General features: G+C 44.4%; 1 protein-coding gene across 2 annotated transcripts; it reads right to left on the reverse strand.

Moving 5' to 3' along the window:
* Window positions 1–14,886: 14,886 nt before the first annotated feature.
* On the reverse strand, window positions 14,887–114,242 carry LOC147420307 (FAD/NAD(P)-binding oxidoreductase family protein). 2 transcript variants are annotated; one of them, XM_086504461.1, is made up of 9 exons: window positions 114,048–114,242; window positions 62,343–62,566; window positions 62,070–62,180; window positions 61,910–61,963; window positions 19,759–20,046; window positions 17,448–17,639; window positions 16,463–16,621; window positions 16,146–16,382; window positions 14,887–15,582 (listed from the first exon to the last, which is right to left on the reverse strand). In XM_086504461.1, exons 1-9 carry the CDS (start codon window positions 114,172–114,174, stop codon window positions 15,268–15,270), a joined length of 1,707 nt encoding a protein of 568 aa, XP_086360587.1. In that variant the 5' UTR covers window positions 114,175–114,242; the 3' UTR covers window positions 14,887–15,267. The 2 variants fall into 2 exon arrangements, with proteins under 2 accessions (XP_086360587.1, XP_086360588.1); XM_086504462.1 differs by lacking the exons at window positions 62,343–62,566; window positions 114,048–114,242 and having other exon boundaries at window positions 19,759–20,051.
* Between the last annotated feature and the right edge of the window lie 29,937 nt (window positions 114,243–144,179).

Raw genomic sequence — 144,179 nt, forward strand, 5'->3', positions numbered from 1 at the left:
AGCAGCAAACATCTTGAACACGTCTGTGTTGTTGTCAGCCATGGAAAATGCATGCACCTGATGTGAAAACTTCCCGAAATGAGGAGAAATTGAGTGAGACCAGCACATGTTATATAGCACAACCCGTAGTAGACAGTATGGAACTTATTATGCAGTAATTGGCGCTGACAAAAATTTTGCACAAAATGACAAAATTGCTTGTGCAGTCCTGACTGTAGTGGAAACGAAGGTCGAGATGAGTCCGAATCAAAAATTTGAGCAGACTTGCGAAAAAATGAGCAGGTGTGTACTGGAGCTGCTGGCGACTAAGCTCGGGAGGACGCAACCTACTCTGATACCAATTGTTGGAATTAGGGTTGCAGGAAAACACACACAGCTTGGAGAAGATGAAGGAAGCTCAAGGCACACAACAAAGAGTGTATTACTTAGTGTGCAATGGAAAGATAAGTAGCCCTAGAGTGATGGGCGTATATACAATGCACAGGGAAAAAAACCTCCTAAAGAGGGAAAAAAAGCCCCGGAGGTCCTAGTGTGTTCACACACATCACTACCACATGTATATGGTAACATGTGCATTGGATGGCATTGCCATATTAAACACAGTTGAAAGGAAATTAAACTTGTGAATTGTTGACCTTGTCGAGTATGATGCCGAACTAAAAGCTTAAAACATCTAGAGTAACTACGGAAACAAAGCCTACTTGGGTTGCCCAATACAATTGGCATTTACCATACTGGTAGAATGTACCCATGAAATCCCATTGGATTTGTCTTATTGACACTGGATTGACCATAACCTCTTCTTATTTCATTGGATTTAGTATATTAATCTAAGAGCCATGCCCCAAAATGCAATACGAGAAAAGAAAGATGCCTAATGGCATCTTAGAATTGGAACCAAAGGTCGACCATGTTGAGCACCTATGCCTCCTTCAGCAAGTCTAGCAACAGGCCGTGCCAATCTCCATGTGTTTCTTATCACGACCATGCCTTGGCCCTTGCCAGGCATGGGGAGAAGCCTTGATTTTAATTGAGATTGTTTCTCACTCAAGCCTTGCTTGAATGTGGTTGGTTTTTGCACACAATACGTTCGAAGTAATGTAAGGCCAAGGGCAACCCAGGGGAGTCATGGACCCAGTCCAAAAGTCTAATTACGTGGTGTGGATAGGGAATCCTATAAATACACTAGGGCTAGGAGTTCTAATACTTATATAAAGGGCGGTAGGGAGGAGGATTCTAAAGGAAGTTCCTCTGGGTCTCATATTGGTATTAAAGCTTAGGCTAGTATAAGGAAAGTAGGCATGGTCTCTTAGCTTGGATGCTCATGCAAAAGCCAAAGAGGATGAAGCCTTGAATGCACGACATGGGTAGCAACCCTAGGAGAAGGGAGGGGAAAAAATCGGACCTGCATCAATACAAGATCTCTCACCCTCTACGTGTTCATGCCAAAATAATGACCCTTTTTTGTGATTATCGTGACCTGATCTAGGGCTTGTGGTGGAATCTCTATTTCTTTCTCTCCCATCATGACTAGTTGCAGCCTGCCAATACCAATTTGGCTTTTCGTGTTCACATGCCTGGTGACCACGACCCCTAAACTTGACCTTTTTACCTTGCTTAAGAGGGTGTACCCACCTGAACGTACCAAACGAAGGGGAATTCCCCTCTTGCTATAGTTTGGGAGCAGAAGAGGGTACTCCACATCAAATTGCAAACAAACTATTAGCAACTTACAAAAAATTTCCCTAGCTAAGTAAGGAGGGATTGGATCAACAAACGGGTATTCTTTTTCTGAGTCGAACTTTTCAAGAGCTTGAGTTTGAATCTTCAATCCATCCAATGTTCAAAGCTTTTGATTCTAAGTTGTCCCAAAATCCAAAGGGACATATGCTTTTGGTGGCTTCCAAATGCCGTAGTCGGAATCACAACAATGACTATGGTCTTGGTGGTGTTGATTTGACACGACTAAGCAAGATCGATTGCAATTGTTCTTCTGCATCCGACGGTTTTTGAGATAAGATACACATGACCTCTTCTCTTCTTGATTGAAATTTGCTCGATTCTTTTACAACGACAAGGCAAGTCGGTACGAGAACTTTATGAGGTACGCAATTGATTTTTCCTTTTGTGTTGAGAATGTGCTCGATAGCTATAGCATGCAACAAACATGTGTGCTACCATGGATTTTCTTCCATAATTATGCAATTTAAGATGTTAACTAAGTCAACGTCAGTTAACAAAATCTACTAAAGATCGAAGCCTTATGAATGCACATCAAAGATAAATATGAAGAAGTAGTGAAGGTTGGAGCTACACACTTTTCACATTTTTTCAAAATGGCCATGTATTTTAATTTCTTGATTTATCTATCCATTGTGGTAATTGTAACATGTACGAGCTTAATAAGAGTTCCAAAGTGTAAAGAATAGGTCAATTAGTGTATCTAGGTTGCAGATACAGTAAGGTGTGGAGCCCTAAAGGCCTTGGATGCCCGGACATTGTATATTTTAGACCTTGGCTAAGGTATAAAAGCCAAATTTGTAAAGATTTTATTAAGTTTTGGATAATAGAAACACAATGTGAGCTAACAGTGCTCACTTCTGTCCTTCTCGCGCTTCCTACTCCCTTGTTGGTTGTCACATTGCAGTGCCATCTGTTGTGTTGCAACCGCCGGTAAGAGCTCTACGCATTGACGTAAACATATCATGGTAAAGTGTAGCTTATGGCATCGCTGACCTGTGGCCTAATTTTATCATAAGTAGAAATGTAAGCTAGGAAATCACAAAATAAGCATAGGCGGGGTATTGGGGCATCATTGCTAAGCATTTAGATGCATTCGGGGTCAAAAACGACTAGGTCAAAAACTCACTGCTGTTAATAATCAAAAAAAAATTGTGCTTCATCAAAAGTGATATTTGAGACCATAAGCATGTGTGCTTAGGTCTTATACACATGTCCTAGAAGTTTCGTAACATTCGGATGTCATTTGATGCTCTAACGATCATGTTTTGTTTGCCGATTAGCGATTAGCTTTTGATGACTTAGGTCATTTGAGTGTAGCTTGTATTAGATGCGAGTTGTCTATTGTTTTCCAAGAGATTGACACCCTCTTGTAGCCTCTATGCACTAACTGAGTTAGCTTTGTCCTATGGATTGACAATTATGTTCGTGATTCTCACTATGTCTGCAACAAGATATAGGAGTGAGGTTAGAAACCATCCCACATTTGGCGTCGCTGCCGGGGATGAGTAGACCTAAACTAGGAAAAACACGAGCGTCTTGTGTAGTTTTCCTTTAATTTTCTCTAGGTTCACCTAGAGTTAAACTCTCTCTTTAAAACCGCATAGCTGAAGATTGTCGTCTTTTGCTGTGTAGAGGTAGCTTGGAAGTAGGTTGTACTTGCTAAGTACCTTGTAGTATTGTAGGATCAGATTAGGATTTTGAGAATGATTGATGGACAAGACAAGTCTTAAGATCAAGGCTCAGAAAACCTTAAAAAACAAGAAAACAAGTGTTTGTGGACACTTTCCAGAACCTTAGCGCAGTAGAACCTAGGAGTAGGGTAAGTAGAATTCGAGGTGGGATCTCAAATCATTGCTCACTCCAAAAGAATCATCTGTGAGTTTAGGTCTACGGCTTGAAACAACACCAAAAGACTGTCAACCACTAAATTCGGATGGAGATAACGCTCTAAAAGCTATATGAACCGTAAGCTTAAGGATGCATTTGAGGTAAATTTTCAAGAGTTTGCAAAAGCTCAGATGATTTACTTTTTCTTGAGATTTTAGGCCAAATTAATTTTTGACTTGACTCAGAGGCATAAAACAGGTCATAAAAAGACTGTCTAGTGAAAAAATTGCAAAAAGTGTTCATTTTAAGCCAAAAGTAAATAATTGCAATTATTTACTTTCAACTCAAAATTGAACAAGGCTAATACCAGAGACTCCATGCATGATTGCAAACATCTTTTGTAAAAGCTCATACAATTTGGATCACAAAATAGACCAAAAACTTGACAAAAATTGAAATCTGTACTAATTGTTGAGAAATTGTGTCTGACTTGATGAATCTTGTTCAAATTCTATGAAATACAAAATGGATCAAGGGTAATACCAAAGACTCTATGCATGATTACAAACGTCTTTTGTGAAGGCTCATAGAATTTGGATCACAAAACAAACCAAAAACTTGACAAAAACTGAAATCTGTATTGATTGTCAAGAAATTGTGTCTGACTTGATGAAGCTTGGGTCAAATTCTGTGAAACTTGACTCAAAGGCTTAAAACATGTCACAAAAGGACTGACCAGTGAAAAATTGCAAAAAGTGCTCATTTTAGGCCAAAAGTAAATAATCGTAATTATTTACTTTCATCTCAAAATGGATCAAAATTGATACCAAAGACTCTATGCAGATTACAAACATCTTTTGTGAAGGCTCATAGAATTTTTGGATCACAAAACAGACCAAAAACTTGATAAGAACTGAAATTTGTACTGATTGTCGAGAAATTGAGTTTGACTTGATAAATTTTGTTCAAATTTGGTGAAACTTGACTCAGAGGCTTAGTTTGAAGTGTTGAACATGTATGAATGCTCAGTTGATTAAAAATATGTAAAAATTTATCAAAAGTAAATAATCGGGATTATTTACTTTTATCCTATTTTTTAACTTTTTTGGCCAACCAAGCATACCACCAGTTCTACCATGTTTTATTGAGCACATATATTAAATTTGGCAGATTTGGATCTATAAAGTGAAAATTGTGGCCAGATTTGTAAAGTCAGCCTGCAGACACAAAACTCTTGACCAAATTGAGTAGACATTATCCGAACTTGGTGAAACTTGGCTAGGGAGCTTACGTTGCCTAACCAGTTTGTATCAACATTTTGGCAAAAAGTTGCAAAAAATGCTAGAAGTAAATAATCGCGATTATTTACATATGCTTCAGGCTTGAAATTGATCTCTTCAATTCGCCTATCACTTGTACACATCTATTACATGCCACATGTCAAGTATGAGCCAAAATGATCAAGAAAAAACTTTGAATTTGTAGAAAAACGCACCAAAGTCTTTTCAATCCAATTTTTTAGTCAACTGTCACATTTTTTTATCCAAACCACCCCATATCTCACACACAGAATCTACATCATGCCTAGAACCAAGTTGTAACAAAAAATGTACAATTTGATGAAAAAGTTAATAATCACGATTATTTACTTTTTTGCCAAAATGGATGCAATTTGCAACTTTGACCTCATGGGACCAAAGAACGTGATGTCCCAAGTCCACTAATCAAGTTTGAGCAAGTTTGGATCTCAAAAACTCAAAATCTCTTTCTATCTACTGTTTCAGAGTCTGAAAGCCTAAATCTGACACCATTTCCACCCATTACACTCAAATGAGCCCACACTTCACTCAGGGTACCAAAATCCCATATGTTTCAAGCCTATGATGTCAAAAATGCAAAAAGTTGAAAAAAATCCCCAGCTGTAAATAATCATGATTATTTACTTTTGTTATAATTTTTGCATAAATTGTACGATTTTGATTTCTAAATGTTTTTATGCATCTATGCATGCTCCAAAATTGATTTGAAGCAAAATAGACATCATTTGTCAGCAATTCAAAATCAGGGCATTTCGAAGTGAAATTTGCAGAATTTTCTAGCTTTGACAATGTATTCACTTAACAGGAGCAATGCAAGCGATCGACAAGGTAAAGAAAAGGGTGTCCTAGAAAGAAAAGCTGTAAGAGTTTCCACCATACCAATTAGATCCAAGCTCAGTGAAGACAGCAAAGGCAACTTACTTATCTAAAGAATAGCTTGAAGAAAACAACACAACGGTTTTCACTAGAAAATTCAAGAGCGAAGAAGGACACCAGGTAGGATTGCAAATGCTACCGAAGGAGGTTTATGATGTAGCGGAAAAGCCAAACACCAAGGAAGCCAACAAAAGGCTAGGACTAGGAGATTTCTACGACCAGGAACCATGTGGAGTGGATCTCCAGAAAGCATACGAATTACTATCCACGATCAAAGAAGATAGGTCGGCCCAAATCACAGATCAACAAGGGAAAAAGGTTGAAGTGTAATCATTAAAGAAATAGTGGCCGAGCACTAAAGCTGCCAACAGAAGGTATGACTATAAGAGATAGAAAGACAACAGATACCTTTTCAAAAGATACTGTTGCTGCCACAATTTTTGATCTCATCCAAAGGCAAGTAGAGGAACCAGCTTGCTTCTACCATCAACATTTCCACTTCCTCTCAAAGAGACTGCCACGATACACAACTCCAAACCATGTGGTTGCGACTAATTTCATTCAAGTATTGAAGTCGACAACCAGGCATGCAATAGATCATATGCAGTATGTGCTTACAACACTGAAGGGCACAAAGAAAGAGGGAAAGATCACATATTTGGGCGCTCCAAAAGTGCTAACAAGAATAGCATATCATGCTATTGGAATGGCCGACAATTTGCTACCAGCCCCAGATCAGAACACCTAGATGTGTCAGCTCAACCTTCTTCAAGGACCACTCGATCAACAAAGAGAGTGTACAAGTCAAATGAGGAATCTGCAGAAAGTTCCCATGAAGCCCATAGCAGCAAAAGCTCTGACAACGAAGAAAGAAGGGCAAGGATTGAAGCAATGAAAAAGAAAGCAGTAGTAGCTCACCAGGAGGAACCGCGGTAAAAGAAGGCTAGATTTGAAAGAGAAAAGCAGACATACAAAAGGAGACGCCAAGCTACAGGTGAAGACCCCAAAAGATGGAGTCCAAGAGATATAAAGGGACCAAGAACCAAGAACCATGCAAGGAAAGGACCAGAGGATCCCAAAGATTTCCTTGAGCGGATGTATGCGGAAGCTGAAGCTTTAAAGCCGAAGGAAACTTAAGAAAAGCAACGAAAGAAGCGGTTGAGTAACAGAGACAAGTGGAAGCTGCTAAACAAAGTGAGTCACATCATAACACAAGGATATGTCTCCACGACCCTCGTCACCAACCACGGAACAAGAAGATCAACCCATGCCACGTCCAAGGTCTTCACCAACAGATAAATCCAATGAAGACGACGTAGCAAAAGAAAAAGAGCCTGAACAACAGGAAGAAGCAAGTTTTGAACAACCCAAGAAAGCTGAAACAGCTAAAGCAGGACCTTCATCTACAATAGCCCAAGCAGAAGCAGTTGAGGCGTCCACAAAGCCTCAAGGAGAAGAAGTAGAACCACCTCCACGGCCACAAGCAGAAGCAGTTGCACCAACAAAAGCGCCACAAACTGAAACGGCCTAAACTTCCAAACAACCCTAGGTCAAGCCTGAAGATTGGGAGAATTCATCATGCAAGTGAATGAATATGCAAAGCAAATGCAGTTGATGACAAATAAGATGCGAACAGCACCACTTAGCCGCAGTGCTAAGGCTAAAGAGCTAGAACTAGTTATTGATGCTCTACAAGGAGAGCTAGATGATAGAATGAACGTCATTGCAGATCTTCAAAGGCATATTATAAAATTGAAAAATGAAGCAGCCATACACCAGGTTGGAAAGGAGAAACAGCAGAAAGAGATGGAAGAGCTAGGAGAGCTCCTGACAAAGTTATCCGATGCATGCAAAGAATTTATGTCACTATAATTTTATGAAGAACATGCCCCATATAGCCCTCTTTAGGTTGTGCTTTTTGTAGCATGTGTTAGTGATAATTTGTTTTTCTTCTTTTGAGGTAATTTTCACATCAATAATGCATTCACTCGCAATGGTTGATAGCAACACTAATGTTTTCAAGATCTTTGCTTCTGAGAAAAAATTGGATGGGGATAACTGCCCAATGTGGGCTTACATGATGGTGCATGTTCTTGTGTCAACGGGCTTCTTGAATTTTGTGCAAGGCATTGATGCAGAAAAATATAAAAAAATCACTTTAAAATTATTCATATAAGTTTTTTAGTAAAAATTTAGAGCTTTGGATAAAAAGTTTTTTTAGGCTTTGGAGTTTTGAGTTTAGTCTTTATCTGCTCTATGTGAAGTATATCTTACACTGTGAGGTACATTAAGGAAGGTAGTTAATGATTACTTGCCTTGTGTAGAGGAAACTCACACTTGGAAGTAACGTAAGATAGTTAAAGTTAGCAGTTATTTGCTTTGTGTTGAACTATGTTCACACTTAGAAGTAACTTTAGTTAGATAGTTAAAGTTAAGAGTTACTTGTTGTGTGTTGAACTATGTTCACACTTGGAAGTAACTTAGGTTATATTTATCTAATGATTGTTTTTCATGTGTAGAGTAATACTCACACTACAGACAATTTAGGTAGATTGAATAATAATCTCTCTCTTTGTGTAGAGGTATTCTCACACCTAGCCATAGAAAAGTTATGTGAATAAGCCAGCAAAGTTAGCCACACGTGCCACAGCTTCGGGCGCTTTCAAACACACGAAGCAATTACAAATGAGCTCAACTCTGATGATGAAATGGAATGGAACCCGAAAGATATTGATCGGGAATGTTCAAATGTCGAAGAAATTGATGACATGGTACCTGTGTTTGAGGGGACGGATGATGAGCTATAAAGTTTGTACTATATTCTCAATTAATTTTGCAATGCAAAAGTTATGTGGAGTTTAGCTTCACGATCTCTCTCTCTCTCTCTCTCTCTCTCTCTCTCTCTCTCTCTCTCTCTCTCTCTCTCATTCTGCTCTCTATCATTGTCAAAAAGAGGGAGGAAGTGAAAACATAACTTACACAATTGCAACAACATCCGACATGTCCATTTGTTCCAACGAATAGAGATTTACATACAAAAAGAGGTTTTAGTTACAAATCTTGAGATTTAAGATACAAAAAGAGATTAGTATTGTTTGGGAGATTTAATTTAAATCATGGGTTGCTTCTCCAAAAAGATTAGATACACAAAATTTTGAATTGCCAAATGAATCACTTGGACCCGCGTTACCTATCTCTTCTTCATTAACATGCCCATACCTTGCCTCGTACCATGCCAACTTTCTTTCTAGCTCTGATATACGAGCATGCAACATGACTGGGGTCTCTTCTTGACTTGCCAAATCCACGCCTTGGGTTGCAAGCTGCTCAATCATTGCGGTTTCTTCGGGCAAATATGTGTAACTTCTATGTAGACTGAGAAGGCGATGGGCATGAGAGAGGGAGATCTCTCCATGGATTTGGTTAAGCGAGAGAATTGAGAGAGCCTTGGTGATTGCTCTCTGCAGGGAATTGAAAGAGAGAGGGGGAGAATAGAGTAGCCTATTCCCTTTTCATTTGAGAAAGAGAGAATATCCTTTGCCCCTCAGATGGACATGAAAGAGGGATATATAGAGAGAAGTCTTTTGGTCCATATTAGAGAGAGAGAGGAGATTTTATAGTGTGTGTGAGAGAGAGAGAGAGAGGGAGAGAGAGAGAGTGAATTTTTTGGGCTACCAAGCAAGAAACATCACTCTTCCCTATAGGATGCAAGACAAATTGAAGCGCTACCATATAGGGTGTAAGCCAAAGTCGCTATCATTCAAAGTATGGAGCCTACAAAGCTGCCTCGACAAAAGGTTTTGAAGACGAAAGATAAGTTTTGTTAAAATGCTGATAAAACAATATTTTCAGTATTCAAGTTGCACGATAATTCACACCATGTCTCGTGCTCGTCTCGTCTTTCTCTCTCTCTTTTGAAATAAAGACAACATTAAATTGCTCTCTCTCTCTCTCTCTCTCTCTTGTTCTCTCGTTAAATGAAAAGTGATAAGTCTTTGTGGATAATCATTGATATGATCTGACACTAAGACTCCATAGCACATTCCTTAGCAACAGATTTTAGTAGCACATCTCCATCCATAGTTCCTTGTTGGTGGGCTTGGGGTGGGGGGTTTGAGTATTATCCTTGCTCGATTTTTCCTGTCTGGATCTGCTCCATGGCCCAAGCCTAGAAAAATATCCATCACCTTGTTTAACTAAATAAGTGTTAGCTTTCTCATACCAAGCACGAGGATACTGCTTCAACCCATACAAAGCTAAATCATCTAATTGCATTTTGAATGTGGAAATCCACTCTTTCAAACATTTATCAATGCATTTTCTCTTTTTCTTTGGGCTAGATGGATCTTATGCAAAGAGATTGATCTAGCTAGCATTCCCAAAATGCATTAAGAAGCCATTGAAACAATTTATTTGATTGAAGAATATTTCCTTCTAGTCATATGACAACACAAATGTATGTGTTAGTACATTTGGTGGCTGAGGTTGCATTGGTAGGCACGCTTCATACACAATGGATGTTCTTTTTAGAGTGATTCATGAAGATGTGAAGGCATGACAAAGGGATGGCTTATACAAGAGTCATGTGTGTGGATGTCAAAGTAATTTGGATTTTCTAGTGCTTTTGAATAACAAAGATGATGAGAGATTTTAAAATTTATGTTGACAGTTTTTTGGAAGTTGAAAGAGAATTTTATGCATGAAAGACAATTCTTGCATTATTGGCTCTATTAGATCACTACTATTGTAGGCGTTGTAATACCTTTGTAAAGTGGGTGTCAATGCTACCAACTCTCCATGTAAACTTTTTCCTTTGGAAAACATTGGTAGTACCAACTCTCATTTTGATGCAAATTTATGACGATGCCATCGACTATGTAATAATTTTCTCATTGGAAAGTGCCAATAGAACCCATAGTAAATGTGATGCATAGGCCACTAGTACCACTGGATGTGTGCAACATGACCCCATGATGTATGCCAATAATATTGATTGTGTGTATTTACTTGGTATATGAAAATACTATTGACGTCCACATGCATGACAAAAATAGGAAAGGTAGGACTCCAAAAGTGATGTCTAACCCCTCCAATTTGTCTAGTAAAACATTTACTTCAAAATTCATACCATTCAATAATTTTTAAATTGAGACAATCAAAGACACAAAAAGTGTTTCTTCTTTGATTCATTATACAAAAGAGGAGATTATATCGCTTTGATATTTGATTACAAAATGAGAATAGAGGGCAACTGGAAAGAGGATAAATAAAGTTTGAAGAGATTAGAGAGTATAAGTAAGTATTGGAAATTGCCAACGAACCGTTAGGGAATATGACGTAACTAAGTAGATAATTGAGTAGATTACTTAATGGAGAGAGATAATTTTCACACACGAGATTATATAGTAGAGAGAGAGAGAGAGAGAGAGAGAGAGAGAGAGTACACACGATATACATGGTTCACCCAATGTGTGCTACATCCACGGGAAAGCAGCCACTTAATTGCTTTAGTACTTCAAATAAGAAGTAGGTTATAAAGGGATTATAGCCTTAATAGAGCTCCCGCCTTGCTTCACTCTCACCACCTCACACCCACCTTGTTGCATCAACTTCACACTGTGAAATGTGTGTAGAAATGGCCTCCTTTTATAGGCCAAAAGGGTTGCCCTCTCTCATGAGAGGCAGCCATGTGTAACCGCCCTTGTGTAGATAAGTCCAAATCGCACTCTCCAATCCGCCCATGTGTGGCGGTCCTTGAGAAGACAAATCCGCTTTTGAATTTGGCCACCGACCATTGACTTCCGACCACCGGTTGACTACCGGCCACCAGCCAACCGACCGGTCGTTTTTCGACCACTTTCCGACCGCCGTCCGATCATATTATTCTGACAAAAAGGAATATTCCAACGATGGCTGTGAAAATTTTGGTTTTCGGCGATTGATTTTGGTTTCTGGCGAGTGATTTTTCTTCACGCACAATGGCTTCTCCTCATAATGGGGGCCTTATAAATGTGCATTTGTACCCAAAAAATTACAAGGGTTAAATCAAGCTCCATACTTAACACGAACCTGCATTATTCATGCAACATTTTGACAAGCATCTTTGTGTGGAAGAGGGAGAGGACGTTGGGCCATCTCTTTTGGCAATTTGGTGCCTTTTAAGCACCATTTACAAAATCTACAAGTAGCAATGTCCGCCCAATGATCCATTTGAAATTGCCAATTTGCAAGCAATACAGAATTGAAAAGAAAATTAGAAGGTGCTAGTTTGGTTATATGGGAAACACCTCCTTGCTATATGTTAGCTCTGCCCTATGGAAACCCCTCCATATCTACTCTAGCTATGACATCAATAATTAGGTAATGGAACCACTGCATTTGTCATCATTGCTTAAGCAATACGTCTACCTTCTACTTGTATATCAAGATTCCAACTTGGTAAAGAGATGTTAGCAGTTTTTATGTGCACAGTGTGGCCGGCATTCGCCTCTCTCTCTCTCTATATAGAGAGAGAGAGAGAGAGGCGACCGCCGGCCACACTGTGCACATAAAAACTGCTCCGGTGACACAGATTGAGCATCCGTATATATATATATATATATATATATATATATTTCAACTTGGTAATGAGATGTTAGCAGTTTTTATGTGCACAGTGTGGCCGGCGGTCGCCTCTCTCTCTCTCTCTCTCTCTCTCTCTCTCTCTATATATATATACGGATGCTCAATCTGTGTCACCGGATCAGCAAGGCACACATGCCGGATCAAGGTTCTTTAGTCACGTGTTTGTTTTGAGGTAGGGGGGGGGTTGTCCCCCCCCCCCACCACCTTTATAATTGTATAGATGCTCCCAATGAGGCCCTAAAGTCAAGAAAAGGAGTGTCAAAATTGGTGATGTAGATAGGTAAGAGTCTTGGAGTTGTAGATGATACTAGGATCTTGGTCGTAGCATAAGATTCATATTAATCTTATCGTCACTCAACCAAAATAAAGACTAGGGAGCTACCTTTTTTGTGTTGCATGCATTGATGGCGAATGGAGATATGTTGTAGTAAGTCGATTGTTCAATAAAGGTGAAATTAAAGAAACATCTCGAAAAGTCAAGCAATGAAATGTCTTAAAGATGGATTTGGAATGGTTGTTTGTAGGATAAAATGAGTGAGCATCAATGGCAGAGGCTACTAATCAACAAGGTATACGTCCAAGGTGGAAGCTAAATAAAAAGTTCAAGATGCACATATTTATCGTGTATGGTATTGCTTGCAATAGGGACATATCCTCTTACACATTATTACAACTAGTACTGCCAGCGGGCTTCACCTGCCTCCCTCTCTCTCTCTCTCTCTCTCTCTCTCTCTCTCTCAGCGCGCTGGACTGCAGGGTGTATTGGTTTGAAGAATGCCGAATGAAGCTCGTGCTGATGTGTGGCAGCCTGACAGGGAGGGGGGGGCCAAAATCCCTCCCCCCATTAAAATTGTATAGATGCTCCCAAAAATCTTTGCACACGCCCACATGGGTTCCTATAATATGCTCAAAAATTTGAACAAATGCTAGGTCTCTAGAGTTGGCTTTTTTTCCATAGTCAGGTTCTTTTCCTACCGAAATTTTTAGTGTAACATTGGTCTTCTAACACATTATTGGCACTCTTTGTTGATCCTCTTGTTAGAGTTGCTCACAGTCCTTGACCTTCTGCATTGAAGCATGCTTTGTCTTTACTTGTGTTTTCAGTGTGCTTGGCTTCCATCTTGTGCTTTGCCTCGAACTCTATGGAAGGATGGTGCAATCTTCTAGCCTTTTTGTTAGGATCAACACAACTACTATGGCTTCCGCTACCCGTACTCTTTCTTATGCATGTAGTTACTACTGTAAGCTTTCTAGTTATTTTAGTGTGATTTCATTATCATCAATGTAGTATTGCAATGGTGAATCTGTCTTAGAATTTTCGGGTTACGATCTACCAAGCTTTCTTTTTTTTTCCATTGTTCCGATAACGTGCGCGATTAATTCTATAGCTTTGTTATTATGTGCATCTCACACAATGGACTCTCCCTTAACCAAGTGTTTTGAGCCCTGGAACACCAACATATATAATGGTCATACCCCAAGTTAAGAAATTGTTGCTAGTGAGTGGCAATTACTCTGACAATTTGCTTCTTGAGGTCTTACCATAAGTGGATCTTTTGAGTAATGTCTTACTCCATAAAACCAGAAAGGGCCCTCTCAAATCTCGCAATGGGACTAAGCACTGGCCTATGCAAATTCCACCCTACTTGGTTGCAATCATTCACTGTTTTATACAATACAAACCATTCGCTTATTTTGAAACAAACAAGGAGGCCCCAACACATAAGGCACCAATCATGCCATTGTCTACTTCTCATGGCCAATTTGATAAGAAAAGTGCAAGCTATGGACTCATGATAGTCACATAGATGTAGTCTTTGAGGTGATGTATACAGTCTTTGAGGTTCATTGTACATTCTTTGCTGCACAATTGTGAGTATGACCCCACATAAAAAAAAAAGTGAAAGCACTGGACTCATAGTAGTCATCTACAAAACTCACGGTAGTTATATACAACACAATATTACCATCAGCTCCATCATGCAGAGTACCAACAAAGTACTACAACATCCCCACAAATGTCGTCAGTGCCCAATAGCGGGTGTAGAACTAGGTAGCACACAACCGAATTAATTTCCACCCAAGAATTAGCATAACTACAACATCCCCACAAATATCGCCAGTGCCCAATAGTGGGTGTAGAACTAGGTAGCACACAACCGAATTAATTTCCACATAAGAATTAGCATAAGCCTTGCCTTTCACAAAACAGCCTATACAAAGGAAGATGGTTCACTAAGACTGCAACCCATGTAGCTCAAGCATAACAGACCACACACCCAAGAGCTTTACACAAGAGAGAGACGCTACAAAGAGAGCTAACATCTGAAGAAGCCACACAAAAGCCTCAACAAGAAAGAGCTCAAAAGAAGAAAGGAGAAAAAAAGGAGCAAACAGCTCTCGAACAACAAAGAGAGCGAGTTGAGATAATCAAAGACAATCGCAAGAGAAACAAATAGAGATGACGATATAGAGTTGGAGGTGCCACTTCCGTGGATTCTCTCAAAAGATGGAATGCATTTTTCATGAAAACCGGCACAATCATACCAGAACTCCATATGCAAAAGAAGAAAGTTCTCGTAGGCCACATCCTCAGATTTCCGTGTCTCGTACTCACAAGGTTGTCACTAAAGGCGTGATGGCATTGTACATATATACATTCATCAGAAGTCCTTTGAGTTCAGATTAGAATTGAACTTGCTAAATGATCCACTTTTCTTGCATTCATAGAAGTTATGACTTCTTTAAAAGATGGACATGTTCTGTGAGACAGAAAGCATACAAGATACACATGGGCATTCTATGACTGGTTGAATGCTTCTGCATTCAGCTCAAAGAAATTGTGTCCTCGGATCTCGCCAAAATTGCCAAAGACATGTTAAAGACCCATGGCCTCAAGTAGTTTTACATGATCTCCTACTGACACTAAAGAATTAGCTGTAATCAATCCACTTGCTGCCACTGCCGGGACACCTATACCTGGAAATGTCGAATCCCCGCAGCAGAAAAGTTGGGGTATAGGAGTTGCCGAACCAGGGAACGTGGCTTTTCCAGCTTGAATTGCTGGCCCATAAGTACCTCGATTCCTTCGAAGAAATCTCTCATGAGTTAAAGGAGTACCTACAAGCTTCACTTCACATTTGTCCCGGGAAAATGTTGGTCCAAGAGCACGCTCGACAGCTTTCCACAGAACCTGTCTCCCAATTAGAGTAAAAGATCAAGCTCATATAGCACAGCAGGATTCTTCAGTACACCATAGAGTTTGTCATAAAAGAAGGGAAAATTGCCAAAAAGCCCCTCAAATTTGTGAAAATTCCCAGAATAGCCCTCATATTCCACAACTTTTGCCAAAAATGACCTTCGATTTTGAAAGTACCCCTCATCAATATCACAGACATTCCTAAAACCAAACTTTTTTGCAACGCTCTGAAGGAAAGAGTGGTTCTCCCTCATAGAAGATGATAGAATTACATTTTTGGTGGTATTGTGGGATCTTGGGTTAGAAAAGTTCATTATTTGGAGATGCAAATGCCACTATTTATGAGCTCATTGGTGAAATTTTTTGTCTAAGATAGATTGATACTCTGTTATCAAGAAGAATAAGCTATGTGAAAATATGAACAATCCATCCAAAATTGATTCAAGGTTATTTTGGTAATTTTTACAAATAGAGGGGTATTTTGGGAATTTACACATTTCAGGGGCATTTTGGTCATTTTCCCTAAAAAAATTTAGAAACAAAACAGGGCTCCATACCTCTGATCGCTCGCTTTTGAGGCGTTTGTATTCCTGACTACGCCGGTTGAGGCCAGCCCAAAGCTCATATGGTTCTGTTCCAGGAGTGTAAGCATGAAGTACATGTTTACCATTTGGAGCTAGGTTGTGATCCAAAACACTGGGGATAGATATTAGAACCACATTTTGAGGGGCATCCACTCCAATTGACCAATCATTGACAACTATGTGATGTATTCCGAGGTCCGAGGGCAAGTCCTGAATTGCTGTCGACAGATCAATCACAATTGCAAGAACAACACATGTCCTTGCTCACAAGTTATCAAACTGATTATTACCTTAGCATCAAGGCCAAGGTGAAGATGCATAAAAGATTCACACTGTGGGGTGTTTTCAGCTCTCTCCTGGTAATCCATAGGAAGAGCGCCTTTTGGAAGCAAGCGCAGGGTGTCCCAAGTTGAAGCATTACTAATAACTGCCTTCCGTGCCTTAACATACTGTTATAAAAACAAAGCTTCAGGCATTCTGAGCGAAGAAACCTGCTCATGCTGGCGAAAATAAAGAGATGCAACTATATAGGACTACAACAGACACCTGCCTGAGTGCAATACAACCTGTGACATAGTTAAACAAAGGGAAAATTACCAAAATACCCCTGAAAATTGAGGAAATTCCCAAAATACCCCTCAATTTTCAAATATTCCCAAAATACCCCTCATATCTTGCCAAAAACTCCCAAAATACCCCTTGGGAAAATTACCAAAATACCCTGAAAATTGAGGAAATTCCCAAAACACCCCTTGATTTTCATATCTTCCCAAAATACCCCTCATATTTTGCCAAAAACTCCCAAAATAACCTCACAGTTTTCCCAAATTCCCAAAATACCCCTTGTTAATCCTGCAAACATCTCCGAAAACATTTTTGTCCCAACTCTTCATAGGAAGATTGGGTCTCTCTCTAGAGATGATAGAAGCCAGATTTCAGATTGTACTGCAGGCTCTCCAGATAAAATGGTTCATTATTTGTAGATACAAATGCATGCTCATTGACGAGATTTTTTTCTAAGACACTTACTGTCCAGAAGAATAAACTATGTAACAATGTAGCAATCCATTCAAAATTGATTCAAGGGTATTTTGAGAATTCCACAAATTTCAGGGGTATTTTGGTAATTTCTCCTTAAACAAATCTGAGACTCAGAATGAAGCAAGGGCCCATAATCCCCAACCTCTGTGTAGTACTGTTGAAATAACGGCACTGACAATGATAAAGTTGCAAAATTGCCATTTTTGCAAAAGCTTTATAAACACAATTACTTACCGTGCCATCTCTAAGCATAACTCCTGTTGCACGGCCACGTTGCAGAACTATTTCTTCTACATGGGACCTCAGAGCCAACCGTCCTCCGTGCTTCTCAAGACCCCGTACAAGAGCATTAACTATAGCACCCACGCCACCCATTGGATACTCTAAAACACTTCCAGGCTTGTACCACTCAGCAAACATGTACACCTGAGATTAATTCACCGAGTAACTCATGAAGTTCTTAAATTTTGAAAGCATCATAGAATCATGTGCTTATTATAGTGGCCGAGAGACATAATGACATGATTGAAAACACATATACTGACATTAAAGGGCATGAAGACAGTACTGACGAATTGTCGTAATCTTTTGCAAAACTCCTGTAGTGCACATGCAAGATGCAGCAGAACAGTAGACTCAACTTGAAAATACATTGTGGACAAGACACAGAGTCACAAGTTCCACTCTCAAGCATTGGCCCCTCAACTAGGTGCCCCGAGCAGTATTTCTTTATTTTGTTGATGAATGACTACATTTTCAGCTTTCTTATTGGCCATGATGCAATAATCATACAATTTGCATACAAGATCGGTTATGGGTTGTATCTGTACATTCTGCTCACCTAAATCTTATGCTTTTTGGGAGTGTAGAATTCTTGGAAGGATGCTTGAGGCATAATCGTGCTGAAACGCACATCATACTTCTCCCAAAACCATCACACGATTTATGGGCCTCTGAAACATGTTCCTTAACACCCCCTTTTCCTCTTTCCTTTGAAAATTTGACGTGTTGGCACATCAGAGACTACTATCTGTAATCGAAATTGTAACGCTTTTGATGCATTGCAACTGCAACCTGTAGTCAACATTTTTTATTGAAGCTTTGTGATATCTCTGTGCTTCTGTGTCTCATGAGTCATAACATTTTGTACTAGATGGTCTTGGCACTCCTGTTATTGCTAACAATTGAAAGCTTGTCGGCCGCAAGTTGCCTTGAAAATAAATGTCATACACGACTCAGTTGTTTTCGCTTTACTTTAAAGTAGGAAGACAGCGTGGGTGATTAATTGACATCAGCAAGCATTATTTCACATCTGCTGCTCTACCTGCCTCAATCTCCGGGAGTTGGGAAGAGACTCTGGGCCGGCATATGGGGTTATAGGTATCTCTGAGATATTTTATCATGGAGATTTTGAACTTGATTTTGCATTCAGTTTCTTGCATAAGATTAAATTAACCATAAATGACACAAGTTTTATGGCTTTTTACATTTAAACACCCTGTTTTACTTTACTGAAACAGCAATCTACCTTGAGCTGTACCACTTTCATCCTCTTGCCTAGCTCAAAGTGGAATGTCCTCTTCCTTGCAACAGATGTAAAATATTTTGCTCCTGCTAGTTTTTTAAATTTTTTTCGACGCACCAGAGGGCCCACAGGGGGAGGGGCTTATCCCTTCCAAATATTAGCCATGAAACATGGTCGGGCAAGGGCCGTGTATCATCGGGCAAGAGCCACACACAGGCATCACCATGGCCACCTAATTGATGCACCACGTGCAGGGAACAACGGAGAGAACTTGTAGCAACCAGCTGGGAACCTCCTCCTCAGGTGACCCACCCCAGGAGGAGGATGGGCAACGTGAACACCAGGTGAGCACAATTTTGCTCCTGCTAGTATTTAATCATGGCATTGATTTGAAAGTCAATCCAGGGTTCCTAGGCCAGGGCACAACCACATTTTAAGAACCTTTACACCATAAGTTCCACTGTAAATGTGCATGCTTCCTAAGCCAGAACTATAGTAGCCAGGTACGGGACAGGTCACAGGACGTATAATACTAATGATAATCAGATTCAGCTTTCAACTTTCACTAACCAAAGCATCAGAGATTAAAGAGACGAGTGAGAAAAACCATAAAATAACCTCTTGCCATCAACTTAAAATGACAGAGCTCGCTTTTATATCTGTATGGGCTCTCCTTATTATTTTTATACAGCCTTTCAAAGGTTCAAAAAAACACACGAGTTTTCTATCAATGCTACGTACTATACGCTAAACAAACATCAAGTCGTTATTTTAAATATAATACATGTACATAACTGCTATGGCCAAGACCCAACAACATTTAAAAACCTTTGCACATTAGACCTCCTGTGTAATACCAATCAGGAAATTAAGGGCATCCTGATATAAAAATTTATTGCTACCTGCTAAGCTTGAGCATCTACAATATCCCTTCAAGCATGACAGAGAATGCAAGCATACTTGAAGGAACATTAGTATAAAGATGTAAAAACAACTAGAAAAAAGCAGCTATACACTCACAATTTCAGCAGCCAGAGTCCCATCTGCCTTCAGGCCAGAAAGCAAAAAGCAGAGAAGATCCAGCCAGTTTCTAATGAACGGGTCCCTCAGTTGCAACGAATCCATGATTGCCGAAAATGGTTGTAAAAGCTTCCCTGCCCCAAAAGCTCCCTTTGTGCCCATCTTTACGAAGGACTGAAGCACTGCAGGCGCATAACGTAATCCAGCTGTATATAAGACACCCAGATCTCCTCGGATGGCTGCTGGTGGAAGAGCCATTGCTGCTGCAGAAAGAGGAAGAACACCCTCCTGCACTAAACAAGTGGAGCAATAAAGTGTTACATGTGCAACAGAAGAATCTATAATGAACACAGGAAAGCAGTACAAGCAGAATGGATCACTTTAGAAATGACAAGGCTGCAAACTTCCAGAAATTCAGAAGATTTTCCTAGGTAACTGTGGACAATTATGTTAACATTAATAAGGAAGCAATCACCTGACAAGCAACTTTGAAAGAAAACGGGTTCAAATCGAAGATATTTGCATGAGCTACAGTTTAAACAAGAAACTAGAGGCAGCTATGGACTCCGATGAATGCCATGCTTACTTTAAGTACAATTGCCTGCAATAGCGATGCTGAACACTGCTTTCTGATTCGATTCCCAAGTTTTAAGCCAACATTAGAGAACCAGAAGTAGTTGTCATTTTATGCAGAGTTACCCCAATGGTATAGTCCGAGTAGTGGACAAAGACAATGAGGAAACAACATATGAGGGTATTAGAACTTTCACAGAGAGACCCCAAGGCATTCACATTGTAGTATGCTAATTTTTTTCTGCTAGATATAAATCACACGGTCAATCACAATCCATTATAAGAATATCAGGCGCTTTTATAAGGATTTATAAGGATATCAACACAGGGAACATTTTACAGGCGAGGGTTTAAATAAACGAACGCTTGATGTGCAATCAGCAATGTACAATCTGGAGGAGCCAATGTATAGAGTGATAGTTTCTGCCAGCTGCTACACAAAGAACATCTCATGATACGGATAAAAGAAAGCAACATGGGAAACAATTTTTGGCCTTGCAAAGTGCAGATGGCTTGCTTATTTAGAATGGATTGTCCTGATTGCCACAATCTGGTGCATTTACATGTTACACAGCAAGAAATGATAGTACATGCACAATCTGATGGGTTCCCACTACAAAAAAGCCGAATGACATGACTTCACCATTTTGACCGCCTCATTATTGTGGCACCAGATTGTGCATTTTGACCACCTCATTATTGTGGTATCGTTATGCTTTATGTAGCATGTAGGATGATTGAGCCATGTCATGCATTGAGAACATTTATTGCACATGTCACGTGACACATCCAACCCTATGTGTCCGTGGACAAGCTACACCATAACAGGGTTCCCGTCAGTCCAGTCAGTCTAGATTAGAAGTGATCTGGCACTTTTGTGAGTCTATTCGTAGACCGTGCATGCCCATTCACTTAGTGTAAATGCATATCCTCTGGTTGCACACCGCATAAGCATAAGCATTTCCATCAGATTCCATCAAAGTCAATTTGGGGATTTTTCAAGTGACTTTATCCTATTTTTGACATTTTTCACTTATTTATTAAGTGACTTTTGTTGGGAACTAAGTAGGGCAAATTGGGTAAGTTAATATATAACCAAACCCAAGTTAGCACAATTGGGCAGATGAGCAAGGAGCACAGCAGGCTTTCCAAGCAACAGGTACTCCCTCCCACTCTCAACAAGAACCTCTTCAAGCTTGCTTGGTGCGGCCACCCCCTTCAGCCCCTCAACGTTTTGGGATTGCCAGCAAGCCTCTCTTCCTTGGCGTTTCTCCCCCAACAAGCCATCGCCAACAAGCCTTCCCTCTTGGCGTTTTCCCCTACCACAGGCAGCCCTAACCTAGCGTTTACTAACGCCAGCAACACCTGCAGCAGCGTTTTCAGCCATAAAAACGCAGCCTAAGACCTGCAAAATCTTCAGCGTTTTCAGCCTACGACAGCAACCATAAAAACGCAGCCTTGTCCTACTTATCCTCAGCGTTTTTATCATCCGTACAAGCCTCGACAAATCAGGGATTTTCAGCCATAAAAACAGCAGCAAACCAATCATTTTCAGCCCCCCAAAGTGGTCCAGATTCTCAGCCATTACCCCTTTGTGGACAGCAGATAGAAGAGCATCTAATTCAGCCCTAAAGTCATCATCGTTTTCATCGGCATAGTCCCCGTTTGCATCAGTCCATGCATCATCATTGTACACCTTTGTGCAATCAAAAGTAGACCACTCTCGCCGACAAGAGTGGGGCCTTCGGAGGAGGGTTTTACAACCTTTCGGGTGTCGATCTCTTTTCTCTCCTCCTCTCAGTCTCATACACTTGCACGCACAATATCACCTTGTTCGTGATCATAGCACTCTCCATAAAGACAGAAGGCTCTCTACTTCCCTGAGAACTAAAAGGAACCTTGAGCAAATATACATCACTAATCTTGAGAAAATACAACATTCATTCCGCTGCACCTTACAGCACATTCCATGCGAAGAAAAGCAACTACCATTCTGGACACAGGATGGGAGATTCATGAGTCAAGAGGCTTGGCTGGGATTCCAACTGTGTGTGATCTTCTTCTCTCTCCCGCTCTCTCCCATCTCCACCTCGATATCTCTTGAATCTCTTTGTTGAGCCTACTATCAGCATAATTAGATCTATCATTCTCTATAGCAAATCCTTCTCTTTCCATCATCTACCTATCAACATGGAGAGATCTCCCTCTATATTAACACTTATGTCTTTCACCATTCAATCTGAGAATGAATTCACCATAAACGCAAACGAACCATCAATAATCAATCAGACTTTTAAGCACTTCAAACAACTAAACTAAACTAGAGAGACTACACACACGAGACGGAGTGGCATAGTTCCATCCCCGGAGTGAACTGGCCCCAAACTGTGGTGCCTCTTTCGGTATTCCTTTATATCGCTTTAACAAGGTACAACACTTGCAACTCTGCTCTACATCTCCAATGGGTAGGATGCCAAAAAGTGAGCCCTTAGTTCATATTTAAAGGCCCTTGGCCATCCAAAAACAACTACATGAAAAGCAGTAGGTTTTAAAAGCATCCAGTCCAAAAGCAAGCGCCCAGAGGGCCGTCTGTACAACGGTGCCACATCATCAGCTATCATCGCAAATCATAGAAATGAGTGCAACAACCTGCCACGTCATCAGTTACACGCAATTTAAGTTGTCCTGCTTTATTTTATTATTTAGCTTCCATCAGACCGGGTGCTACAAGTTGGTTGGGGGTAAGGATTAAAAATCCTGATCCTTTATTATTTGGGCCACTCACTCAAACTTTAAAGGTTGGGATTTGTTCTACTTCTGCTTCTTCTAGGTTTAACGCTCCTCAACCAGAATCTGCAGGTTGGCTACGGTTTTCAGTGGCTTGAGCAGCTGTTTGTGACAGACACCCCTCCACGGATTTTGTTAGTAGCTCCAATAACCAATGCCTCAACCAAGAAAGCATCCGATCAATGGTGTAAAGAGCGTGCTATCCCCTTATCCCATCTAGCCCAGTAAATGTGAGTCCTCTCACTGTCAGGTAACAGGGTCAGGAGCATAGAGCACAGGAGCACACAACACACACTGTCTCTGTCACCAATGACCAATGCAGAGGAAGAGTTTACGGAAGCTCAAGACCTAGTACTCACTGCACTTCAAGAACCAAACTGAACTATAAAGAAAGAGATAGACACAAGAGAGAGAAGGAGAGACGACACAGGGATTTGTCGGGTCCCAACCCTCAAGGGCCCCCTTGCTCTGTTGCCAAAGCAAGTACTTTCTTTATTCCTTGCACAAATGCGGCTACAATGCAAATGCGACTGATGGTGCCGATGATGGTAATGTCGGCGACGGGCTATAGGTGTGTCGAAGACGGGGATGTCGACGACGAGGCTATGTCGAGGACGAGAAGTTGACGACGAGGCTGATGGCTTCAAGATCCAACCGATCCGTCTCGATGTGGGTTGTCAATGGCCGAACCTTGGCTGAATGACGCACCCGAGGTGAGAGGACAATGGGCTGAAAACTGAATACGCTAGCGATGTCGAGCACAACAAAGCTGGCTAAAATCTGCAACTCAATGCACTACCGGATCCAATCTGCAAAGGGACAATCTCGCCACACAGGATCCACCCGTCCGCTCCTGAACCTTGGGCTGAAAACTGCAATTGATGGCTCACTTGCTGCAAACTGAAAACGCTGGGCTGAATTGCTGATCTGCCGAGTTTCTGCACCTCCAGGCTCATGCCAATGCAAAAACGGTGGTGAACCGCTGCGGCCCTTACAAAACACTGGCCCGATCTGCTATTTCAAGCAAAAACGCTGGGCTGTTATGCTGAAATCTGCCATCGCCAGGTCCTGCTGCTGTTGGCTGAAATCGCTAATGTAGTCCAGCCAAGGAGAAAACGCTAGGTCCCTTGATGGAAGTCCTTGCGATCTCCAAGATGCGGCGCCCTCTTGCTGGATAAATACTCCTGAATGGCTGGGTCGGCCAGCTCTTCCAGGGCACCACGATTTGGTCTTTTTAATGTTTAAATGCAAAAGTCACTTAATAAATTAAGTGACCGTTCACACGCTATGAAACATGCTAAATTGCAACTGACACTAACTGTACAAGAGAGGGTAAATGCACCTACACAACCGGCCTGGGCATGCACGTCCTGCTACAGGCTCACAAAGTGCCAGGCTCAGTCCTAAACCAATGCTCAACTACGACTAGACCATGGCAGAAGCATGTCCACGTACGCAAACGCGATGCGCACGTGACTTTCCCCCTACTAAAGGTGAGGTATGACTACCGACTGTTATCCATGTTGATGCAAACTGCTTCGATGCTGACTGCTTCTGATGCTTGTGAATGCACCAACCAATGGAAACTCCTCCAAAACCGATGACAGTGGATGTCACCGTGGTGATGAAGACACCTGCCAAATCATAAGGGCTACCGGCCAACAATTCCTTAGATCGGCTCCATAGATACGACAGCCTGGGCTTGATACCAGATAATTGTCGACGCTAGCCTTGGCTTGATACCAGATAATGCCGCTCTACTTTGGACCAATCTTTGCTGACACCCAAACAATCTGTGGTGAAAACAACACTGTAGCTAATGAACTGAAGAATGGTACTGGAATTATCTCCAAGGATTTCTTGTTGATAGAAGTGGATGCACACTACATGAGAATGCGAATGCAAAATGTCCTCCACAGCTAGATAATGTCCTCCAGGGCTACTGTTGAAAGAGAGGCTCCACCGGCTCATGTGGATAAGGCCAAAAGACCAGGATATGTCCTCTGGATTGCCCACTAACAATGGTAAGGCCACTATATACTATCTCCTGAAACCGCCAAGTAACTCCTCAAACCGAGAGAAAGAGGCTCCTCTTGGGGCGTCGACTAGATTGCCGTATGATGAAAGTCTCCAAGCAAATGGTTCTGCAAACAATGCCAAGACTCCAAAGCTAATAGGCTGAAAATGGATGTCGCCCTCCTTTATCGTCGTAGGCTGCTAACATGGAATGTGACTTCCTTGAATGCATACTTTTCAGCTTTTCATGAAAAATCCGCATACATTCGTGCTCATTGTTTGCGTGTACGTGGTGGTTTGGCATTCCGTCTATTGGTTCATTTACATTGCATGCACAGTCTTTAGAGAAGACAAGATTTTTTCCACTCACTTTACATGGAATGGGTATGTTCATGGTTTTGCGTTGGAAATGGTTTCAGGAATTTTCAGCCATGGAGATTCTTGAAGAAGGAAGAAGCATGACTCTAGACGAAGTTGAAGCATTGAAGGAGCCACATAAGACTTTGTGTCACTTTCGGCGCGGCCCAAAGAAGCAAGCGTTGCAGACCTTTATGAAGTTCAAGTACTGCACGACCCACACATCCGAGTGGGCCGGCGAAGAGTTCCTTCCAGGATTCTCGATGCTATTGATCATTGCACTCTCTCACTGAGAACGGAAGGCTCTACCTTCCATAAGAACAAAAAGGAGCCTTGAGCACAGTTCAGAGCACTCATCTTGAGCAAAGCACAAACATTCATTCTGCTGCACCTAACATTGGTATCAGAGCTTTGGCAGTGTTCTGTATGTGGGTTGTCGATGGCCGAACCTTGGCTGAATGACGCACCCGAGGTGAGAGGACAATGGGCTGAAAACTGAATACGCTAGCAATGTCAAGCACGACAAAGCTCGCTAAAATCTGCAACTCAATGCACTACCGGATCCAATCTACAACGGGACAATCTCGCCACACAGGATCCACCCGTCCGCTCCTGGACCTTGGGTTGAAAACTGCAATCGATGGCTCACTTCCTGCAAATTGTAAACGCTAGGCTGAATTGCTGGTCTGCCAAGTTTCTGCACCTCCGGGCTCATGCCAATGCAAAAACGCTGGTGACCCGCTGCCGCCCTTACAAAACACTGGCCTGATCTGCTACTTCAAGCAAAAACGCTGGGCTGTTATGCTGAAATCTGCCATCGCCAGGTCCTACTGCTGATGGCTGAAATCGCTGATGTAGTCCAGCCAAGGAGAAAACGCTAGGTCCCCTGATGGAAGTCCTTGCGATCTCCAGGATGTGGCGCCCTCTTGCTGGATAAATACTCCTGAATGGCTGGGTCGGCCAGCTCTGCCAAGGCTCCACGATTTGGTCTTTTTAATGTTTAAATGCAAAAGTCACTTAATAAATTAAGTGACCGTTCACTTGCTATGAAACATGCTAAACTACAACTGACACTAACTGTACAAGAGAGGGTAAATGCACCTACAACCGGCCTGGGCATGCACGTCTTGCTAGAGGCTCACAAAGTGCCAGGCTCGGTCCTAAACTAATGCTCAACTACGACTAGTCCATGGCAGAAGCATGTCCACATATGCAAAGGCGATGCACACGTGACACTCACCTAGTTGATGCCCTTCTGAAACTTACAAATACATTCCATACAAGTGGTTGTCTCGCTGCTACTTGACACAAGAAGGCGGGTGTCAAATCGAAGCAAGACGTAATTCCTTCCAAATTTGCAACAAGTGTTACCATTTATGAGGTAATTGATGTGTGTCTAGCTTCAATTTCTAGTACAGGGAGTACTACACAAGCAACTTTGTCCTTTTGTGCAAATTTTTTGTCAGTGCAATTTTCTGTAGAATAGGTCCCTTACAGTCGTCTTTAAGTTGTGCTATATAGCATGTGTTGGTCCTACTTTGTTTTACCTCTTTCCGGGTAGTTTTCACATCAGGTGCAGTTACTCACCATGGCTGACAACAACACATACGTTGATAGACCGCTTTCGGTACAGAAAGATGTAAATAAATACATTTGGAATCTTTGCAAAGTGGTTTCAAGTTTTAAAAAAGATGCGACGTGTACAAATTGTAAATAGTCATGTTTGCATGCCGACAGTCGGACACACGTACATGCATGGACAGGGTGCCGGCACCTTAGATATGGTTCCGGGTGCCTTCTTTCGGTTCTAGGAAATGTGTTTGAGCTTTCTAGAATGTAAATAATGCAAGTGGGAGGTGTGGGCACCCTTGACCCGACCAAGAAGTTTGGCACATGCAGTAACTGTCTATTTACGGTGCTTGATCTGCAATGATGCGTGCACCACCCTACAAGTGGTCAAAAATGGAATGTGGGGGTGTGGCAAAGGACTATGGGTATCAAGGATCAAGCGTATAAAATTTGGTGAATGTTGGAGTCCGTTTGGGGTTTTTCCCGTGAAAAATGCCTTTCCGGGGTCAAAATTAGCCAAACTTGGGTCAAAAAAGGTCAAAAAATTGTCAAAATAGGTGTGAAAAGCCCATATCTTGCCACATCACTCACGGTGCCGATGGTTCCCGCAAAAGGAGAACTTTTGAAGCCAATATTCAGCACTTTCACCTCTCTGTGTGTGGGAGGAAGCAGGGTTCCTACAGGTGGTCTAATGCAGTCCCGTCACGTTTGCGTCCTATTTTCGAGTGTGTTGGAATGAGAGCTTTTTCTCTTCAATTTTGCAGTTAGGAGAGTCTATGGAAGTTCTGACGTTTCCATGGATGTGTGTGTGCGAGGAATTGAGGGAAGAAGGTGCGGCTTTCTGCAAGACTATATGACCCTGTATCGGTGTCATTAAGGTTGGGGCTACTCCGAAGAGTCCAACAGAGTGGAGTTTGGTGAAGCCTTGGAAATGGTTTGAGAGAGGCCTTTTGTGGCTGGAGTTTTTGAGTTTTTGATGGTTTTTCTTGTATATTTTGGTCACCGTCAAGTGTGATTTCAAGTGTTGATCAACTTGACTCACCTTGTAGTGTCTACGGAAAGGCAAGGACTTGTAGGTTGAGGTGTTTGGAGTTTAAATTGAGCTTGTGGGTAGTATTTTCTTTGAGCTTTTGAGTGGTGGTGAGTGAGGTGAGAAAATCAAGGGAATACCTTGTGTTGTGTTAAAGTTTCTGGGTGCGTGAGTGTGCGCACAGCGTCTTTTGCTCATCATTCTTCGGCGATCCTGCTAGGGAGCAGAAATTTGCCAGTTGTGCACCCAGGTGAAGCGGTTTTGCTGTAAAGTTTGAGCATCATTGAAGAAAAGTGGTGGTTTGGTTGAGGTGCAAGACTTCAACTATTGTGGAGTTACTCACACAAGGTAGAAGCGACTTTGAAGGGATGGCGTATAGTCGGCCAGTGTTCACAGGGAAGGAGGATGTGAAAGATTGGATTGCTGACTTCGAGTAGCACACGTTGGTATGCACATTGTGAATGATGAAGCAAAGCTTCATGTATTTCCTCTTGCACTCAAAGGAGAAGCTCGCGAGTGGTTTGAAGGATTAGAGGAAGACAAAAAGCAAACATGGGAGCAGGTGAAGCAGGCAATTTTTGACAAGTTTGGAAAGAGACTAACCGCAACAGAAGCAACGACAAAATTGAGAGGTTTGCAGCAAGATGTTCATGCTAACTTTCAAGAGTTTTTGCAATACTTCAAAGGGATTTGGGTGCAATTGGAGGCGGCATCCCAAGTGCCTCCAGGGGATTTCTTTAAAGTGCGTCAGTTTATGAATTGTCTCCATCCAAGTGTAAGGGAGAAGGTCGATGAAGAGGAGATTGCTACATTTGAAAGAGCTGTGAAAATTGCCAAGGCCAAGAGCAAGAAGAACAAGAGGTGGGAGCAAGACATGACACAGCCAATTGTGGTGCAACCAATGGTTCCTATGGCAGTGGATGATAGAGTGGAGCAAGTGGTTCAAGGTCCGGATCCCGTTACGACCCAGATTTTACATGATCATGCTGGTCAGTTGCAAGAATTAAGGATTAACATAATGAATAAAAACCAAAGAGAAGAGCGGCCAACTGGGAGAGGTAGGGGACGGAGGCTACAAGGCAGATGCTACAATTGTGATGAAGAGGGTCACTACGCCCCTGATTGTCCTGAACCACTAAGAGAGAGAGGAGGGATGTACCTCTTATATGGGGGTGGTCGAGGGAGAATAGAAGAAAATCATCAAGAGCGGGCACTAGAAGCACCACCTTCGCAACGACAACCACAAACGTTGCCTGCAAATGGAGAAGGGAGAGCTATCAACATCATTACCCTTGAGCATCAAGATGTGGATGTTTTGGCCAATAAGAGAGCTAGGCATGATAGGGAGAAAGAGATAGAAGAAGAGAAGGAAACAAGAGCAAGGAAAGGAAAGGCTACATTAAAAGACAAACCACGGAGTAGTAAGAGGCGACGAAGAAGGAAAATAGGTGCCAAGGACTACCCCCTTGGCCAAAGTGTTGAAGACTATGATATTGTCGACAACATACGAAATCAAAAGGCCAATTTATCTTTTGGTCAGTTGGTGGCTTTGAACGCTAAATTGAGAAGGTAGTGGACCAAATGTGTGAGTACGCGGCTTCCTTCCAAAAAGGAAAAGCATCAAAGCATGGTGTCATCATTGAGTGTTGGTCACCCGGTGGATATGGTACCAACAGTTGAAGCTATGTTGGGAAAGAAGACGGAAGTGCAAGCATATGTGGATGGTGGTGCCCAGGTGTGTGTCATGACCGAGGCTATCATGAAGGAAGCAGGATTCAAAGTGTCAGTGAATGCTTCAGTCCATATGAGGATGGCCAACCACAAAAAGGCAAGGTGTCTTGGGATAATTGAAGATGTGAAGATAAAAGTCTTGGGGATTGAGTGCTTGGTTAATTGCTACGTTATGCAAGCGGGTGAGAATGCTTATCCGATCATTTTAAGGAGGCCATGGCTTATAACCCTTGGTGCTAAGCAGGATTGGGGCACGGGCTTGATCACAATCCCCGACCAAGAGAAAGGAAGGACCATTGTCTACAACATGAAGACACACGAGAGCCATTCACATCCCCTACTGGAGATGCAAGATACGGATTCAACAAAAACTACGTCATAAGATAGTGATGCTTCGTCTACGTCATCAGAAGAAAGTGTAGAGGAAGGCTTGATGCAATTATGTCTTGATCTTTTTGGGATAAGTGTCAAAAAGGAAGCATCCATGCATGATGTGGAGGTCAATGAGGAGAAGGATAGTACAAAAGCAATTGTAGAGCCTACCAAAGTGAACATAAGGAGCATGTTAGGAGAGGACTTGACAGTATGAAGACATGTTTACAGAGTTTCCAAAGCTATTCGCCACTGAATATGCAGAGTTCCAAGGAGCTAAAGGAGTCGAGCATAGAATCAATCTAAAAGGTGCCAAGCCAAAGGTTCAAAAGCTTAGGAGGTTGGGGGTCATTCATGAGAGGGCACTTCGCGAAGAGGTGACGAAGCTTTTGGAAGCAGATTTCATCTTTCGAGGGGAACATCTATTAGTGTGGGGTCAGTAGCTTTTGGGTCGGTGCTCTTACAAAAGCAGGGAAGGAGTTTCAAGATAGTCTATTTTGAGAGTAGATGAAGAATGTAAGCGCGTTCTCCTACACAGAAATGAAACAGTGGGTCTTTGCCTTGGTTCTTGCTTGTCGCAGGTTCAAAACATATCTGTTGCCCCAAAAGTTCTATGTGCTCACCACATCAAACCTTTTGCCGGATGTAGTACAACATTTGAATCCTAGCAAGCGCATCTTAAAGTGGACTTTGGAGCTTCAAGAGTATGAGTTTGAGTTTAAAGTGGATTATTCCGTTAAAGCTCACCTGGCAGACATAGTGGTACATAAGGGAGGGGAACTTCCATCTTATCCAAGGGTTAACAAGGATGATCGTGAAGAGGAAGTAGATATTACAGATGCATATACAATGATGTTTAATGGTGCATACAGGAAAGCTCTTCATAAGGCAAGTGGTGGGGTAGTCATTAAGAACCCAAAAGGCGATGTAATCTTTTCTAGAGCTTACGAACTTGATGAAGCTGAAAGTAACAATGAGGCCGAGTATCTCACGCTTTTCCTTGGGTTGAAGCAGTGTGTTGAGTTTGGATTGAAGAGTGTCATTGCAAAAGGGGATGCGTTGCTAGTCATGAATCAGTTGCTTGGTTTGTGAAACGTTAAAAAGGACAATTTGAAGAAGTGGTTCTATGGCATCAAGAAGCTTTTGCATGAGTTTGAGAAGATACAGTTTAAGCATGTTCCTCGTGAACAGAATAAAGAAGCTGATGAATTGGCTAGGGACAAGTTGGATGCCTTGGTAGCTCCTTTAAAGGTCAAGGAAGCCTTGTATGCAGGAAGGGAATCATTGCAAGATGTTGAAGTATTTCTTGCTAAAGGGCAATGTCCACAAGGCATGTCAAAGGTTCAACGTAAGAGAATAGTTGCAAAAGCAAGAAACTACACATTGGCCTCATGCTTTATGTCAAGGATAGCATTTTGAGAAAAGTGACATACAAAAAAGAAATAGGCTTGATTTTGGAGCATTGCCATGAAGAAATAGGCCATCAAGGCAAGGATCGGGTTGTCTTTCGTATTTTGAGAGCACGTTATTGTTGGCCCTCTATGATGAGAGATGCTTATTTTTTGTGTAAGTCATGCCATGAATACCAAGTATTTGCAAACCAAAAGCTTTTGGCTGAGCCTCAAAAAGCTATAATGTCTTTTGATGCATTTGCAAAATGGGGAGTGGATGCTATAGGTCCAGTGCCAAGGACCAATAATTGCAAAAAATATATCCTTGTAACTGTGGACTATTTAACAAAATGGGTGGAAGCAAAAGCGATAAAAGATGTAACAGTAGGAAGAGTGGCCTCTTTTTTGTATGAACAAGTGTGTTGCAGGTTTGGAGCTCCTATGTTATCATTTCTGATCGTGAACCAGGGTTTAGGGGAAAACCTGTTGGTGCTCTCATGGAGAGATTGAAATTTCAACATAGGCATTCTTCTCCTTACTACCCACAATGCAATGGGCTGGTTGAAAATTGCAATGGTCAAATTGTGAAGATGCTATCAAAGTATACTAGAGAGCATCCTAGAGAGTGGGACTTAGACTTGGAAAAGTGTTTGTGGACGTATAGAATTGCATATAGAGTGTCAACACAATTCACGCCATATGAGCTTGTTTATGGAAAAGAAGCTCTTATGCCCATACAGGTGCAATTGGATGCCTTGAAGTTGTTGTGCAGAATGCAAGGTCCACATAATGACAAGCATCACGAAAGAATTCGTTCTCTAGAGTTGTTGCGAATAAATAGAGAGAAAGCCAATAATTCTTATCTTCAACAAGCAGAGACAAGGATGGAGAAAATGAATAAGAGGCTGCCAAAGAAAGAGATTAAAGAGGGAGATCTAGTGATGAAGTATGACTCTCGCTTGGATTTTACTTTTCAAAAGAAGTTGAGGGTGGTTGGGTCCATACAGAGTGAAGCATGTATTTTCTAATGGCACCTATCAATTGGAAAAATTGTTAAGTGAACATTTGCGCTATAGAATAAAAGATTATAGATTGAAGAAATATTTTGCAAGGGATGTGGTTGTCTCTTGGTTGAGCATAAATGTTCTACCTAGAGGGTGGGCAATGATGATAAACCGCTTTTGGCGTTTACAAAGTAGCGTGTATATGCATGGGCATATGTACAAAAAGATGTAAATACATGCATTTGGGATCTTTGCAAAGTGGTTTCAAGTTTTAAAAAAGATGTGACGTGTACAAATTGTAAATAGTCATGCTTGCGTGCATACAATCGAACACACGTACATGCATGGACACAGTGCCTTCACCTTGGATATGGTTCCGGGTGCCTTCTTTCGGTTCTAGGAAATGTGTTTGAGCTTTCTAGAATGTAAATAATGCAAATGGGAGGTGTAAGCACCCTTGACCCGCCCGAGAAGTTTGGCACATGTAGTAACTGTCTATTTACGGTCGGTGATGCCTGCACCGCCCTACAAGTGGTCAAAAATGGAATGTGGGGGTGTGGCAAAGGATTATGGGTATCAAGGATCAAGCATAAAAAATTTGGTGAATTTTAGAGTCCATTAGGGGGTTTTCTCAAATGCCTGCTGTCCGGGGTCAAAATTGGCCAAACTTGGCCCAAAAAAGGTCAAAAAAGGTGTAAAAAGCCCATATTTTTCCACATCACTGTGCCGTGATGGTTCCAGCTGAAGGAGAACTTTTGAAGCCAATACTCAGCACTTTCACCTCTCTATGTGGGAGAAAGTAGGGTTCCTACAGGTGGTCTAGTGCAGTCCCTCGCGTTCGTGTACTCTTTTCGAGTGTGTGGAGGAGTGAATGACAGCTCTCTCTTCAATTTTGCACTTGGGAGAGTCTATGGAAGTTATGAGGTTTCCATGGATGTGTATGTGCGAGAAATTGAGAGAAGAAGGTGCGGCTTTCTGCAAGACTATGGGACCCTGTAACTGTGCCATTAGGATTGGGACTACTCCAAAGAGTCCAACTGTAACAGACTTGGACAATCCAAGTCGAGAATCTACCGCGACACCACAAATAATCACTTCAAAACAATTCACGTTCACAATTGATTCGAAACTGGCTCGACGGAGTTCCGTGCCTAGAGATATTGGCCCCAAAGACTGGGTCCGCTTTCGGTATTTCTTTTTGTATTAATCTGTGTTCAAAGTACAAGAGTGCCGACAGGCGCTCACACTCAGACTCTGCGTCCAGAAGCTCTAAGTTATGAGGCCCTGCCCGCATATTTAAAGTTTACAAAGGGATGCTAAAAAGCAGAACCCCAAAAGCTGGTAAACTCAAAAGCTTTTTTAAGAAATAAAGCAAAAGGTGTTTCTCTCTCTCAAGCTCTCTTGAGCCCCAAAATAAAGCTAAAGCAAGAGCTTCTCTCTCTCTCTCTAACTCTCAATTGCTTAGCCAAAAAGCTGTAAAAACAGCGCCGAGAATTCCACCGCGATTTGTGGGCTGCCACGTCAGTATGTAGTACGGAATTCCGTGAGAAACGCCGCCATTTCCGGCCTGTCTGTACTGAACCTGCCACGTCAGCATTCGAGTGCAATTTCCCCTTGCAAGAGAGTGTGTGTGTTAGGGTTATGCCACGTCACAGAGTTGTGACACCAACAGAGTAGAGTTTGGTGAAGCCTTGGCAATGGTTTGAGAGAGGCCTTTTGTGGTTGGAGTTTTTGAGTTTTTGTGGTTTTTCTTGTATATTTTGGTCACCATCAAGAGTGATTTCAAGTGTTGATCAAGTCGACTCACCTTGTAGTGTCTGCGGGAAGGCGGCAAGGGCTTGTAGGTCGAGGTGTTTGGAGTTTAAATTGAGCTTGTGGATAGTATTTTCATTGAGCTTTTGAGTAGTGGTGAGTGAGGTGAGAAAATCAAGGGAATACCTTGTGTTGTGTTAGTTTCTGGGTGTGTGAGTGTGCGCACAACGTCTTTTGCTCCATCAATGTTTTCAAGATGTTTGCTACTGAGGATAAACTCGATGGGGATAACTAGCCAATGTGCATTTACATGATGCAACATGTTCTTGTGTCAAAGGGCGTCTAGAATGTTGTGCAGGGCATTGATGTACGTCCGCCTTCTGTGGATACAGGATCTATTGAGGATGTTGCAGGTTCTAGTGGTAGGTTTGTTGCTGCTAGAGTTGTTTTGCCTACAGCTGAGTAGTCTCGTTGGAATGTTAGAGATGTACAAGCTCATGCACTAATTGCATTATTTGTGAAGCGCCCTATTACTCTGTTACACTTACACCACTCTCCTGCTTCACATACGTCTAGGGCATACTTGTACGGCTAGTATGTCTGTGCGCTGGCCACCCATAGTCTAGGTTGTACCTGGTCTGGCCACCCGAGTTTGGGGCCAGCCGCCCACTTTGTCTAGGCGCTCTCATATATTTCCATATATCTTTTCTTGGTGGGTTGTGAGAGATTTTTATCAAGCCTTGCCCTACCTCCCCTTGGGCACCTATATATGAGGCCACAGGGTACCCACTTCCACATCTCATCACACAGACATATCTGGTCATTGTGTATTGGTCTTCTGCTCATGGTAGTTATAGGGGGCTGATCGCCCCCTCTTCACCATATCTTGCGTTTATGGTCTACACTCTCTCTCTCTCTCTCTCTCTCTCTCTCTCTCTCTCTCTCTCTCTCTCTCTCTCTCTCTCTCTCTCTCTCTCTCTCTTCCGCACACGCGCACTCTCACATGGTATCAATCGCCAGTTGAGTTCCAAGGCACTACATTGCATCAGGAACTTCTCCCAAGATCAGCAACAGCCAGCGTTTTTGCAAGCACCAGGCAAGCGATGGAAATCTGCGTTTTTCTCTCGCAGGGGAACCTCCTCAACCTGCGTTTTTTGCATTTACACCTGGTGTTTTTGCCTCTGGCTGCCAGCGCTACCATTTCTCGACTTTTCATCGCCTGAATTGCCCCCTACCATCAGCGTTTTTGGCCAGCAGACCCTAGCGTTTTTGGTTGGCTTGTGTTTTTGGAAATCAGCATCAGCGTTTTCAGGCTGGGAGCATCAGCGTTTTCAGCCAAGGGGGGGCCGTGCCCACTCAAATCTTTGCCCCACCGGCGAGAATCCTCTTCAAATCTACTGTTTTCAGCCATATACACCCTGCTGTTTTCTCTGTTTTCGGCCCACTTGGGGTTGTGACATTAAGACCCCGCCCTCACTACACCCTCTGCGCCGCTCCGGATTCTGCCAAGAGAGTACGAGCATGCTGAAAATCGCTGGACAGCAGCAATTTTGGGTGGACAGCAGCCTCTTGGCTTGTGCTTTTCACAAAGGATGAAGTTACCTCATGCCAGGACACCATCTGGTGGTGGTCCGTGCGGTCTCTTAGTGACTGCTGCAGTACACAGTATCTTCGACATCGGCTGGATCATCTACAAACGTATGATCCTTGGGAGATCCATTCATTCGGCGGTTGAGCACTCCAGAGGGGGTGGTGACTTGTGATTTGTTATGGACACACCTATGCACTCATCAGAGGAGCTCACACGAGATATGGCCATGCTCATGGAATAAGGGATTTCAACATTCCCAGAGAAGACACCACCATCTTGGATAGACAGACACTTACCAGTCAACCTCAACACGTCAGATCACTTGCTTACACAAGAGCATCTACATGGACATAGGGAGAGGATCTTGGATCTCTTCTTGGACAGGTTCATTGCTTGGATCTACAAACTGGAGTGGGACTTCAGTGCTTTGGACTCTCTTGGAGAGTTCACCCACGAGATGCGGGGGATCAGGCATCCTGCGACTACATCCAGAGTCACTCGGAGCTTGGCTTGGATGGTAGTGCAGCTGCTCTTCTACACTCCTAATCGTTTGGGTTGCTACTTTCAGAGTTGCTTACACTCACCCTCGGTAACCTTACAGCAGACTTAGCCCCCGACCTAGGCAGCAGGCCACTCCCAGCTCACTCACATTGAGAGCCACACCGAGTCGCGGTCTGGTGGCGTTGTTGGCATGGATTATGTTTTGGTTGACACCGGAGGATTGGAGGCAGGAGATATAGGCAATACGGCGCAGACAGATTGGTCTGGCCTTTCCTCTTCTCAGAGATTATTCATAGCGCAGACTACTCAGACTGGCTTCCCTACTTCTACAGGATGATCATGGTGCAGACAGCTTGGTCTAACCACACCTCTTCTCAGAGGCCCTTCACAAAGCAGACTGTTGAGTTTGGCTTTCCCCTGATCTTGGATTACCCTACCTACCAACAGGACACCATCCGGTGGTGGTCCATGCGGTCTATCGGTGATTACTGCAGCTTCCGGTAGTTTCTACAGTGCAGACTGTTTAGTCTGTCTTTCCTTGTTTCGGAGTATGTCTACGGCAGAGATTGCTACATCTGGCCTTCCTGGAATTTTACACAGCTTAGCCACCTAGCCACACTAGGTTATAGGTTCACGATTTGACAAGCTTCCGATCATTCTCATAACGGTTCCTGGGCTTCTCCATTTTCTCCAGATGATTTGACTACAGACACCACAGATCCTATTGGGCAGGACACTTGTAGGTCTATTGGCACTTCTTTCACGACAAGGAGTTGTTTTCACACTCAGTTCGGGACCTTCACGCAGTATCTTCACCCTATATCGGTGGAGTACAACAGTTTGCTACACTGCTCGTGACGGCATCTTTCCATGGAGATTTCTTGGTGGTCGGGACACCCCAGACTACTGCTACACTCGCGGAGTTCGCCGGACTATTGTCCTTCAGTGGACATGGCAGTAGACATCTTCATCATTTCTCCCATCTTCGGCTTCATGCGGTTTGTTCAGCATTAGGTGTTGAGAGGGGGTGTTAGACTTACACCATTCTACTGCTTCACATAGATCTAGGGCATACTTGTACGGCTAGTATGTCTCCGGGCTGGCCACCCATAGTCTAGTTTGTACCTGGTCTGGCCACCTGAGTTTGGGGCCGGCCGCCCACTTTGTCCGGGCGCCCTCATATATTTCCATTATCTTTTCTTCTTGGGTCGTGGGGGATTTTTATCAGGCCTTGCCCTACCTCCCCTTGGGCACGTATATATGGAGCCAGGGGGGTACCCACTTCCACATCTCATCACACAGACATATCTGGTCATGGTGTATTGAGTCTTCTGCTCATGGTAGTCATGGGGGGACTGATCGCCCCCTCTTCATGATATCTTGCGTTTGTGTTCTCTCTCTCTCTCTCTCTCTCTCTCTCTCTCTCTCTCTCTCTCTCTCTCTCTCTCTCTCTCTCTCTTCCGCACATGCGCACTCTCACATACTCCTCACATTTGTTCAGCTAAATCAGCAAAACAAGCTTGGGATATTATGGTTGGTCTTTACGCAAGTTGCAATGAGGCTGAAATTGCATTGTTATGTAAAGAGTTGGAGTCAGAGATTATGCATGAGGAAGATGGCATGGACACTTTCCTTGCTGGTACTAAAGATATTGATTTCTGTAGGCGAAGTCATTTCTGACAATTAACTTGTGCAGACTATTCTTCATGCATTGCCAAATTCTTACCAGACTTTTGCTAGTACTTGGAGACTTATGACCCAAGGAAAGTCTCAAGCTGTCAAGTTTGATGCATCTTGCACATTGCTGTTGTAAGAGTCACTTTCAAGAAGAACAAGGCTAAACAGCGAGCAGTTGAACAGGGTTTCGTTGATGCTCAAAGAAAAGGTGGTAACAGCAATGTAGACACTTCTCATGGTTCCTCGGTGAGTAACAAATCACATGTTCCTAATGTTTTTGTTGGCAGCACCTCATCAGGGAATTCTCGTGAAAAAGGCAAGAAGAAGATGCGTTGTCATTATTGCAAGATTAATGATCACTTGATTAAGCAGTGTCCTAAATTGAAGGCAAAAGATGCCAAGAAGAAAGAGGGAACCTTCCACTACAAGTGCAGCTATTGTAGAATCTTCTGTAAAAGAAGATTGTGATGTTGATGTAGATGTAGAGTGGGCATTTAGTGCAAAGTGCACTTATGATCCTTCTGTCCATGATGCATGTATATCAGTTGCTACAGATTTGCATGTGTGGTACTTTGATAGTGATGCTACAAAGCATATTACTTCACATCGTGACTTGTTTACCTCTCTGGAGTCTGTCCCTCATGGGAGTAAAGTAAATTGTGCCAACAATGCCTCTTATCCGGTCAAGGGAGTTGGAAAGATTGTGCTAACTCTTGCAAATGGCAAATTTCACTCTTGTTGATGCACTTTATGTACCTAGGATCGAAAAGAACCTTTTGTCTATATCTGCACTTGCAAGACGGTCTTGTTCTCAAATTTGTGGATGACAAATGTACAGTCCATGATCTCAATTTTGATGATGAAATTGTTGCATCTCGCATTTTGTGTTGTGGGCTGTGTAAGTTCAGTGTGGGCAGAATTTTGCAAATGTAATTGAGGATCCATAGGTTGTTTCATATGCAAAACTATGGCATGCACGTTTTGGGCATCTGAATTTTGTCAGTTTGCTACGCTTGCAGAAATTTGATATAGTTGCTTCTTTACCGTCTCTTGAAGCACCTTCGAAGCATATTTGCGAATGCTCTATTTTGAATAAGATACAGCATTTGGAGTTTCCAAAGAATGGTTCAATAAGGGCGACATGCAAATTGCAACCTGTGCATAATGACATTTGTGGGCCTATGCAAACTCCGTCCGTAGGAAATCACCTATACTTCGTGACTTTCATTCATATACCTAGATGAATCCAGGATAAGCCCAGATTCACCCTTAAAGGAAAGTGCAAGGTATAGACCCATGGTAGTCACCCACGAGAAAATATAACCATCAGCTCCATCATGCATAGTATTGACTAAATACGACGACATCCCCACTAACGTCATCAGTGCCCAATAGTGGGTGTAGAACTAGGTACTAACATATGCTCCCAAACACAACACACACCACACGCACACACACATGAGCATACATCAACACAAAGTTCAGCGTACTGAGTTTCTGTCATGACTCCGGAGATCAAGGGCAGACTCGGCCATAATGAAGCCTAGCACTAAAAGAAGCATTAAATCGAAAAAATTAGCACAAAAATGAGGTAGTTGATAGGACATACGCACCACAAAAGATAGAAAGAATTAGCATAATATCAACTGGTCAAAACTCGGACGAAAACTTCACAATGTGAAGTCTGCATGTCCGCTATACGACTAAAAAATATACCTAGATGAATCCAGGATAAGCCCAGATTCACCCTTAAAGGAAAGTGCAAGGTATAGACCCATGGTAGTCACCCACGAGAAAATATAACCATCAGCTCTAGGCATGCATGACTTTCATTCATGACTACTCGAGGCATGCATGGATATATCCGCTTAAAGTTAAGTCCAAAGTGTTCATGTGCTTCAAGCAATTTCGGGCTATGGCTAAAAATGTCTCTAAATGTACTATGGACACCCTCTGTTTAGATCGAGGGGGGAGTATATGTCTCATGAGTTCAATACATTTCTGGATAATTGTGGGATAAAACACCAATGTACATTTCCATATACACCTCAACAAAACAGTGTTGTTGAAAGACAAAACAGGTAGCTTACGGAGATGGCACAATGCATGGTCAAGAGTCAAGCTTTGCCACATTCGTTTTGGCTTGAGGCTATCATATGTGCTACTTATGTACTCAACAAATGTCCTACGAAAGCTTTGTAGTCTACAACTCCTTTTGAAGCATGGCTTGATAAGAAGCCATCTATTGATCACATACGTTTGGTTGCTTATGCTTTGGTACGACAAAAGAAGAGCAAAAAATTGGATAATAAAGCTGTTAAATGTATTTTTGTTTGTTATAGTACTAAAAGCAAAGGTTACAAGTTATACCATACACAAACGAAACGTATCTTGGTTTCACGAGATTCAGCCTTTGTTATCATGTAGCAAAGACACTAATGTAAGCTCACAGGACATTTATGACACTTTATTGCCTCTTTTTTATGATGGAAACTTAAATGTAAATTCCAATGAGGCAAATGTACAGCCTATGGGGATTTTTGAAAATGTTACAGATCAGCCTATTACTGATGCAAATGTACATGATGTAGAAAGGGTTGAGAACGAGCACGCTAGAGGTATGCCAAAATAATTGGTGCATACTTTGGGTGACAATAAGTTGGATGCACCTATGTCTAGTCGTACTCGTTCAGATTCTCCCCATGTATCTTATGCGTCAAATTGTTATGCTTTGGCTGTTTCTAGTTTATGTCATGTGGAGGAACCCCTTTCTTTTGATGAAGCACAAAATTCTGAAAATTGGATGGTTGCCATGCAATCAAAATATGATGGACTTATAGAAAATGACACATGGACTTTATGTGATTTGCCTCCTGGCAAAAAGGCCATTGGTACGAAGTAGGTTTACAAGTTGAAACGTAAGCCTGTTGGTGAGATTGATTTCTACAAGGCTCGCCTTGTTGCAAAAGGTTATGCACAGCAAAAAGGCATAGATTATGAAGAGACTTTTGCTCCCACTTGTCGTATGACTACTGTTCGTTTTCTATGTGCATCGGCAGCTCATTTTGGATGGTGTCACAAGGCGGGCACCACGTGCCAATAGAAAAGAACAGACTGAACAGACTTTTAGCACTTCAATAACAATTGAACTGAGAGAGAGAGAGAGAGAGAGAGAGAGAGAGAGACGACACGCGACACGGAGTGGCGGAATTCCACCCCAGAGAGTATTGGCCCCAAACCTTGGCGCCCCTTTCGGTATTTCTTTATATTGCATCATCAAAGTACAAGCCGGTACTCCAGACTCTGCACCTTCGTACTGAAGCATGCCAGAGAATGAGCCCTAGCCTCATATTTAAAGGCCCTTGGCCTGAAAAGCAGTTTACATGAAAAGCTTTCAAACTCAAAAGCTTCTGGTCCAAAAAGTAGTTTACATGAAAAACTTTCAAACTCAAAAGCTTCTGGTCCAAAAAGCAATGCCAAAAGCTGCGAGCGTAAATCACGGAAATCCGTACAGCCTGCCACGTCATTAGCCAGCGCAAAACGCAAAAATCTGTCCTTAGGGTTAGGGTTAGGGTTTCTGCAGTTTTAGGGTTTCTGGCAGCAGAATTAGGGTTTGCAGGTTTTAGGGTTAGGGTTTCCAGAATTAGGGTTTCAGCAGTTAGGGTTTTTGGCAGAAATTAGGGTTTGCAGGGTTTAGCGTTAGGGTTTCCAGAATTAGGGTTTCAGCAGTTAGGGTTTCTGGCAGAAATTAGGGTTTAGGCCCCTCGGTCGACATCTGCAAGTTGGCTCCCTTCTTCAGGGCTTTGACACGTCAACAATTCGTTACATCTCCCCTTCTTGAAAAAGAGTAATCGTCCGCGATTACAGCATATCTGCAAAACAACTCAAGTTAGCTCAAAAATTTCCGAGGGTCATTCCGAGGGACATTCTGAGGGACAATCAATTTGCTCTTTTTATTAAGGAGTTAGCTTCTCCTTTCTGCTCTTTTGATCAAGGAGTTAGCTGCTCCTATCTGCTGTTTTGATCAAGGAGTTAGCTTCTCCTTTCGTCCATATCGGAACTCTTGATATTCCGGCGTAGTAAAATTAGCCATCACACCCAGACCGTACTGATCTTCCTCGGGTGTCTTGATGCACTAAAATTACATACCCAGGCAATCTTTCCAATTAGGAATATTCAGTGGTTGGCACATCACAATGCAACACAAATGCTCACATATGCATGTTACAAGACATAGAAACATAAAGCCGCTGATGAACACTCCTCCTGCATAACCTAACAAGGTCCAGGCCGGGAGATATTCAACGACTCCCTCATCACTCCTCCCGCATAACCTAAAAAGGTCCGGGCCGGGAGATATAGAGGCCTTTTACAACCAAACGCCCCCCAGACCGCAGCCTGCGTCGTTTGGAGGTGCTGAGAGTAACCACTGCTCAGACTTCTTAATACTCCTCCCGCATAACCGTCCAGGTCCGGGCCGGGAGTCACACCAACAATTATTTTACAAGCATACAACCAAACGCTCCCCAGGCATCGGCCTGCGTCGTTCGGAGGTTTTCAAACATACAACGAAACGCTCCTCAGGCATCGGCCTGCGTCGTTCCGAGGTTCAAACAATACCAAAACAGTATTTCTCACTTCTCCACCCAGGAGTAAAATCACCAATCATTGAAACCAGTATCAAACCAGAGTCAAACAATTCAAATCGGCACCAAAACAGGTTCTAAACAGATACCATCCATTTCAAACAAATTCCAAACAAGATCACCAAACAAGCTCAAACAGAACTCAAACTTAAAAAGCAATCTCGACATCAATCGAGCTCGAAAAGTCGACTCACTTTCCATCCTGAAACCTGCACCAAAAATTAGGGTTAGGTTTCTTCCATAAGGTCATAGCCGAGCACAGCATGGTCCATCAGCTCTTGGACAAACAGTGTTTCTTTGGCAGTGATGGTAGTCCCATGATAGCAATCGCACTCGCTCTCCAAGTTCATCTACTCGTGAAGAGACATCTATTGGGTGATGTCGAGAAACTTCAAGTTATAATCTGCTAGGGTTTCCATGGCAAGCATTTCAGGATACCCCACTCTACCAGAAGTTGCACTTTGGAGTATGCTGCTTGGTAGCTGTAGAAATCAACATCTGCATAGCATTGCTTCTGAGAAAAACAGTGACTTGAAACAAATCTGGATCCTTCTCTTGCAAGTGATCTTAATTGGCTTATGCCCTATAAAACACTGCGGTGAAGACGGGAGCGCGCCCGATGCGCGATGAAGTAAGGGTGGGAGTGGCTAATGAGCCCGGGTTGGAGGGCGTAGATATCCTCGAATAAAGCTCTGTCTGCTCTTTAATAAGTCCGGGTTGGAGGGCGCAGATATCCTCGAATAAAGCTCTGTCTGCTCTTTAATAAGTCCGGGTTGGAGGGCGAAGATATCCTCGAATAAAGCTTTGTCTGCTCTTTTGTAGGACCGGTATGCTTTCAGAAAAGCACACGCCTGATGCTCTGATACCACTGTCACAAGGCGGGCACCACGTGCCAATAGAAAAGAACAGACTGAACAGACTTTTAGCACTTCAATAACAACTGAATTGAGAGAGAGAGAGAGAGAGAGAGAGAGAGAGAGAGAGAGAGAGATGACACGTGACACGGAGTGGCGGAATTCCACCCCAGAGAGTATTGGCCCCAAACCTTGGCGCCCCTTTCGGTATTTCTTTATATTGCATCATCAAAGTACAAGCCGGTACTCCAGACTCTGCACCTTCGTACTTAAGCATGCCAGAGAATGAGCCCTAGCCTCATATTTAAAGGCCCTTGGCCTGAAAAGCTTTCAAACTCAAAAGCTTCTGGTCCAAAAAGTAGTTTACATGAAAAGCTTTCAAACTCAAAAGCTTCTGGTCCAAAAAGCAATGCCAAAAGCTGCCAGCGTAAATCACGGAAATCCGTACAGCCTGCCACGTCATCAGCCAGCGCAGAACGCAGAAATCTGTCCTTAGGGTTAGGGTTAGGGTTTCTGCAGTTTTAGGGTTTTTGGCAGCAGAATTAGGGTTTGCAGGTTTTAGGGTTAGGGTTTCCAGAATTAGGGTTTCAGCAGTTAGGGTTTTTGGCAGAAATTAGGGTTTGCAGGTTTTAGGGTTAGGGTTTCCAGAATTAGGGTTTCAGCAGTTAGGGTTTCTGGCAGAAATCAAGATCGCCACATGGAATTGCAATGGGTCTATGAGATTAGATGTAGGAGCCTTTGAGGACAGTTTGAATGGGAGGGATATTGTTTTTACTCAAAGACACACTAAGCACCCGGACAGGCCCTACCACATGTTAGTGGATATAGATGGGAATCAGCTAGTAGACAAGAGATGAGATCAGAGCTTAGAGGACGAGGATCCGACGGGGTAGCAGTACTATATAGGGAGTAGCTATAGCCGATGGTACACATTGTACATAGAGATGCTCATGCTTGGTAAATGTGGGTGAGACTAAGGCCTGAGACTGCAAATACCTTTACGTTGCTATTTGCTAATTTCCACCTAGCATATCAGTTTATGCGGCGCCTAGAGGGCAATCACCATATACCATTCTAGACGAGGATATTTGGGAGTTCCCTATAGATGGTGAAGTTATGATTTTGGGAGACTTTAATGCTAGGACAGCGCATCCTCAATCAGCTTCCCAGAGAAGATGCTTAGGGAGCTTGACACCACTCATATGGGCCTGGCCAGAGTCTCGCGGGACGGAGAGCATACACAGTATGGCAGGTTTCTTATTGAGATGGGTATTGTGCATGGCTTGGCTATATTGAATGGGATACATAGTTTCCCTCAGTCCAGTGGCTTAACTTGCTTTCCCCATCGGTATGGAGCGAGTACAGTAGACTATGTCATGGCTACACCCAGCTTCATCCCATGCATTGAGGACTTTGTTGTAGGCCCTAGCCCAGTTGAAATGGACCATGCGGTTTTGAGCCTTACACTAGCCTTTTCTTACAGTATAGATGCGCCGATGCAGATACCCAAAGCTCCTCGGTGTACATTTACAAGGGAGACGGACTTTGTATACATTGATGAGATCTATGCATGCCTCTGTGGCGAGGAGCCAAAGCGTCCTCTTCATGAGCTCACACACATTCTCACAGAGACATTACATTTGGCAACGGTACAGGCATTTCCACATAGCTACCCTTCAAGGAGATCTCGAACTGAGAGGATGCCCCAGAATAGCTGGTAGGAGTGCACAGAGACAAGGGCTACTCTACAGAGGGAGGTGCTCATAGGTGCTATTACTCATAGACAGTCACGCATCACCTTTTGGTGCCTTGTGCGACAAAAGAAGCGAGCCTATTTAGCCCAGCTGCCTGCAGAGAGATTTATACCAGCTATCAGGATTCAGGTGAGGCTTGGAGATTGTTTCATGAGCACTCTCCGGCACCAACCATTACATCTACAGATACATGGAGTGAGTATGCTACCTCGCTTATGCCGCACCCACCAGAGGCATGTCCACACACTTGTACTTTATTTACTAAGGAGAGGGTAAAGAAAGCTACTGACAGGTTGACATGATGGCTTAGTAGCCGAGCGTTTTATACATGCGAGAGATATGCTGGCTGAGTTTCTTGCATGGATATTTAATAGAGCTTTGTGTGAGGGCTTCCAATACTTGGCGCATGTCGACTATTGTACCCATCTTCAAATCTGGAGACCCTATAATGCCAGGGAATTATCGTACTATCATGATTGGACATACGCTAGCCAGATTATATGTATCCATCATTGAGCATGAGCTTAGCAGATGGGCTAAGAGGGAGGGCATACGTGCATCGGGCCAGGCTGGTTTTAGAAGAGGTTTCTCTACTCGTGATCACATTCTTACATTTTGAGCTATTATTGAGGAGGGCAGATTCCATGGGAGGAGGATCTATGGCAGCTTTGTGAATTTCCGCAAAGCTTTTGATACCGTGACAAGAGGTAGACTTATGCAGAGATTGCAGAGATTGGGAGTGCCTATAGAGCTCATTTGGGGCATCATGGCATTATAGAGGACAGTTATAGGATGGGTACGTACACCTCAGACACCATTCACTCCACCATTGGGGTGAAACGGGGTTGCGCATTACCTCCCACACTTTTTGGTATCGGTGGTTGCTTAAGTTGAAAAACTCTCTCTCTCTCTCTCTCTCTCTCTCTCTCTCTCTCTCTCTCTCTCTAGACGACCCCGAGGGAGGAGAGGAGCTACACAATTTCGAAGGAGGCTATGGCAAAGGATTCAAGCCATACTCTTTCATCGTCCAGAGTGCAGATGAAGATGGATCTCTACTCCCCTCCCATAGTTACCAGGAACGGGAATTTGGAACGGGGAACGGGGAACGGCAACATGCATGAAATGCCATTCCTTGTTTCGGGTACTCACGTTTGAAACACGGAATGGGGATTCGGAACGGGAAATTGGGATGGGAACGGGGAACGGGGACCTGAAAATGGCCATTTCCTGTTACTATGCCATATTGTCTTCACGTTGTACTGCTTAGTTTAGGATCCCGCAGTATTTATATTTTGTTATCCTAGTTTAATTTATTTTGTTAATCTGACTTTGTATCAAATACACCGCATTGTAACTTTCTGGTCTCATAGGTCACTTTGGCCTTTTGAAGACGTTAATATAACATTTCATTTCATTTCTCTCTCTCGCGCGCGCGCATTCACATACGGCCAGGAGACAGTGGAGTATACAGATGCTTACACCTACCTTGGAGTGGTTTTTAGTGGACCAGCATTTTCATTGAGAAGAGCAGCAGAGACTAGATTGACCAGAGCCCATGCAGCATTGGGTAGATTGGAGAGGATGTGTTCACATGTTCAGTTTCAAGACCCTCGGACGAAGCTCTGGCTCTTTGACACCCTGGTGGCTTCTGCATTGCTCTATGGAGCTGAGATTTGGGGACCTTCATTGGACCATCATGGGAGGACAGGTCGCACTGATGGATGGGGAGACATGGAGAAGCCACTAGTCTCTATAATCTCACGGCGCATTAGAGCCAAGGCTTCAGTACCACGTGCCATTATACGAGCAGAGCTAACTGCCCCCCCACTAGTGGTTGAGGCGCTCACCAGATCTGTCTCCTTCATACACCGCATTTGGGAACTTCCCAAAAACAAATATGCCCGCCTTGCACTTGAGTCCTCTCGACAGTTAGCCATGCAGGGAGATACAGCATGCGGGTATGGGAAGATGACATCATGGTTTCAGGCGCATGGGTTCAGCATAGACACACTGCCCCCCTTCCAGTACTCACTGGATGCACCCTCGTTGACTCTCACACGTCTGAGATCACCAAGCTCATCCGCCAGGACCTGACTCAGCTAGACACCAGGAGGACATGGATACAGCCAGCACAGGAGCTGGGCACGAAGATGGCTTTCTACAGAGAGCATCTTCTCCAACTTACGGAGCACGGTTTTGTGACGAGACCTAGATACATGGACACCCACTTGTCTCGTGGGATACGGTGTGCTATTGGCCAGATACGCACATCTTCACACCAGCTGCGGATCAAGACTGGGAGATACAGCAGAGTACCAGCAGAGGCCAGGACATGCCTCCTATGTGACCTGGAGCCTGAGACAGAGTTGCACTACACATGCCACTACCCCGTCTACTACGAGATACGCGGCCGCTTCCACTGCTTGTTCAGAGAGGGCTTCGGACCACTCTCCAGAGTCCTGCGGTACGAGGATCAGAGATGCTTGGGTCTGTTTTTGCTTGAGCTGCGCAGACACACAGAGAGCCTGATGAGAGGAGAGGCCAACCAATCTCAGAGACGGATCACGGACTTCTTTAGAGCAGACACTGGACACCCGGAGGAGCTACTACCACAGGAGAGCTCGCCGCCTCACACCGGAGGCACACTGATCGACCGAGCGAGGGAGATCCAGACGCCCACGACTGCGGAGGACTACACAGCACCGACGGAGGTTGCATCAGAGGATTCGGATCACTTTGGCCCAACATGCACGACGCCCGGTCAGGCTATTGACCATGGAGGAGATTGATGAGATCCGCCAGCGACCGATGTTGGATCTTTTGTGATCTGTGATTTAGCTATCCCACTTAGCTGGATCTTTTGTGATCTATGATTTAGCTATCCCACCTATCTGCTTAGATCACAACTAGCTGTTTCAGATTCCATAGCATTTTATTCCGTCATTTTATTTTGTCATTGTCATTTTTGTTACTCTGACTTGATGAGCGCGCCGCGGTGTGTGCAAGTGAAAGAGCACGCAAGGAAGTGCAGTGTGTGTGTAGAGAGGGGAGGCAAAGAGCAACAGGAGAGGAAGCGCTAGCAGGAGAAAAGGAAGAGAGAGAGAGAGCTCACGTTTTTGGGGAAAACTCAATAAGTGAGTTTTGGGTTTTCCCACTTTTATTATAAGTGACCTTTAAAAAATGTGTCAAAATGTGTCCAGGTTCAAATTTGTATGGTGTTCTTAAAACTTACATTCTTGCCATTCATTCTAATTTTTTTCACTACTCATTTCTCTTATAATTTTGATTTAAGCCTTTAACCCAACAACCTCCCACTTAAAGGCATAAATGGCGCCTTTAAGCTACGTGACTCCCACCATCTCTATGCATAGATGATGTTGTGCTTTGGGTAAGCACTTAGTGAGAGCATCGGCTGGATTTTGTGATGTATGGACCTTAACCAATGTAATAAGGCCATCCTCAAGCACTTCTCGTATAAAGTGATACCGCACATCAATATGCTTTGTGCGTGCATGAAACATGGCGTTCTTTGCCAGACATATGGCACTCTGGCTATCACAACCAAGCATAGGTGCCTTGGCAGGCAAACCAAACTCACTGCATAGGCATGCTAACCAAATAGCTTCTTTGGAAGCCTCAGTGGCTGAAATATATTCAGCCTCTGTAGTAGACAATGCAACAATCTTTTGCAATCTAGAACACCATGAAACAACACCTCCCGCAAGAGTAAATACATAGCCACTTGTGGATTTCCGTGTATCGACATCACCAGCCATGTCAGAGTCACAAAATTCCTTCAACTCCATTGGTCCTTTACCATAGCACAGGCATTTGTTTTTAGTCCCTTTCAAGTACCTCATAATGGTCTTCACTGCATCCCAATGCAACCTGCCTGGATTAGCCATAAACCGGCTCACAACTCCCACTGCATGGGATATGTCAGGCCTAGTAGCAACCATAGCATACATAAGTGAACCACAAGCTGAAGCATAAGGCACACTTTGCATGTCATTGGCTTCTTCCTTTGACTTGGGAGAATCATCCTTGGAGATTTTGACATATGGCTGTAATGACACACCAAGAGGCTTTGCTTCAGCCATGTTAAATCTGTCCAGCACCTTTTCAATGTACTTTTCTTGCGACAAATACAATAAGCGCTTGTCTCTTTGCCGTGTAACACACACTCCAAGTATATGTTCAGCTGCCCCAAGGTCTTTCATTGAAAACGCAGATTTCAGCTGCCCTTTAAGAGCATCAACAGTGCTTCTTTTCTTTGCAGCTATCAACATATCATCTACATAGAGCACAAGAATAATAGGGCTGCCATCCTCATCACGTTTGGTATACAAACAATGGTCTGCATGGCTTCTTTTGTAACCATGTTTAAGCATTAGGCGATCAAACTTCTTATACCATTGTCTACATGATTGTTTCAGCCCATACAAGCTTCTATTGAGCATACATACCAAATGTTCCTTGCCAGGGATGACAAAACCCTCGGGTTGCTTCATGTAAAGCTCTTCTTCCACATCACCATGCAAGAAAGCGGTATGTACGTCCATTTGGTCCATTTCCAAATCAAGAGCAGCCACAATGGCAAACAATACACGCAAAGTGGTCATCTTCACAACAGGAGAGAACACTTCCTGAAAGTCTATGCCCTTGGTTTGAACATATCCCTTTGCCACAAGCCTCTCCTTATACTTGGGTTTTGCATCAACAGTTTTCATTTTATATACCCATTTGTTAGGAATAGCCTTCCTTCCTTTGGGCAATTCAACCAAATCCCAAGTATGATTAGCGTGCAAAGCTTTAATCTCTTCCTGCATAGCAAGCTCCCACTTGTCGCTGTGCTCACATGTCTTTGCCTCTTTACACGTAAGAGGCTCTCCCTCATCTATCAACATAATGTAATGCAAAGAGAGGTCATATCGACTCACAGACCGTCTTTGACGAGTAGAGCGTCTCACCCAATGATCCACATTATCTGGCAATGGGTTTACATCAGGTGGCACTACAAAATCATCAACAATGGGTTGTTGTACATCATTTTCAGCACCATTTTCAGCATTGTTTCTTGGCTGCAAATGCCCTTTAGGAGCCTCAATTTGCTGTCCAACATCATCTAGCTCAAATACCACTGGATCATCCACATTTTTAGCCATTTGTGGTGCATCTTGAGGGTCAAAAATAGACCTAACAGGTGGCTGGTCATGCTGAAATTTCACCCTTTTATGGTCATGCTTTGAGGCACAATTGTTTTGAAGCAGCCTTGCCTCATTTAAAACAACATCTCGGCTGCGTACAACCCTTTTGAGCTGAGGTAACCAAATCCTGTAACCCATTTCGCCTTCTTCACCATATCCCATGAAGAGGCCTTTAATGGACTTTGCATCTAGTTTACTCCTCAACTCAGGTCTAACATGCACAAAAGCTTCGCAACCAAAAATGCGTAAGTGATCATATGAAGCAGGCTTGCCATACCAAACCTCTTCAAGGATGTCACCTTTCAAAGACATGTGAGGGAATCGATTGCATATATGCACTGCAGTTTTCAAAGCTTCTCCCCAAAATCCATGAGAGAGATTAGCTGTGAACAGCATGCATCTCACCCTCTCACAAAGTGTCCTATTGAATCTTTCAGCCACACTATTAGAAGAGGGGCTGTATGGCACACTAAGCTCCCTCTTAATGCCCAAATTTTCACAAAACTTGTTAAATTCAGCACTTGTGTACTCCCCCCCATTGTCTGTACGCAAGCATTTTAGCTTTCTACATGAAATCTCTTAAACGCAACAAAGGCTTCATCCTTAGACTTAAGCAAATAAACCCAAATTTTCCTAGAATGATCGTCAACAAAGGAGACAAAATAACATGCACCACCCATAGACTTAGTAGGCATGCTACATACATCAGAATGTACAAGATCAAGCACACAAGATTTACGAGAGACACCAGAGTAATAAGAACGCTTTACTTGCTTGCCATATTGACATTCATTACAAAAGTCAAGCTTTGTGCCTTTAGCATCAAGCTTGTTCAAAGTACAAAGCTTAGAAAGACCCTTTTGGCTCATATGGCCAAGCCTCTTGTGCCACAACTCCATGTGAGAGTTAATTTCAGCCAATGCAATAAACTTGCCCAAGACGGCCTTTCCATTCATGCAGTAAAGTGTCCCTTTCTTTGTGCCCTTTACAATCAGCCTTGAGCCTTTAGTCATTTTCCATGACCCTCTCTCAAACAAGATGCTGTAACCATGCATATCCATCTGACCAACAGAAAGCATACTCTTCTTGATTCCTGGCATATATCGAACGTCATGGAAGACAAGCTCATTTGTGCCATCTATGGAGAGATGCACAGTGCCAATACCCTCAATGGAACATGCATGATTGTTTCCAAGGTATACATGGCCACGCTTGCCCGCATCAAAAGTAGAGAAACACTCCTTGATAGGAGTCACATGGAATGAAGCACCGGAATCAACAATCCAAGCCTGGGACAATGCATCATTGACAGTCAACAAAGCATCAATAAGATCACTCTTGGTGATCTGCATGTCCAGTGAATGAACATTTAGAGAGGCATCAAAGTCATAAGCATCATCATCTGACAAAGTGGCACACAAGATGTCCTCTACATCGGACAGCTCTTCAATCACAACACTAGAAGCCACATTGGCCTTCTCTTTGTCCTTTGAGCTATCCTGTGTATCTGCCTTGACTTCCTTCTTCTCTTTCTTTTTATCTCCGCCATTCTTTTTCCTTTCTAACTCAGCTTTATAGTGCCTGCAATCGGGTTTCTTGTGACCTTTCCTGCCACATTGATAGCAAGTCACATCACCCTTGCCTTTGCTTGCATTTCCCCTTTCTTTACTCTTACTCTTACTCCTTTGTGCATAAGCATTCTTCTTTTCTGTCTTGCCTCTAACCATGTTGGCAGAGCTGCCTCCCTCTCCACTTGCTTTCCTCTTGATTTCTTCATTGAAGATAGAACCCCTAACACCATCAAAGGTCAAATTGGAGTTATTGGACAACGAAACCACCAAAGTTTCCCATGACTCAGGTAAGGTCATATGCAAGAAGATAGCTTTCAGCTTATCATCAAAAGAGGCCAAGCCAGAATCCTGTAACTGCGACAAAGTACCTGCGAACAATGACAAGTGCTCTGCCGTGCTCTTGGACTCATCTAGTTGCATGCCAACAAGTTTTCACATCAAGTGCACCTGGTTGACAGGCGTTGTATTTTCATACATTCCCTTTAACTTCTCCCACACATCAAAAGCAGTTGACGGTGCTAACCCATGCTTCATCTGTCATATTTTGTGGCTTCACCTGTTCAAGTGCCCCTTCGCAATCCTTAAGAAATAGGATTCCCTGAATCTTGCCTTTCCAAAGATCAAAACCTGTACCATCAAACCTCCTAATCTCGAAGAGGTTCTTCACATCCGAAGAAGATGAGGCCATAGTTGCACGAAATAAGAGGGATAATACGCTGAATTTTTTGGGCAAAATGCGCAAAAAATCGAAGTATAGCCTCACAGAGATGTGCACTACAGCTCCAAATGGTCACAGGAGCAATTTGGGGCAAAATAGGACGTTTTGGACACAAAATTCAATTTCTGAAATTTATGCGCAGGAAATTTCAGCGAGCGAATTTGTGCTCGAAAACAACAAATTTAGTTGTTTTTAGCCTCAGAAGACATACATAAGGCTAATACACAACCTTTAGAAGCATGTAAGCGCAAAAGCCCCAATTTGTAGCATCAAAATTGCATGAAATTGAGCCACAAATGGTCATACATTGATAAAATTTGTCAAATGTGCGTAGATTACATCAATTTGCACTTTCCCGAATGTAATCGCACCATAAAAACACTTGCAAAAACCTGCGTAAATCTGAAATTTGCTTCAAACACCTATTTTAGGGCTTGTTTTTCGGCAATTTCAGAGTTTTCGGGTAGCGGGGACTTAGCAAAAGTATTCCCACACCTTAATACATCATTTGCAACACCTGTATTTTCGCTGTCATAACCTGTAATTTCCTGTTTTTGACCTAATTTCAGCCTGTTTTAGGTCAATTTGGGTTGCCGGGAGCTCTCTAGTGTCCAGGGACGAGTCCTTTGGCGACGAAATTGGAAAATCTCACGATAAAGTTGACCTTCTTGGCTGAAATTCTGCGTTTGCAGATTAGGGGGCAAACCCTAATCGGGCTTTGATACCAATTGATGAGCACGCGGCGGTGTGTGCAAGTGAAAGAGCACGCGAGGAAGTGCAGTGTGTGTGCAGAGAGGGGAGGCGAAGAGCAGCAGGAGAGGAAGCGCTAGCAGAAGAAAAGGGAGAGAGAGAGAGCTCACGTTTTTGGGGAAAACTCAATAAGTGAGTTTTGGGTTTTCACACTTTTATTATAAGTGACCTTTAAAAAATGTGTACAGGTTCATATTGAACCTAGACAAAGTATAAGAATGTACAAAAAGGGGTTATTTAGGCCTTTAACCCAACATGACTTTGTATCAGATCCACCACATTGTAACTTTCTGGTCTCATAGGTCATTCTGGCCTTCTGAAGACGTTAATATAACATTTCATATCTCTCTCTCTCTCTCTCTCTCTCTCTCTCTCTCTCTCTCTCTCTCTCTCTCTCTCTCAAATTATCGCACCATCATGGTGAGCTCATGTATGGCAAAACTTTTTGGAAGCATTATTGAGAAAGATCTTAGCACATGGGCTGAAAATAACGGGAAACGTGCCATTGGACAAGCAGGATTTAGAGTCTGTCACAGCACGATAGACCACCTTATCACACTCCGGGTCTTGATGGATGAAGCCAGGATAAAAGGCAAAACCTTGTATTGTTGTTTTTTGGACTTCAAGAAAGCGTTTGACACAGTACCCCGTCAAGGGCTATGGTCACGTATGGAAACTCTGGGAGTTCCTATGCATCTCAAGGCAGCAGTGGGACGCCTCTACCAAGAGGTCAGATGTAAACTCAAGACAAACACAGGTTTCTCACAAGAGTTCAGGAGCACTATGGGAGTTAAACAAGGATGTCCTTTGTCACCTACACTTTTTGGACTATGCATAGATGAACTTGATGATTTCATTAACAAGGCTATGGGAGAGGGGGGAGATCACCCTAGCATTGGTACTTTCACGCTTCTTCTCCTCATATATGCCGATGATGTGGTTCTCTTTGCCTACAAGGCCCTCCTTCTACAGAAACTTTTGGATGCAGTACATGCATTTTGCAATGCAACAGGCTTGTCAGTCAATGTAGCCAAAACAAAGGTTATGTCAGTCCACACATTTAGAAATGAGAATCAGCCCATCATCACGTATGACAGGCAAACACTCCAAGCGGTCGAGAGGTTCAAGTACTTGGGCATCTATGTACCTTCAAACCATGCATGGGAAAGTTGCGCGCAAAACAGAATTGATGCAGGACAAGCGAAATACTATGAATTTGAGAACATATGCAAGCAAAGTGTCACAAAGCGATGGGAAATCAAGTCTCTGGCATTTGATGTATGCGTGGTCCAAACAATACTTTACGGTGTAGAGGTATGGGAGGGGAGTATCCCCGCTAGCACTTGGAATGACATTGAAAAGATACATAAAAAATTCCTATGTAGACACATGGGGATCAAAACTACCACCCCATACTCAGTGATGCTTTTGGAGACAGGCAAGAGACCCTTGGAAATGCAAGCCTTACAAAGGGTACACAGATACCTCATGAAAGTTAAGATGATGCCGGAGAGCCATCTACCCCACATGGCATGGCAAGCCGGATGTAAACGCAAAAGAATTACAAGAGTGAATTTCTCACATCCAGTCTCGTAGAAGACATACGGAAATGGTTCTCTAGATGGAATGTGGGAGACCATGTGGACATGCACATAGAGGAAGGCACTGAACATGAGCATGGGCTGAATTTTGACAGAAGCATACTTGAAGCCCTACACACTAGATGGAGTACAACAGTACACATGTCCAAATTTGAATACTATGGTAAACACATCAATACACGATATTGGGAGACCTACAAGACTGGGGACACCCAGATGCATATCAGGACACCTATGTCCCACCGGGCAAGACGAGCCATTACTTTGATGCGGACGCGATCACACATGCTCAATATTGAAACGGGAGGGTGGCTGAATATTAAGGAAAATAGAAGGACATGCACACAATGCAATTTAAACAAAGTGGAAAGCGAGGCCCATGTCACCAACGAGTGCCCAGCATACGCACACATCCGTGCTGATTTTCCACTGCTATTGCAAGGGGATGTCACCTTTGAGGAGCTTCTCTCTCGGACACACCCCTCCCCAGTAGCTTTAGGCATCTACTTTGCCAAAGTATTGGATCATCACACAACACTAACACACAAGAAAGCTACTAGCCCACCACCCCCTCTACACACATGAGGGTAGATTTTTTGTGGTCCCATGGGTCATTTTGGCCCCCCGAGGACGTAAATACAACATCATCATCTCTCTCTCTCTCTCTCTCTCTCTCTCTCTCTCTCTCTCTCTCAGACACACACACACACACACACGGATACATACCCACACACACACTACACACATACACGCAAACACACACGTACTCCCTCTCTTCCCCTTCTCCCCTCTTCTTCACAATATGAAGAGAGGGTAGTTACGAAGAGAACCATGTCTTCCCCCATCATCAAGACGCCGACATCGACAATGAAGACAACCTTCATGCTCACGAACAAGAGGCTTGCACAATTGGAGAAGGACATGAAAGAACAGCGGATGGAGAGAGAGATATGGGAGGAGGAGAAAGCCACCTTCATCAAGCTATGGAACGAAGAGAAGGAGGACATGAGAGCGGAAATCCAAAATCTCAAGGAGGAGAAGGAGAGAAGGGAACGGGAGAACGAGAAGGAGAGGGAGAGATGGAGGAAAGAGCAAGAAGAGATGAAGGCACAAATCGATCTCCTTCATGCTTCCATCACATCCCTCACCCCCGAGGAAGGAGAGATTAAAGAGGAGGCTAAGGAAGCCCTCAAGGAGGAGATCACCAAAGCCCTCACCGCAAGCATTGAGGACAAATTAGAGGCCACCAAAGAAGGATGGGTCGAAGTGGTCAAAAAGAACATCAAGAAGGTAGCAAGAGAGGAAGCCAAAAAAGATGAGGTACTCATCGTACACACAACCATCGAGGAGGAGAAGATGCGACAAGCTCGCCGTCTCAATGTGCGAGTGACCGGCATCAAAGAAGAAGAAGGGTCTACACCCGAGAGCGATGGGAAAGCTTTATGCAAGAAAGTGGGATACAAGGAAGAAGAGATCCCTTTCTCCAAAGTTTGGAGAGCCGGCAAAGATCCAAAGAAGAGAGCTCTCATCCTCCAATTCGCCTCCGAGGAGTCTCGAACTTCTTTCCTCCGAAAGAGGGTCATCTTGAGAGGGCTAGAAGGCCCCCCGATTTATCTTGATGATGACCTCACAAAGATGCAACAAGATCACCGTCGTGCGTGCATGCCTAGAGTCCACCAAGCCCGCAAAGAAGGGAAGAAGGCAGTATATCGAGATGGTAGGGTTATCATTGATGACAAGACCATCGCATAGGGACTCGCGGCCTGTGGGACACACGAGGAGATTCATGTCACGGTTTGGAATTGCAATGGAGACCTATGGACACACCCAGAGAGACTTCAGGAGGTGATGAGAGGTCGAGACATCATTCTACTTACAGAGACACACGAGAGCCCAGAGAGAGGGTTACCACGGATACATGGATTCCAGTGGGAGTCTCTACATCGGGGATGTATGCGCCAGCATACCACTTGCGGCTCAGGAGGAGTGGCCATACTCTTTAGACAGGGGCTTCACAGCAGACTACAGATTGTTGCCCGGGACCCACAGGCCCGCTACATGTGGATTCGCCTCGAGCTCTCACGAGACAGGATCGTCTACATTGCCCTTTGCTACTTTGCTCCCACAGGCTCCAGATTCGCCCCTATTGAGCAGGAGTCACCGTACGCATGCCTCACGGAGGAGATTATGGAGTACTCCACACTGGGTGAAGTCTTCCTTATGGGAGACTTCAATGCTCGTACGCGCAGTGAGCAATGTGAGGCATATGACCACGAGGACCCAGAGGCACTACACACTCTAGATGAGGAGGCTACTATGAGAGATACAACAGACAGAGCTCCAGTCACAGCCTACGGACGACATCTACTTCAACTTGGCTCCTAGCACCGTCTCGTTATTTATAACGGGATGGTCCAGTGGCCCACCTCAGGGGGCCTGACTTGTATGCCACATGGAGTTGCAGAGGGAGGGGGGAGTACAGTCGACTATATTCTGGGACCCAGGGAGGCTACACACCTTATCACATCCTTCACCATTCCACCCATACCCATCGGAGCCGACCACACATACCTCTCTTTCTCCATCACCGGAGATACCATCCCACACAGCTCCACAGCACACACTCCACACACCACCATCCATTTCACACATGAGCTAGCCTCTCTTTACTCGGCCGAGGTCGAGCATGGCCTATGCCTCCTCCACCCATCCACACCACTCTCAGTTCTCCCATCACATATCTCTTCCGTTCTCCACACTTCAGCTATTAGCTCTTTTCCACACACCACCCACACAGGACGCACTCCCCCCCCCCGGGACTATGCCTCAGAACCGCTGGTATGATGATGAGTGCAGAGAGCTATACCGACGCCTCCGTGCACGGCGAGCCTTAGGAGAGATCACAGAGAGAGAGGCCAGACGGCATATGAAGACGCTGACACGCCAAAAGCGGCGAGCATTCGAAGAGGCACAGGAGCTTGAGCTATACCGCCTATTCATGAGCATGGATAGCGCGACGGCATGGCGCACCCTGTGCGAGCCACGTCCGACTACAGCTATTGAGGATCCACAGATATGGCATGATTATGCAGAGCGACTTTATGAGGTGCCAGGGCAGCCTCCTATCCCACAGCCACACGAGCCACGCCCCACGTGCTCCTCCTTCTTTACAGCAGAGATGGTAGAGAGGGCCATACGCCGCATGCAGCAAAGACGATCAGCTGACCATACTGGATTACAGAGTGAGCACATCATTTATGCGGCCTCCACTATAGCCCCGTTGATTGCACATGTCTTCAACCGGGCTATAGGGGAGGGCTTCCCAGAGGAGTGGACACAGCACACCATAGTGCCTATCCACAAATCTGGCAACACCCTGGACCCAGGGAACTACAAGACTATCATGATTGGCCACACAATGGCCAAGCTATATGGAGCAGTACTTGAGGCACAGCTCAGCTGCTACGCAGAGATCCAGGGTTTACGATCTCCACACCAGGCAGGTTTCAGACGAGCTTTCTCCACCACTGATCACATCTTCGTTCTGCGCTGCCTCATTGATGGGGCAAAGGCGCAGAAGAAGAGGCTTTACTGCTGCTTTGTGGATTTCCGCAAGGCCTTTGACACAGTCCCACGCGAGAGACTCTTCCAGCGCCTTCACAGCATTGGGGTACCAACAAAGATGATTTGGGCCATATATGCTCTCTACGAGAGGGTGACGGGTCGAGTTCGTTGCCCAGGCGGTTTTTCAGAGACCATTGCTAGCACCATTGGTGTTAAGCAAGGATGCCCACTCTCCCCGACACTCTTTGGGCTCTACATCGACGAGATCTCCGACTACATACTGCGAGCAGGAGGAGAGGGGAGCGACTTGGCAGGTACTCCGGTCCACATCATGTTATATGCTGATGATATTGTGTTGATTTCAGAGTCACCCGAGGGCTTGCAACGCCATCTTGAGGCCTTGGACGAATTCAGCACACACAGGGGGTTGACTGTGAACCTTGGCAAAACCAAGGTTATGATCTTTCACACATCCAGTGCAGTGAGGAGCGCTGCCACCTTCACAGCAGCAGGAGGATAGGTTGATGTAGTCACCTCCTATGTCTACCTTGGCATCACATTCACCAGCCTACCAGGACCCTTCACTATGAGGCAGGCTGCTGCTGACAGGCTCACCCGAGGATATGCAGCTCTGGCCATGCTAGAGCGGAGATGCCACCAGGCACACTTTCAGGAGCCCCGCACGAAGGGGTGGCTTTTCGACACCTTAGTCACCCCGGCCTTGATGTACTCGGCGGCAGTATGGGCACCAGGATTGACAGCTGACCAGTGGACACAACTTGAGAGGCCACAGGTATGTATGATCTCACGCTTGCTCCGCAGCAAGAAGACAGTGCCACATGACATTATTAGAGCCGAGCTCGCCACACCACCTATGGTTGTAGAGGCACTATTCCAGACAGTCTGCTTCATCCAGAGGATGAGAGAGCTACCTCCTGACAGACTTACTCGTAGAGCATTTGAGGCAGCTATACAGCTATCAGAGAGTGGGCATGAGAGAGCATGGTACTCACAGGTCAGAGCATGGTTTGAGGGACACGGTCTTGACATGGAGAGCCTACCACCATTCCAGTACGACCCCCACTCACCATATGTTCACCTCTCTCGCAGTGAGAGGAACTTGGTATTGAGACAGGATCTGTGGCAGCTATACACTAGGAGAGTCTGGGAGTCACCTGGCTTGGGGACGAGGATGTCAAATTACAAAGACCAGTTTCTCACCATATTGTCTGGGGGGTTCATACAGAGACCACGCTACATGGACACATATATGCCACATAGCTCACGGGTGGCGATTGGTCAGCTGAGAGTGGCTTCACACAGGTTAGAGATTGAGATCGGGAGACATACTGGTGTTCCCAGGGAGGAGCGAGTCTGCAGAGCCTGCACAGAGGAGGTGGAGAGTGAGGAGCACTTTGTATGTAGATGCAGAGCATACACTGAGATCAGAGGCAGGTATGAGGCCTTATTCAGAGGACAGCCCACTCTCCGAGAGATCATGGACTCTCGAGATCAGAGACAGCTCGGACGTTTCTTACTAGAGATACAGAGCCATCGGGACACACTACTACAGCCACACACAGCTACACAGACAGAGGGGAGACAGTCGCAGCTCACAGACTTCTTTCAAAGGATTGCCGCCCCTCCGTCACCAGACACTCAGAGGGGAGTGACACTCCCACAGGCGGAGGTAAGCCGAGCTAGACGACGACCACGAGTTACAGGCTACAGGGGCGCGAGCTCCCACCATCGACAGATCGAGGAGATCCGAGCCCGGGAGCGCCCGTGCCACTGAGGAGCGAGTGGCTCAGATGAGGGCCGACCCGACAGCTTTCATCCGGGTAGCCTTGGCACCAGACCCGCCCATGTACCACATCTTACATCCCCCCATTAGTACAGGATGGAGCTAGATAGCTTGATGCATTCTCATGATTGTACTACCTTGAGCATATAGACATGCATATACCCCTAGAGATAGAGCTCCATCCCTCCTCAGATACTCCACTACCTACATTCAGTTCAGTTTTGTATCAGTTTTGTTTCATTTGTCTTTCCGATAGACGGATGACATACACACCATGTACATTTGATTTGTCTCATAGGCCGATTTCGGCCTGACATAGACGTTAAAAATCTTTCTTTCTTTTCTTTCTTTCTCTCTCTCTCTCTCTCTCTCTCTCTCTCTCTCTCTCTCTCTCTCTCTCTCTCTCTCTCTCTCTCTCTCTCTCTCTCTCTCTCTCTCTCTCTCTCTCTCTCAACATTTTGTGTTTGTGCAGGCGACTGTCTGCCCTATACAACAGTGTACCATCTCCTTATGACGCTATGACTTCCCAAGATGGAGACCTACCGTAGTGGAGGATTGTCCGTTGATTGGGGTATCATACGTTGCATCTTGTACATGTCTCATAGGTCATTCTTGCCTATAAGAAAGATAAATGTTTCTTTCATGCTTCCTAATAAATCTTTGCTTGCCAAGTTGTCACTATGCTTTAATCAAAGCATTCTTGACCATAAGTTATTTCTACATTACATAATCCAATTGATCAATGTAAGCAAGCAAGGAATGACCCTTGAAAAAAAAAAATTGCCTGATGTGCAACCAAGGCTCGCCATTATTGGCATTCCCCACGCTTCCAAAAGAAACATGATTTATTTTAGTTGCAAGCCTCCTTATAAGAAGCTTTATAATCTCAAGCTTATACTACAGCTGTGAATGACAAAGTACATATAGAGATTATGTGGCATCGAAAGAGGGTTGTGAAGTGTCAAAAGAGTAATTGCGTGCAAGCAAAGAGGTATTGATAGTTGGGGGTCATGAAAGATAACACGGACATGCTTGGCAGACTCAGTAATAATGGAGCCTAGCTCTAAAAAAGGATTAGATACAAAAAAGCTTCACAACCAAAAAGGTGGTTTGCCAGGCACCACTAATGAAAGAAAGAAATGACACAAATATCAACTCATCAGAATTTTGACAAAAACTTTGCAATGTGAACAAGATGAATCTGCAAAGACCTGCCTTTAAATGAAGGTGCAAGATAAAGACTCATGGAAATCATCCCCAAGACAATCTAACATCAGCAGTATGATTGTTTTTGTTGCAATGATATGTGCATATACTTGCAAGATACTTACCAAAAGTCTTTGCCATTCAGAGACTGCATTTGCACCTGCATACTTCTCGAGATCCTGAAAACAGCGAATGCCACGATTAACTTAAACAGCAAAATTATTGCAAGTCAGGTTTCTAGCAGGAAAAAGATGGTGTTGACATTAAAAAGGAAGCACCCCATACCTTGAAAAAGTCTGTGGGCCCAATTTGAGATAAAAACTCTCCTTCAGGTAGGTAGACCATCCATGAATCATACTTTTTACATTCAATATGCTCATCTATAGCATCCAAAACCTGCAACATTTAAAGATCGAAGTTGTGTTTCTGTTTCAGTGCAGTCTAATGTTACCTTATCAGAATACAAATACTCTTTTTTTTGCAAAGAAAAGGCACAACACCCCAAATAGAATTGGCAATCAGGAAAAATTAAAACTTTGAGCAAGTATTGCCAGTGACCTGAGCTAATGGATTCGCTTGCAGCCCTTTTGAAGAAAGACCCGAGAAAAGAGATGGTCCTGAATCAAAGTGGTAACCCTTGATTTCAAATGAATGTGCAGCTCCACCAGGTAAATCATGGCTTTCAAAAACCAGCACATCCTGTCCATATTTAGCAAGAAGGCTACTGCAGCACAATCCTCCAATCCCACTCCCTATTACAATGGTGTCTGCTTCCTGCCTGCCTGTAATAAACTCTTATTAAAACTTGCATGGAAAGTATATACACTCATTTCAACTCTTTGACCTAGACAGCCTGCAAATCCATGGTCAGAAGTTGTAGCCCACCTTCCAATAAATGCAATTCACCAGAAGGCTATGATGTGCTGACAATGGCCCATGTTGTATCAATCCAAAAGGGACAAACGACCCTTTAATTGTTTTCAAGCCTTTCTGAGTGAGTTTGATCAATCCTTCATATACTAGCAGAGCTAGCTCATGGCCTCATGGCCAGCCAGAGTGTAGCTATCAACACTTCCCAAGTCAACAAGCATACATACTGACAAAAGTCCTGTTAAAATAAGCATGCATACTAACAGAAGTCTTGTAAAAAAAATGGCCACTTTATGGGTTTCTAAAGTAGCTTTTCTAAAAGCTTATGTTCAAAGTCGACAATCTAAGTGGGAAAAATGTTTGACTTTACTCTAAGCTATCCTAAATGATACATACTCTAGCGCGATTGGTCGTACTCCTTATGAAGCAGCCTCTGGTCGAAACATCATCAGTTTATTATCATAAGTTGTACTTATGAGCTGCTTAAAAATCAATTGCTAATCAAAGCCATTGGGAAACACAAAATACAAAGGAGGTAACTGCAACAGGACTATTATTATCTAATAGCAGGAAGTTCTAGTCTGTCATTGTCTGCAGAACAGTGAGAGCAGATTAGAATGCAGCACATAAAGCCCAAACTGGTAGTAAGGAATTGATCTTGAAGCAAGGAGTTGGAAGCAGCAAAAACGGCCTCAAATGTCCACTGTTCAGCATCCTCCTCGCCCACAAAGGGTCAAGGCTACACAAGTGGGCATCTTCTTTGTCCTTTGATAGTCCAAAGGTTTTACGAAAGCTGGAGGTTGACTACAACTCTAAAGTTTGCCACCGCAGCAGTCCAGCGATTCAATCCATTGGAAGAACTTGCAATCACACTGATGAAAATTTGAGGAAACACCAAGAATGCACCCACTCTACCGCTTCTCTACAGCTCAGATAGAAACACTCTTTCTGCTAAACACTCATAGACGACTACCATCTCTCGTTAAAACAATCTTCTTCTCGGGTGTGTGTGTGCTAATAAGAAGAGGAAAATGGTATAACCTTTCTATCACCCAAGTGTGGCAGATTGGTTATGCCATTTCCCTCTTGAATAACAGGCCTAGAGTTCAACTCTCCTTGTCGGATAGATCTTTAATGTCTCTTCGGATAGTTTCCTACGACGTTAAAACAATCTTGTTCTTTTTCTTCTTCTTCTTCTTCTTCTCTCTCTCTCTCTCTCTCTCTCATGCTGCCTCTGCAGTCCCGCCTGTCCCCCTCGCGCTCCCCTTGCAGCCCCGCTTCCCTTGTGACCCCCCCCCCCCCCCCCCCCCCCCCCCCCCCAGGAGGTACAGCAAACAGTAAAATCCGAATTTCGATTTTTTCTTTAAAAATGCAGAGGCAGAATTTGTAGGAATTGCAGAAAGCCGGAATTGCAGAATTACAAAAAGCGGGCATTTCTTGTAATTTGCAGAAATTGCAAAAAAATGTACGCCATGTATGCTTAATGTGGGAAAACATGTATGCATAATGTGGAAGCACTTGTGCGTGTAATGTGGTATCCTTCCACCGCAAAATTCCTCTCATTTTTGGCAGCAACCAAACATGAAGAAGCAGAATGATAAGCCCGACCCCTTAGAAGATGCAGTTCAAAAGTGCAAAGAAGAAATGACCGAAACTGAAACCCACCTGTACTTTCAAAAAGGGCGGTAGACTTTAGACTTCAACCTTATTTGCTTTCACCCATTTAATTTGTCGCCCACTTTACCTGTACTTTCAAGACACAACAAAGGGGAGAGGGATACAGGCTGCTAGATTGCACCTGTATGAGTAGACCGACACCAGATTGGCCCCTAACTTAGGCGCCCCTTTCGGTATTTCTTTATTGTTTAAAAGAGGGAATAAACGTTGTGGTTCCCTACAAGCTGCCCCGCACAAACTTGGCTGAATTTCAACTGTTCCGGCCCGATTTCGGCAACATAACTGTACTAGGACCCTTCACAATCAGTATTCCCACGCATTGCATGACTTTCCCGACGCATACGGGCACTTTGCAAAACCTGGCGAGAATCTGCAGCACGCTGAATTCTCTGTTTTCAGCCCCGAAAATGCGCCAGATCACCTGTACAGCGGTCCCCTCGCGTCCCCGAACCTCTTGGGGGTATTAGGGACCGTTTAGGGCCAAAACCCTAAACCTGCAAAAATACACAGCAGGCTGTAATTTACTGTTTCGGACTCCGTTTCGCGTGCCGGTCGCATCCATAGCAAGTCCTCGAGCTCCCGCACCTGTAGGGCTACTTGCCCTTTGAATCGGACGAGATTTCTGGCGTGAAACCTCTCCGAATTCACCTGTACCTACGGGGGATTAGCCGCTAGCTAATCCAATACCTGTGCAAGAGGCTCTTGCCTCGGCAATCGCGCATGAACCCACACAACTGTACATTGGTCAATTGAAAAGCCCACTAGAGGGACATAACATACTGCCATAGGGGAGAGAGAGGGCAGTGCGTGGCGTGCAGGGCATCACTCCTGGCACCGCATTGTACATAGGAGGGAAAGGAAGCACTCCATAGCTCTTAGCCTGTGACAAAATCTGAAAATGAGCCTCTCCCAGCTTAAAATTCAGCGCCACCTTCTCTTGCATGAGGAAAGTGCACCAGAATGTGCCACTTGGCGCATTTACAAGCATTTTCCCGTTTTGGGGTTGCCGCCTAAAAATCTCCCAACCGGTTGCCCAGTTGACTTCGCGGCAGAGTAATAAAATGTTCCCCTTGTCATTCTGGAGATAATGACGCGGACACATTTTCAGGTCCCAAAATAGCAGTTCCCTAAATTTTAGGAGATGCTGCCATTGCATCTTTCTAGGTCATCTGACCCCCTTTGTACACTGCAACCACACCCAGAACTGAAATGTAGCCTCTGTAGCAAAGGATTCCACTTTGGCTAGTCAATGACCCCACTTTGGCTAACCATAGTCATTGTCCAACCTTACTGCTCTCTTGCCCTCAGGCCTGGACTCCCTCTAGACAGTTCCACACTAGCTATGCAATGCAGGGCAGTTAGATTTCCCGAGGGGTGTTTTCAAATAGTGAAAGTAAATAGATAATAAGAAAGAAATCAACAAAAAGGATAGATAGTAGTCACACAAATTCTCTCCAGAACAAACTTGTCATGCGTGGATCACGGTCGCTAACAATCGACTGTGGCATGCCATGATACTTGAAAATATTGCTCATAAACAAGCGTGCCATCTGATCTGGCTTTATCTTCTTCCTGACAGGAATAAAATGAGCATGCTTGCTGAATCTGCAAATGATGGTCCAAATACCATCGTTTCCTGTCTGCGTTCTTCAAAGATCAAAGATAAAATCCATAGCAATACTTTCCCATTGTTTATCTGGAATAGGTAGTGGTTGCAATAACCCTGGTGCCTTTTGCCTGTCAAACCTGTCACCTTTTGGCATAGTAGGCATTCTCGCACAAAGGCATCCACATCTCTTCTCAATGTAGGCCAGTAGAAGAATGTCTCAATCTCTTCTCAATGTAGGCCAGTAGAAGAATGTCTTCATCATTTGCATACTGTTCCCTCATATCATCAAGTTCATGATGATAAGGAATTGACACAGCTGAAATTTGTGGCTTCCTTGACAAGGCATCAGCCACAACGTTCTTCTTGCCTTCCACATGCACAATCTGAACAAGATATTTGCCCATCGCATATGCTTCTCAGATAACTTTGTCTGTGTCAAGAAGTATCGCAAGGTCTGATGGTCCGTTTGGACAACAAAATCTGCACCTAGCAAGTAGTGTTTCCAACTTAAGAGCGCATGAATCACAGCCAGTAACTCTTTCTCATAGACCTGCATGGTCAACTTTGGCCCTTGCAAAATTCTGCTCTCATAGGCTACTACCCTGCCATCTTGCATTAGCACTGCACCAATGCTACTACCACAGGCATCACACTGGACCACAAATGACTTCCTAAGATCTGGCAACACAATGACTGGATCTGAAGTCATCTTTTCCTATAAGAGATTAAAAGTTGAAATCTCTTTCTGTGTCCATCTAAAGGTGACTGCCTTCTTTTGAAGAGCATGTAAAGGTGAAGCAATCTCAGCGAAATTTCGGATAAACCTTCTGTAATAGGAGTATAGTCCCAAGAAACTTCGGACATCGTGCACCGTCTTCAAATCTGGCCATGACTTGATCGCTTCAACTTTTGCAGGATCCATTCTGACACCATCCTTTGAGACAATGTGTCCCAGAAAGTGAATCTCTTCCAGAAAAAATTCACTTTTTCTTTGCATTGATGAGCAACCTATGACTGCGTAGCTCTTTGAACACAATGGCCAAGTGATACCTATGCTCCTCTTCATTCTTTGAGTAGACTATCATGTCATCAAAGAATGTACCAACAAACTGCTGGTGTGGACAAAAAATTATGTCCATCATCCTATTGAACGTAGCAGAGCATTTGTGAGACCAAAGGGCATCACTAAATATTCGTAAAGGCCAAACGTTGTTCTAAAAGAAGTCTTGTGCACATCCTCTGATCTAATGCGGATTTGATGGTACCCACTCTTTAGATCTATCCTGCTAAACATAGCTGCTCCTTCTAATTTGTCTAGAATATCATCAATTCTAGGTATAGGGAACCTATTCTTGATGGTATTCTTGTTCAGTGCACTGTAGTCAATGCACATACGCCATGAGCCATCCTTTTTCTGCACCAACAACACTGGAGAACAGAATGGAGATGAACTGGGCTGAATCAACCCCTTTTCTAACAGCTCCTGTACTTGGCCCAATATCTCTTTCTGCTGAGCCGCACTAACCCTGTACGGAGGCTTATTTGGTGGGCTATAGCCTGGCACCAAATCTATCGCATGGTCCTCGGGTCTCTCCGGCGGTAATTGAGACAGTAATGAATCGGAAAAACAATCACTATACTGTTGTAAAAACATTGACCTTTCTTTATCTAGCACAGATAAATTTGATTCATCACAATCTGACACTTCACGTGCAAAAACCAAGTACGCAGAAAGATGCTTTTTCATTACAGAAGTAATAGAAGAAGCTGATACAGTGGGAATAGACTCCCCTTTAAGCTTTACATCCAGAATGTGAGTCTTTCCCCTGCTCTGTACAATGATCTTTTTGTTGTAGGCATCCATGATTCCCTGTACACGAAATAACCAAGGAATACCTAACAACACATCACATCCGTCCAGTGGCATGATGTAAAATTCTTCAGCATCTACATAGGACTGGATATGTAGGCGCAACTTTCCGATGATGGGTGTCACAGCCTCTGTATGGCCAGGACATGCCAAACCTGCCTCTACTGTATACCCCATCCCATCTCTTCAGGTCTGATTCCCAACTTTGAAGCCAATTCTGGGGAAATGAAGTTGGCTTTGGCCCCTGGATCAAAGAAGATAAGAACTGTTTGATCCCTGACCTTTCCCCATGCTCTGCAAAGCTCACTTGCATCTGAATTTGGCTTATCGCCCACCATATTGGCACTAGACCAGCCATGGGCTTCTTTCCTTTCTTGTCCTCCTTGTCTTCAGAATCAGCTGGCCTTTTCTTTGTAGGACAATTATAAGCAATGTGGCCAGGATGCTCACAGATGAAGCATTTGTTCTCTGACCTGAGGACCTTCTTTTGCTCTTCCGACTTGGGAGGAAAACGTCTTTTCCATTTCTTCGCTGGTCCCTTTTCTGCTTCAGCGGTAGCTTTGTCTTTCCCTGCGTTGGTTGGCTCCTGAGTCACTTTCGGAACCTCCTTGGGAACATACTTCTTCGCTGAATTTTTCTTGGCTGATCCTTCCTTGACGCCAGTATTGAATTCACAATTTTCTCCCTTGAGCAAACCATTGCCAGTGTTTGCTACCTCGATGAGCTGCGTCAAAGTAGTGACTTTGGTCTTCGAGCAGTACTTTCTCAATCCTTTGGGTAGGCCACAACAATATTTTTCAATCTGTTCTGTCAATGGCACAAACCTATAGGAAGTTACTGGAAGTAGAGCTTTCCAAAACTTCCGATTGTAATCATCCAGATTCTTGCAGGTGGCAGCATTAAGCTGGTGCCATTCTGTCATGACATCTGCTTTAAAGTCATCAGATAACCATGCTGCTGCAAAAATCTGCTTGAAGTAAATCCATGTGGACGGAGCTTGCCCTTGCAGCAATAAAGTTGTCCACCATTGTCCCGCATTCCCTGTCAAGAAAGTGGCTGCCTTGCGGACCTTTGAAGCCTCTGTAAAGTTTCCCCCTGCATAGGCCTTGTGAAACTGCTGGAGGAATGAGAGAGCCTTCTTCCTGTTATCAAACCCTGTAAAGGTTGTGAAAGTCACACCTTTGCCACGTTCTTTGTACGGAGTTGGCCTCTCCAGCGGCGTTAAGTTGTCATATGGAAGTGACTGAAACATGGGAACACTGTTAGGGTTCATCTGTGTTCCCTGACCACAATTAAGTTGACTTGGAAATGCCATATTTGGCTGCTAATTTGTAATTCCCACCATACCAAAATTTGTCTGTGGCATCCCAAATTGGCCTTGAGTGCTTTGAAACCCTGGTAGCATGCCCGTGACACCATACATGGGATTAGGCATCATCATTTGAGCACCCCCAAACACTCTTCCTAGCATGTAAAACTGATTTCCAGGTGCATGACCAGCCATGCTCTGGAATACCGATCCACCTCCAAAATAGCCAAGGTGTACTGAAGGTGGTGGAAAGACCTGTTGCATAGCCTGTAGGTTGCTTCCCTGCCCATTAAAACCAGCTATAGGCTACTGAAAAGTGGCTGGCTGAACTGGTACGGCTTGAAAGACTGGCATCTCAGCCACCTGTTCTTGCACCTTAGGCACAGGTTGTGGAGACTGCATGTTCTCCGTTAAGTGTACAGGTGTTTCCATTGACTTTGCAGTATAAATCACTTGTACTCGAGCCTTAACAGGCTTTAGAATATGATCCAGTGACCCAACTTGCTGAGACGGAAGAGGAAGTTGCAGAAAGGCTAAAAACCTTGGGTTCTGCATTACTTGTGTGAACATAGCCACAACAGTAGCCAACTGGGTCCTGAATATATCATCATCCGTCTGTGGTGGTCTTGAAGACTCACCCACTTCATGTGTCTGTTGACCCTGTGAAGAGGAAACCTCTTCAGTCACATCATCTGGTCAGTCAGTCATAATTGCAATTCCCTGTGTCTGCTCTATGATCCCCTGTGTCTTCAAGCCCAACCTAACCAAGGCTCACTTCTATGGGAAAAAGTGACTGAATCCCGTCGATAAAACCATGAAACCGGCCTATGCTTTCAAAAAGGGCGGTAGACTTTAGACTTCAACCTTATTTGCTTTCACCCATTGAATTTGTCGCCCACTTTACCTGTACTTTCAAGACACAACGAAGGGGAGAGGGATACAAGCTGCTAGATTGCACCTGTATGAGTAGACCGACACCAGATTGGCCCCTAACTTAGGCGCCCCTTTTGGTATTTCTTTATTGTTTAAAAGAGGGAATAAACGTTGTGGTTCCCTACAAGCTGCCCCGCACAAACTTCGGCCCGATTTCGGCAGCATAACTGTGCTAGGACCCTTCACAGCCAGTATTCCCACGCATTGAATGACTTTCCCGACACATACGAGCACTTTGCAAAACCTGGCGAGAATCTGCAGCACGCTGAATTCTCTGTTTTCAGCCCCGAAAATGGGCCAGATCACCTGTACAGCGGTCCGCTCGCGTCCCCGAACCTCCTGGCGGTATTAGGGACCGTTTAGGGCCAAAACCCTAAACCTGCAAAAATACACAGCATGCTGTAATTTACTGTTTCCGGCTCCGTTTCGTGTGCCGGTCGCATCCATAGCAAGTCCTCGAGCTCCCGCACCTGTAGGGCTACTTGCCCTTTGAATCGGACGAGATTTCTGGCGTGAAACCTCTCCGAATTCACCTGTACCTACGGGGGATTAGCCGCTAGCTAATCCAATACCTGTGCAAGAGGCTCTTGCCTCGGCAATCGCGCATGAACCCACACAACTATACATTGGTCAATTGAAAAGCCCACTAGAGGGGCATAACATACTGCCATAGGGGAGAGAGAGGGCAGTGCGTAGGGTGCAGGGCATCACTCCTGGCACTGCACTATACATAGGAGGGAAAGGAAGCACTCCATAGCTCTTAGCCTGTGACAAAATCTGAAAATGAGCCTCTCCCAGCTTAAAATTCAGCGCCACCTTCTCTTGCATGAGGAAAGTGCACCAGAATGTGCCACTTGGCGCATTTACAAGCATTTTCCCGTTTTGGGGTTGCCGCCTAAAAATCTCCCAACCGGTTGCCCAGTTGACTTCGCGGCAGAGTAATAAAATGTTCCCCTTGTCATTCTGGAGATAATGACGCGGACACATTTTCAGGTCCCAAAATAGCAGTTCCCTAAATTTTAGGAGATGCTGCCATTGCATCTTTCTAGGTCATCTGACCCCCTTTGTACACTGCAACCACACCCAGAACTGAAATGTAGCCTCTGTAGCAAAGGATTCCACTTTGGCTAGTCAATGACCCCACTTTGGCTAACCATAGTCTTTGTCCAACCTTAGTGCTCTCTTGCCCTCAGGCCTGGACTCCTCCTGGACAGTTCCACACTAGCTATGCAATGCAGGGCAGTTAGATTTTCTGAGGGGTGTTTCCAAAAAGTGAAAGTAAATAGATAATAAGAAAGAAATCAACAAAAAGGATAGATAGTAGTCACACGCTGGTGACAGAAACCATTAACAAGATCAACCACAATCTATTAGGGATAATAAAAATGCTTGAAGATCGCGTTTTGGCGCAAGAAAGCAAGATTACTACAATGGGAGATCGTGTGACGGCCCAAGACGATGAGATTGCGTCACTCAAGAAGGAGCTCGCTGAGGCACGATCACAAAACACGCTTGAAGAGGGAGAATTGCAACCCTCTGTAATAGAAGAACTCAACACAATCAATAAGCAAGTGCAAGTTATCAAAGAGGGGGAAGAGCAGCATAAAGAAATGACGACTTCGTGGGTGGATGTTATTACAAAAACTCAACAGAAAGCACATGAGACTGGGAAATAGATTGAGGTTGCCAAGAAAGGGAAACGCAAGGAAACAACACCCACACCCAGCATTATCAACCTGACACTAGAAGAGGAGCAAAGAAGACGTGTACACTCTCTACATGTGAGAATTTGCAACCTTAAAGACAAGATAATGTAGACGAAGAGGTAAAAGAACTTATGGCTTTGATGGAGGTTCATGAGCCAATGCACTCAAGAGCTTAGAGAGTAGGCAACAAGAAAAATGGGAGCAAGGGGGAAACCTCGAAAGAAAGGGCACTCATCCTTCGTTTTCCCTACATGGAAGCAAAGGACTTTTTGAAGAAGAGACAAACTCTTGAGAAGACGGGTATCTTTCTCGGGGATGACCTTACCCTCTCAAAGATCGCCCATATGCAAGAGGTAATGCCAGAGATTAGAGCAGCAAGGGATAAAGGTGAGATTGCTTTTTACCGAGATGGAAGAGTGGTGATATTGGAGCGACGCTCCACATGATGGTGTGAGGCCTATGGGACCACACTCAAAGTTGCTACCTGGAATTGTAATGGATCTATGCACCTTAATGTGGGTGCTTTTGAGGAGAGTTTTACTGGGAGAGACATCATCTTCTACTCTGAGACACATCAGGCCCCCGGGCAGTCTATGCCTCATATTAGTGGATACATGTAAGATGCAACGCAATGAATGTTGAACTTTGCTCAAGATGAGTGCTCCGAACTCTGCTCAAGGTTCCTTTTACTTACGGAAGGGAGAGCCTTCCATTCCTTTAGTGAGAGAGTGCAATGGACACAAACAAAGTGGATGAACACTCTGAGTGAAAGTGCTGAGACTGAGAAACAGAGAGAGAAGAATACGACACCAGAATGTTGTCAAAACCCTCCCCACTCTCTATGGCGAGAGCGGTCTACTATTGATTACACAAGTCTCTACAATGCTTGGACTTGCCGACAATGTCGATGACAATGAAGACGACAACGAGACGGGCTGAAATCTGCAAATCTTTATCTGCTGAATTCTGACTCTATGTCGGTGACGATGTCGATGACGACGATGCGACGACGACGCGCTGAAAACGCAGATGCTGAAATTTGCGTTTTCCGGGCTGAAACTGCAAACTTTGCAGGATCTGACCGTGCGGCGAGGATTTGCTGCGGGAAGGTGAGATCTGCGAGGTTTGGGACTTCTTCTGCGATGTCTGACTGCTGAAAACTGAAAACGCTGGTCTATGGGCTGATTCTGTCGCGAAGATCTGCAAAAATGCTGAGGTTGATCTGCAAACCAAAAACGCTAGGGCTGAAAACTGACCTTGCGGGGAAATTTGCTAACGCTAGGAAATCTGATGTGTTGCTGTGGGAATCTGCTAACGCTAGGGCTGATCTGATGTCTACTGTCGCCGGGAATCTGCAAGTGCAAAAATGCTAGCTGATCTGGTGCAAAAACACTAGGCCTTCTGCAATGCTGAAAAGGTAGAGTTGTCACGGGGGTTGGTCTTGCTGAGAAGTTGCCTGTTGAGCAAGGTGCTCCTGCTGCCTCTCCTGCCAGAAAGTGCTAACTTTGGTTTGCTTATATATTATCTTAGCAAAATTTCCCTACCTAGTTCCGAGCAAAAGTCACTTAAAAATATAAGTGAAAAAGGTCAAAAATAGGGAAAATAGGTCTATGCACTGTAAAAATGCTACTGATAGGATCTGACTGGAATCTGATGGTCATGCTGTGTGCAACCAGAGGATATGCATCTAAGTTAAGTGTCTGAACATGCATGGTCTGCAATCAGACTCACAAAAGTGCCAGATCACTTCCTATTCTAGACTGACTTGACTGAACTGAACCTTGGTCATGTTGTAGCTTGTCCACGGACACATAGGGTTGGATGTGTCACGTGACAATACGAGTGGGAGACAGCCTGTAGACAGGAGACACGATCAGAGCACAGAGGGCGGGGCTCAAGAGGAGTGGCAGTGTTATTCAAGGAAGAGATGCAGCCATTGATACATATAGCCCGCAAGGGATGAGCAAGCTAGGTACATGTGGGTGAGATTGAGAGCAGAGACAGGTAGATATCTTTACATTGCTATTTGCTACTTTCCCCCGAGTACGTCAGTATATGCACCACCCAAAGGACAATCCCCCTTCTCTATTTTGGATGATGACATATGGGAGTTCTCTAGAGATGGTGACATTATCATTCTAGGGGACTTCAATGCTAGGACTGCCCATCATCAGACAGTATTTTATGATACTTCAGAGGAGATGCTGAGAGGGTTGGATGTTGCAGAGACGGCCCATTCCAAACTATCACAGGATGGGGAACATACTGAGTATGGACGGCACTTGATAGACATGGGGACTACACATGGATTGGCCATCTTGAATGGCCTACAAAGATTTCTGGTTGCGGGAGGTTTCACATGCTTACCACACATACACAAAGCCAGCACAGTGGATTATGTCATGGCACAGCCGAGCCTCATCTCTAATATCCATGATCTCATAGTTGGCCCAGACATTTTGGGGTGGCAGTGGAACATGCTCTTGTTCAGTGTAGCACACAGGCCACAGGTAGCAACCCCTACTCGCTACACCTTCACGCGAGAAACGGATTCTGTATACATAGATGGGATCTGCAGACGCCTATGCACTGAGGAGCCAGGGTGACCTCTCGAGGAGCTTACTACTATACTGACACAGACATTACATGATGCAGCAACAGAGGCATACCCACACACCTAGCCTGAGCAGAGAGGCCGTTCTGGGAGCATGCCTCAGAACAGCTGGTATGATAAGGATTGCCATCAGACTAGACCTAGACTTCAGAGGGAGGTGCTTTTGGGAGACATCACTCATAGACAGTCACAGATTGACTTCCGACGCCTAGTGCGGCGGAAGAAGAGGGTATTTTTGGCTCGACTAAAGTAGGATCTATACCAGCTATTCTTGAGTCAGGACTCGCGTGAGGCATGGCAGCTCTTTCATGAGCAGCTCCCCTCCCCCCCCCCTCCCCCCCCCGCCGCGCATTACGTCTACAGAGACCTAGGATCAGTAAGCATCATGTTTGTACACAGTTCCTGGACAGCCGCCCCTTCCCGACCCCCCCGATCCATGCCCATACACATGTGCCTTTTTCACCGGCTGAGATGGTGAAGAAGGCCGTTGACAAGATGAGGACTGGGAGAGCATATGATCATGATGGCTTAGTGGCTGAGCATTTCATGCATGCCAAAGATCTACTAGCAGAGCTTCTAGCAGTTATGTTTAACCGTGCCATATGTGAGGGCTTGCCTAATACTTGGAGCCTGTCTACCATTGTATCTATCTTCAAGTCAGGAGACCCTATGGAGCCTGGGAATTATCGCACTATCATGATTGGACACACATTGGCATGGTTGTACGCATCCATTCTTGAGCAACAGCTCAGTAGATGGGCAGAGAGGGAGAGAGTGCATGCAGCTGGGCAGGCAGGGTTCAGGAGAGGTTTTTCTACTCTTGACCATATCTTGACACTCAAGGCCATCATTGAGCAGGGCGGTTCCCATGGGAAACGGATTTATTGTAGCTTTGTGAACTTCCGCAAAGCATTTGACACAATACCCAGAGCTAGATTGATGCGTAGATAAAGTACCCACAGAGCTCATTTGGAGGATCATAGCATTGTACAGATCAGTAGTAGGACATGTACGCACCTCAGAGGGTCTATCTAAACCGGTTCACTCCACTATTGGGGTAAAGCAGGGCTGCCAGCTCTCTCCTACTCTATTTGGCATCTATGTGGATGAGGTTTTTGACTACATTGAGAGAGAAGGTGATAGAGGTGCACCGCTGGCAGGGACATGGATGCCGCTATTGTTATATGCTGATGATATTGTGTTGATCTCCGACTCTCCGGAGGGGATGCAACGTCACTTGGATGCTTTGCATAGGTTTGCCCATGAAAGTGGTCTATCTGTCAACCTTGGTAAAACCAAGGTCATGGTATTTAATACCACCCCACAGTGGATCAGGAGGTCAGCGCCCGCATTCACATACGGCCAGGAGATGGTGGAGTATACAAATCCTTACACTTACCTTGGAGTGGTTTTTAGTGGATCAGCATTTTCATTTAGGAGAGCAGACAAGATTGACCAGAGCCCATGCGGCATTTGGTAGATTAGAGAGGATGTGTTCACAGGTTCAATTTTAGGAGCCTCGGACGAAGCTCTAGCTCCTTGACACTCTCGTGGCTTCTGCATTGCTCTATGGAGTTGAAATATGAGGGCCTTCATTGGATCATCACGGGAGGACAGGTCACACTAATGGATGGGGGGACATGGAGAAGCCTCTGGTCTCTATGATCTCGCGGCTCATTAGAGCCAAGGCTCAGTACCACGTGCCACTATCCAAGCAGAGCTAGCTGCCCCCCCACTAGTGGTTGAGGCGCTCACCAGATCTGTCTCCTTCATACACCACATGTGGAAACTTCCCAGAGACAAATACGCCCGCCTTGCACTTGAGTCCTCTCGACAGTTAGCCATGCAGGGAGATACAGCATGTTGGTATGGGGAGACGACATCATGGTTTCAAGCGCATGAGGTCAACATAGACAGATTGCCCCCCTTCCAGTACTCACTGGATGCACCCTCTCTGACTCTTACACAGTCCGAGATCACCAGGCTCATCCGCCAAGACCTGACTCAGCTAGACACCAGGAGGAAGGTCAACCCTGGCTCCCGAAGTATCTTTCTTTCTAGTTAGATGGTCCCACAGCAGATTACCCACATTCTTGAATATTTGCATTAGATCGAGCAAGTGATTGATCATGAGTCTGGGCCAATATGGTAACTTGTACAATAGAGAGAGTCTCTTCATCCCTGGGGACAAACCATCATCACACATCTCCTTCTACTCTAACCATGCTTGTGCAGACATCCTTGGTGGCTCTCTTCTCAAAAAGCCATCACGTAACTCATGATTCGTTGGAAGATACGCTTGATGACCTTCGTAGATTTGCTTCTTCAATGAGGGCACCCGACATGCATTAAGTCTAGGTCCACATGTGACACATGCTTTGTATCCGCTTGTTTGAAGCCCTGCATATATACACATGACAATAGATAAGCTTAAGAAAAACCAAGATTTACAGTGTTTTAATTTGAGTGTAAATCACCTCAGCATTCTGTTAGTCCGGGATAGTCATACATGGTCCACGTTAGAATGCCTCTGATCAAAGCATTCCGTCGACCTGTGTGTCGGCTCATATCCACCACTTCTATGCCAATCCACAATTGTTGTATCTCTTCCAAGAGTGGACGAAGATACACATCCATATTCTTCACTTTATACCACCTCGGCACAATCAAGCTTAGCCACAAGTGCCCCTTCTTGGTAGTCAACCACGGGGGAATGTTGTAGTTGACGATAACAACGGGCCATACACTGTAAGATGTTGATCTCTAACCAAATAGATTTATGTCATCCATAGCCAGGCCTATGCACAAATTTTGAGCTTCCCTAGCAAAATCCGGCCATGTATCGTCTATATGTTTCCAAGCTGCGCAATCTGCAAGAATCTGTAACACACCATCCGAAGATCTATTCTCCTCGTGCCATGATGCTAGGGCGGCCATGGACTTACATTCAAAGAAATGCTTGATGCGAGGAAGCAAAGGAAAATGTTGCAAAACCTTTTGTGGAATTTCTGTTCCGTGGAGATCTACTCGATATCTCTCGGAATCACATTTCGGACACTTCTCCATGTCTATGTATTCCCCTTTGAAAAGAATGCAGTCGTTAGGAAAATCGTGAATCGAATTGTAATCCATCTCCAAGTTTTGCAATATCTTTCTTGCTTCCTCTCTAGAGCATGGATACAGCCGGCACAAGAGCTGGGCACGAAGATTGCTTTCTACAAAGAGCATCTTCTCCAGCTTACGGAGGACGGTTTTGTGACAAGGCCCAGATACATGGACACCCACTTGTCTTACGGGATACGATGTGCTATTGGCCAGATATGCATATCTTCACATCAGCTGCAGATCGAGACTGGGAGATACCGTGGAGTACCAGCAGAGGCCAGGACATGCCCCCTATGTGACATGGAGCCTGAGACAAAGTTGCACTACACATGCCACTGCCCTGTCTACTACGAGATACGAGGCCACTTCCACTGCTTGTTCAGAGAGGGCTTTGGACCACTCTCCAAAGTCATGAGATACGAGGATCAGAGATGCCTGGGTTTGTTTCTGCTTGAGCTGCGCAGATACAAAGAGACCTTGATGAGAGGAGAGGCTAGCCAGTCTAAAAGACACATCACAGACTTCTTTTAGAGCAGGCACAGGACACCCGGAGGAGCTACTTCCACAGCAGAGCTTGTCGCCTCACACCAGAGGCACACTGATCGACCGAGCGACTGAGCTGGGAAGATCCGAACGCCCACGACTGCGAAGGACTACACAGCATCGACGGAGGCTACATTAGAGGATTCGGATCACTTTGGCCCGACATGCACGACGCCCGGTCTGACTGCTGACCATGGAGGAGATTGATGAGATCCGCCAACGACCGATGTTGGATCTCTTGTGATTTAGCTATCCTAGCTATCTGCTTAGTTCAAACCTACCACTTTAGGATTCCATAGTATTTTTATTTTGTCATTTTGTTACTCTGACTTTGTATCAGATCCACCACATCGTAACGTTCTAGTCTCATAGGTCACTTTGGCCTTTTGAAGATGTTAATATAACATTTCATCTCTCTCTCTCTCTCTCTCTCTCTCTCTCTCTCTCTCTCTCTCTCTCTCTCTCTCTCTCTCTCTCTCACACACACACACAAAGCCTCGGACGAAGCTCTGGCTTTTTGACACTCTCGTGGCTTACGCATTGCTCTATGGAGTTTAGAATCCAGATATGGGGACCTTCATTGGACCATCACATGAGGTCAGGTCGCACTGATGGATGGGGAGACATGGAGAAGCCTCTAGTCTCTATGATTTCGCGTCTTATTAGAACCAAGGCTTCAATACCACATGACAATATTCGAGGAGAGCTAGTTGGCCCCCCACTAGTGGTTGAGGCACTTACCAAATCATCCCCTACATACACCGCTTGTGGGACCTCCCCAGAGACAGATATGCCCGCCTAGCACTCGAGTCCTCTCAACAGTTAGGTATGCAGGCAGATACAACGTGATGGTATGGGGAGATGACATCATGGTTTCAGGTACATTGGTTCAGCATGGACAGATTGCCCCCCTTCCAAATGCACCCTCTCTGACTCTTACACAGTTCCGCCAGGACCTGACTCAACTAGATACTAAGAGGACTTGGATACAACCGGCACAAGAATTGGGCACGAAGATGGCTTTCTATAGAGAGCATCTTCTCCAGCTTATTGAGGATGGTTTTGTGACGAGGCCCAAACCTCGGGGGGTTCACCATTTAGTACCCGACTTTATAACGTGCGTTCGTGGGGTATTAAAAAAATCCCTCTTTTAACATGTGTGAATGAATAAAATGACCCCTTATTTTAGTAAATTTTCCCAAAATTGAATATAAAAACCCCTTATTTTAATGTATCTCTGTTAAATTACCTAAATTTTTTGCATTTTAAAACCCCTCCTTTCGAACTCACGTTATACATTAACATGATTACATAGTGCACCCCCCGAGGCCCAAACACATGGACACCCACTTATCTCATGGGATATGATGTGCTATTGGCCAAATACGCACATCTTCACGCCAACTTTGGATCGAGACTGGTAGATACAGTGGAGTAGCAGCAGAGGCCAGGACGTCTGCTATGTCACATGGAGCCTAAGACACAATTGCAATACACATGCCACTACCCAGTTTACTATGAGATACGAGGCCGCTTTCATTGCATGTTCAGAGAGGGCTTTGGACCACTCTCTAGAGTCATGGGATATGAGGACCAAAGATGTCTGGGTCTGTTTTTGCTCGACTTGCAAAGACACGGAGAGAGCCTGATGAGAGGAGAGGCTAGCCACTCTCAGAGACGGATCACAAACTTCTTTAGAGCAGACACTGGGCAGCCGGAGGAGCAGCTACCACAGCAGAGCTCACATTCTCCTCACCAAGAGGCACATTGATCGATCGAGTGACCGAGCTAGGGAGATCCAGACGCCCACGACAGCGGAGGACTACACAGCGTCGACGGAGGCTGCATCAGAGGATTCGGATCACTTTGGCCCGACATGCACGACACCCGATCAGACTACTGACCATGGAGGAGATTGATGAGATTCGCCAGCGACCAATGATGGATCTCTTGAGGTTTAGATCTTTTAAAGATTATACACCCTGCTCATCTTGTATCAGCCTTTGTATCAGCTCTCACGCATTATATTCCCATACGCACACCCACATTGTGTTGTATTAGCCCCCAGTCACTACTTTCAACCCCCTACTCATATCCTACACAGTTCCAACTAGCTACTTAGTTCACATCTAGCAGTTAAGATTTTAATTTTTCACTCTACTTCATTTTATTTTTGTACCTAGACATTGTATTAGATCCATCAAGATTGTATCAATTTGGTCTCATAGGTCATTTTAGCCTTTTGAAGACATTTGATAACTCTCTCTCTCTCTCTCTCTCTCTCTCTCTCTCTCTCTCTCTCTCTCTCTCTCTCTCTCTCTCTCAGGTCGTGTGCTCTAGCAGGTCGCATCCTTGCGGCTGTCACGCACAGGTGCAGGTCAATTTGCGTAGGGCAGGGAGACGCACGAAGGTCTCTCCTCTCCAGCAGGCCGTGTGTGCCAAGCCTCCCATCCCGCACCACCCCCCGTCCCCCCAAACCCGTTTTCCCCCACATCCTTTTCTGGAAAAGGATTTTCAAAGAAGTAAAAGTGCAGAAATTGCAGAAATCAAAGACCTGCAGGAGGAAATTCAACAAAAATCAGAAATTGCAAGGGGGGGAATTTTCAAAAAAAAAATCAAAAGGGCACGCAAAATGTATGCTTGACATGTATGCTTGATGTGGGAGAACATGTAAATATAATTTGGAAACACATTTGCGTATAGTGTGGTCTTCTTTCTACCGTACACTCTCGTTTTTGGGGGCCATCAAGCATGAAGAAGCAGAATGACAAGACTCACCCTTTAGAGGATGCCATTCAAAAGTGCAAAGAAGAAATGACCGAAACCATTAACAAGATCAACCGCAACCTCTTGGGCACAATAAAGAGGCTCAAAGACCGCGTGTTGGTCTAAGAAAGCAAGATAACTACACTGGAAGATCGTGTGACGGCCCAAGATGAAGAGATTGCGTCACTCAAGAAGGATCTCGCCGAGGTACGATCACGAAACACACTTGAAGAGGGGATGGAGAGGGATGGAGATGTATGGAGAGGTCTTTAGTCTCTATGATCTCTCAGATGATACGAGCTAAGGGCTCGGTGCCACATGAGATTATTCGAACGGAGCTAGTTGTCCCCCCTCTCATGGTCGAGGCACTTACTAGATCAGTATCCTTCATGGATAGTTTATGGGACCTCCCCAGAGACAGATATGCTGGACTAGCCCTTGAGTCATCCCGACAGCTAGCGCTACAAGGGGATACAGCATGCTAGTATGGGCAGATGACCATGGTTTTAGCATTGATAGACTGCCTCAGTTACAGTACTCCTTGGATGCACCCTCCCTATCTCTCACACAGACAGAGATCAGTAGACTCATACGTCAGGGTTTGATTCAGCTTGTTATCAGCACATGGATACAGCCGACACAGGAGTTGGGCACGAAGATGGCTTTCTATAGAGAGCATCTTCTCCAACTAACAAAGGATGGATATGTGATCAGACTGGCCTATATGGACACTCATTTATCCTATGGGATATGATGTGCTATTGGTCGGATGCGCACATCATCGCATCAGCTAGAAATTGAGCCTCCCAGATTTAGGAGAGTACGAGCATAGGCCAGGATGTGCCAGTTGTGTCATATAGAGCCAAAGACAGAATTACATCACATTTGTCAATGTTCGATATACTATGAGATATGAGGTCGCTTTCATTGTCTATTCAAAGAGGGCTTTGGACCGTTGGCTAGAGTCATGAGGTATCAGGATCACAGATGCCTCGGGTTGTTTTTGCTAGAGCTACGCAGACACAGGGAGAGTCTCTTGAGGAAATCAAACAGTGTCAAACATTCACACAAGGAGATCGTTAACTTCTTTAGAGCAGAGACTCCGCAGATAGACGAGCATGCTTCACAACAGACTTCAGAGCCCACCCTTACCAGAGGTATATTAGTTGACAGAGCCATTGAGCTCAGACAAGCTAGACGCCCACGCCTACGCCGACGACCACAACATGACGACGGCTCCATCTGAGGATCAAGACTATTCTAGCACGACCAGGTAGGATACCCAGTACGACTATTCACAGAGGTGGACATTGACGAAGCTCTTCAACAACGGATGCAATACTTTCTCGGAACAACGCTCTCTCTCTCTCTCTCTCTCTCTCTCTCTCTCTCTCTCTCTCTCTCGCGCTCGCGGTCTCAACACCTTCATTCACAGTAGCATTCACTTTGTTTGTGATCATTGCACTCTCTCACTTAAGGAACGGAAGGCTCTCCCTTCCGTAAGTAAAAGGAACCCTTGAGCACAACTCGGAGCACTCATCTTGAGCAATATCAACATTCACTTCCGCTGCACCTTACATTGGTATCAGAACTTTGGCGGTGTTCTGTATCACTCAAGGAAAAAACCAAAAGAAATTTTTTGCTTGTTGCGGTCACACGTAACCCAAGTCCACTTGGGCGTGTCGATTCCTAATCGTGTTTTTGAAGAGTGACAGGTAACCCAGGAAACAAGGGCTTGTCCAACCTCCCCTTGTTCCTCTTTTCACTCATTGAGAGCGGACCGTGCACTTAGCGGCCGGCCAATCGACGTGAGGTGGAAAAAAGCAACTTTGGTATGAGTGCAAGGCCGCCAAGGGGTACGCCCGCAAAGAAGATTCGAGCTCGAGTAAGACAAAAAGCCTTCTCAAACACCGATTGCAAGCTACAGAACCTCAAGAACTCAAGAACCCAAGTTCCTCGAGAACTTAAATACCCAAGATCTCAGTGTATGGTCATCACCCAAAGCGGAATGAATACTTTGCGTGAAGGTGATGAGCATGGAGGTGGTGACGAAGAACAATCCCCACCAAGAGGATTTTTTCCCGACCCTCCCCCTTCCCCATCTACGCCACGGGTTGCACCAAATCCTATGGAGGCTTTGGTCAAGTCGATGATGGACATGATGCTACAACAAGAGGTGCAATGCGCCGCCTTGGATCGCGAGCGCGTAGAAAGAAAGACAGACTTGAATCGCGAGCGCGAAGAAAGAAAGGTAGCCTTGGAGCGTGAGCGTGAGCAAGCGCGCTTGGCGGCCAAAGAAAGAAAGGCAACCTTGAAGCGTGAGCGTGAGCGTGAGCAAGTGCGCTTGGCAACCGAAGAAAGAAGGGCAGCTATGGATCTTGAGCGTGAGCAAGCACGCGAAGCTCAACGCATAGCGGATGAAGAAAGGCGAACGGCCTTGGACTTAAGAGCGTGAGGCGCACAGAGACCAACATAGGCAAGAGTTGGTCCTACAAGTACTCACCTCAAAATCCGAGCCGGTCAAAGATGTGAGCAATTCATCAGATAGCTCAAGTCGAGATGCGGACTCCAACAATCTAGTCACTAAGAAGTTGACGTTCAGTAAGTATGACAGTAAGATGGATACTAATGTTATTCATTCTTGGTTGCATCAATTTAATGCTTAGTTTACGACAACTAAGAAAACAAGAAATAGCAAAGTTTTGACGGCAGCCATGTATCTTGCCGGTGATGCCATTAATTGGTTTTACGTACGGCAAAAGGCATAGTTGGTCGGACATCTAGAGGAACCCGAAGAAGACGTGCCCCTTTCTTTCAATTGGACCAACTTCCAAGACAAGCTCAAGGCGCGGTATATGCCACCTCAGTACTTAGCGCGTTTGAAAGAAGGTTAACGCAATCTCAAGTAAAATGGTATGCCAGTCATATCTTTTTGCAGCTCGGCACCTAATTACGCAAATCAGATGATGAGCGCAAAGAGGCATTCCTTTTTGGGTTGGACGAATATATCAAGTTTGATGTCGAAGTACTAGATCCCGTGGATCTCAACAAGGCGGTAGCGATTGCTCTCGCACAACAGATGCAGCACAACAAAGGAAAGCCTAAGGAGAACAAGTCTTCTCATAGTACCTCTTAGACTCCTCATAACCCACAGAACAGTAAGAACGGTAACTCTTCTAGCCAATCTTCCTTTAATCCTTTGGAAAAGAGCTCTCAAAATGAATTTAAGGGTAAAGCTAAAGCACCTACTAAACCCAAGCTAACCCCAGATGAAAAAGCTGCACAAGGAATTATAGGAGGATACATAACGCCAGAAGAACAAGTCATTTATGCTAAGGAAGGTCGATGTTATCAATGTCACGTTGTTGGGAAACAAGAAAATTGAAAAACCTCTATAGCGATGTCACCCAAAAGCGTTGAAAGAGCACTACAAGAACACTAAAAGCTTTGGGAAACTCCTTTGAAACACCACTAATCCAACAAGAGTAGTCCCCTTGGGAATTTACTGGCCGTCGCCCACCCAAGAGACTATGTCACATAGGAGCAACACCCTGTCAAAGCACGGATTTACAGCACACGCCGACCAATGCATATGAAGACAAGGGCCTCCCCTTTTACAACTGAACACGACAAACCCACAACTTCAACATCAATTCCACAATTCATAGATACATGCCCTCCCAATCTGTCTGCACACAATTTACCACTAGGCTGTCATAGCCATAACCCTGCAGAGAACTAGTCATAACCTAAAGAGCACAACTCCAATTGGGGCACTTTAAAGCTTGAGAGAAAGCTTAAAAAATGACTGGCGAGAAAGTTGAAGATGGCCAAAATTGAATCTACAAGCCGCTACTATTAGGTGCAGTGGAATGATTGTTTGTGCCTTGCTCAAGATGAGTGCTCCGAACTGTGCTCAAGGTTCCTTTTAGTTCTTATGGAAGGGAGAGCCTTTTGTTCTTAATGGAAAATGCTATGATCACAACAAAGTGAATGGACACTGTGCGTGCGAGTGTATGAGACTGAGAGACAGAGAGAGAAGAGAGATACGACACCAGAGACATTTGTAAAACCCTCCTCCGAAGGCCCCACTCTCGTCGGCGAGAGTGGTCTACTTATGATTGCACAATCTGGTACAAATGGTATGCATGAGACTGATGCAAGTCTAAGCTATGTCGACGATGACGACGGTGATCACGAAGTCGACCTAATGGCTGAAATCTGCAATCTTTCTACTGCTGTCCAAAAACGCTATGGGTTGAAATCTGGTAATCTTTTATCTGCTGAATTCTGACTCTATGTCGATGACAATGATGCAACGACGACGCGCTGAAAACGCAGATGCTGAAATCTGCGTTTTCCGGGCTGAAATTGTAAACCTTGCGGAAACTGACCGTGCGGCGAGGAACTGCTACGGGAAGGTGAGATCTGCGAGGTTCGGGACTTGATCTGCAATGTCTGACTGCTGAAAACTGAAAACGCTGATCCTAGGGCTGATTCTGTCGCGATAGATCTACAAAACGCTGAGGTTGCTGGTAGATGCAAAAACGCTAGGGCTGAAAATGGAGTTTCTGTCGCCGGGATTCTGCAGATGCAAAAACGCTAGGCTGATCTGCTGTAGTCTTGTCGCCTGCAAAATGCTGGCTGATCTGCGGTGTCTTGTCCAAAAACGCTAGCCAAGATGCTGTGGAGCAAAAACGCTAGAAGCCTTTGGGGTCCTACTGAGAAGGTGCCTGTTGAGCGTTGCTCCTGTTGCCTCTTCTGCCAGAAAGTGCTAACTTGGGTTTGCTTATATATTAACTGAGTAAAATTACCCTACCTACTTTTGTTGGAAAGTCACTTAAAAATAATAAGTGAAAAATACCAAAAATAGGAAAAATAGGCTAAATGCACCGGAAAAATCCCCTAACTGATTCTAATGGATTCTCATGGGAATACTGATGATCATGTTGTGTGCAACCAGAGGATATGCATCTATGCTAAGTGACTGGCATGCATGGTCTACAAATAGACTCACAAAAGTGCCAGATCACTTCTAATCTAGACTTGACTGGACTGATTGAACCCTGATCATGTTGTAGCTTGTCCACGGACACATAGGGTTGGATGTGTCACGTGACAGCTACATGCAAAATTGATGCGAACAAAGAGTTGTCCCGACGAGTAGAGTAGGCAAGGCGAGGGCAAAAACTGCAACAGAAACCATCATGGAGGCACACCGAGCTCAAACCTGCAATTTTATGGAGTTTTCATGAACTTTCTTAGGTTTGTACATGAGTTTAAGTTATATAAAAGTCTCCCTTCAAAAACTCACTCACGGGCATTTAAAGTAACCCGACAGCTGTCACTAGACTAGTGACTTGCAGTACATGTACATGTGCTTGCTAAAGCAAGCTAAAAACCCCATAAAAAGAAAGACCACACACACTTTTGACATCGGGTGTCAGCAAGCTAAAAACCCCATAAAAAGAAAGACCACACACACTTTTGACATCGGGCGTCAATGTCTGTATGTACAAATTTACCAAAAACAGGGTGTCAGAAATGCGCCCAACATAGTTTGCCACACCCCAGCCTGCTAGATCATTCATGATCAGCAGCACAAAAGAGATCCTGTAAACCACATGAGGGAGTCTTCACTTCATCTTCATCCTTACCCACATGATTAGAAAATTCTTCAAAAGAAGGCTCATCCTCAATTACGATCATCAACCTTGCAATATACTTCTTCAACCTGTAGCCATTCACACGTGCTTTATGTGAGGTACCATCCAAGTCAGCAAGCTGATATGTGCCATTTGAAAACCCAAGAAAGGACCTTGCCACTTGATTTGAAACTTCTTTTGAAAAGTGCTATCAAGCTTACTATTGTAACGAAGCACCATGTCACCCTTCTTGATGTCTTTGTCCTTCACCTTCTCATTTGCCTTTGCTTGATTGTTCTTCAAGACCTGCTCATAATGCTCAAAAGCCAGCAATCTATCCAACTGTACACATTGCAAATATAGAAGCCTTTCCTTGAATGCATCATTGGGCTCTTCTTCAAGCTTTTGCATCATTTTCAAAGCTGGCATCTCCACCTTAATAGGAAGTAAAGCCTCTTTACCAAAAACTAGATGGAAGGGGGAAAAACCAATACCTGATTTGATGGCAGTCCTATAAGCTCATAGAGCACAAGGTAGCTCTAAATCCCAAGTCTTCACATTGTTTCTTGTTAACTTTGTAAGCATCCTTACGAGTTCTCCATTAAACCTTTCATTCATGCCATGCATTGGGGATAATATGGAGTAGTAAACCTACGGTGCACATGAAGCTTCTCACATAGATAATCCACCTGTCACGTGACACAACCAGCCCTATGTGTCCGTGGACAAGCTACAGCATGATCAAGGTTCAGTCAGTCCAGTCAGTCTAGATTAGAAGTGATCTGGCACTTTTGTGAGTCTATTCGTAGACCGTGCATGCCCAGTCACTTAGTGTAGATGCATATCCTCTGGTTGCACACAGCATGATCATCAGTATTCCCTTCAGAATCCATCAGATTCAGTCAGGGAAATTTTCCAGTGCATTTAGCCTATTTTCCCTATTTTTGACATTTTTCACTTATTATTTTTAAGTGACTTTCCAACAAAAGTAGGTAGGGCAATTTTGCTAAGAAAATATATAAACAAACCCAAGTTAGCACTTTCTGCCAGAAGAGGCAGCAGGAGCACATGCTCAACAAGCATTCTTCTCAGCAAGAACCCTCAAGCGCCAAGCTTCCCATAGTCTAGCATTTTTGGACATCCTCAGCACTTCCCCATCCCTGGTGTTTTGCAGATTTGCATCACTGCCATAGACAGTCAGCCCGAGCATTTTGGTCTTCACCAACACCACCCTTTGCCTGGCGTTTTCCAGTTTCCCATGACCGCCAGCAAATCCTCAAGGGCCAGCGTTCTTCACTAACGCTAAGCAGTCAGCCTAGCGTTTTTCATTTTCAGCCCCTTTGCTGCAGATGTTCAGCATTTTTCAGCATTAGACACGACAGCAGATTCAGCCCTAGTTGGTTGCAGAAGATCCCCATTTTCAGCCTCGAAAAACGCAGCCAAAACAGTCATTTTCGGCCACCGAAACAGCCCCGAAATTCAGCAGTTAGCAGACCACAGATTTCAGCCCTAAAGTCGTCCTCGTCATCACCGTCGTCGTCATCGGCATAGTTCCAAGTCGCATCAGTCCATTGCATCTGCATTGTACCACTTTGTGCAATCATAAGTAGACCACTCTCGCCGACGAGAGTGGGGCCTTCGGAGGAGGGTTTTACAACGTCTCTAGTGTAGTATCTCTCTTCTCTCTCTATCTCTCAGTCTCATACACTTGCACGCACAGTGTCCATTCACTTTGTTTGTGATCATAGCATTCTCTCATTAAGAACGGAAGGCTTTACCTTCCATAAGAACAAAAGGAACCTTGAGCACAGTTCGGAGCACTCATCTTGAGCAAAGCGCAAACAAGGAAAGAACCACAGAATTTTTTTTGCTTGTTGAGGTCGCACGAACCCAAGTTCGCTTGGGCATGTCGATTCCTAATCGTTTTTTTGAAGAGTGACAAGAATCCCAAGAAAGAAGGGCTTGTCCAGCCTCCCCTTGTGTCTCTTTTCACTCATTGAGAGGGGGCCGTGCACTTAGCAGTCGGCCAATCGACGTGAGGTGGGAAAAAGCAACCTTGGTGTGAGCGCAAGGCTGCCAAGGGGTGCACCCCTGAACGGAGTAGAACTCGGGTGAAGACAAGATCCTTCTCAAACACAGATTGCAAGCGAAAGAAAACCCTCAAGAACCGCAAGACCCTCAAGAACCCAAGACCCTCAAGAACCCAAGTTCTTGGTGAACTTAAGAACCCAAGACCCGCAAGAACCCAAGTTCCTCGTGAACTTCAAAACCCAACACCAGAAGAACCCACAAGAACCCACGACTTCAGAATGGTCATCACTCGAAGCGGAATGGATACTTTGCTTGGAGGTGATGAGCATGAGAGAGGCAAAGAAGAATTTTCCCCACCAGGAGGCTCTTCTGACCCTTCCCCATCTACGACAAGGATTGCACTAACTCCTATGAAGGAGTTGCCGCAATTGTTTATGGACAGGAAGTTAGAACATGAAGAAAGAAGGGCAGCCATAGATCGTGACTACGAAGAAAGATAGGCAGCCATAGATCGTGAATACGATGCAAGAATGGAAGCCATGGAGCGTCAGTACGACTTGGAAGAAAAAGAAAGTGAAGCCAAATTTGACCGAGAGAACAAAGCAAGACAAGCAGAATTTGATCGAGAGAACAAAGCAAGACAAGTAGAATTTGATCGCGAGAATAAAGCCCTCAAAGAAAAGAGCGACCAACCACATGAAAGAGTTCTTGCGACTCTTTTCTCAAGTTCAGGCACAGATGCAAGAGAATCAGGAGACGAAGACTCTCTTCAGTCTCTTTTTCTCCCAAGCATGACACACAGGATTTGCATGATTATGAGAAGCATGATGATTTGAATGACAATGACAAGCACGATGAATTGAATGACAATGATTTGCATGATGATTTGAATGACACGCATGATGATTTGGATGACAATGACAAGCATGATGATTTGCCTGATCAAGATGTGATTTCTCACAAGCATGATGAGTTGCATGAAGATGGATGTGATTGTTCACAAGGATGATGTGTTAGTGGATGCTTTTTCTAGCGAAGCTAACCTCGTTGTAGATTCGATCAATCACAAAGAACCAATCTTGGCTTTTGAGTCGAGGTCCAAAGAACCCCCACAGGACGATTCGATCATTCGGGAAGAACCGATCTTGGCTCTCGAGCCTAGGTCTCAAGAACCCTCACAGGAAGTATTATGTGTTCGCATGATTGATACGCACGCATTGTTCGCATGTTTCATTCGTGATCGTTTCCTGTATTTTAGTCAGCGTCTTTATGTGATCCCTTTTCCTAGGCATGACATATTGTACGTTGAGCACGTTTCACTCATGAATGAGCACGAATGTATGCGGATTTTTCATGAAAAGCTTAAAAGTATGCATTCAAGGAAGTCACATTCCATGTCTCTTTCTTGGCATGACACATTTGTAGAAAGAGCACATGAAAGTATGAGCACCAAGCGTGGGCATTTCCATTGTGTTTTGCCACAGTTGATTGCTCTAGATCAAAAGAGAAAGATTCAATCTCATTGTTTGCATGTGTTTGATGAACGGTTTGGCACTCCGTCTCTTTGTTCATCTATATTGCATGCACAATCTTTGAGGAAGACAAGATTTTTTCCACGCACTTTACATGGAATGGGTATGTTCATACTTTTGTGTTGGAAATGGTTTCAAGAATTTTCAGCCATGGAGATTCTTGAAGACGAAAGAAGCACGACTCTAGAGGAAGTTGAAGCAAGGAAGGAGATTCAAAAGATTGTCGCTTTCGGCGCGGCCCAAAGAAGAAGGCATTGCAGACCTTTATGAAGTTCAAGTACCGCACGACCCACACATTAGCGTTGGCCGGCGAAGAGTCCCTTCCAAGATTCCGAATGCTATTGGCGATCTCCCTCGACGCCATACAGTTCGGTACTAGTACCTCACTTTGAAAAAGAGGGGATGTCACGTGACACATCCAGACCTATGTGTCCGTGGACAAGCTACAGCATGATGAGGGTTCAGTCAATCCAGACAGTCTAGATTAGAAGTGATCTGGCACTTTTGTGAGTCTATTCGTAGACCATGCATGCCCAGTCACTTAGTGTAGATGCATATCCTCTGGTTGCACACAGCATGATCATCAGTATTCCCTTCAGAATCCATCAGATTCAGTTAGGGAAATTTTTCAGTGCATTTAGCCTATTTTCCCTAGTTTTGACATTTTTCACTTATAATTTTTAAGTGACTTTCCAACAAAAGTAGGTAGGACAATTTTGCTAAGAAAATATATAAGCAAACCCAAGTTAGCACTTTCTGGCAGAAGAGGCAGAAGGAGCACATGCTCAACAGGCATTCTTCTCAGCAAGAACCCTCAAGGGCCAAGCTTCCCAAGCGCTCGCTATTCGGGCAGATGAGCTATTGGATGCTGAGTTTGCAGACGACTCAGCCTTGTACTTGGATGGCCAGGAGGCCAACCTTCATAGGTGTGAGCAGGCTCTTGAGACTTTTTGTTGTGCATCAGGCGCACTCATCAACTGGAGAAAGACAGTGGCTTTCTTGGTTGGTAGTGCTTCTACGCCTGATTGGATACCAGGCGAGGGTTTCAGATGGATTCCCCCAGGGACTGCAGTTTGGTACTTGGGCTGTCAGGTTCGCTTGGACTTGTCTCCCGAGCAGCAAATTGCTCCCCTCCTCCTGTCCATGAGAAGGAAGCTGTTACATTGGAGCTTCGCACAACTTTCTCTGGCAGGCAGAGTTGAGTGGCCAACTAGGCGTTGTTGACTACTATGTGGTACGTCACTTCTTGTTGGATCTTTTCGAGTTCTTGCATCAGCCAGGTAGAGAGTCTGATCAGGAACTTCCTTTGGTCAGGGCATGACACTCAAATAGCACAAGCCAAAGTGGCATGGAAGGTCATCATTCTTCCTTGTTCTCAGGGAGGGTTGGGGATCATAGACCCAGCACAGCAGAGCAGAGCCCTTCTAGGGAAGTTTATCGTCGGAGGACTTCTTCCAAGAGAGGAGCACTGGAAGGAGTCCTTGCTTCAGCGCCTTAGTGCTAGAGTGCTTCAGGTTGGAGGCCCCTGGCGACCTTCGACAAGATTGATTTTCACAGAGATGCGCAGAGTTGGCTTGAGTAGGAGATTGGAGGACCGCTTCGCTGTGAGTCTGCTCCGATCCTAGGAGCAGCTGAGGAGAGGCCTGGAGCAGCGTCAACCTACTTGCACGGAGGAACGCCTGAGACAGCCCCTTGTTTGGAACCCCATGGTTAGCACTCAGAGAAGCCACTTGGTCAGTAGTCGGCCTCATGTTTCTTGGGGTCCCATGGCAGAGGGTCCAGCACACACTTTAGGTGACTCGCTAAAGTTTTCAGGCTTGTCAGAGGAGCTTCAAGGCATCGAGCTACAGGGCATGAGAGGGGTGCAGAGCATGTGTTAGGACATCTCAGAGGCAGTACCAGCTGAGTGGCTCACACCTCTCGAGTCAGCAGCACCCAGATGGATGGGGGGCCTTCACGCGACTGGAGGTTCTCATCTCAGTTTGGGCTTGCTCAGAGATTGTTCCCTCCCTGTTTTTCGAATGCGCATGGCGGCCGAAGAAAGACGAGCGGCCTTGGAATTAGAACGTGAGGCCCAGAGAGATCAACGCATGCAAGAGTTGGTCTTACAGGCTCTCACCTCGAAGTCAGAGCCACTCAAGGACGTGGGCGAATCATCAGGTAGTCGAGAAACGGATTCCAACAACCCCGTCGCGGAGAAGTTGACATTTAGTAAGTATGACGGTAAGATGGATGCTAATGTTATTCATTCTTGGTTGCATCAATCCAATGCTTATTTTGCGACAACTAAGAAGACAGGAAATAGCAAAGTTTTGACGGCAGCCATGTATCTGGCCGGTGATGCCATTAATTGGTATCAAGCATGCAAGAGGAGCAATTGGCCGCGTACCTAGAGGCAGCCGAGGAAGACGTACCCCTTTCTTTCAGTTGGGCCGACTCCCAAGACAAGCTCAAGGCGCCGTTCTTGCCACCTCAGTACCTAGTGCGGTTAAAAGAAGATTGGCGCAATCTTAAGCAAAATGGTACTCCGGTCATGTATTTTTCTAACCGTGTTTTGCAGCTTGGCATCCATTACGCAAATCAGATGCGAAGCACAAAGAGGCTTTTATTTTCGGGTTGGACGACTATATCAAGCTTGATGTGGAATTCTTCGATCCCGTAGATCTCGACAAGGCGGTAGCGATTGCTCTCGCACAGGAGATGAAGCACAATAAAGGAAAACCTAAAGAAAACAAGACTTCTCAAAGTACCTCTCAGACTTCTCAAAATCCTCAGAACAGTAAGAATGGTAACTCTCCTTACCAATCTTCATCTAGTCTCTCAGAAAAGAACTCTCACAATGAATACAAGGGTAAAGCTAACACAATTGCTAAACCTAAGCTCACTCCATATGAAAAAGCAGCACAAGGAATTCTAGGAGGATACATCACATCAGAAGAACAAAGCATTTATTCTAAGGAAGGTCGATGTTATCATTGTCACATCAAGGGTCACATAAAAAGAACATGTCCTAAGATTGAATCTAACGAATCTAAAGAACCCACAGAACCCACATCCTTTGTTAATGCCATAAATGAGAACACGAGTGTGACCCAAGTTTCTCACGATCCTCCCATTGATGAGTCTCTCATTAAGTGTTATGGTCATGTGAAGCGTCTGCGTTTTGTCATATTGTTTGATCCAGGCAGTATGATGATGTGATAAGTGACTCTCTTGTCGAAAGAGCCCGCTTGGAGGTTAGCAAGACATCTCCTTTCGAGGTGTCGGGCTTCGCTTCCGTTATGGACTCTCTCATCACGCAAGAGTGCCTTGATGTGTTGTTTACAGTTCAAAAAGCGTCCTTCCACAGAAAATTTGTAGTATCTCCTCTTTCAGGATGTGATATGCTTTTAGGCATTCTATGGTTTCGTGAGCATAACCCTCTCATTGATTGGGCAGCCGGGGAGGAAGTTGTTCATTCTTCATCTCTCATTTTGGAAAGAGGAAATTTACAAAATTTCAGAGGAGACTCATGAGGGTTCTTGTGGTGGTCACTTTGCATAAAGTCTTGCAGGAAGGGTATGTGTGCCAAGCATTCTACGTGATGTTCATCATTGGTGCAAGTCTTGCAAAGAGTGTCAAAGCATGGAAAATAGGGTTCTCAAATTAGAGATGAGAGGCACCATGTGGCTTATGATGTGTTTGAGAAGTGGAGTATCGATGCAATAGGTCCTCTACCTATGACAGGTGGAGGTAAATGTTGCATACTTACTGTTGTTGACTATCTATCCAGGTGGGCCGAAGCCAAAGCTGTTAAGCACGAGTAAAGATGTTTCCTTATTTGTATATGAAGATATTTGCTGAAATGTAAGGTGCAGCGGAAGTGAATGTTGAACTTTGCTCAAGATAGTGCTCCGAACTGTGCTCAAGGTTCCTTTTACTTACGAAAGGGAGAGCTTTCCGTTCTTGTAGTGAGAGAGTGCAATGGACACAAACAAAGTGGTGATCACTGTGAATGAAGGTGCTGAGACAGAGATAGAGAGAGAAGAATACCACACCAGAAGTTGTCAAACCCTCCTCCAAGGGCCCCACTCTCTATGGCGAGAGCGGTCTACTTATGATTGCACAAATCTCTACAATGCTTTGGACTTTCGCCGATGTCGACGACGATGAGGGCGACGACGAGACGGGCTGGAATCTGAAAATGCTAAGGGCTGAAATTTGCAAATCTTTATCTACTGAATTCTGACTCTAGGTCGGTGACGATGTCGATGGCGACGATGCGACGACGACACGCTGAAAACTGAAAACGTTGATGCTTCTAACTCTTCCGTCGCGAAGATCTACAAAAACGCTGAGGTTTATCTGCAAACCAAAAAAGCTAGATCTGAAAATGGATCCTGCTGCAAAAACACTGTGAATCTGCTGGTGCAAACCACTAACGCTAGGGCTGATCTGTCCTTTGCTGTCGCCAGGCTGATGCAGATGCAAAAACGCTGGCTAATATGGGTTCTTGATCCAGAAACGCTAGCTCATCTGCTATGATGCAAAAACGCTAGAGAATCTTGGGGTCCTGCTGAGAAGTTACTGTGAGCAAGCGATCCTGTTGCCTCTTCTGCCAGAAAGTGCTAGCGCTAGGTTTCTATACATACAAACTTAGTAAATTTGCCTACCTAGTTCCCAACAAAAGTCACTTAAAATAATAAGGCACTGTAAAAATGCTCCTGATGGGTTCTTATGAAAATTTGATGGTCATGTTGTGTGCAACTAGAGGATATGCATCTAATCTAAGTCTCTGGACATGCACGGTCTGCGAACAGACTCACAAAAGTGTCAGAACACTTCCTAAGCTAGACTGACTGGACTAAATTGAACCCTTGTCATGCTGTAGCTTGTCCACGGACACATAGGGTTGGATGTGTCACGTGACATCCCCTCCTTTTCAAAGTGAGGTGCTAGTACCAAACTGTATGGCGTCGAGGGAGATCGCCAATAGCATCCGGAATCCTGAAAAGGACTCATCGTCGGCCCACTCTGATGCGTGGGTCATGCAATACTTCAACTTCATAAAGGTCTGCAACGCTTGCTTCTTTGGGCCGCGCCGAAAGCGACACAAAGTCTTCTGTGGCTCCTTCAATGCTTCAACTTCGTCTAAAGTCATGCTTCTTCCTTCTTCAAGAATTTCCGAGGCTGAAAATTCTTGAAACCACTTCCAACACAAAAACATGAACATACCCATTCCATGTAAAGTGACTGGAAAAATATGATTCCTTCGAACAAACTGTCCATGCGATGCAAATGAACAGAGTGACGAAGTGCCAAACCGTTCATCAAACACACGCAAACAATTGGGGTCGAATCTTGACTTTCTGATCTAAATCAATCAACTGTGGCTAATCACAATGGAAATGCCTATACTTGATACTCAATCCTTCTTGTGCTCTTTCTACGACTGTGTCATGCCAAGGAAGAGGCATGGAATTTGACTTCCTTGAATGCATACTTTTCAGCTTTTCATGAGAAATCCGCATACATCCGTGCTCATTCATGAGTGAATCGTGCTCAACGTACAATATGGCATGCCTATGAAAAGGGATCACATAAAGACGCTGACTAAAATACAGGAAACGATCACGAATGAAACACTCAAACAATGCGTGCTGACTAATCATTCGAACACATAGTACTTCCTATGACGGTTCTTTGGACCTAGGCTCCAGAGCCAAGATCGGTTCTTTGTGATTGATCGAATCTACAATGAGGTTAGCTTCACTAGACAGAGTATCAACTAAACTATCATCTTTGTGAACAATCACATCATTATCCTGCAAATTGTCATGCTCGTGAGAAATCACATCTTGATCATGCTAATCATCATGCTTAACCTTATCATGCAAATCCCGTGTGTCTTGCTTTGGAGAAGAAGAGACTGAGAGTTTCATTTTCCCGAATCTCTTGCATCTGCGCCCGCACTTGAAAAAAGAGTCGCAACATCTCTTTCATGTGTCGGTCGTTCATTGCTTGTCTTGCTTTGTTCTCGCGATCAAATGCTGCTTATCTTTCTTTGTTCTCGCAATTAAATTCTGCTTCTCTTTCTTTGTTCTCGCGATCCAATTTTGCTTCTCGTGCTTTGGCTTCCAAGCATGCTTGCTCGTGCTCATGCTCTATGGCTGCCATTCTTTCTTCGTATTCACGATCTATGGGTGCCCTTCTTTCTGCGGATTCACGATCTATGGCTGCCATTCTTTCTGCTTTTCTTGCTTTGCGTTCTAACTCCCTGTCCATCATCATCTTGTCAAAAGCCTCCATAGGAGTTAGTGCAATCCTTGGCGTAGATCGGGAAGGGGGAGGGTCGGAAAAACCTCCCGGTGGGGAAAATTCTTCTTTGCCTCTCTCATGCTCATCACCTCCATGCCAAGTATCCATTCCACTTCGAGTGATGACCATCCACTGAAGTCTTGGGTTCTTAAGTTCACAAGGAACTTGGGTTCTTGTGGGTCTTTGGTTCTTGGGTTCTTGAGGTTCTTGAGTTCTTGAGTTCTTGAGGGTCTTGAGGTTCTTGGGAGTATGGAGTCTTGAGGTTCTTGAGGTTCTTCTTTAGCTTGCAATCTGTGCTAGAGAAGGATCTTCTCTTCACCCGAGTTTTGCTCTTTTCTTTGGGCACACCCCTTGGCAGCCTTGCGCTCACACCAAGGTTGCTTTTTCCCACCTCACGTCGATTGGTTGGCCGCTAAGTGCACGGTCCGCTCTCAATGAGTGAAAAGAGGCACAAGCGGAGGCTAGACAAGCCCTTCTTTCTTGGGTTTCCTATCACTCTTCAAAAACACGATCAGGAATCGACACGCCCAAGTGAACTTGGGTTACGTGCGACCGCAACAAGCAAAAACAATTCTGTGGTTCTTTCCTTGAGTGATACAGAACACTGCCAAAGCTCTGATACCAATGTAAGGTGCAGCGGAAGTGAATGTTGAACTTTGCTCGAGTGCTCTGAATTGTGCTCAAGGTTCCTTTTACGTACGGAACGGAGAGCCTTCCGTTCCTTTAGTGAGAGAGTGTAGTGGACACAAACGAAGTGGTGAACACTGTGAATGAAGGTGCTGAGACTAACAGATAGAGAGAGAAGAATACGACACCAGAAATTGTCAGACGCTCCTCCAAGGGGCCCACTCTCTATGGCGAGAGCGGTCTACTTATGATTGCACAAATCTATACAATGCTTTGGACTTTCCGACGATGTCAACGACGATAAGGACGAGGACGAGACGGGCTGCAATCTGAAAATGCTAAGGGCTGAAATCTGCAAATCCTTATCTGCTGAATTCCGACTCTAAGTCAGTGACGATGTCGATGGCGACGGTGCGACGACGACACGCTGAAAACTGAAAACGTTGATGCTTCTAACTGTTACGTCGCGAAGATCTGCAAAAACGTTGAGGTTGATTTGCAAACCAAAAACGCTAGGGCTGAAAATGGGTCTTGCTGCAAAAACGATGTGAATCTCCTGGTGCAAACCACTAACGCTAGGGCTGATCTGTCCTTTGTTGTCGCCAGGTTGATGCAGATGCAAAAACATTGGCTGATCTGGGTTCTTGATCCAGCTCATGTGCTGTGATGCAAAAACGCTAGAGAATCTTGAGACCCTGCTGAGAAGTTGCCTGTGAGCAAGCGCTCCTGCTCCCTCCTCTGCCAGAAAGTGCTAGTGCTAGGTTTCTATATATACAAACTTAGTAAATTTTCCCTCCCTAGTTCCCAACAAAAGTCACTTAAAAATAATAAGTGAAAAATGTCAAAAATAGGGGAAATAGGTCTATGTACTGTAAAAATGCTCCAGATGGGTTCTGATGGAAATATGATTGTGTGCAACCAGATGATATGCATCTAATCTAAGTGTTTGGACATGCACGGTCTACGAACAGACTCACAAAAGTGCCAGAACACTTCCTAAGCTAGACTAACTGGACTAAACTGAACCCTTGTCATGCAGTAGCTTGTCCACGGACACACAGGGTTGGATGTGTCACGTGATATCTGCAAATTTGGCATGCCATTGGAGTTACTTTCTGACAAGGGTCCAGGTTTCAGGGGAGAGCTGGTGGTGTTAGGTGCAGCGGAATGATTGTTGCGCTTTGCTCAAGATGAGTGCTCCGAACTGTGCTCAAGGTTCCTTTTGTTCTTATGGAAGGTAGAGCCTTCCGTTCTTAATGAGAGAATGCTATGATCACAAACAAAGTGAATGGACACTGTGCGTGCAAGTGTATGAGACTGAGAGATAGAGAGAGAAGAGAGATACGACACCAGAGACGTTGTAAAACCCTCCTCCGAAGGCCCCACTCTCGTCGGCGAGAGTGGTTTACTTATGATTGCACAAAGTGGTACAATGCGGATGCAATGGACTGATGCGACTTGGAACTATGCCGATGACGACGACAGTGATGACGAGGACGACTTTAGGGCTGAAATCTGTGGTCTGCTAACTGCTGAATTTCGGGGCTGTTTCGGTGGCTGAAAATGACTGTTTTGGCTGCGTTTTTCGAGGCTGAAAATGGGGATCTTCTGCAACCAACTAGGGCTGAATCTGCTGTCGTGTCTAATGCTGAAAAATGCTAAACATCTGCACCAAAGGTGCTGAAAATGAAAAACGTTGGGCTGACTGCTTAGCGTTAGTGAAAAACGCTGGTCCTTGAGGATTTGCTGGCGGTCATGGGAAACTGGAAAACGCCAGGCAAAGGGTGGTGTTGGTGAAGACCAAAACGCTGGGGCTGATTGTCTATGGCGGTGATGCAAATCTGCAAAACGCCACGGATGGGGAAGTGCTGAGGATGTCCAAAAACGCTAGACTAGTGTCTGGGGGCCTCACAAAGCTAGAATGTTGCCACACATCTCAAACCCGCAGAGTCATACAAAACCTCTCCCAACCTGCCAACTCAAGGGGGCCTCCAACATGTTGAAGTCACCCCCAATGCACCATTGCTCTGCCTGTGGCAGAGACTGAACAATGTGAGACCAAAACTCTGCACGTTGGAGAGGGGGATAGGGGAACACACCCAGCACACAACACAATGTCTCACTATAGCCCAGGGTATACACAGCGTCCCAATCCACTAGAGTTCACCTTCAAAACTCAACACTACCCGCAAGCAAATCACCGCTTTCACACAACCATACGCACATACGCCTTGCAATGTACCAAACAAACTCAATCACTCCGCTCCGCTCAATTCACAGCCTTCCACGCTCACACAACCTCTCTATCTCTCTTTGCACGACAAACCTCGCGGGGGGGGGGGGGGGGGGGGGGGGCACACACGCCTACACACGCCCAGAAACACACGCACACAAGCAGAGAAGAGAAGGGGAAAGGGGGAATGACGCCCAGAAACAGTAGAGAATAGTCTTCTAGCATATCGAATACCATATACAACCAACACACTGCCAGCATGAACCTCGGCAACCAAAGATAATGACTCCAAAGCCTTGGCTAAAAAAAACTCATGGCAAAAAAGCTAGCCTTGGCCCAAAGACCCCAAAAAATGAACATCTATCTTCTATTCTAGGAGTGTGTCTAGGAGACCCAAAAAAAGAAAAATGGGGTGAGCTTCCATGTCGTGCACTTCACTTGGAGCTCCATTTAGAATATACTTGCATTGCCACCACTTAGCATAGTTCATTTTTGGAAATAATTACATGGTGTGCAAATTCTCCTTATGTCCCTTCAATTTGGCCGTCCAGTTTGCTCTTCTTGGACCTTTGAGTTTGCTCTCTTGCTTTGCTCTTCCCTTGCTTGCTCGTTGGACGTCCTTGGCCTCACTCTCCATCCACTGTGGGACTACCCTTTTCCATGAGGAGGGGAGGCAATAGCGAGGTCGCTATTGCCCTCCTTCTTGCCTTCAAAAACTTAGGGGCCTTAACGGCCGCGGGAACCACCGCCTGTCCGGATTCCACGTCATCAACACCTCCATGCTGGCGCGAGCGCCTCTGCACCGCCGCCACGGGCCAAAACCGCCGCCAAACCGCCTCAGTGCGCCGCGCGCAGAGCCCGGCAGGGCCGCCACACGCACGCCATCGCCAACGGGAGGGAGAGCTCCCCTCTTCTCTATGTCACGTGACACATCCAACCCTATGTGTCCGTGGACAAGCTACAGCATGATCAAGGTTTAGTCAATCCAGTCAAGTCTAGATTAGAAGTGATCTGGCACTTTTGTGAGTCTATTCGTAGACCGTGCATGCCAAGTCACTTAGCATAGATGCATATCTTCTGGTTGCACACAGTATGATCATCAGTATTCCCTTCCGAATCCATCAGATTCAGTCAAGGGAATTTTCCTGTGCATTTAGCCTATTTTCCCTATTTTTTGTATTTTCGCTTATTATTTTTAAGTGACTTTCCAACAAAAGTAGGTAGGGCAATTTTGCTAACTAAATATATAAGCAAACCCAAGTTAGCACTTTCTGGCAGAAGAGGCAGCAGGAGCACATGCTCAACAAGCACCTTCTCGACAGAACCCCAGCAGGAACCCCTAGCGTTTTTTATCCCCATCCTCGCCACACATCAGCCTCAGCGTTTTCGGTTTGCATCATCGCCATCATTAGCAGATTGCATAGCGTTTTTGCATACCATCAGCAATACCAGATTCCCAAGCGATTTCAGCCTCCCCATCATCGCCATGATCCCAGCGTGCTAGCGTTTTTACTAACGCTTCCATCAGTCCCCCAACGTTTTGGTTTTCAGCCTGATTTGAAGCAGAACAGCAGCGTTTTCAGCCTTCTTGGACAGCAGACACTTCAGCCCTAATTGGTTGCAGAAGCCATAAAAACGCAGCCAAAACAGTCATTTTCAGCCACCGAAACAGTCCGAAAATTCAGCAGATAGAAGACCACAGATGCCAGCCCCAAAGTCGTCGTCGTCGTCAACGGCATAGTCCCAGGTTGCATCAGTCCATTGCATCCGCATTGTACCACTTTGTGCAATCATAAGTAGACCACTCTCGCCGACGAGAGTGGGGCCTTCGGAGGAGGGTTTTACAACGTCTCTGGTGTCGTATCTCTCTTCTCTCTATCTCTCAGTCTCATACACTTGCACGCACAGTGTCCATTCACTTTGTTTGTGATCATAGCATTCTCCATTAAGAACGGAAGGCTCTCCCTTCCATAAGAACTAAAAGGAACCTTGAGCACAGTTCGGAGCTCTCATCTTGAGCAAAGCGCAAACAATCATTCCGCTGCACCTTACATTGGAATCACAGCTTTGGCAGTGTTCTGTATCACTCAAGGAAAGAACCACAAGAATCACAAGAATTTTTTTTGCTTGTTGCGGTCGCACGAACCCAAGTTCGCTTGGGCGTGTCGATTCCTAATCGTGTTTTGAAGAGTGACAAGAATCCCACGAAAGAAGGGCTTGTCCAGCCTCCCCTTGTGTCTCTTTTCACTCATTGAGAGCGGACCGTGCACTTAGCGGCCGGCCAATCAACGTGAAGTGGGAAAAAGCAACCTTGATGTGAGCGCAAGGCCGCCAAGGGGTGCGCCTGCAGAAAGGAGTAGAACTCGGGTGAAGAGAAGATCCTTCTCAAACACAGATTGCAAGCGAAAGAAAACCTCAAGAACCTCAAGACCCTCAAGAACCCAAGAACCCACGTTCCTCGTGAACTTAAGAACCCAAGACCACAAGAACCCAAGAACCCACGACTTCAGAATGGTCATCACTCGAAGCGGAATGGATACTTCGCTTGGAGGTGATGAGCATGAGAGAGGTGAAAAAGAATTTTCCCCACCAAGAGGTTTTTCTGACTCTTCCCCATCTACGACAAGGATTGCACTAACTCCTATGAAGGAGTTCCCGCAGTTTTTTATGGACAAGAAGTTAGAACACGAAGAAAGAAGGGCAGCCATAGATCGTGACTACGAAGAAAGATGGGCAACCATAGATCGTGAATACGATGCAAGAATGGAAGCCATAGACCATAAGTACGACTTGGAAGAAAAAGAAAGTCAAGCCAAATTTGATCGCGAGAACAAAGCAAGACAAGCAGAATTTGATCGCGAGAACAAAGCCATCAAAGAAAAGAGCGACCAACACATGAAAGAGTTCTTGCGACTCTTTTCTCAAGTTCAAGCACAGATGCAAGAGATTTGGCTCTCTCAGTCTCTTCTTCTCCAAAGCATGACACACAGGATTTGCATGATTGTGAGAAGCATAATGAATTGAATGATAATGATAAGCATGATGATTTGGATGACAATGAAGAGCATGATGATTTGCATGATCAAGATGTGATTTCTCACAAGCATGATGATTTGCATGATCAAGATGTGATTTCTCACAACCATGATGAGTTGCCTGAAGATGATATGATTGTTCACAAGGATGATGAGTTAGTGGATGCTTTTTCTAGCGAAGCTAACCTCGTTGCAGATTTGATCAATCACGAAAGATCGATCTTGGCTCTCGAGCCTAGGTCCAAAGAGCCCTTACACGAAGTATTATGTGTTCGCATGATTGATACGCACGCATTGTACGCGTGTTTCATTCGTGATCGTTTCCCGTATTTTAGTCAGCGTCTTTATGTGATCCCTTTTCCTACGCATGACATATTGTACGTTGAGCACGTTTCACTCATGAATGAGCACAAATGTAAGCGGATTGTTCATGAAAAGTTGAAAAGTATGCATTCAAGGAAGTCACATTCAATGTCTCTTCCTTGGCATGACACATTCGTAGAACAAGCACATGAAAGTATGAGCACCAAGCATGGGCATATCCGTTGTGAATTGCCACAGTTGATTGCTCTAGATCATAAGAGAAAGATTCGATCTCATTGTTTGCGTGTATGTGGTGAACGGTTTGGCACTCCGTCTCTTTGTTCATCTACATTGCATGCACAGTTTTTATGGAAGACAAGATTTTTTCCATTCACTTTACATGGAATGGGTATGTTCATGTTTTTGTGTCGGAAATGGTTTCAGAAATTTTCAGCCACGGAGATTCTTGAAGAAGAAAGAAGCATGACACTCGACGAAGTTGAAGCATCGAAGGAGCCACAAAAGACTTTGTCGCTTTCGGCGCGGCCCAAAAAAGCAAGCGTTGCAGACCTTTATGAAGTTCAAGTACCGCACGAACCACACATTAGAGTGGGCCGGCGAAGAGTCCCTTCCAGGATTCCGGATGCTATTGGCGATCTCCCTCGACGCCATACAGTTCGGTACCAGTACCTCACTTTGAAAAGGAGAGGATGTCACGTGACACATCCAACCCTATGTGTCCGTGGACAAGCTACAACATGATCAGGGTTCAGTCAGTCCAGTCAAGTCTAGATTAGAAGTGATCTAGCACTTTTGTGAGTCTATTCGTAGACCGTTCATGCCCAGTCACTTAGCATAGATGCATATCCTCTAGTTGCACATAGCATGATCATCAGTACTCCCTTCCGAATCCATCAGATTCAGTCAGGGGAATTTTCCAGTGCATTTAGCCTATCTTCCCTATTTTTGGTATTTTCACTTATTATTTTTAGGTGACTTTCCAACAAAAGTAGGTAGGGGATTTTTGCTAAGTAAATATATAAGCAAACCCAAGTTAGCACTTTCTGGCAGAAGAGGCAGCAGGAGCACATGCTCAACATGCACATTCTCAGCAGAACCCCAGCAGGAACCCCTAGCGTTTTTTATCCCCATCCTCGCCACACATCAGCCTCAGTGTTTTCAGTTTGCATCATCGCCATCATCAGCAGATTGCATAACGTTTTTGCATACCATCAGCAGTACCAGATTCCCAAGCGATTTCAGCCTCCCCATCATCGCCATGATCCCAGCATGCTAGCGTTTTTACTAACGCTACCATCAGCCCCCAGCGTTTTGGTTTTCAGCCTGATTCAAAGCAGAAACAGCAGCGTTTTCAGCCTTCTTGGACAGCAGACAATTCAGCCCTAATTGGTTGCAGAAGAACCCCCATTTTCAGCCATAAAAACGCTGTCAAAACAGTCGTTTTCAGCCACTGAAACAGTCCCGAAATTCAGCAGATAGAAGACCACAGATTTCAGCCCCAAAGTCGTCGTCATCATCGGCATAGTCCCAGGTTGCATCAGTCCATTGCATCCGCATTGTACCACTTTGTGCAATCATAGGTAGACCACTCTCGCCGACGAGAGTGGGGCCTTTGGAGGAGGGTTTTACAACGTCTCTGGTGTCGTATCTCTCTTCTCTCTATCTCTCAGTCTCATACACTTGGACGCACAGTGTCCATTTCACTTTGTTTGTGATCATAGCATTCTCCATTAAGAACGGAAGGCTCTCCCTTCCATAAGAACTAAAAGGAACCTTGAGCACAGTTCGGAGCACTCATCTTGAGCAAAGCGCAACCAATCATTCCACTGCACCTAACACTCTCCCCTCTTGTGTCCATTAGAGGCCTCATGGCCTTGGTCTAATATCGCGACCCCCCGGCATCCCACTACGCATGTGGGCTTAACCTGCCACCACGTGGCATCTCCACAAGGCCCAAGCCTCAAAGCTTTGGAAAAAGAAAAACCACCTTTTTTTTTTTTTTTAAAAACTTTGTTTCCTCTAGCTTGCTCTGTCTGCTCATTGGCCCCTCATGGTTCATTTGCCGAGCCGTTGAACCCGCCCGCAAGCTTACCATGTCGACTTGAAAATACCCGGCTCCGACCGCATTTCGGGATTTCCCAAGACCCCATACTGAGGGCGCAAAAATCGATCAAAGCATTTGCAACCAACTTTGGACAAAGGCACCCAACCTTCCGACTGGTGTAATTTTTTGCTCCGGACTCCGTTTGACATGCAGTCAATTCCTGCTAGCTCCATATGATGCATACCCTGCTCTAGAACCTTGTCGAGTCTCAAAAGACGCCAGATTGCATGATTCCTCATGTGGTCAAGTGGGCACCAACCTAGCCCCCGGTAAAACTTCAACTGGCCATAAAATGCAAACCGTGCCTCTGATCCGCAATCTAAAAAGACGGGTAGGCTCCATAAATTGAGCTCTACACACCTGTACCTCGACTTCCACTTGGATCACCTGTCTCCGGCTGCCCTGTCCGGCAAGAATCTGCAATCCACTGAAACTTCAACCTTCAATATCTTGGGCTCCGTAGCTCGGTTTGATGAGCCGTCTGGACCTGCTCCTTCAGCACTTCAAGCTCTTCATTCCTGTACCCAAAATCTACACTTTGCATCTCCTTCATCTGTTCACCAAACTAGCCCCTTATGGAGCCTTCCTTGGCCTATAAGCCGCATCATGCATACAATTCCGCAGCTACCTGCCATCCCATGATTTTGCTAGCTACTCCAATCCTTTGCCATGCTTCTGCTAGCCTGCATATATTTGCCCATGCCACTTTCTAGAGTCGACACACTGCTGCACCATCATTGCCCACCCCCCAGTTGAGCATTTATGCTCAACCACATAAAAGCTTTATTCACCTTATAAATGCAAAACCTGGCACACACTATGAGAAAACTAAAACCATATTTAGATAGTTTTATTGCATCCTACTGCCAAACCTTCAAGTGGGTTGCCCCACCCCCTGCATCACATAGCTTCCGCCTGGATCAAACACCTGCCGTTGATATCTTCCACCTATATGTAACTGCTCACCAGAGTGCCGTACCCCAGCACCTAAATCACCATATGTGTAGGCTGGCCCTAGCTTACCCGACACCAATTCCAACACATGTCTGACCCTCCCTCCGACCCTCCCTCCCGACCAAATAAAGTGGAGGACTTGAGCATATACCCCTGCACCTACTGAATCAGCCTCCATAGAGTTGTATCTGTAAGAAAATAAGACGTAGCTAAATAGATTTTTTGAGTAGATTACTTAATGGAGAGAGATAGATTTCACACACAAGAGATTATAGAGTAGAGAGAGAGAGAGAGTACACACGATATACGTGGTTCACCCAATGTGGGCTACGTCCACGGGAAAGCAGCCACTCAATGGCTTTAGCACTTCAAAAGAAGAAGTAGTTTACAAAGGGATTAAACCCTTGATAGAGCTCCCGCCTTGCTTCACTCTCACCACCTCACACTCACCTTGTTGCATCAACTTCACACTATGAAATGTGTGTAGAAATGGCCTCCTTTTATAGGCCAAAAGGGCTGCCCTCTCTAATGAGAGACAGCCATGTGTAGCCGCCCTTGTGCGAATAAGTCCAAATCGGACCCTCCAATCCGCCCATGTGTGGCCGCCCTTGAGAAGACAAGTCCGCTTTTGAATTCGGCCACTGGCCATTGACTTCCGACCACAGGCCACCGGCCATTGACTCCCGACCACCGGCCATCGGCCATTGACTACCGGCCACCGGCCAACCGACCGGTTGTTTTCCGACCACTTTCCGGCCGCCGTCCGGCCATAATATTCCGGCGAAAATGAATATTCCGGCGAAAAAAGTCTCGGGGGCGGAGCGAGGCCTCTAAAGTTGCCCCTGATTCTTGTCCGTGAAAATTTTGGTTTCCGGTGAGTGATTTTCCTTCACGCACGATGGCTTCTCCTCATAATGGGGGCCTTACAAATGTGCGCTTTTACCACAGAAAATTACAAGGGTAAATGAGGTTCCATACTTAACAGTATCTACCATCTTTTTCATCAACCATAGCTTACATACCTTCAATGGAAGCAAAGCCACTACTTGAGATTCTCCTTTCTCCACCATTGGACATGCTTGCTGCATCGGAATCTCCTCCGTCTTTGGCATCACAACCTCCTCTTTGGCTGCACACTCCATTCCAACATCATCGAGCCCTTCCTTGCCAACCGGCCCTTCAAGGTCGATCAACACCTCTTGCTTTTCAGCTTCAATTAAATGTTCTTCAATCACCTCTTCTACCGCTGCATCATGCTCCTCCATGGAAGAGAGAAACTCGTGCTCTACTGCATCATCCTTGTCTTTCTCCATAGACACGGCCGCTTTATCTCTCTTGGCAAAATGGTGCACTGTTGCACCACCATGGCACATTCTACCGCTACTTTCATCAGCACAGCCATTAGCATGGCACCACACACTACTTTTACCTGCATTGCATCATCTGTAGGCCTAGACCGCACCATTTGGTCTTCATCAAGCATCTCGGCTTGCTCTGTTCCCTGCTCTTCTTGCACATGGGCTACTACCATATCATCAAATATATAAGAGGGTAGCTTTACCTTTACCAGTTTAGGTTCCTCAGATTCCGTCTCTCCGTCATAGGATGTAGACTCACCGGCACTATTCTCCTCGCTTGTCTCCCAGCTAATCGAGCTTGTATCTTCATCATCACCGACATCATATACCGACTCCGTATCAGCATCTGCATCCACTTGCTGCTTCACAAAAGCTTGACCATCATCCCCGCTTTACAAACCTTCTTCATCAGCTACTGAACCCTCTGTATCTGCAACAGGAGCCTCCACATCTGCTATCGCTTTTGCATCTTGGTTCACCTCGACATGGAGCTTCTCCTCGTTGACAAGCCCTTCCACCCTCGGCACATGCACATCACAAACTGGAAATCTCCAAGGAACATAGCCAATAGTAGGTCTTACCGGGTGAGTTCTACTCCTTTCTGCGGGCGCACCCCTTAGCGGCCTTGCGCTCACACCAAGGTTGCTTTTTCCCACCTCACGTCGATTGGCCAGCCGCTAAGTGCACGGTCCGCTCTCAATGAGTGAAAAGAGACACAAGGGGAGGCTGGACAAGCCCTTCTTTCCTGGGATTCCTGTCACTCTTCAAAAACACAATTAAGAATCAACACGCCCAAGCGAACTTGGGTCCATGCGACCGCACCAAGCAAAAATATTCTTGTGATTCTTGTGGTTCTTTCCTTGAGTGATACAGAACACTGCCAAAGCTCTGATACCAATGTTAGGTGTAGCGGAATGAATGTTTGCGCTTTGCTCAAGATAAGTGCTCCGAACTGTGCTCAAGGTTCCTTTTGTTCTTATGGAAGGTAAAGCCTTCCGTTCTTAACAAGAGAGTGCTATGATCACAAACAAAGTGAATGGACACTGTGCATGCAAGTGTATGAGACTGAGAGATAGAGAGAAAAGAGAGATACAACACCAGAGACGTTGTAAAACCCTCCTCCGAAGGCCCCACTCTCGTCGGCGAGAGTGGTCTACTTATGATTGCACAATCTGTACGAAGTGAATGCATGTGACTGATGCAAGTCTAGGCTATGTCGATGTCGACGACGGGGATGGCGAGATTGACCTAAGGGCTGAAATCTGCAAGTGTGTATCTGCTGTCCAAAAACGCTATGGGCTGAAATCTGTTGTTGCCGAAAACGCTAAGGAAAAAGTTGATTTTGCTTCTCTTTAGGGCTGAAAATCTGCATCTACTGTAGGGCTGAAACTGATGGTCTTTCTGGGCTAAATCTGCTACTGTTTTAGGGCAGAATCTGCAGGTGCTTCATTGCTAAAAAACGCCAGCTACAATGGAGGGCGATCTGGGTTGAAAACGCTAGGGCTGAATGTGTGTGGGCGATGATCTCTTGATGCAAAAACGCCAAGGGCGGGGACTTGCTGGCGATGATGCAAATGCTAGATGATCTGCTGCAAAACGCCAAGGCTTGTCTGCTGCAGAAAACGCTAGCTTGGTCTTGATTGGCTGGAAATGCTATGGGATCCTGCCGGTCTTGCTGAGAAAGTGCCTGTTGAGCTTGGCTCCTGTTGCCTCTTCTTCCAATTAGTGCTAGTCTAGGTTTGCTTATATACAAACTTACTCAATTTGCCCTACCTACTTTCCAACAAAAGTCACTTAAAAATAATAAGTGAAAAATGTCAAAAATAGGTAAAATAGGCTAAATGCACTAGAAAATTCCCCTGAAGGATTCTGATGGATTCTGATGGGAATGCTTAGGATCATGTTGTGTGCAACCAGAGGATATGCATTTACATTAAGTGTTTGGACATGCACGGTCTGCCAACAGACTCACAAAAAGTGCCAGATCACTTCTAAGTCTAGACTGACTAGACTGACTGAACCCTTGTCGTGCTGTAGCTTGTCCACGGACACATAGGGTTGGATGTGTCACGTGACACCATCTCTAACTCTTACACAGTTCGAGATCACCAGGCTCATCTGCCAGGACTTGACTCGGCTAGAAACCAAGAGGACTTGGATACAACCAACACAAGAACTAGGCACGAAGATGGCATTCTATAGAGAGCATCTTCTCCAGCTTACTGAGGATGGTTTTGTGACGAGGCCCAGATACATGGACACCCACTTCTCTCATGAGTTACGATGTGCTATTGGCCAGATATGCACATCTTCACAACACGTTTAGGTCGAGACTGGTAGATACAGTGGAGTACCGGCAAAGGCCAGGACATATCCCCTATGTCACATGGAGCCTGAGACATAGTTAGACTACGCATGCCATTGCCCAGTTTACTATGAGATACGATGCTACTTTCACTACCTATTCAGAGAGGGCTTTGGACCACTCTCTAGAGCCACGGGGTATGAGGACCAGAGATGCCTCGGACTGTTTTTGCTCGAGCTACGTAGACACAGAGAGAGCTTGATAAGAGAAGAGGTGAGCCAGTCTCAAAGACGGATCACAGACTTCTATAGAGTAACTACCACAGCCGAAGGAGTAACTACCACAGCAGAGCTCACATTCTCCTCACACCTGAGGCACGTTGGTCGATCGAGCGACCGAGCTAGAAGATCCGAACGGCCAGGACTGCACAGCATCGACGAAGGTTGCATCAGTGGCAGGTGCAGCGGAAGTGTTTAAGGATTTAGCTCGGATCTAGTATTCCGCACAAACACAAGGGACACTTTACTTCACTTGAAAGAACTGAACTGTGTTGAATGAAAGAGAGAGACAGAAGAGAGAGAGAGAGAGAGAGAGAGAGAGAGAGAGAGAGAGAAGAGAGACAACACCGAATGTCAGTCCCAAACCCTCAAGGGCCCCCTTGCTCTGTTGCCAGGGCAAGTACTTTCTTTATTCTTGCGCAATGCTGATACAATGACTAAATGCTGAGATGCTGATGCTAATGTGTACTGATGCTGGGTACTAGTATTGACGCTATTGATGGGTATTGCGGGGTACTGAGGTACTGCGGAGTACTGTTGGGTTCTGTCGCCAACGATGAGGTCGACAACGAGGTACTACTGCGTTCTCTATGTCGACGACGATGATGTCGACGACGAGGTACTGTTGGGTTCTATGTCGACGACGATAATGTCAACGATGAGGTATTCATGGGTTCTATGTCGACAACGATGATGTCGACGACGAGGTAATGCTCGGTTCTATGTCGACGACGGTGATGTTGACCACGAGGTACTGACTGATGCCAGTCTGATGGGTCTATGTGGACAATGGTGATGTCAATGACAAGGTTCTTGATGGGTTTTGTGGATCCTTACGCCGAGGGGTACTGGGTGTTGGGGTACTGTGTTGGTGACGGTGACGACGCCGCCGCCGCTATGGCTGAATGCCGGAATCTGCTAGCGTTGTCGATGGCTAGGGAACTGCAACCATGACAAGGGTAGGCTGAAATCTGCTGGCGCTTCAAGATGAAACGCTGGCTGTCTTGGGCTGAAAAACACTGATCATGCTGGCTGAAAACGCTGGTCTTCTGGCTGAAAAACGCTGCTGGAGAAAGGGGCTGAGAACGCTGGTGCTGGCCAGCATCCCCGAATCTGCAGACTCTTTTGCTGTTGCTACCTCTTCTGCCAAGTGCTAGCGCCCAAAGGCTCCTTATATAGGAGGCACAGGCTGGGTCGAGCAGGCACACTAATGCCCCCACGACCAAGTGAGGAATAGGATGAAAATCCCTTATTAAAAAATGAGGTGCTAAGAGGTGGTTCACGCGGTAAATGCCCAAGTGCTAAAATGTGGTACTGTGCAAGAGAGGGTATGCAACTATGACCGGCCTAGACATTCACGCCCTGCTAGAGGCTGACAAAGTGCTACGCTCAGTCCTAAGCTAATATACCTAGATGAATCCAGGATAAGCCCAGATTCACCCTTGAAGGAATGTGCAAGGTTAGACTCATGGTAGTCACCCACAAGACAATATAACCATCAGCTCCATCATGCATAGTATTGACTAAATACCCCCACTAACGTCGTCAGTGCCCAATAGTGGGTGTAGAACTACGTACTAACATATGCTCCCCAACACACACCACACGCACACACACATGAGCATACATCAACACAAAGTTCAGCGTACTGAGTTTCTGTCATGACTCCAGAGATCAAGGGCAGACTCAGCCATAATGAAGCCTAGCACTAAAAGAAGCATTAAATCGAAAAAAATAGCACAAAAATGAGGTAGTTGATAGGGCATACGCACCACAAAAGATAGAAATAATTAGCACAATATCAACTGGTCGTAACTCGGACGAAAACTTCACAATGTGAAGTCTGCATGTCCGCTATACGACTAAAAAATATACCTAGATGAATCCAAGATAAGCCCAGATTCACCCTTCAAGGAAAGTGCAAGGTTAGACTCATGGTAGTCACCCACAAGACAATATAACCATCAGCTCCATCATGCATAGTATTGACTAAATACCACGACATCCCCACTAACGTCGTCAGTCCTAAGCTAATGACTCATACTAGACAGTCGCAGAAGCATGATGTCTACGTAGCGTAAGTGAAGTGTGCACGTGACAATCAGAGGATTGAGATCACTTTGGTCCGACATGGACGACGCTCGGTCAGACTACTGACCATGGAGGAGATTGATGAGATCCGCCAATGACTGATGAAGGATCTCCGGTGATTTAGCTCTTTTGAGGATTGTACACCCTGCTCATGTTGTACCAGCCTTTGTATCAGCCTTTGTATTAGCTCTCACATTGTGTTGTATGAACCCTCATTCACTATTTTCACCCCCCTACTCATATCCTACACAGTTCGAGCTAGCTGCTTAGTTCACAGCTAGCAGTTTAGGATTCTATAGTACCCCTTTTTTCAGTACCTTTTTAATTTTTGGTACTCAGACATTGTATCAGATTCATCGCGTTGTAACTTATTGATCTCATAGGTCATTTTGGCCTTTTGAAGACGTTAATATAACATTTCATTTCATCCATCTCTCTCTCTCTCTCTCTCTCTCTCTCTCTCTCTCTCTCTCTCTCTCTCTCTCTCTCTCTCTCTCTCTCTGTGGAAAAATCACCTCTATAAATCTGAGTACAATAGAACTCTAGAGATGCTAGAAATAGACTATCTCGCAGGATGTATAGGAGTGAAAAAACTCAAAGGTGGATATAGAAGAATCCACCAAATGCAACTCATCAAGGTGGGAGTCACATGCACATCTAACCCTACGCGCATGTGGACTAGTTATAGCTCTTATTTCTAGGGTTTAGGATAGCCTAGAACGTGTTCTAGCACCCTTGTGAGCCTGTACGTAGGATGTGCATGTCAAGGCACTTTAGAGTAGCTGCATACTCTCTGATTGCACATGAGCACAACTAGTGTCTGTTAGGTGTAGGCACTTTAGTGTTTCCATACAGCACCATTAGTACCAAGCCTAGGTAATAACTGTATTCAAAGCACCTCTTATTAGTAGTTCATCAACTTATTGATAAGTGACATATTAGCATCATATTATAAATTTGTGGGAGCTCAATCTGACACTGCTCGACCCAAAATTTTGCACCTATATATAAGAGACGACCTCTCCAAACATCCAGTACCTGCAGCACAAGCATCTTCAGCGTTTTTCAACCATCAGCCCATCGTCAGCTTTACCAGCAGAATCAGCCGAGCATTTTCAGATTTCAGCCCTAGCCTCATCGTCAGATCACAATTCCAAGCCAAATCAGCCCTAGCGTTTTCGGTTTCCAGCCCTTAGCCTCTCAGATCCAAGCATCTACTGCAGAATCCCATCAGCATCTCACATTATCATTTTCTCTCTCTCTCTCTCTCTCTCTCTCTCTCTCTCTCTCTCTCTCTCTCTCTCTCTCTCTCTCTCGCTCTCTCGTCTATTGCACATTTCTATCATGGAGTAAAAGGAACCTTGAGTACACACTAAGCACTCATCCTGAGCATTCACTATCAATCACTTCCGTTGCACATTACAATGAGGAATGAGAGGAGTGCAAGATGAACCAGTGTGGTGGGGGAAAACAAGCCTACGCTTCCTGACTTCCCTTGAGTAAACCGCTCTTGAATCCCACTGGCTACGTAGAGCGTGGATAATATCCACCCAAATGTCTACGAGGATGTCCACAGTAGAGGACGGTGCAACACTGAGAAGGTGGCGGCAACGAGCTTGCCAAACATTCCACAATGTGATGACAACTAGCATGCAGAACACCTCATCTCGAAGTAGAGAAGCATCACACTGCGCATCCCCTCTTGTATCATACTCAAGATACCCATGAGTTGTCAGCATAAAAACCGGAACCTTGGCATCACCCTCAGAAAACAAATAATTGCCAAGACAGTGCATCAATCACGAGACTACTCCCCATGTAAGAAAGCTGAATTGGACCCCTGCTCTAGAAAGAGGCGATGCAAGAGCTCTCCAAACAAGGAATGATGTGAAGCATCCCCAAAGGCATTGGCAGGAAGTCTCCACAATCCTACCTATACACCGTATACTCAGAGGATCAAAGCCCAGCTGAGCATTCCAAGAGCCAACTAGAAGTTCTTTGCAAGGGAAAGGGATGCTACATCGATTCTGCAGTCGGGTAGCATGTTGGATTGATGAGCTCTCTACACAGCTATGGCCAAAAGAGCACTTGCCACATTTATAATGGCATCATGCAGCCAGAGTATCCTAGCTATTGCCATTGAATATATCATTATTTGTTAACATCATTTAGCATTTTTCCCATGCTGAGCTATCCTAGAGAAAAGTGTCTGCTCGACATGAAGAACTGCAGCAAAAGCCAGAGTCGGCAAACTTAACGTCATACAAGAGTGCATTAAAGTACGTTTGGATGTGGCTTATAAAATCAACAATCTATGCAAGCGACACATCTCCTGTGCAAGTATGTCAACCATGTACCACATTATTGTTTACCAGTGACCATATCTTATGCATCACCTCAACAGACAATGAGAAATGTGTGTGTGCCAAAATGGGATACATGTTCACCTGCATTTTGGGTGGCTTTTACCGCAATGGCTGCAATTGGTTGAGGTCCACGCGCAAGCAGACGAGTAGGAGCGAGTGGCATGAAGCGGGGAAGTGTGAGAGGAGCTTGTATGGCTGCCATTCCCATTGTCTTCCGCTACTGTGAGCTGTAATCTGCGACGCATTAAGTCCGCGTACAGAGAGAGAGAGAGAGAGAGAGAGAGAGAATAAGGGAACGGTCACGCGAGGCATTTTTTGCAATAGTTGTGCATCACAAACGCACCAATTATTTGTCTTATACGCAACTATGTGAAGCCTTTGCTGATTTTGGCTTAGTTGCATCAATAACATCTTACTCATAACTATGCCTCATGTGGCCACATGCTTATCGTCCTAGAAGGGGGGGGGGGGGGGGGGGGGGGGGGGGGGGGGGGGTGGAGGGAAGGGATTGAGCATTAGGAAATGAATGGGGTATAGGAGGACCTCTTTATTAGGCAAAAAAGAAAAAACTCATATTCTCTGATTGTACTCTCTCTCTAAAACGTGAGCCAACTCTCTCTCTCTCTCTCTCTCTCTCTCTCTCTCTTCACTTCCCTCTCCCAATTATTGAAGGAACATTCTTTACTGCCTACTTTTGACAAAAAGTAGAGATCCTTCAAGGTTGCAAATATGCTCACTCTATCTCACTGTCTCTTCTTTTATTCTCTCTCTCTCTCTCTCTCTCTCTCTCTCTCTCTCATGCTTCTCCATCTTCAACTCCAATTGGGAGCAATGGGATACTCCATTACCTCTGTGTGCACCAGCATTTCTCTCTTTAACACACTCATGAGCAACCATTGAACTCAAAAGAGACTGATCATCATTCCCTCCCTTTCTTCTCTTTAAACATCATCCACATCTCATATATGTGAATGCTCTCTGTTTCTTTCCTCCATAGCCAACATCATGTGCTTGTTGTCACCATTATACCCCCTCTCTCAGCATATTGTCTCTCTTTAAATTAAAATGGACTAGTGAGTTTCAATATCCCCCTTTCGTTCGCGAGTAAGTAATAGCCTACGGCGTGCAAAGCAAGTTGTGGCAATCACGAGGTTGAAGCAAACAATGATCACGGTTGCGACATTCGCCATCACTGATTAGACACATGAATTGGGGGCCATTGCTGGTTGTGGCGAGTATGAGGTTGCACCTTATTGTTGCTTTCTCATCATCACCTCCATGGCGTCTCTCTCCCTCCGCATGCCTAGCCCTACCTTGCCTTCTACACGCACATCACACTAGCAAAATAAAGTATCAATTTGCTCTTCGACTTAGGGCTGCCCATAGCTTGCAGAGATACACACACACACACACACACACAGAATGCCAAACAAAGGCAGCATCTTTGCCTCCATCACTACATGCATGGCATATCTGCTACACCCCCTTAGCTTGCTCAACCAACAACCCCTCTCATCTGGTGATGATGCAGAGAGGGACTTTGCTCCACGTCTCGCGTGCCATCATCAAATCATTTTCAGAATGCTTGCACGCGCGCGCACGCACACACACACAGGCACTTCAACCTTTTGCTTTCGGGGCCTTGCCTAGAATTCGAGTATCTTTAGATGATTCATAAATCTTTTATTTTTGGAAATGGGTACCACATACTCTCTCTAATTTGCTTGATCAAGCTAATTGAAAATGTCATTCAATCCCCTTCCGTTTCAAGACATTACTAACAGCTCAAAATAGTATCATCTAAATATTGATTTGGAGCGGAAGTATGCTACTGTGCGATTTTGCATATCCAATCCCAATGCTGCAGATCAGTTATGAATGATTGGGTGCAAAGCAATCAATTATAGGTTCATAGTCATATTTATCTGAGCGATTCTCTAACCAATGAATCACCACCATTTTGGAATGTCGCTGAGCTATTGTGTTTTGTAGGTGATGGAGAAGACGACCTATTTAGGCTATCGCAAGAGATTGTATTTAGCTTTCTTCAAATGAAATGGAAGCAAAAAGCAACTCCTTGTTGCATATTATGTGAAGCGTGTATGCTAGCACCAAGCAATCCAATTAGAAAGCATGTATCACTCTAGTTGGAGTTTGCTTACCATAAGGTAAAGCATGTTTGAGATTAGGTTTAGTTTGTCAAGTTCTCAACCTTGAACACTAGTTATGGTGGGGTTGTTTATTAATGCGATAAGATAACAAGTCAAGGACTTAAGTTTTGCTGATGAGTTATGTCAGCATGTTACTTTCATGGAAAGTGAGAAAAGGTATTCTTTGCGACACCTCCTCGTTGTGATAACTCATTTAATAATTCAAGTGAGTTTTGAATAGAGTCTATACGCTATGTTAGATGTGGGCCGATTACACAAAACGGTTGCAAAGGGACAACAATGTGGAAAATCAAGATGTTATTCTTGGTTTCATTGAACCTCCTATTGAACCGTATTCCGATCAAACGGACAGCTGGATCCATGTAGGATGCCACTGTTGAAACATTAGTGTTCTTATGATATATCTCCACTTTTGTTTTTTAGGATGAGAAACACTTAATGTCAGGCCTAGGGTAAGACCAGGCAGGCCAAGGGCGAGGACGGACATGCGATATAGGGGGTCCCTATTATTAGCAAGGTAGGCCCTATATAAGGCACGGTTGGGTGGAAAGAGGCATGCTCCAATCCCCAATTCTCACATTAATGTGAGACCTAGGGGTGGATAGGCATACAGATCTCCTCCCAACCTCCATACGTATAGCCCTTGGCTCTTGCAAGTAGGACAAAAATTTTTGGCCACTGAAATTGTTCCTGATACAATGTGCTTAGATTGGTCTAATAAATGGATTTGATCAACACCTAGGGACTTTGTCATGACACATAAGTCAAATAACGGGCGTCAATGTCAGTCCCAAAGACTCATATTCTCCACATGTGGAATTTCTCTTAGATAAGAATGTCCGTAACAAGAACATCCTTCAAGTACGAGATGTACTTGTGTGTGGAGGTAACTGTAAACAATCTACGATGTGAGAGGGATCCTCATTATCCTTAATCCACACTAGCTAACTAAACTCCTTGAGTTTCTAGACCATGTTGTGTCCCATGTGACAACATGTGCCAAACAAAACCCTACATGATGGGCAATAACTACATAATGCAGAAATGTATTTCGGACAGTAGGGCCCAAAATACTTTGCTCCTTCATGATCTTTTTCTGTCGGATAACTGCATAATGCAAAAATGTATTTCGGACACTACGATCCAAAATACTCTGCTCCTTCATGCCCTTTTCATGTCATTTAAAGAGTAAAATGGAGGAAAGCAAGAAAGCTTATACATCCTACTTGGAAAAATCAATCAAAACATATTGAAAAAGGGAAATAAACCACATCATATGCATATGTGGCAGTTGAACATAACTTTCACTTACCCATAGGCACGTGAACTTTGTAATCTTGAAAGAAACAACTGGAAAGATGCCTTATGATAAAACTAGCCTTCAAGAGGTAATATATTGGTGACCTGTTGAACACTAAGTGAAAGATTAGTGAAAAACAAGCAATAAAAACTAGTAATGATGGGTGTTACCTTGCAATTTAAATCCCTTGGTTAGACTTTGCATGAAAACTGCTCGAGTTAGCAGCCAACAGTGACCAACACAGTCTACTATAGGTACAAACAAAGTTGGTGGAGGCTAGAAGGGGTGCTAAGCAGTGCCAGATGTGTGTGCAGGTGTATGGCAAAGGGTTTAAGCAAGTAAAAAAGTCATGGGCATCCAAAGAGTAGGGGAAATGTGTGCTTGAGGTGACTTTTTGGGTCGAAAAGTCTCTAAATTGTGCCAAGTGGGATGGCAAGCCCAAGTGCCCCAAGTGCAATGTCCATGTTTTAGAATGTAGAGTTCGAGATGTTGTAGAAGCCGGTCCTGACGGCCCCTCAAATGGAGCCCTGGTGTGAAAGATATTAAAGTCCAAAGTTAGAAGGTTTTGCGGATCCTCGACGGACAGGGCAAGTGGGGATAGGTGGCCAGAGTTGGAGTCAGTGGGTACGTGTGAAGAGCTCAAGCTATGAAGCATGCCGCTCTTTTCGGGTTGTCAATCGGAGCTCTACAAGGCAAGTTATGGCCATTTGAAGATTTGTCGAGGGCCAGTTATGGGTTGAGTTGACCGCATTGAAAGGCATGCAATCTAGCGGTTTTGGGCCCCAACATGGTTCTTGAAGGTAGTACATAACATGTAGAGATGATAGGATTTGACGACGCATCAATCAGAATCCCGAGCAGCAAGATACGGTAGGTCAAAGTTGAGGGCTAGTACCGAGCGCGTGAAGGCATATACTTTTCCCAATTTTTGGGCGCTTTGTTCAAAGCCTTGACAAAGAGGAAAGGCAGCGGGAATCATGCCCCCAAGCCGATCAAGGGGTCACTCAAAGTGAGCCTCAGGAGTTGGACAAGGGCAATTCGAGTGGGTGGCCATAGTTGAGCAAAAGGGAAAACTTTAAAGGTGAGAGAGAGAGAAAGAAATGAAATAAATTTTTTTTTTAAAAAAAAGCTAGGGGCACTAGCGACCCCCCCCCCCCCCCCCCCCCCCCCCCAAGTGCAAAGAGATGAAGAACAAGGAGCAAGAAAGAAAGCAAGCAACCGCCTCCCAAAGCTTTCAATTAAGGTGCCAAGTGGACCAATCTGGTGACAATTTCCAAAGTTGAAGGACCCCCCATATAAAAGTCATTTTTTAAATCAAATGAAGGGCTTTGGTGTCATTTGAAGCGTACAGAGTGGAGTTTTTTGACAGAGGAGTGTGCCTGTCAACCCTCTTTGTATTTTCTCATGAAAATGGCTATTGTGATGGTAGTGCAAGCCTTGTAAGTGTCTTTTGAAGTGCAATCAAGCCACTGTTGCCTAGCTTTTGGTGTCGTTTCCCCTCCCCCCTTCTCTTTTTCCCACTCTTGTGTTTCCCCACAACATTGGCAGTGTGGATATGTGTGTCCCCCTCAGACCGGCGGTGCTTTGTATAAGAGAGTGAGATCGAGCAATTGTGTGTGTGTGTGTGTAACGGTTGAGACGGGTTGTGGTAGTGGGTGTGAGTTGTGTTGTGGTATTATGGAGTGTGTGAGGATTGGGAAGTGAGAAGGCGGTGTTCGGCTAGTGCAACGTGAGTGTCTGAGGATTGGGAAATGAGAAGGCAGTGTTCAGCTAGTGCAACGTGAGTCATTTGAAGGTGTTTATGAGAGGATAGGGATGTTGTGGATACCTTGAGCTATAGAGAAGCCTCGTGTTGTGTGTTGGGTGTGTTCCCCCATTCCCCCTCTCCCATCTTTTGGTGCCCCCATGGACGAGCACACTGATTGCTCCTAGTTGGTAAAAAAGAAGCGTTTTTTGGCGTTGGAAGTCATGGCGATGAGAAGTTATGGATCAAATTTCACAGTCGAGGTGAATCCCGACAAGTGGATGTCGAATTTTGATATGTATATGCTATCACTGTATATGCCGAAGGAGGATAGAAAAATGCATACACTTCCTTTAGTGATGGTGGAAAAGCTAAGATATGGTACAAAGCTTTGGAAGGTGAGTTGAGGCATGCTTGGCCAACTCTACGGGTGAGGTTTTTGCGCGCCTTTTTCAAGGAGGCATCCCTGATAGAGATGGATGCAAAGCTGAAGGCGCTTAAACAAGATGTAAGTGAAGAGTTGAATTTGCTTTTGGATTGTTTTGAAGCATGTTGGACAGAATTAGCGACAGATATGCAATTGGCTAATGGAGATTATTTTAAGCTAGATACGTTCATGGAATGTCTACATCCTAAAGTCAGAGAAAAGGTGGACTTTAAAAGCTTGGAGAATTACAATGGTGGTGTGGCTATTGCAAGGTCAAAGATCAGGAAGATAAAGCAGGGCCTTTCGGGCTACAAGACGATGGCTGCCCTCCCCAACCACAAAGTCCTAGAGAGGTTGTTCATGAGGAGAATCATGGAAACCGAGGTGTAGCACTTGTGGCACAAAATTGGGTGCACACATTTCAGATCTGTTCGAGCAGCTGTAGGAATTAAGGCTAAATGAAGGATAGAGGGCAGCCAAGAGGAGTAAGGGGCAGGGCAAGGCCAATGCCAGGTAGATGCTACAACTATGGAGAAGAGGGACATTATGGGCCAGATTGTCCCCAACCGCCAAGAGAAAGAGGAGGCATATACCTGTTGTACGATAGAGGCCGAGGTCAAGGGCATCTCAATGGTCAGAGAGATCAGACAATGGAAAATCCTTAGCAGTCAGCTTCACGTAATGGAGGTGAAGTCCCTAGGGTGAATATTATTGGGGTAGATAAGCAGGATGTTGAAGTCTTGGCTAATAAGATGGCAAGAGCTAAAAGGGAAACGAAGACCGAGGGGGAGACTAGAGCTCACAAGGGTAAAGAGAAAGTGTATGAAAGTAGAGAGCAACCTGAGACTAGCAAGAGAAGGAGACGTAGCAAGATGAAGCAAGCGATTTTCAATTGGGACGTGGATACCCCGAGTATGACCTGGTAAGCGATGTTAGTCAAAAAGCAAACATTACTTTTGGTTAGTTGTTGGCTTTAAATCCAAATTTGAGGAGACAATGGTCTATGAGTGTTAGCACGAGGATGCCAAGAGCTAAGGGCAATGTGCATGCGGTGCAAAGTATGTCCTTGAGGGTAGTTAGACCAACTGATGTTCTTCCTCTTGTGGATACATGCATTGAGAAGCGGATACAGGTGCAAGCCTACATAGACGATGGAGCATAAGTTTGTGTCATGATGGAAGCAGCCGTGAAGGAAACAAGAGTCAAAGTGGTGTCCAGGTCAAATGTGCATATGAGGATGGCCAACCATGCCAAAACTAGGTGTCTAGGTGTGGCGCAGACGTAAAAGTCAAGGTGATGGGCATAGAGTGCCAGATATACTTTTTTGTGATGAAAGCATGTGATAATGCTTATCCAATCATCTTGGGTAGCCCATGGCTTGGCAATAGGTGCTAAGCAGTATTGGGAGAGCAAAGTGCTCACCTTGCTTGACAAAGAGAAAGGGAGACAAATTGTGTTGGGTTTGAAGGCCAAGGAGAGGAATTCTCATCCTATGGCAGCAAGAGATGAAGACGACACGACTAGCTACAAATATAAGACTGGGTTGGCCTATGATGAGGGCTACACTGATATCGAGGAAGAGGAAAGTGAGGCCGACATGATGAAGATAGATGCGGATCTATTCGGAGTCATCATAGACGACTCCCTTAGAGAAGAAGATATGCAGTCTCAAATCATGGTTTGGGTGTAGAAGACATATCTAGCATGTTAAGTGAAGATCTGACCAAAGGTGAGAAAGAGAGTTATGTTCAGTTGTGTGCATCCTATCCTAACCTGTTTGCGATGGAGTATAAATATTTGCATGGTGCAAAAGGGGTAGAGCACAAGATTTTTCTCAAGGAAGGGTATAAGCCAAAAGCACAAAAGCTGAGAAGGTTAGGGGACATTTAAAAAGAAGCCCTTTGGCAAGAGATCAACAAGCTATTGGATGCAGGTATCATATACCCTGTGAAGGAGTCAGAGTGGGTTTCCCCAGTGGCTACTATTACCCCGAAGAAAATGGGAAATGGAGGGTATGCATCGACTACAAGCCATTGAATGCTGCTACAAAGAGAAATCACTATATGTTGCTGGTACAAGACGAGATCTTAAATCAAGTAGCTAAACATGAGAGGTATTCCATCATGGATGGGTTATCGCAGGATGCCATTCAGGCTCGCGAATGCATATGTTACTTTTCAAGATTGGATAAATAGGGTGTTTGGTGCCTACTTGGGCCGTTTTGTTAGAGTTTTCATGGATGATATATGTTGATACAACTCTAGAGCAGAGCACTTGTCGAAGCTACAATTATGCTTTCAAAGGCTTGACGAAGAAGGAGCTCAATTGAACCATAAGAAGTGCAAGTTAGCACAGCCTCAAACGCATTTGTTGGGTCATGTGGTGTTGAAAAATGGGATTGAAGTGGATCCAAAAAAGGGGAAGGCATTGGTGGAGCCACCATCAAATGCTCAAGTTTTGGCTTTGTTTGTGCATAAGTTAAAGTATCAGTCATAGTTTTTTGAATGATGTCGCAATATGTGTATCCTCTTCAAAAGAGGGCTCATTAGGTGCATGGTTTTCAATGGGATGAAGAAGTGCAAGAGGCTTTTGACAGGGTGAAAGAGATATTGTGTCAGTTGCCAATGGTGTGCCCGTCCAAGTGAGAGGACAATTTCTATGTGGCTATGACAATAGGCATAGTTGCTATCGGAGCAGTATTGTTGTAGAAGGTAGGGAGAAGTTACAAACCTATCTACATTGAGAGCAAGGTAATTAGCCTAGGAGAAACGACCTACACCAAAGCAAAGTAGTGGTGATGGATTTGGTCTTTGCTTGTAAGAAGTTTAAGGTGCTACAATTGAAGCCAGGGAAGAGGATTATGAAGTAAGTGTTAGAGCTACAAGAGTTTAAGTTTGAGTTCAAGATAGACCACACTAGTCGGTCTCACTTGGCGAATGTTTTGGTCAGTAAGGGTGTTGATCTGTCTGTTTATCCAAGGGTGGTACAAGATGAAGCTAAAGAAGAGCCTGATTTGGAGGACGCTTTTACAATGTGGTTCGATGGAGTGTATTGAAGGGTAGTTCAAAAAGCAGGTGGTGGAGTGGTGATACAGAATCTACACAACAAAGTTATTTTCTTGAAGGCTTATGATCTGGAGGACACCCACATCAACAATGAGGCGGAGTACCTTACTTTGTCTGGGTTTGAAACAGTGCATGGAGTTCGGCATTTCCAAGTTGGTGGTAAAAGGTAATGCATTGTTGGTCATTAAGCAGCTCTTAGGCCAATGGCAAGTAAAGAGGGATTCATTGAAGCATTGGTTCTTTGCCATTGATAAGATGTTAGATAATTTTGAAGATATTTAGTTCAAGCATGTGAAGAGAGAGCAAACCAAGAATTCGACCAGCTAGCAAGTAGTAGAGTGCATGTACATGTTGCAGGCCTATATGTGGCCTCAACCACTTATGCAGGTAGGGAGACTTTGAAGAGATAGAAGATGTTTTTAGTACAGGGTAATGTCTAGAGGGTTTGTCCAAGTTGCAAAAAGAAGAGTTGTACAAAAAGCTCGTAAATTTACATTGTTAGGAGAGGATCTGATGAGCTATGGATGAGACAGAGTGCTAAGGAGGGTGACACACAAAGAAGAGATATGCATGTTTCTAGAGTAATGCCACAAAGAGAGTGGACATCAAGGTAAAGACAAAGTGCTATTTTGAGTGTTAAGAATAGGTTTTTGGTGGCCTTCCATGGTGAAGGATGTGCATTATTGGTGTAAAACCTGCCATGAATGTTAAACCATGGGTGAAAGGCAATTGGTACCGAAGTCATAGGCCACCATCATCACTCAAAGTGTTTTCAAAAGGTGGGGTTTGGATGCCATAGGTCCACTACCAAAGTCTACAAGTGGTAAGAAGTATGTTGTGGTAGCCATAAACTACCTCATCAGGTAGGTCGAGGCTAAAGCAGTTGAGGAGGTGAATGCACATGTTGTGGCTCAGTTTCTTCTTTATAACATTTGTTGTTGTTTTGGAGTGCCTTGGGTGCTAGTTTCTGATAGGGGTCAAGGATTTATAAGCAAGCTAATGCGTGCATTAGTAGAGAAGCTAAAGATTCAACATCGTTTTCCTCACCCTATCATCCCCAATTCAATGGTCTAGTGAAGAGTTCCAATGGGTAGATCATCAAAATGTTGACAAAGTATGTGTATAAGCAGGAGATAGAGTGGGAAACGAATCTAGAGAAGTGTCTGTGGGCGTACAGGACATCCTACAAGGTGGCTACAAATTTCACTCCGTTTGAGCTAGTTTATGGTAAGGAGGCAATGTTGCCGTGCATGAGTAGTTAGGAGCTTTGAGGGGTATGTGGCATGTCAATGCCACTCAACAGGAGTTTTTGTAGGATTGAATTGACAATCTTGAAGCATTACATATGGACATTGGAAAACGAGGCAGCAACAGATTACTATGTGAGGCAGCGGGAGAAGCGGGTTGCAAAGTTCAACCATAGCATACTAGACAACAAGATAGAGGAAGGAGACTTGGTGGTGAAGTACGAGAGCTACTTGGATTTCACTTTCCAGAAGAAATTCAAGAAGAAGTGGATGGGTCCGTATAAGGTGCAGAAGGCCATTCCGAATGGGACTTATCAATTGATGAGAGAGAATGGTAAGCTTCTTAGGCACAAGGTAAATGGTGTGCGGCTCAAGTAATACTTTGAAAGGAGTCTAGTGAATGAGGTGCATTAGATTGTAGTAGTCAAGGGGGATGGCCAACCAGTATGTAGTGTGCGAAGAAGGTGAAGATTTTGTACATAGGCTATACAAATGGTTGTGGTTTGTAAGTGCCTTTGGTTGCCAGTCTTTAAAGTTTTGTAAATATTCTTTGGTCGAACATGAATTTTCAGCAAGGGGGATGGGCAATGATGGTACAAACGAAGTTGGTCGAGGGTAAAATGGGGGGCTAGGCAGTGCCAAAGGTGTGCACAGGTGTATGGAGAAGGGTTTAAGCAGGTACAAAGGTCTTGGACAGTCGAAGGGTAGGGAAAATGTATGCTTGAGGTGACCTTTTGGGTCAAAAAGGCTCCAAAGTGTGCCAAGTGGGATGGCATGCCCAAGTGTCCCAAGTGCAATGTCCATGTTTTGGAATGTAGAGTTCGAGATGCTGTAGAAGCCAATCCCGAAGTCCCCTCAAATGGAGCTCCGGTGTGAAAGATATTAAAGTCCAAAGTTGGAAGGTTTTGCAGATCCCCGATGGACACGGCAAGTGGGGATAGGTGACTAGAGTTGGGGTCAGTGGGTACACATGAAGAGCTTGAGTTATAAAGCATGCCGGTCTTTTCGAATTGTCAATCGGAGCTCTACAAGTCAAGTTATAGCCATTTGAAGATTTGTCGGGGGCCAGTTATGGACCGAGTTGACCGCATTGAAAGGCATGTCGTCTAGTGGTTTTTGGGCCTCAACATGGTTCTGGAAGGTAGTACATATCATGTGGAGATGACAGGATTTGGTGGCACGTCAATCAGACTCCCGAGCAGCAAGATACAACAAGTCAAAGTTGAGGGCTAGTACCGAACGGGTGAAGGCAGATACTTTTCCCAATTTTTAGGCGCTTTGATCAAAGCCCTGGCAAAGAGGAAAGGCAACGGGGATCATGCAGTTCAAAGTCAACATGGTGTCATTACATTTATCTTTAGGTAGGGAGTCAGTGAAGCTTACTAATTTCTCAGGTAGACCAAGGAGCCGTGCATTCTCTTTTGGTTGCCTTGTAGGTTAGGAGACTCTTGTTGATGGTTTTAGTCTTTGTGCATTGAGTCCACATTTTGAGTTTGACAGTTATTGTGTATAGTGGTTGATTGCGATAAATAGCATTTTTTGTGACATATTTTTTTAAATCTTTTCTTACACCATTTTCATGGCTTTTTGTTTCTTTTTGTTTTTAGATTAAAAGTAGAAGTAGCATTCGGCAGACAATCAATTTTGGTGTTGCTTGCATGCACAAAGAAGTTTCTTGGATACCATATCATATCATTTGATACCATAAGTGGCCAAAAATCTCAAAGTGAGCAAAAACTTGAGATTAAGTGTGGGACGCGTGTTTAACCTCACTATCCTATCTTATTGCAGTATTAGCAAGAACCACGATTAAATTGTCAATCCATGGGATGAAGCTGACTCGAATAGTGCATAGAGGCTACAAGAGGATTTCAATCTCTCGAAAAACAACTAAAAACTCACATCTTACTATGCTACACTCAAGTGATAGAAATCACTAAAAGCCAATCGCTCATCGGCAAACAAATTACATCCGTTGCAGCATCAAACGACATCTAAATATAACAAAACTTCTAGGACATGTTTATAAGACCTAAGCACACATGCTTATGGTCTCAAACCCCACTTTAGGTCAAATACCAAAATCGCAATTATTAACAGCAGTGGATTTTTGACCTAGTCATTTTCGACCCAGAATGCATCTAAATGCTTAGCAATGATGTCCCAATACCCCACCTATGCTTAGTTTTTGATTTGAAAGTGTAAATTCCTAGTTATGATGAAATTAGACCGCGTCGGCGATGCCAAAAGCTACGAAATACCGTGATGTGTTTACGTCAATGCGTAGAGCTCTTACCTGCAGTTGCAATGCAACAAACGCGACTGCAATGTGACAACCGAGAAGGGAGTAGGAAGCGTGAGAAGGAGAGAAGGGAGCGTCGTTAGCTCACGCTGTGTATTTCATTATCCAAAACTTAATAATAACTTACAAAAATTGGCTTTTATAGCTTAGCCAAGGTTTTTGGTGGTCAAAACTAATAATCTAGGAGTTCTACCAAAGATGAGTAATGACAAGTTGATACAATCTGGAAGCTTGTAGCCCCGGCTAATCAATTACAAGGTTTATCCGAGAAAATAGGAGCTACAATATTCTCGATTTATCAAAATAATAAGTGTTTTTACAATGACAACGCAAAAATGGTATCCTTGTTAGCTTGCTGCTAACATTCCCCCCCTCCTCGCCTGTGTCGCCCCTTGACACAGTTTTATGGACTGAAGTAGTCTTCGGACTGGCGGCTGGCGAGGTAGTCTTTAAGCGCTATTAGAGCCTTTTGATATCTGATTTCCGTTTCTTGTCTGGTACTTGCAAGAACTGCATAGTTACTCTGTTTTTCAGCTCCACTGCTGAGTAGCCTATAAACCTTGAGGTCAGGTTTCTGATCATTGGTGCAAATATCTTCATTCACCAAGTGAAGAATCCCATGTAGAACGCTTCCTTGAACGCTAACATATTGTGAGAAGGTAGAAACATACACCTGGTGTAGAAGCCATAGAGGACTTCTTCGGAAGGTTGGCCACTAAGATCATAACACAACCCTTTGTTACCCTCGAGGAATGACATCCAAGGGGCGCCTGCTTGCTCTGGCTCATTGAACACTTCAATGCAGGTGAGCAGCATTCATCAAATTTTTTATAGCATAGCACATGACAAATATGGTAGACTTTTAAAGAATGACATGGCACCCTTTAGGATTTTCACCATGTATTCTTCAGTCGCTGTTTCCTTTTTTGGGACAGGCAATCTGGGGTAATTCAGTCAAGTTGGCTGCTTCTTTAGTAGTGCCTTATGTGTTATCCATGTCCTTACTCTTGGTACATGACAGAAGGTAGGATCCTTTTGCAGGGCCGCAGGTGCTCTTGTGAACAGAATCAAGTGCCTGGGATTCTTGTTCAGCCAGCTCAACCTCCACTTCGGGTGGTCTTTATCTGCGCCCTTGACTTGCATGTCGGTGTAAAGCCTTTCTTTTACTTGCAGCAACTCAACTTTAATCAGAGGGTAGGGCAGGTATTGTTGGTGGCATTGTGTATTTATTTGATTGGGAGTGAGTTGTGTGACATTGACAGAATGAAGTACTCTCAGCTCTCAATCCATTGCTGCCTTCCACTGCTCATCTACCTCTTGTGTAACTTTTTCCTTCAGTGCATCTTCCTCAGCCTTTGAGAGCTGGACCATGGGCACTGTGTCTGCTTCGGTAATTGGTACTTGAAACTCCTCCTCTCCACTTAGCTCTACTGCTGGTTGTGTCTCCAGGTCAACGAATGAGACTGAGGGGATTTCTATTTGAGGTTGCTCCGAAATGCCTACCTCTTCTTGTGTTTCTATCCTTCCCTCTCTCAGTAGCTAGTTAACTCGTTTGAGTTCAGCTATCTCCTTCAACAACTCGTCTTCTCTTTGGACCCACATTAAAGCCAGGTCTCTACGCTGAGAGTGCTCTAATTTCAGCTCCAATTCGAGGTCTTTATTTTTCTTTTCTAACGGCTTGTAGACCTTGTATGTTCCCTTGATCAAGGCGTCGGTTGGATTTTCTCGTATTTGCCGCAAGAATATCGCTTGACCATTGATTCTTTGTTCTGAGTACTGTAGGGAAGCATTGGCCACATCTAACTGTATCTGGATCTTTTGAGCTGATAGGGTTGTAGATAGAAGTTCATTTATAACTTCCGTCAGCTGATCATCCTTTGCTTTGCATGCATCTGACAGTTTTGTGAGCAACTTACCCAGTTCTTCCATTTCTTTCTGTTGCTTATCTCTTGCGAGCTGATGTTGTTCAGCTTCTGTTCTCAACTCCTGCACTTGCCTCTGTAGATGATGATGACATTGAGTTTGTTGTCTTGCTCCCCTTGGAGTGCGTCAATCACCATCTCTAACTCTTTGGCCCGTGTGCTACGGCCAAGTGCTGTTGAGTGAAGTCTTTCTGTCATCTCCTGCATTTGCTTAGCATATTCGTTCACTTGCAGGACGACTTCATCATTCGATTGCCAATCTTCGCTTTGTGTTAGTTGTCTTGATGTTTTTGCAGATTATTTTACCTCTGGCTGTGTCATGGCTACTGGTTGCTGTTGTTGCCCTTGTGGCCTGCTGATCTTTTTTCGTTGGGGTAGAGGGTGGTATCTTAGCCTTATCTTGCTGTGTTGAGGTAGAGGGTGTCTCCTCGGCCTCTTGTTGTGTTGTGTGCTCAAACCTTGCGGTGTCCTCTTCTGGTGCAAGACTGGTTGCCTTTTTTGTCTCTGGCTCTTTCTCTATTTGCTGCTCTTGAGTAGAGACAACTGCTGGTTGTGATGTTTCCACTGCTTCTTGCTGTTTAGATTCTTGTGTAGATTCAATTTCTTTTTCCTGTTCAGATTCTGTTTCTTTTGTCGACTCAATTGTTGTGGTTCTAGTTGTCGGTGATGGTGTTGGGCTTGGCATTGGGTGACCTTGGTGTTTAGAGACAGGAGAAGAGATGCGGGGAGACACATCACCTTGAGTATGTTGTTCTTCTCCTTGTGAAGTGGCTTCCTCTGCTTGCTCTTGAGGTTCTGCTACCTCTTTCGCTTTTCTTGCCGCTTCTTGGGATTCCTTTAGCTTCAAAGCTTTTGCTTGTTGGTACATCTTTTCCAAAGATTCCGTGGGATCTTCAAATTGCTTTTTGGTGTGATGCTTGGTTCTAGGCCCTTTAATCCCAATAGGCACCCACTTTTTCGGGTCCTTTCCTTGTGCTTGGCGGCTGCGTTGGTATGAGTGTTTCTCTCTTTCAAACCTGGCTTGCTTTTGAACAGGCTCTTCTTGGTGTGCTGCCACTGCTTTTCTCTTCATTTCCTCTCGTCGTGCTCTTTTATCTTCATTATCTGAGCTATCACTGCTTTGCCATTCTGGCAAGCTCTCAGCCCATTCTTCATCAGACTTGTAGGATCTCTTGGCAGATCTTGTAGCTCAAGGAGATGGTTGAGCTGACACCATCCAAGTGTTTTGATCTGGGGCAGGTGGTAGGTTGTCGGCCATGCCGATGGCATGGTATGGAATTCTTGTCAACACCTCTGGTGCACCCAGGTATGTGATCTTTCCTTCTTTTTTATTCCTTTCAAAGTGGTCAAGACATATTGTGCATGGTCCACCGGTTGCCTGGTTGTTGACTTGAGGACTTGCATGAAGGTGGTGGCAACCGCATGGTTTGGTGTAGTATACCTTGGCGGCCTCTTAGTAAGGAAGTGGAATTGTTGGTGGTATACCTTGGCTGGCTCTTCAACTTGTTTGTGAATAAGGTCTGCAAAGGTGGCCGCGGTGGTTTCTTTGGTGAAAGTTTCGGCCGTCTTCCTATCTCTTGCCCTCATTGTCATTCCTTCTATTGGCAGTCTGAGTGCCTCTACCACTATCTCCTTGGTAATCACCACTTCAACTTTATTTCCTTGTGGGTCAGAAATCTGTGCAGTTCTATCTTCCTTGATTGTGGACAAAATCCCGTAAGCTTTTTGGAATTCCACTCCACACGGCTCTTGTTCATAAAAATCTATAAGTCCCAGCCGTCGATTGGCTTCTTTGGTTTCGGGCTTTGCAACGACATCATATACTTCTTTTGGTAGGAGTTGCAACTCTACCTGATGTCCCTCCTTGCACTTGAATCTACCAGTGAACACTATGGTGTGATGCTCTTCAAGCTGTTCTTTTGAAAGATAGGTTGCCTTGGCAGTTTTGACTGAATCGGGGTTTAGTTGGTATGCTGGTAGTTCTTGCAACTTCTCTTTCTGGTTGAGCTTCTTCTTGGCCCTCTCTGCTGCTTGCATGGCTCCTGTTCAGTGAATAGAGTGTCAAAGTTAGCAGATTTAATGTATTTTTCTCCGAAATGTTCTTTCGTTTGAAATGCTGACTATTTTGGTCCAATTTGCTTCAAATCAACTTTTGGACAAGCATAGATGCATAAAAACATGCAAGGAACAAAATCGTAAAGTCCAAACAAAAATTTGCAACCAAAGTAAATAATCGTGATTATTTATAGCTGAGTAATTTCTCCAACTTCTTGGCATCACAGACTAGAAGTATATACCAAATACATGCTCTGAGTGAAATATGGGGCTCATTTGAATGCATAGGGTGAAAATGGTACCAGATTTTGGCTTTAGGTCTCTGAAACAGTAGATATAAAGGATATTTGAGATTTTGAGCTCCAAATTGGTTTAAACTTGGCTAGTGGGCTTAACACATCATGTACTTTGGATGTATGATGGCAAAATAGCAAAATTCCCCCATTTTGGCTAGAAAGTAAATAATTGCGATTATTATTTTTTCTACCAAAATCAACATTTTTTGGACAACTTGGTTCTCGGCATTGTATAGGCCCTGTGTATGTGATATGAGGTGATTTGGATCAAGAATTGTGGTCCATAACTCAAAAATTGACTTGCAAAGACTTCTTTGCGTTTTTTGGCAATTTTTCAAGTTATAGGTGCTCATTTTGGCTCATATTTGATTTTTGGCATGTAATAGGTGTGTACACATGATAGGTGAGGTGATGATACAATTTCCAAGCAAGAATAGTACAAAAGTAAATAATCATGATTATTTACAGCAGTCACAATTTTCTTGCAAAACTTAAATTTTTTGACCTAAATACATTCTATACACCTAAAACAAGTCCTAAATTGAATTTGGTTAAGTTTGGTCTTGTCGACGTCACTTTGTGCTTTGTCGACTCTGAAATCACCGATTTCTATGACTACACTGCCTATTGAATTGGTTTGTCACTTGTGAAGCTTTGGACTTGTCCGCAACATAGTCGAGAAGCAACTCATCCAATTCTGGCTCATTTGGAGTCAGTTTGACCTCGTATGTCGAATTTGATGCTTTGTAGCCTTCGAGCCATTTTTTACTTTTCGAGGGCTTTGCTTGATTGCTTTCACAAAACTAATCAGATACATTGTATATAAACCTCGTAGGCAAGCTGTCTATGGAGTCAGAACCAAATTCTGGCATCTGCCAAAAACCTAGCTTTTCTATTGGGGAATGTTAAGGCGGTTACGCCGCTAGCGGAAGCTAAATAGTGAGAACTCAACCAACAACAAAATTTATCAGACGAGGACGGAGCTTGACCCGCAAGCGCATGGAAACAACTAGGTGGGTGTCAAATCATCTACTCGACCTTCTAATGACAATCACTACTAAGGAAATCAAATCTAAGTTCTAAAATACGCAAGTGACTGAAATCCGTACTACGAACGAATGCTATACGAAACAGGATTTAGAATCATTGAATCGATCTCAAACTCAAGGGGAAGTCTATACACTAGGTACGAACAACACCCTAAAGACTTGAACTGCAAAATCAACCTATAACCACTCCGTGCGGTAGACGCGTATGAAGACAGGCCGAAAAATACAGGTGACCGAAACTTGATAGATATGCTGCACACTCAATTCCGACACATGAGTTGGAAGAAAACTCACACCGAAGCTCGTAGGAACTTACCACACATAGAAGCCGATAGCGCGCACTCTTAGTATCTGTGCGTAGCTCTTGCCGTTGCTAACACAATGGCGGTGTCGCTTCTCCAATGGCGGCTCCGTAGCTCACGTAGCAAGTAGATAAAACTCTCTCTCTCTCTCTCTCTCTCTCTCTCTCTCTCTCTCAGACACAGTCACGACGCTCAAAAACTCACTTTGATTAATAATCTGAATCCCCTTAGGTTACAAAAACTTTGGCTTATATACCTCAGCCTTGGAGGTGAGAACATCTCTAACTAATTACATCAGCAAGTGAAATTACTTCGAGATTACAAGCTGGAAACTCAATTGAGTCCCGTTACTTAATGAATGGCTCAAATCAAAATTAATGTCGGAAAGACACTTATTACAATCAATGGTTACAAAATGATGAGTGTGAGCAAAAATGTGGGTGTTATCCTCTGCTAGCTCAACACTCCCCCCCTCCGCGTTCATGTCGTCCCTGACATGACTTTTATGCTTGGTCAATAAAGTCCTGTCGTCTTGAGCATCTGCAAATGTGATTCGTATCGTAGGTTGCCGATGGTCAAGGTTGGGCCAAATATTTTGCTTTCGTGGGTGAAAAAGCCGGTGTAGAAAGCTTCTTCGAATGTTTGCATGTGGAAGCTAGGCAAAAACATAATCCGTTGGTATAAGAGGTGTAACACTTTTGGAGAAGGCTGCAATGAAAGATCGTACATCATATCAGTCACTGTGTCGGCCGTCGATAGTAGACTCGAGGTCGTGGCTTTATCTGGCGCGAACACTTCAATGCAAGCTAAGAGAGTCCTGCAGATTTTCTTGAGCATCTGACATGAAAGGTCAGGAGAGCCAGTAAAGAGCTTGATGGTGCCCGTTAGGGTTTTCACCATGTAGGCTTTACCTATTCTCTCTCCTGCCTTTGGTCCTGGCATCCTAAGATAATTAAGCCAATTTGGCTTCTTTTCTGCAATCCTGCCATGCTCTTTTCAGTTTCTGACTCTTGGCACCGGGCAGAAGGTTGCATCCTCCCGAATTTCCTTTGGTGCCTCCATCAAGTAGATGAGGTAGGCTGGGTATTTGTTCAGCCAACCTTTCCTCCATCTAGGTTGTGAATCTACTATCTTCTTTGATTGTTCCTCCTTTGTGATGTCGCCTTCGTAAAGAGCGACATACTGCTCCTCCTCTATTCTCTTTTTCGTCTTTAGCACTTCAAATTTCATCAAAGGGAAAGGCAGGCTGGGTTGCATCCACTGTTCATGGAGCACTTTTGTGTCTAGCCCCTGAAGTCTAATGGAGATTAGGAGTCTCCTCTCCCATTCCATTTCCGCCTTGGCACTCTCCTCTGTTGACTTTTCTATTTGGTCATGGAGCCTTTGTTCTTCTTCTTTAGAGATTCTTGAAGTCAAGGCCACCTCTTGAGCTGGGGCTGGATCTTCAATTGTGGTTGCCTCTCCAGTTTCTGGTAGCTCTATGGTTGCTCCACCTGATTCTTCTTGTGGTGTCTCTGTCTCTCTTCTTTGTTGCTCTTGTAGATCTTGGAGCTGTTTGCGGAGGGCCTCATTCTCTGTCCGTAGTGTTTGATTTTCTAATGTGAGTCTCTCCTCTGCGGCCGATGATCCCTCCGCAATGTGCAACCTTTGCATTTGCTCTAATCTCAGCTCTCTTTGTAAGCTTCGGACTTGATCTTCCAAAGCTGGTATGATAGCTCCCTCTTGTTCGGTTCCTGCTTTGCTAGCTCTAGGGGTAGTCCTGAGTCTAGTGATTGTTCTTTCTTGGAGCTCGACTCTCTCCCTTAGCTCAATGAGCTCATCCTTGGCCGCCTCCAACTCATCCTCTATCCTCTCCCTTGCTTCCTGTGCACTTGTTACTTCTCTTGAAGCCTCGGCTAGCTGGAGTATCAAGCCGTCTCTCTCGTTTTCCGCGTCATAGAGTGATGCTTTATGACTTTTAGATTCAGTCATAGCATTCTCTAAATTTCTCTGCAACTCCGCTTCCCTTTGTTTGGCTGTCTCAATCCATACTTCCTTTGCCTTGGACCTTTCTTTTATCTTGCTGAGCAGTTTATGCACCATGTGCATGTCTTTTTCATCATCATCTGTCAACTCTAAAGCTCTTTCCGCCACCACCTCCACTGGCTTTGGCTCTTCTAGTACTTTCGGTTCGTCCAGTTTCTCTTCACTTTCTTTTTTACTCTTTGTCTTTTTCTCCGTCCCTCTCCGTTCATCTTGTTTTTGTAGGGTGATCCCATAAACTGCCTCAAGGGCCTCTTCTTCGGTGTATCCTATCTCTACCAGATTCTCATAATCATTTCTCTTTTGCTGAACTGGATCTATCTTCTTTTCTTTGGTCTCGGCCTCTGGCTTTTCCAAATCATCTGTGTCCACCTCTACTGTGGTCTCCTCCACAATTTTTTCCGTCTTCTTAGGGCTTGGTACATCAGTCATAGAGGGATATCTGTCCTCAGCTTCCTTGGCTTTCCCTTTGTCGACTTGCCCATCTTTCTCTTGAGGCTTAGTAGACTCATCTACTTTCCTTTTCCCCTTGTCGTCTCTTTTCAACTCAACTTTTAATTGCTGTACCTCCTCTTCAGTGTATGGCTCGACAGGTTGCTGCTCCAGAATAGCCTCTGACTCCTCATAAGCTTTAATATATTGATCGTATTGATCAATATGTGGCCTGGCTGAGCTAGTTCCGACTTTAGTGGGGTCTGGCACCCACTTTTCTTCAAAGTCACCCTTTAGAGCTCTTTCCGCTCTAAACTGCTCCACTAGTCTTTCCATTCTTGCTGCTTTCTGACTTTTGGTTTACTTGGGAGCAACCTTCTTCTTTACTTTCTTCTTAAGCGGCTCGTCCACATCCTCTGCAGGTTCTGAAACTACTTCTAGTTTCCGGCATGCTCTTGTGGATGCCCTCTTGGATACTTCGGGCTGTTCTTCCTCCTCGTCGGCTTCTCTAAGCCACTCATTCTGGGAGGGAACCTTTGGCCACTGATCTCTAGCTCCAATAGCTTCATAAGCTATTCTTGTCAGAATTTCCGCTCCTCCTATGTACTTTGGCTTCTCGTTATGCATGGCAATTACTTGCTCGTGGATGTGTTGAGCGTAATTCACCTCTTTTGGCATATTGCTCTTTAATGCCCATGTGATGGTGGTCGCAATGGCATGGGGTGGTGTCGTATACTTTTGCGGTCTTTTACTGCAAACATGAAGAAATTGGTTGTACAGTCGGCAAAGGGTTGCCGCTCTTGGGTCCGCCATATCTCCATAGGTTGCATTTTGCTTCTTGGGCCCATAGACATCTATGGCCTCCCTTCTTTCCCTGACCGATCTCCCTTTGTTGTGCAGCTTCAATGCGTCTGCAATGAGCTGTGGAGTGATCTGTACTTCTACTTTCTCTCCATCCATGGCTGTCAATGTGGCTTTTCCATCCTTCTGAATGGATGTTGCCAACTCGTACACTCTTCTTGTATCCACACCTGATGGTCTCGAGGTGAAGAAACTGTGCAAGTTTGCCCTTTCCAGGTACCTGCTGATGTCTTCTGACCTGCTATAATCTACCAATTCTTGTGGGATCATCGGTACATCCACCGCTTGCCCTTGAGGATCTCTGAAAGTCCCCTGGTATATCTTTATTCCCTCTTTCTCCAATACTGCTTCCTCCACCCAAGTTTTGGTTGGCTTGAGGGTTTCCTTCTGGAATGTCAAAGGGTTCCGCTTCTGCAAGAGCATCTTTGATTGTCGGTCTCTTTCTCTTCGTTGCCGATGACTTGGCGGAATCCATGGATCCTGTAACTCCAATTTCAGAAGTTAGCGTTTTTTTAGTACTGAAAGCCGAAGTGAAGCTTTTAACTATTCAAATGACTTGAAAATTGAAACATGAGCTATTTAGGGCCTAAGGATGCAAGGTAGGTGAAAAAATATGCAAAATGGGCTCAAATTCATGCTGGAGACATCATACGCGTATGATGTCTTTTGTGTCAAAATGACTTCATATTGGTTGTGCTTGTAGCTGATAGTGTATACATGAGTATCATATGCTTGGATTTGAGTTTGGATCCCATTTGGTCAAGTTTTGGCCAGTTTAGTCCAGTTCCGGCTCTTGGCAAAATTTTGAAAGGGATTTGGATTTTATGATCCAAATTGGATAAATCTTGGTGGTTCACTTTCAAATGGCATGTAGATCACTTCTGTTTGGTGGTTGAAGCCCTGAGGTGCCAAAATCACATAGTGAGACATCATACGCGTATGATGTCTTTTAGTGTATTTTTGGACCAAATTTCTCTATAAGCTTGGATTTGGCTTTAGATAGGCTTATTTAGTGGATTTATGAAGTTTGGATAGATTTTGGGCTAAAAATGGCTCTGGAGACATCATACGCGTATGATGTCTTTTGTGTCAAAATGGTGCTTTTTGGTTCCAGATAGCTTGTAGATGTGTTTAACAACAATCCTACAAAGTTTCAATGAGTTTGGAGGTATTTTGACAAAATTAGGACCAAAAATCAATTTTATGGCCTACTTTGCGTCTTTTTGGTTTTCCTTGGGTTTTCTAACTCCAATTCTCATGATACTTGGTTCATAGGATGTGATTAACATGTGGAATGAGGCTATGCACTCAAATGTTGAAATGGATGTGAAATTCATGCTGTGAGACATCATACGTGTATGATGTCTTTTCTTGAAATGTTGGTCTTTTTGTGCAAAGAATGCTTTGTGCTAGTGCCCTAAGCCCTGCTAACTAGTTTTCAACTTAAAAAGTCATCAATTTAGCTAAAAAGCCCCCTTATAGGCATTTCAGTCTTCGAAGTCGTCTTTTTGCCTTGGAGTTGAATTTCTTCAACTTTTCTTCTCGAGAGTTGCATTTCCAGCTCATTGGATATGTTGTGAAGCCATCTATTTGGTTGAACTTGACTTTGGCTCCCCGTTCTCCATCTTTCTCCTTTTGGTTGCCCGAAAGCGTCTTTTTCACCATCGGTAAGTGAATCAGCTTTCTTTTGGGTTTTGCTTGCAAACATAAGTCATCCATGTATATTTGAAGCTGCTTGTGAAGTTTCATTTCATTCGGTCGTCAATTTCAGTCGTTATGCCAAAATGACGCTTTGTGTGTTTGTCGTCGAATCGGTTGTTTTGACCCACTTTTGGTGGTCCAAACCTGGAGATACTCCATGGTTGCATTGCCCTCGATGTTGTTAAGCTTCCTGAGAAGTTTTGTGTCGTTTCGACAACTTTTTCCTGTTTGCCTCTTGCAGGCTCTGTTGACCTAGAGTTTTTCCAGTTGTTCTTTCTCGAGCTTTGAGTGTTAGTAACCCATCTTCTATACTAGGGTAACCCACCTATAAGTTCTTGCAAGGTTTGGTTAGGCGGTTGTGCCACTACCTAGCATTCTACCACATTCCCCGACTGCTCTTGTTTCTTGGTTTTGGTCAGTTTTCGCGACAAAAGTTAATGATAAGCATCAAAAGCTTATGGCAACGAGTCTACCTCTCATGTCTGGTGTCCTCTGAGCTCTCGTAGGAGTCGTAGAAGGCTGTAGAAGGTTGGATGCTCCTGTGTGCTCTTTGCTCTCTCCAAGAAGGTAATAGTGGAAATGAGCTTGAGGGTGATGTGAAAAATACTTAACTTCGGACTTCCCGGATCACTTGTTACCAAATTTGACATGTGCTCCTATCTCGTCGTGAAATGCACTTTAGGATTTGAAATTTCTCAATTTGGACTCCGTTTGACCTGTTTCTGAGAAATCTGTCCACTTTGCCAAAATTCTGTCATTTCGGGCTTTCCGCAACTTTTCCCGAATTGTACTCAATTTTTACCATGGGTTGCCCTTGTCATTAGGATCATCACCATCTATTCTTTTCTTTTTTCTGATCTCGTTTTACCTGCTTTTTTATTTTTCTTTTACTTTTATCAAGAAAATCATAAAAAATAAAGAAAAATAGCAAATTGAAGCCAAAAAATTCCAAACATACACAATAAATAGCTGATAACCCTGTGTATATGAATATACACTTATTTGTGATTTTTGGACTTGGATTACCACTTTTTTCCACTTTTTAGCTCCAAAAACACTCTTATTTAGTGATATTTACAAGTCTAGAGACCCAAATTCATCATTTGATCTCTTCTTGTTGCAAAACAAGGTATATAAGGGCATAAATATTATCAATATCCGCAATCAAACATAAAAATTGCAAAATCATGTAAGACACTGCCCTTGTAATATAATTTTTGTTTTTCTTTGTTTTTGTCGCTTGTAGCTGCTTTGTAGCTCCTGTATACCTGTATACCTCCCCCCTTCCTAGTCTGAGTTCTCTCGGACGACTATGAAGTGTCTGTGGGCGAAGCATTGTAGTTGTTTTGGTCATAAGTTCCCAATGCAATTGTAGAGCGATGATACAACAGTCTTTCCAATAAAGCTGCTCTTTGTTTGATTGAAGGATTGGTGGTCGGGTTTTGGGTTGGTTTTGGCACTTCGGTAGTAGAATCAATAGATGGATTCTTCTTTACCTGGTCGTTCTTTTTCACAATCCAAATCTGCTTCCGCTTCGCTTGTGCTTGCCACAAACTCTTTGCGACCCAAACCTGCTTTGTTCTTTGTGTTGATTTCCTCGCCTTGAAATACCTAGGAGTTTCCGTGGATTGTACTGAAGGGAGTTCCTGTTTACAAATCTTTGGGATCCAAATTTGCTTGCTATAGCTTTGTGCCGTCACGAACTTCTTTGGAATCCAGTTCTGTTTCACTGTCCTTGATTGTCTGGAATCACGCTGTTGTCTGGTATTGAAGACTCTGTTTTCCACCTTTGTGTTCTCTGGCACAACCTTTTTTGGTCTCCATACCAACTTTGACTCTGGTTTTTTCCAAGGTTGAGCTGCTATATTATTGCTTGTCTTCCTTATCCAATGTTGAGAGTTCCTCGTCGAAGAGCAATCCACTTGTATAGAAACTTTTGGTTGCCATTGCTTCTCCTTTTTCTCTGGTTGTTGTTTACCTTTGTTCTTGGATTCTTCCCTTGGAGTTGGCTCTGTTCCTTTGGTGAACTTAACTGATTGACTTTCACCTTCGTATTTGATAAGCACTGATTTAGAACTCCAGTCAATCATTGCATTGTATTGCTTCTGCCATGGTTGTCCTAGCAATAATGGATGTTGTGTAGCTTGGTCTTCAACCACGTAAAACATATGAGGATACACATACTGGTTAATCTGTACATGTAAAACTGTGCATCCGACAGTTTTGATTGAATTCTCAGAGTAACTCTTTAACTCTTGCTTGACAGTTTGTAATTTAGTGTCATTTGTCAATTGTCTATACAAACTGAGTGAAAGTAGGTTAGTTTGGGCTCCTGAATCCAATAGTGCTCTGGCTTTGATTTGGTTGGTTCCTACTTTGCATTCAATGATGGGTTCTTCTTTGTCATTATCCATTTCTGTTATACTGACTGCGTTTATTCGTATTGCTCCTTCATTGCGCTGTTTCTGACGCAGTAGTCTTCTTTTCTCCATTCTTTCCTTCGCCTCGGCTTGCGCTTCCACCACAATCTTTTTCTTTTTCTGGACACGCAGCTTTTCTTGATGTATTTTGAGAAGCATGTCTTGGGTTAGCGGCAAAAGATACTTTTTCACTCTGCATCCACTAATCCAATTGGGCATTTCTTCTCCGTCTAATGTAGCAAGCTTGATGGCTCCACTTGGTGATAGATCTTTAATCACCAGAGGTCCCATCCCTCGCTTTTTAAGCTTCTTAGCATGCTGTTTTAGAGTGTAAACTAGGACATAGTCCCCAACCTTAAAATCTTTAGTCCGCACATGCTTATCAAAAAATTCCTTTTGTCGCCTTTTTTGAGCATAGATAGAAGCTACTGCTTTTAGGCGAAGCTCGTCTAGCTTTTCCAGGTCATCTATTCTATCAGAAAGCTCGTGCCCTGTCCACTCTAGATCCTTAGCCACCCTTAAGGTTGAAATCAAAAATTCTATTGGTAAGATAGCAATTTTGCCCAAAAACCATGTTATATGGGGTCGTTCCTATTGATGTTTCATATGCTACCCTATATGCCCATAATGTTGAATGCAGCTTCTGGTCCCAGTCAGTTCTCGACTCAGATACAATCTTCGTAAGGACCGTGCATATGGTTTTGTTTGTTGCTTCAGCTTGTCCGTTTGCTTGTGGATGATACGGGGCTGATTTCCTATGGATTACCATGAATTCATCTAGAAGGATCTCTATCACTTCATTTATAAAATGTGTGCCTCGATCACTCACAATTTCTATTGGCAATCCATATCGTACAAAGACGTATTCATATAGAAATTGTGCCGTGGTCCTGGCATCTGCTTTTTGAGTTGCCTTTGCTTCGACCCACTTTGTTAGATAGTCTGTAGCCACAACGATGTATTGTGCATGAGTCTTATATGCAGGAGGTGAAATGGGTCCGACATAATCAATCCCCCATTTTGCAAAAGCTCTTGCCCCCATCATTGGTCTAAGCGGCATATCATCTCTTTTAAGTGGTACTTTGGTCCGCTGACAGTCATCACACCGTTTAATGTATTCCTCAGCGTCCATATGTAATGTTGGCCACCATATTCCTGCGGCTAAGACAAGTTTTGCTGTCTTATCACCTGAGAAATGGCCTCCACCTACTCCTCCATGAGCTTGCTCCAGGATTATCACATACTCAGACTCTGATGCGCAAATCCTAAGCTGGTTGTCTTTACCTCTCTTATAGAGTTGATCTCCTATTAAAGCGTAATCTCTAGCTTCTGTCTCTACAGATTTCTGACGAGCTTTTGATGTTCCTTCTGGGAAAGTTCTATTTGTGAGATATTCAACAATATACTGACTCCATTCCGGAGCTATCATTATATGATATAATGTCGAATACTCTGCTGGCGGTTTTGATGAACATACAATACATACAGTGACATATTCATGTACGCTTTCTTTCATTCCTGGCCAATAGACTCCCAATTGTAACAAATTCCTATATGTGTTCCTTCTTGAACAATGAAATGCACATTCCTGAACATGTGCTTCGCGCAGATATATATTATATTCCTCAGGATTGATGCATAGTCGTAAAACATGATCATTTCCCAATTGATACAACCTTCCTGCAACCAATTGAAGATTCTTGGATTGCTCAATAGCAATATGGTCTGGTTGTATTCTCTTCTATCAAACTCTCCTCCATAGGTTAATAGGCTAACGACATTTTGAGACCACTTCGGTATCATTTCTATGTTGAACAAGTACACGTCTGGCATGTCGTCATCTACTCCTATAGGGTCTTCTCCATTCGTCAATCGCGAAAGATGATCAGCTCTAAGATGTGTCTTTCCTTTCTTTACTACGACCGTGAAGTCGAATTCCAGTAAGATAATGAACCATCTCACTATTCTCCCGGTATTGCATGGTTTATTCACTAGGTAGAGCAAGGCTTGGTGATCCGTAAAAAACACAAACTTGTTGACTAGAAGATAATGCCGAAATTTCTTCACAGCATATATCATTCCTAATCCTTCTCGCTCTGTTGTGGTTTAATTCTTCTCTGCATTGTTGAGTTGTCGACTGGCATAATAGATAGGAAAATCCATGTTTCCTTCTTCTGGCTGAGCCAGAATGCATCCTATTGCATATGCCGAAGCATCTATATGCACATGGAATATCTTCTCCCAATCTGGTGATTTCAAGACTGGAGCAGTAATGAGTGCCTCTTTCAATTTCTTGAATGATTCCTCACACTCCTCTGTCCATTCAAAGTTCACTATTAGCCTGTAAAGTGGTTGGCCTATTATAGCGTACATGTAAATGAATCGTTTATAATATCCGGAATGTCCCATAAAGCTCTGTACTTGTTTAGCATTGGTTGGTCTAGGCATATCCACTATAACTTTTATCTTCTCTAGATCCGTGGATATTCCGTTTGTGAGACAATATGTCCCAGAATTCTGCCCTGTCGGACCATAAACACACATTTCTCAGGATTGAGACAAATGCGATATGTCCTACATTTCTCAAATACTTTTCTTAGGTGTTCTAGATGCTCATCTCTCAGAAGAGAATGTACACATAAGTCATCCATGTATATTTCTAGAAACAACCTTAAGTATTCTTTGAAAGCATGCGTCATCAGCCTTTGGAAGGTTGCGGGAGCATTGGTTAGACCAAAAGGCATAACCCGATAAGCGTAAATTCCCCACTCCGTTGCAAAAGCTGTTTTATGTTGATCTGCCGGTGCTATGGCTAGCTGGTTATATCCTGAAAAACCATCAAGAAAGGAGTATGCTGTTTTCCCTGATACACGCTCTAGAACATGATCAGTTATCGGCAGGGGATAATTGTCCCTGATTGTTGCAGCATTCACTTTCTTTAAGTTGACACACACTTGGAGTTTTTCGTTCTTCTTGGTGATGCATGGTTTTTAGGACCCCTTCTGAAGATGCAATAAAGGCACAGTTTGTTGTTGGGGAGATGAGGATACTCTAGTCCAAGGGATCTCGAAAGAGAAGAAAAATCTACTTCACAAGCACCAAAGAGTAAAAAGTGCCATGGACAGAAGATACGTGGGAACGAGCTCTTATGCATGCCTACAACCTATATCTTACAGAATAGCCCATTCTAGGTGTGAATTTCTAGTGAAATTTACACGAGGATGTTCGTGTGGACTCACAGCACAGCATACTCCTTTTTCACTTTTTTACGGACAGTAAATATTTTTTACCACAGTAAATATTTTTTTACCTACAGTAAATATTTTTCACCTACATGGTAAATACAAATCACTTTTTACCTACAGTAACTTTTTTTATCCACGGAAATATTTTTTACTGCACCATAAGTATTTGGTAGGTAACAGTTCACCGTTACTAGAAGCAGTGATTGGGCATCAACAATGCAGTTACAAGAGGAGAAAAGGGGAAAATCTTATGGTAAAGGTGAGTCAACAAGGATAAAGACTTTTGAGTTGAAAAGAGACATGCTGATTTTTTCAAAGAACACATGTCAAAAGAAGCCATGGTTGAGGATTTTTTGAGAATTTGATATTCAGGAGGACCCAGCTGACATGTGCAGAACCTCCAGTTTCAACAGCCACCTTACCTGCTCTTAAATGCTGGTCAAGGCCTTATCCCCATGTGTCACAATCAGAAAAATCAGCATTTACCCTCCCCTTTCACATCACTCTAGAGAATATCTTGATGGTGACATATCGGGTGACCTCAATCTGTTGACCACCCTAAGCAAAAAGTAACCCCAATCAGCGGATTTAAGCATGTTTATCCCTAATCCTAAACCCTCTCAGAAACCTATATAAGGAAGCCTTCTCTCACTCAAAACCAACACTTCACCCACTTCACCAAGCAATGAAGCTATGACGACATTGCTCACAACGAGGAGCTATGGATGGAGCTCTACTCTCTCTCCCTCTCTCTCTCCCTCTAGTATGCTATATTACTAGCCCCAAAACCTAAATAAGGAGTCTTCTCTCATGCTCCATGGCCACCATCCTCGCCATCGTTCTCTAAGGTATTGATGTGTTGCTAGTAGGATCATACCTACTTGCTGGGTTGATTGTTTTTGACAAGGGATTATGCCATCCTTGGCTTGCTTCTCTATATCCTTGTTATGTATGATCAGATGCCGTTGTATTGTTAAGCTGATGTCTTGTGTATATATATGCTACATAAGGTCCCTAAGCTTCGTTTCTATGTGTTTTTCCATATGTTTTGATGCCATCATAATGCCAGAAGTCTCACTTGCCTATGTGCACTATGTGTGAGGTCCCTAAACCTCTTAATTTAGGGTGGTGCCCCCTTTGTTTTGTTCTTTGCTTGTTTGCATGAGACGTGGTTTGTGGAGTGTGCACGAGTACAGAGGCCACCCGATTGCACTGCTCTTTTTTCCGCTATCACTTGGGTACCACCACAATCGGAGATACCCAATCGGTGTGTTCAATCTCGTATATGAATTTAGCTTCCATTACCTTATCTATCTCTTCTTTGATTCGCTTAGCAAACGTATCATTATATGTGTATGGTCTCTGTCTGCTAGGCTTTGCATCTTGTTTTAGTGGGATTGTGTGTTGGCATATCGATAAGTCAACTCCCTTTAAGTCCTTATAAGACCATGCAAACACATCCCTGTACTCTCGGAGAAGACTCAAAAGTCTCTCTTCCTCGCCTGGAGACAAATCTGTGGCTATGTACACTGGTCTAGGTGTCTCACCTGGAGCTGCTAAATCAACTTTTTTTGCATCCTCCGGTCCGTCATAAGATTCGTTCGCCTTTCTCTCTCGAATAGGTTGGGTTAATACCACCTTCCTGTCCTCTA

Source organism: Adiantum capillus-veneris, chromosome 28, assembly GCF_014529385.1.
Source record: "Adiantum capillus-veneris isolate H3 chromosome 28, ASM1452938v2, whole genome shotgun sequence".
In the NCBI taxonomy this organism is placed as follows: Eukaryota; Viridiplantae; Streptophyta; class Polypodiopsida; order Polypodiales; family Pteridaceae; genus Adiantum; species Adiantum capillus-veneris.

What these genes read in the sequence shown, in the direction of transcription:
- LOC147420307 (XM_086504461.1), bottom strand. Translation starts at nt 114,174, where the DNA reads ATGGGAATGGCAGCCATACAAGCTCCTCTCACACTTCCCCGCTTCATG. An exon ending in AAAAGCCACCCAAAATGCAG is followed by an intron (nt 62,567 to 114,047) that starts GTGAACATGTAT and finishes AGTTTATTACAG; the next exon opens with GCAGGCAGGAAGCAGACACC. An exon ending in GGCCCACAGACTTTTTCAAG is followed by an intron (nt 61,964 to 62,069) that starts GTATGGGGTGCT and finishes CGCTGTTTTCAG; the next exon opens with GATCTCGAGAAGTATGCAGG.